General features: G+C 39.6%; 3 protein-coding genes across 3 annotated transcripts; all 3 read right to left on the bottom strand.

Moving 5' to 3' along the window:
- Positions 1-18,338: 18,338 nt before the first annotated feature.
- On the bottom strand, positions 18,339-20,835 carry LOC139710347 (bifunctional heparan sulfate N-deacetylase/N-sulfotransferase 4-like). The gene has a single exon (XM_071622271.1). The coding sequence runs from the start codon at positions 20,833-20,835 to the stop codon at positions 19,288-19,290; it is 1,548 nt and encodes a 515-aa protein (XP_071478372.1). The 3' UTR covers positions 18,339-19,287.
- A 52,385-nt stretch (positions 20,836-73,220) lies between these two features.
- Positions 73,221-107,060, bottom strand: LOC139710355 (uncharacterized). The gene is made up of 4 exons (XM_071622279.1): positions 106,310-107,060; positions 79,306-79,371; positions 74,886-75,029; positions 73,221-74,100 (listed from the first exon to the last, which is right to left on the bottom strand). The coding sequence occupies exons 1-4, from the start codon at positions 106,668-106,670 to the stop codon at positions 73,898-73,900; spliced, it is 774 nt and encodes a 257-aa protein (XP_071478380.1). The 5' UTR covers positions 106,671-107,060; the 3' UTR covers positions 73,221-73,897.
- Positions 107,061-118,788: 11,728 nt separating this feature from the next.
- Positions 118,789-143,574, bottom strand: LOC139710353 (mitochondrial Rho GTPase 1-A-like). Its single transcript, XM_071622276.1, has 16 exons — positions 143,552-143,574; positions 139,563-139,679; positions 138,184-138,245; positions 137,248-137,329; positions 136,601-136,644; positions 135,470-135,685; positions 134,696-134,896; positions 133,811-133,919; positions 131,029-131,149; positions 128,388-128,472; positions 127,754-127,899; positions 127,032-127,135; positions 126,234-126,445; positions 124,887-125,012; positions 124,030-124,226; positions 118,789-118,909 (listed from the first exon to the last, which is right to left on the bottom strand). Exons 2-16 carry the CDS (start codon positions 139,603-139,605, stop codon positions 118,789-118,791), a joined length of 1,869 nt encoding a protein of 622 aa, XP_071478377.1. The 5' UTR covers positions 139,606-139,679; positions 143,552-143,574.
- Between the last annotated feature and the right edge of the window lie 605 nt (positions 143,575-144,179).

Below are 144,179 nucleotides of genomic sequence, written 5' to 3'. Positions count from 1 at the left end.
ATTTTTATGAGCATACAATTCTACAAGGAATTCAAAGTTTAGCTTATGAAACATGGTCTTCAAATGGCTGAGGTATGAAACCACAAAGTAAACCAATGTTATTGAAATAGAAGATCTGGGTTTCAACTTTTATGAGGATCACTTTGTTCAACTTTCTTTTTGGATATCTCAGCCTTTTCAAAACTGATTTTCACTTAAGTAAACTTTCAATGCCTATATGCTATATGCTATTTCAAAAAGTTAAAAGTTGAGTCATCACCTAAATCAATACTTACCATCCCTTTTGTTGTAAAGCAAGATATAAACAGGGATACAACTGAATAAAAAAAGTTGTTACATTAGCTGCTTTGTTTCTTACTGTGGCTGATGAACATTAAGGCGATACAAGAACGAACAATGTCAGTTTTTATTGTGTTCAGAGCCTGTATGTTGATTGAGTTTGGAATATGATGACTGAAATTCCAGGATGGGCCTTATACACCATTTGAATGCATATGTATCGAATGGGCGGGCACATAAAAAGGGTGTGTGTTTTTTTGCGTGTGTTGTTGTTTTTTTGGTCTAATTTACAAATCAACTCATAGATTGTAAAATTAAGAGTTCTCCGACAGTACCTGAACATTTCGGAAAGTGTTATTCTTCGAAAACAGTTGATGGCACATTAACTTTTTTATGTTTCTTACTGTGACTGATTTACATTAAAGGTCCAGTTTGCCTTTGGGAGCAGTGATTTGAAATATGTTCAAGATATCACATTTGATGCATATGTGTCAGTCTGTTGTATCACAATATCCTACCATTTAAAATGTTTGCAATAAAGCGGAAAGTATAAGGAGATATCAGTATTATTCTTGATAAACCATATGTTTCTTAACTATGGCTGATGGACATTAAGGCGATAGAAGAGTGAACAATGCAAGTTTAATTCTTGTTTATGGAGCCTTTATGAGCCTAGATACACCATATAAAAATGTACACTGCATTGAATTGGCAGGCAAAGAAAAGGGCGCTTTCAAATTCATGGAATTTTTCTGTCAAGATGTTTTCATTGCTGTCAGGCAGAAGCTCGGTGGTCTAGTGGAGATGACGCCTGTCCGGAGATCAGGGGGTCGTAGGTTCAAATCCTGCTCGAGTATGTACGTCCATGATTTATTTATATTTTTTTCTGCTGTCAGGCAGAAACTCGATGGTCTAGTGGAGATGACGCCTGTCCGGAGATCAGGGGGTCGTAGGTTCAAATCCTGCTCGAGTATGTACGCCCATTATTTTTTATATCATGGCTACTATAGAAACACTGAACAATTCAGAAAGTGTCATTCTTTGTGTATTGATTTCCTATTAGGATTATTTCCTTAATTAATGTTACAACTATTCATTTTCAAATGAATGTAAATTGAAATGAACAGATTTAACCGTTGCATTATCAAATAACAGTTTCTTTTCACATTGAAATCAGCTATTGGTACATTAACTGCTTTATGTTTCTGACGGTGGCTGATGGAAATTAAATGCAATAGAAAAATGAACAATGCAAGTTTTAATTCTTGTTTCCAAAGCCTGTGTGTTGATTGAGTTTGGGATGTGATGACTGAAATTCTAGTTAATTCTTTGTAAACTGTATCAATACATTTGTATGTAATTTTGTATCAGTAAAAAAAAAAAATCACTTTAGTTTTAAATTTGGACCTTAGGCAAATACAATCCACTTGATTTACATGTATGTGTTGTAGGAATATCAATTCAAGGTGTAATGGACATGAAATGGTAACTGCTGACCCAATGACAACAGCAAAATGCTCCTTTGCATACAGTATTTCGATATTTCAGCCTTTGTATATACTGCACATTGCGGTTTAAAATGAACTACACAATATACTGGAGAATGGGAGTGTATTGTATACCTTGGAAATTAGAAAACTCTGTAAAGTTCAAGTTTCTGTCCTACTCTTGTGTTACATACGTTCACCACTAATGCAGTGATACATGTCATATCATGTACTTTGGAATTTCAAGAAACTCTATGCCAATGAAGCTTTGGCTTTTCCTCACACACACACATGCACCCATACAGATATGAATATGACAACAGTTTGCCCGATTATGGAGGAACTTAGTACAAACATGATCTCACCTTTCGGATATGATGCACAAATTTTCTGGCATTAATCATGAATGCACACTTCAAAATGACACAAATAATGAATGTTTTCACAAATATGGACACCCTAAATTGTTCTTATCATAATATATCAGCACAATAAATAGTGTCAGATGATTTCAAATCAATATTTGTATTCTTTGTATGAGGAATCCATCATTCCAATATTTCTGTCCTACTCTATGTGTTACACGCGTTCGCCCCATAGCTATTACACATGTCTGTCTTACATACCCACTCAAGCTCTATTTGAATACAAAGTTATCTTTTCCTACTTAAAAATATTTAATATAGGTATTAGGCAACCAAACTCTGAAATATGGATACTCTGAAGACAATTTTAATTTTTCATGTTTTTCCAACCTAAAACTACCCATTTACTGTGGAAATGCCCATATATATAAAGAAGAGTGTTTGTGTGTGTGTTACTGTGTGTGTGTATTTACATGTATATATATTATTCATTCATTCATTTTTTCCATCTCCAACAGAACTTGAAAATATTTTTTTTTTCACATAAAAAATAAGTACATATATGTGTCAACAGTACAAAATATGAAATGATATTCAAGGATAAACAAAATGATAGGGTAAGAAAAAAAGCACAAAAAAAAATCTTAAGTTTAGAAAATGCAGGAGATGGGGAGGAATGCTGAAGAAGCAAAGCTTGTAGAGTGCATTCCCCCCAAACGTAGGAAAACAATTGTACATACTATATATCGTCGATCTTCTACTTTGTACACGAAATTAAATTTACAAAATAGATTATACACACACATGTATAATATTTTATACTATTTGAAACAATGGCATCCATATAGAGAGTAATAATAAACATCCAGCGACAGACATTTGAAATAAAAAAATCAAATTGACCATTTCCTGGTTTCATCCGCAGACACATTTACTGGAAATATAAGGATGGAATCAGGCGTTCGGGCCTGGACGGCTCCAATGATACGCTATTTGTGCCTTCTACTGGTGTCACCTCCCATGTTGCCCTGGACATTGATGGTATGTGTTTGGTCGGGTGCTGTTCGTTATTCCGAAGGTTCGTTCACTGAAGGTTCGTTAATCCGAAGGTTCGTTAATCTGAAACACACAAATTCCTTATACCTATAAAGAGGTTCGTTAATCCGAAAATGAAAAGGGGTTCGTTAATCCGAACATTTGTGGCGTTATTCCGACGGTTCGTTAATCCGAGAATGAAATAGGGTTCGCTATTCCGAAGGTTCGTTAATCCGAAAATGAAATGGGGTTCGTTATTCCGACGGTTCGTTGATCCGAAGAAATATTAAGGTCCGTAACGAACCTTCGGAACAACGAGCTTTGTTTCATTTTCGGATTAAGGAACCTTCGGAATAACGAACCTTATTTCATTTTCGGATTAATGAACCTTCGGAATAACAAACCTCATCACATTTTGGATTAACGAACCTTCAGAATAACGAATCTTCGGAATAACGAACCTTCGGAATAACGCGAACTTTCGGACTCAAGAACCTTCGGAATAACCAACCTTCGGAATAACGAGCTGTGACCTGTTTGGTCAGGGAGGTGAGACTACCTTTTCTCCGCACCTCCCTGGTTTGATCTTTTTTTTTTTTTTGTTCATCCTTTTTCTTTCTGATATTATTCTTGTCCTCCTCCTCATTCTCTGAGACCTTTTTCTTTCTCCTTTTATATCTGTAGCTTTCTTACTAGCTCTTGATATAATCATTATTTTCAGAATTACCGTCCTCCGCCAAGGAGGTTAATGTTTTTTGCCGGCGTTGGTTGCTTTTTTTATTGTTTGTCCGTTTGCAAAATAACTCAAACCGTTGTGATTAGATTTGGATAAAACTCAGGCCTACAGGAAAAGGTTAATAATGACATGATTAAATTTGGGTGGTTATCATGATATTATCATGAATTTTCATGAATTTCTGAAGGATTTTTTTTTTAATCATTTGGAAAAATATAGGGTCAATTTAGTTGAAAGTTCAAGATTCGTGTATTTGAGGTTGGCATATTATGCGTATGGCGTGAAGCTAATAAGGTAAACACAAATCACTGAGAAACTTTGGGCGATTTTCAGCATGTGCGTTAATGGGTGGAAACCAGGGCCAGCGGAGGCTCGGGCCCCCATTTTTTTTTTTTTTTTTTTTTTTGGGCACCACAAAGAAATACATAATGTGTCACCATGTACCCCCCCCCCTTTTTTTTTTTTTTTTTTACCTCGGAAGTGCGTATGTGGCAATAGAAAGAAAACCTTGAAGTGTGGCGCCGTCGGTGGAAACGAAGTGGTTGGCGGAGGTCTGCGCTCATCGAGTGCTTCTTTGCTACATTGTAGATATATAATGCATACGTGTTGGGTTATGAGGGAGAAAGGTTTGAGGTGGCCACCGCAAACCTTTCTCCCTAATTTACTTCACCATACACACCTTCAAGCAACACATAATGTATGGTTATGTCCAGTCAAAAACGAAAAAAAAAAAAAGAATCAAAATTCAAAACCAAAACCGTAGGTATTTTGAATGATGAATGGATCCATCTATAACTAACCTCGTTTTACTACACAACCGCAAAATAGTTTGTTCTTGTACATGGAGTCTTACGTAAATATCTAACCTCAGTCGTTTGTCTCTCCGTTTATGACCAACTTAAGCATCCATCTTGTATTGGACCGACGTCTTCAGAATCGAATCAGTGTACTTCAACGGGACGGGAAGAACCGACGTGCTTACTGCGCCTGAAGCTATGTATCACATCACTCTCTGGCGCTCTAAACTCTATTTCTCCTCCGACCCCTATACCGTGGGCTTGGTGGACCCGAGGAACGTCTCAACTTATCGAGTTACCAGGTTCCTCCAAGGCTGGGACCAGGAAATACGCCTCAAAAGGTCTTACGGAGGAAACCTCCAAATTTACGATGTCAACTGAGTTAGAGCGCCCTCCTATAAACGCTGTGCACGGATGCAGGTAGCAGGTTGTTCTGGATTTTGATTTTCCTTTCTGTTTGGCGGGTCTAGGGCAATTACCCCCTGGACAAATACCCCAGACCGTTCCCCTGACCCTAACCCTAATCCTAATCCTGAACCTAATCCTAACCCAAACTCTAACCCTAAACCTAACCCTAACCTTAATCTTCACTTTAACCTTATCATTAACCAGTATTATTGGGGGGGGGGGGGGGGTAATTGTCCTCGCTCGGGGAGTAATTCTGCCCTACTTTGGCAAAAGGAAGCAAGTGACATTTTTATGGATATTGACTTTTTTATTGATTTGGCATATTTGAGGCATGCTCTATTTAACTGAAAAATCCAAATAAGTTACAATTTTTGCCCATTTCTGAGATATCCGGGTGGCAAAAGGAAGCAAGTGCACCAGATTGCAAGAAAAAAAAATTGGCAAAAGGAAGTTACAACCTCATGATATGATTCTCACTTGCTTCCTTTTGCCAATTTTTTATGTTTGCTACAAATCTATAACACTTTGGCAAAAGGAAGCAAGTAACATTCTCATGATATGAATGTCACTTGCTTCCTTTTGCCAGATTTTTCATGTTTGCTAAAAATCTAAAATACTTTGGCAAAAGGAAGCAAGTTACAACCTCATAATGATTGTCACTTGCTTCCTTTTGCCAAATTATTTATATTTGCACACAATCTAAGATACTTCGGCAAAAGGAAGCAAGTGACATCCTTATGATATGATTGTCACTTGCTTCCTTTTTGCCAATTTTTTAATGTTTGCTACAAATCTATAATACTTTGGCAAAAGGAAGCAAGTAATTTACTTATGATATGATTATCACATGCTTCCTTTTGCCAGATTTTTCATGTTTGTTGCAAATCTATAATACTTTGGCAAAAGGAAGCAAGTTACATAATAATGAGTTTTTATGGGAATATCAAAATTCTTCGAATTGTCATAAATGCATCACCATATGACTTGCACGAATACCAGCATTAATTCTCTTCATGAATTTCCATGTTGAAGGGCCTACATAAAAACATATTTTCTTCATTTGTAGCATTTGTACTCGATGTCACTTGCTTCCTTTTGCCAAAGTAGGACAGAATTGCCCTGATACGCTCTTTGGCATATCGTTTTCATGATCGTTGCGAGTGTGAGAAATTGTCACATACCTTTCAAACACGCATTTTGGTCATGCTGCTAGATTTTGTACATGTGAAATGTAGGATCTAAATTAGGAAATGTAATCTTCTATCCATTCAGAACAACAACAACAACAAATCTTGATTGAACAAGAAAATTAAAGAGGAGAACGGTTCCTCCAAGATATTAATTTACCATGTGTTTAATAAATCTTTATGTTAGTATTAATATTTCATCCTCTTGCTGTGTATATTGACTATTGCCAAACAATAATCATAACACTGAAGCATAACTATTTTCCTCACTAACTTGCTCTCTATGCACACAATTCACTGGTGTGACAAACTGGACTCCTACAGCCAGCACATTTTTATCATGTTATATACATGGAGGGTGTTGATATCTGATTAAATAGGAAATCTACCCCTACCCCAAAAAATGAATACTTACACTCCCAAAGAAAGAAAGAAAAAAAAAAATAATCGCTACAGAATGATAAAAAATGACTAAAATTGGATGAGAAATAAGGAATACATGACATTTTGAATTTTTCACTTCTTTTTCGGAAAACATTTCTTGACCAGTCCTCATGAATATTCAAATGACAATTTGATGATGTCATGCCCTCACAATTTTTCATTCAAATGTATACATATTTCAGTATACTTTTAGCTAATACAATGCACTCTTGCTACAACAAACATGGTTACAACAAAATTCCGGTTACAACAAAATAATAATTCAGGCCGCAACATTATCAGCTCTATGTATTTTTATTGTTAAATTTTGATGCAACAAAAGCAAACTACCGGTCCCGCGGATTTCAAATAATGGGAGTCCACTTACAGGTAAAAGCATATTCCCATCCCAAAATGTATCAAAGGTAACATTTGTTTCTTTTTATTGTGTGTGTATGTGTGTTTCTGTTTTTGTTTTTACTTTTTGGGTGATTTCAAGGCAGGTTTTATATTCATACACCTGAAATATGAGATTTTTGTCATTTCTGTATATGAAATAAATAAGAAATTGTAAGAGTATGAAAAGCCTGCTGACTTGAAAAATACATGACTGGTCAAGAAGTGTTTTCCAAAAAAAAAAAAAAGACATTTTAGAATGTCATTAACTTCCCTATTTCTTATCCGATTCTTAATCATATTTGCACTGATCTGCGTGGAATTTTCTCTTCTTTCTTATGAAATTGATAAGATTTCGGGCTGGATTTCTTCTTTAAAGGATAAATATTAGAGACATTAGCATGTGTTCAGTAAAAGCAGAATTGAGGAAAATCAATTGGTCCAAGAGTTTGTCAAGTTAATTCCATATACTGCCCTCTTTTGGTGGAAAATGTACAACCATTCATGATGTCACAACAGATGACCGTAGAATTTCCACTTCTGCAAAAAAAGTTTCAAGTACACTGTACTTCTGACTTACTGAGACATGCTGAGGGGAAATTGATTCTTCATGTTTTCTACAACTCTAGAGAAACTATAAGTGCTGTTTTGATGTCCTAGAAAAATAACATTTGGCAAGTTTCCTTTTCATGATTTCTTTTAGTGTATTGTCCTATTGTGGAACAAATCTTACAATGTAGTACAATTTCAATCTACACTGGGGTGTATGTAGATTTTTTGTTGTTTAATTCATCACTTAAAAAGACACAGATTGTCAGATTTTCCTGGAATTGAATGTTTCTTGCTGTATTTGCTGATTTATATAAGTGCATATGTCAAGAAACATCCCCTTTACCACGTACATTGTAATTCTGTACAATAGAAAAATATCACTACTCATATGCAAGTCTCCTCCCAATTCCATTGCGTCAATTGTTTTCACCATACAGCATTGCCATTGATATTTTAATTCAAACCAAAATTGGACCGGGGGGGGGGGGGGGGGGGGGGGAAGAATAACACACTAACAACACCATATTTCAAGCAAATGAATGAAACACCATAAACACGAAGAAAATGATATTTTGGTTTCTCTTTATTTATTCATTTTTTATAGTCAGACAAATTTCATATTTTGACAAATTCTGTGTAAGACTTGGTGACACAATGAGCGACGGAAATGACTGTGCTTACAAGACACTGGAAATCAATTACAGAGTGTGCAAAGAATTAGTTCTAGGAATAATGTAACACCATTACAGAAACAAAAAGAAGCAAGTTATCTATGTTGTAGTCATTTTCTAGAACATCGAAGCTCTTTCTTTTTCATTTTTGCCAAGAAAAAAATTGTAATGCAATTAATATAGACTCTTGGAGTAACTCTCAAATCACTGCAAATTTTCTAAACATCTAGTTGAGCTGGTTGTGCATGAAGACGGCATACAATTCTAACTACATCATGTAGCAGGTCCATTGTATAAATGGACTCAGTTTCGCGTTCTTTGAACTAATGGAACTATCTGTGAGAGGGGTTTCAGACTGAAAAAAAAAATGTCAAGAAACATGTTTAAAATGTTGTTCAGACTTGGAAAGTGTTGTTTAGATTTGCAATGTGTTCACACACTGAAAATAACCCCCTTGTCAACCACTTTAAACACAGAATGTAATTTCAAACAGCTGTGTCACCGCATCCATGACTGTCCTGATAAACAAACCAATTCTTTGTACAATTAAACACCATTGTGCAATAAGTCGGCATGCACCATGGTAAAGGGGGCCAAGGGTCAATCCATGGACATGAACAGTTTCCCTCATTTCAGTTTTATTTCACTGAGGGGCCCTTTCAGACTTAACTGCCTTTGGAAAATCGACGATGATGGGGAGCAGCAAACCTCAAATCATGACAAATTTCATGTCACAAAATAAGTAATTACTGATGTGGACGCTTGTGAACGCGCATGTAATGTTGCTTAACGGTAAGACAGACATGTCGTCTACCATTACTGTCCAAGTTTACTCTGAAACAATGTGCGAAAAAAAATTAGACTACAGATTTCAACCAACCTGACAAAATACTTGCTTTCTCTCGTAAAGTATGTGCATTTTGCGAATGAAATTAACTGAGCGATAATTTCCAAATATATACTACAACTGCATATGCTTTATTCTTGGTTTAAGAGAGTTATTACCTTCTGCGCATGTAGTTTTTAGATATCTCAAAGCGCCGTCGTGTTCTTACTCCAGGCTGGCTGTCAGTGATGCACTATGAGATCAAAGCAGGAAAGCATCTTTAAAATGTTATTGTGACGCTTTTCACAGAAACAGGTGTTTGCATTGATAGACGAGCGACGTATGTCCATGTGTGTAAGTCCATGGTCAAACCATGAAGGTACATAGCTACCTCCATGGTTAAACTAAGCTCCATCTCTTCCATTATGTTTGGATGTCATGGATTTGATTTGATTTCATCTCTGTGACTTCTTTCCTCTAAAACTAAAGCAGAGTTTTGGTGTCTTAAAATGTATATTATATACACTGTATATGTAAATTAAAATGTATTTAAGGGGGAAAAAAAGACAAAACAAGCCATAATGAAGCAAAAGGCATAACCCTGATGGACACTTACATTTTGAATTTAAATCCTTATTTCAAAAATAGTATTTGTTTGTCAATAGCCATTATTGATATAAAAACAAAAATATATGTTGAGTTAACAACATTAACACTTACTATTAACATGGATAAAAGTACGAAGGGAAATATAAGGTATATCAGAAATTATTTTCCCTTCAATAGGACTATACCATTTCCATTATCGAAGTGTATACACATTTGAACACATATTCTTTTATAGGGTTTTTTTTTTCATCCTCTGTGTATTCTATACAGTATTGTCTTATCACTCTCAAGTTTAACTGGGAAAGGCAAAATATGGGTGGTTTTCTCTAGCTGAATAGTACTGTTCTGCTCGTCTTATTTTTGAGTTTATTAGTTGAACAATTCTGTCAAAAGAACTGTAATTTTCAAGCGGAGTTACCTGGTTAAGTTATGAATGCTGGATCACTGATATAATAATTCCTCCTAATTCTTTTTCATATTCATAATTATATGTTATGAATAAGACATTAAAGTCACATCTTTCAACTATTTTAAAAGGCATTATTTGCCATTGTTTCTGGTGTAGTCTGCCTATGCTGTTCATGGTGGTATCACTGGTAGCAATTAGTTAATGGTTCCAGTGGTGATGGTGATTGGATGCGGTTGCCATGGTGACAGTTGTGGAGACCACGCAGAGTGCTATCCAGTGCATGACCATCACAAAGAACTTGATCTGAACTGGCATGATAGACACAAACATCAGAGTCTGAAAATCAAACGACATGGAACTTATACATGTAGCTGTAAAATTTGATACCAGAATTTAGATCCGTTCATACACTTTTTGCTGGTATTCCTTTTTTTTTTTCTTCTTCTTCTTCTTTTTTGAGTGTCTACTCTGGTTGGGTGTTTGCTGCACTTTTTTTGCTGTGTGTGCATGATGTATTGAGAGTTAGAAGCAAAAATACTGGTACACTAGATATTGGAAAGCTTGGTAAACAAGGTAAAGAAATATTTCACTGCTCAAAGATGATTGTAGCTTCTAATGCCATTTTTTTTTTGCAAGAAATAAATGCCATGTACCAACCTTAATGACAGTATTTTGTTGCCAAAGTAGCGGAACAGACCCTACAACAATTAACATGAAAAGCAGAATAAATCATTGTTAATCAAAACATGAATGAATTAATAATAATGGCATATCACAAACCACACCCTGACACTTATTTCAGTGAGCTGATAGGCAAACTCTGTGTGTCTGTCTGTCTGTCTGTTATTTGTGTGTGTGTATGTTGATGAATGTTACTTTATTTTTGTCACTAATGTAGCTTTCCCACCTACTTTGAGTAAGTAAACAGTAAGGTACAGAAGAGCAGTTGATTGTTTAAGCACTCATATGATATTTTTTGCCTTTTCTGTGCTGCCTTATTCCTCTTAAAACACACATCAACAATGCATTTCCAAGTCAAAGAAAGGAAAATGCAACGGTTAATTTGAAATCGAGAGACACATATGTGTTCTGTGTAAATATGGCATAAGAAGAGAAAAAAAAGCACCAATAATGATTTAACCCTTGTTCTGTTAATGTGGTGACAAAAACTGCATGTGAACTGGACGGTTTAAAAGCTTTGACCTCCGGGAAAATATCATCAAATCATATTCAGTGTTCACAGCTTTTTTACTGATTTAACAGCAGAATCATTTCAAATGGAGAGGTACAGAAGGAGCAGAAACAAGATGAGTGCGTGTGTTTGCTGGGCCCTACTGTATGCTGATGTTCTGCTTATCAATTGCTTGACATGAGATGTCCATACGTATAAAAATGTTCCGTACTTTTGGAACAGCAATGATTGTGCCTTATTTATTGCTTGACTGTATGATGAGAAGGACCAGTGAGCTAATTGTCTGCATTGCACCCAATACTGGTGTTGCTGGTCTGTCTAAAGCCGTATTCTCTTTGAAAAGATGCTTGCTGCTCACTGACACGGGTATTTATAGCCAACTGGCACTGCTTGGAATTTTTACCTACTTTGAATTTCATTATGTGACTTCACTGCCTTAAACACCTGGGAAATGATAGACAATTTACTAATGTCAAAATAGGCATGTTTAATGTGGTGGGGTGGGATGCAGCATATCACAGTGAACATTCACGGGTGGTTGGCACAAATGGCACGAATGCCTCTAAAGAAAGAAAAAAAAAAGAGAGGAATATTTAGGAGTGGGGTGACGTGTACAGGATTGACTACCGTAGAATTTCCTTCCACCATTACTTTATCGCTCTGACATGTGACACAATATTAAACGAATTGTGGTAACCTTAAAAAATGCATGAAACTGTGCAACATTGAGCACAGTGATGCAGTGACATTTACAACAACGCATAATGACATGCAGCAGTCTTACAAGATTACATGATAAGAAGAAAAAAAACAAAACATGCAACACAACTACACCGTGTGACAGATGTGGATAAAAATAACCATAACCACCATTAAGGCATGTGCTACAAGTCGCCAAAAAAATCAAACCTACGCCATCAGGCAAAGCAGATGTGACGCCGATCTCAATGACTGCATCATTTTCTGTGCCTGGCATCCCTTTCCTGAGAATCCAATGAATCCAGCATGTTTGCAAAGGCATGACCTTATTAAGACAGAATTGCTAGTCTTGGATCAAGCCCGATCTATCCAATATCTCATTGGCGAGAGAGAGAGCTTTTGACTACATACGTAAATGTGAGGCTGTAAGAGACTTGCTTGCGAAATATGCATCAGATTCTATGCATACCACTGTTTCAAAAGCTTTTCCTCAAAGCCCAAGAGCAATAGCTAAACTGGAGTCAATGTATCAAAATGCATTTACTGAGGGTAATTTATTGAGTAGCTCATTACAATTTTTCTTTTTCTGGGGAAGAAAAATAAATACAGGAATTCCATAGCATTAGTAAACCATTTTATGTAAGTTTCACTTTGCTGAGGGTAGAATTTTGTCATATTCATGTATGCAACAATCAATGGCAAATCCAACATATACCACCTCTTCTCTTTGTTTTTGTTTTTGTTTTTGTTTTTGTTTTGTTTTTGTTTTTTTTGGGGGGGGGGTTGGGAAGCTATAGACAAGCTTATGGAGCATTTCTTGCAGGTTCAATGTTTTTTTAAACTTGATTTGTCACAGACCGAGCTAATTTTTGCTTTGGAAAACCCTTGAAAATTGCTGTAAATTAGGAATTGACAACACTGTGAGCTAGCTCATGGCAAGTGTACATGAAGTCAAATCACTGTAATAATAGAAAACAAAATTTCACAATTTTTTTTTTTTTGCATTATTTATTTTAAGCCACCCAAAGTTTCCATCTAAAACTGCTTAAGTGTCAATGTGTGCAATTCGGTGGGTAGAAAATGAGTCTTAATGGGCCGTTACACATTTTTATTAAACCTAGATGAAGAAGAAAATACATTGACTGGTTTCCTTTGTTTGGAGTGTTGGAGGACTATTGTCAACAGAGGGCAGCATTGCGCACTGCAGCACGGATGTAAAATATAAAACCAGGAAGTTCGAATCTCTTTGCTGTGGGTGTACTGCTTCGTTTCCGTCACAACCCGGTTAGTTATAATGGGGTGCCACTGACTATTCCAGTGTGGGTTGCCAATTTGAGTAAATGCTGGCCACCACACTGATCAGACATGGTCCTCAGCAACTGCTGGTGCATTGCTCGAATATAAATCACAGGACAACGTGCAGTATGACATTCTGTATGATGGTGCATATATACTTGAAACGACATGTATTCCTTACAAATGATCTCCTATTTTCAAAATATACTCTTCACTACATTCTCGAAATTGTCGTCACATTGCATATATGTTTATCAAAATCAGGAAGCTACATCATCAATGAACACCCTGTGTACATGATTCACAGTTGACATGGTTCAAAGTTGGCATGGTAAGACCTTACATCCTCTTTTTCTTGTTCTCAAGCAACTAATCGGCAGCTCGAGCTTTTCCGTACGAGTATCAGGAAACACAGAGAAACATACATTTGTTGACAAATATAAATTTTAAAATGCTTAATGAAACATACATCTAAGTACACATAACAACCTCTTCAAGTAACGATTGGCAAGACCTACGCACAAAGTGACAGACAAACACTACAGCTGAACTACCAACACAATTTCAGTGTAAATGCTAAAACATGATTTTTAAATAAAAGATATACATATAGTATGACACAGTCAATCAAGTACCAAGATGATATCATAATGTTTCTTCGAAAAAAAAAATCATACAGCTATGGCGACATGAGGGTTATGATGGCAAACTTTTTGCTTACAAAAAATAGAAGAAAGTAAAGCCCCTACATTTCAGGCAAATGAGGTCGATCTCATGAGGCTAAAAATTCAAAAGGATCTATTATCAAGAGCAATTCTGAACTACTTCGTACATCGCATATCTGTATATCTGTACAAGACATCAATTTACATCTTTCAATATATACAAGATATTCATATATATGCACAACGCGCAACTTGTCGCTTGTTTGTTTGCTGCGTATGTCCAAGTCCGCAGTTACACTCCAAGATGGAGAGAGTACGTGATAAAGCGAACAAGCAAAACATGGCATTTTGAAGAAAATTTCTTTGTTCTCAAATTACTCAAGCTCTCCTCAAAAAGAGGGAAGTGCATGCAGCTATAACAGCACACATCAAAAACAATGGGGTACCGGTACTTGATAACTGAATGCCCTATCCAAGTAAGTATAGATTGTGATAAAAACTTCTGGACAGCTTCGGGTAATAAACCAAAAACTCAAACACCTCTGATCCCCACTTCATAAAGAGCCATGGTATCAGTGTGCGTTACAATAATATGCAGTTACCATGGAAATGACTGTTCTACTTAACAGCTGATGTGCTATTTTTGTTTTATTTTGTTGTTGTTGTTGGGTTTTTTTTTTTGCCTAGCTGATGCCTCAGTCACCACAATTCCAGAGGTTGCAATTATCATAAAGTACCTCATGAAACAGGGCCAAGAAGTTCCCAAGTTCCCATGAAAATGTTAAGACACAAGTGAACACATAATATATTTGACCCTAACATGAGCAAGGATCACTTGATTACACCCCCTCCCCCCCATTGTCCTACAATATTTTGATAGTGAATCAGAAGGTAACAGTCTTAGTCTCATCCAAAAGCAGTTACGTTTCAAAAGTGATTAAACTTTGCCACAATAAAAAATGACTGTAGGAGGTGGGAGAAGACATGATGTAATTACACCAGAATTTAACCATCTCAGGTTCATAACTTTGCACCACTATTCATATACTATGCCATATAAATGTTGGCGGTGGTGAGAGAATTTACACAAGTAGTACTGTATCATCATCACAATCAGTCATCATCATCATCATTGTTGTCATCGTTGTATCATCATCGTCATCATCATCATCATCATCATCATCATCATCACTTCTCTATGCATCATCATCACTGACATCCAACCCTAGTAAAAAAAGACTTCAGGGACTAGGTAGGTTTCAGAAATGCATCTCACTGGACGACCAAAAGTGGGATGTTGCATTGAAACCTAGATTCCACAAAAGCACACAAATTGCAACTCAATAGACCTAACAACCTATCAAGTGCTCAATCCATCTGTAGCTCCCTCATGCAAGTATCACATTAATTTGGCATTACCAGTAAACACCCATGTTACAGCTTTTAACCATCTATAAAACCCCTCTTCTTCCATTCTTGGTCATCCTCTTTACCCCTGTTGAGGCTTTCTTCTCTTCTTTGGTAAGAGATGATGGAGGGTGGATGCAACATATGCTCAATTTCTTAAATGCAGAGTCTTGGTATAAGACTAGATATATCCAAGGGTTGACATGCATCAGCCATGTCAAATTCAGGTCATACGACCAGTCACTCACGGACCATGGATCCAATAACAGTGAACAGTATCATCATCCTTTCACACAAAGTTCTGCACAACAGATCAACAGTCTAGTGACAATAAGTTTGCTCACAGAGCAACACGTAATACAATATCGCCCCTTACACAAAAAGTGGGTGAATATTTGCTTTTAAATTCTTGTGCACTCATATGGATTGAATTTCCTTCAAATATAACCACCATGACTCACAGAGTTTCACAGACGTCAGCTAAATGGACTATGTGATGTGTTATAATCACAAGCAGCCATTTCTGCTGAGATAATCCATAATTTTGTAGTCCATGACTGCAATCTTGCGAACAACAAATACATGTACAGAGCCAATGGCATCCGGCCTTCAGGCCTGACAAGAATCTCACTGACAGTCTTTGGACTTGCATGCTGACAATTGTTGGCTTCCAAGTTTCAATTCCTTCCTTGTCGAGAGTTTAGTTTGTTGTGGGGTGGGAAGGGGGATATCTATACATCTCGCTCTGACACCCTTGATTTGTTTAGTCTAGTCACAACAATCTCACGTTTGCTGAGCAAACATTGTATTCGTGGCATCGGTGATGGGGACGGATGGATAGACGGCACAATACGTGCCTTGATGCAGCATTCAATAACTTTGACAAGGGTCAAGTCAACATGAGCAGCACTAGAGAAAACTGCACCTTCCTGGTGTTTCCCTACTTTGAAATTACACAACAGCCCACTGATTTGGCGGGACCACCATGGGCAGGGAAGAACTGTTTCAACCTCTCCTCCCCCCACGTCCAAACACCTAGGAAATGGACCCTACATGGTGCATTTCTGCGCATCAAACTTCTATTCCTAAATAGCATCATATCTGTAAAACATGCCGTCAATGGCGTATTTTGTCGTGTAAAATGAAAATGAGACCCTTAGTAAGGTAAACCTTGATAATGCCACATGTCTAAAAAAATGATGCTCTTTTTTTTTTTCTTCTAGAGGCGGGTGTGTAGCATTTCAGATGGAGAGCAACTCCCCTGTGCGCTCCCCTGTGCGCCCCCTCCCCCCCCCCCCCCCCCCCACCCACCCACCCCAATCACAGAGGCTTCCAGCAAACTTTGATTGATCACAACATTTAGTACTCTTTTGATAGTGGTCCACAATATCCACGGCAATTCACTATTCCCAACAGATTTTCAAAACATGATTACAGTAATCATACATTTCACACTTCATCTCTGGCAACATATAATCCACATGCATGGCATGTGGTGTGACGCAAGGACAAGTTGGATAGAAGTTCCCCCTCACTCCTAACCAAGAAATTGAAGAATGCTATTGCATAATCATAATTTGACACACTTTTTGGGATGGAGAGAATGTGTGTATTTTTTCTTTTTGATAATTGCATAGAAAACGAAGGGACTGGAATTGGATTTGCATTTTAGTAATCACCAAGATACTGCTAAGAAATCAGTGAGACTATAGACAGAATATAATGCAGAAGCACAGGTGGAATTCATAAGAATGTTGGTAGGCCAAGGGGAACGGGGGGATAGGGAACAACATCTAAATTTTAGAGAGCACCATCAAATGAACAAATATGATGATGCAACACATACATTTTCTGAGGATATCATGATCTTCATTCGCTGGCTGGACCAAAGATGGCACTGTAGTCACAGTGAAACATCAGATGAGAAGCAGAAGGGTGTATGTCCACAGTCTCTGCAGAGATCTATACCCACCTCTTTGCTCACGGGAGAAGGTGTCATGATGCCATGAGCAAAGGGAATAAATAAAACGAATAAACCAAAATACAGCAATGATACCATACAGCAGACTGGTCTACAAATCTATTTCAGTGTACTAGTGATTGTCTGGATAACTCTTCCCTTTGATGTAATACCACTCAAGAAGTTCTCTCTACATATTCTGCAGGTATGAATGACAAGGAAGGAAGAAAGGAAGAAAAAGAAGAAGGAAAAAAAAAAAACACCTCCAGTCTTCAGAATCTCTATACATTTACAATTTCATCAGCACACTAAAGTCTACGGCATGACCACTGCAAGATAACTAACTAACATTTACTTTTGTGAAGATACAGATTTTGCACAAAATATCCCACTTCATGATTTATTTTCAGTCTTCTTTGAAGACATCATCTTTGGTTGTTGTTGTTGTTGTTGTTGTTTTTTTTTTACTGTTTTACCACATGACCAACTCTATGTCAAGTTTACACTATTGAAATCACACTAACAGGTTGCTATGGGGGAAATCTGCAGGAGGTGGTACAAAATGAGAATCGAAAAAAAAAAATTGACTGCTTATGATCTCAATTTGAATCCTGGTGTGGTCTGCATCCAAATACCTTCAGCTAATGTAATTTCAACTTTGAAAAAAACATCACTGGCACCTCACTGGCAACTCTTGAAGAGTCAAGTGGAGACAGATTTCGGACTAACGAATAATGATGTGTGCACTGAAGCAAACCATCATAAGATTGCTCAGTATGAATGGGGTATCACTGAGGCTTAGAATTGCTTGATCTAAAAGGGGGCATCTCTGAGGCTACACCATGAGATGCACCCAGTTCTGCCTGCACATGATCTCATCTCACTGATAGACACTAGCTATGTTTGTGTGTGTGTGTGTGTGGGGGGGGGGGGGGGGGGGGGGTGCTGTTGCCATAGCAGTGGGATCTATCAGCACAGGATTGCGATAAGCACATCGTGTGACTGGCAAACTTATTTGTAGTAGTGAGGTGTGACTCGCAAAGATACACAAGTAGGATTGTGAGGAATGCAGATAGACATCTATAGGCCTGGGATGACCAGTTCAGACTTTGGCTGTGCAAACCTCAAGACCAAGAACTTCATAGTATGAGAGCATCACACGAGCAAAAATGACATCAAGGTACACATCTAAACTACCTATGTCACTACATTCATCACCCACATGCACAGTGGATCGGTATTAAATCTCAAGTTCTGTACAGCAAGATGCACTGCTAGTGAAATATCATGAAGAATGAAAATCTTTCTTTACTACTTGATGTCATCTCTTTGATGACATGAAAATAGATAAATCCTACGGATAAATCTCACTACTTACAGTAGCTTTAAACTACTTTTACATGTAATACTCTGTTTTTATTTCCTGGAAATTGATATGTATTCAGAAATGGATATGCACTCAGCAATGTTAAGAATTTTCTCCACATCTCTAAAGTGGACAATGTAGAATTTTGGTATATAAATGACAAGATGTATTGCACGAGTAGACTCAACAACACTGCCTCAAATTGGTACTTGCATAATGACAATGACTGTCCCTTCAATTGTATGTACTCCATTGAATGGATGGAATAGGTGGTACTTAAGCACACAAATAACTCTCTTTAAACTGAAACCCACTGAACCCTCTTGAAAATTCAAACAAAATTCAGAAGAATGACTCTCTTTCAAAGGGAATCTGCAATACAAGCACACATACAAATTCTTTTCTCTTGCCATCACACATCTTTGATATTGAAGTACAACCATAAAAGTTGATGGTGATGTTACAAGACAGTTCTAGTTTATTGGTATAAATTAATCTAGCAAAATAAACAAAGTCTGAAAGCTAATCCACCCAGGAGAAGTCCATGCCCGTCAACCTGGCAAATTCTCTGTTTAGAGGTCGGTAGAAATTATGCAGCTTTTCCAACGTCTCCGGATCGAGCTCAGCTTTTGGCAAGACGCTCGGCGTGCTCTTGGCTGGACAGTTCCGCGGCGAGTGCCGAGCTTGGCGCAGGCAGATGCCGTGGACCCTGTCATCGTTGTAAAACATGGTGGGTCTGAAGTACGGCTGCAGGCCCAAGAACTTCTCCACCCGCTTCATCTCTGTGTAGACGTCCTTCTCCATCTTGTCCTGGTCAATGATCAGGATCTGCTCCGGAGGATAGACTGCAAGCCAGTTCTTGTAGTGTTTGACGTACACACTGGTGTCCACCAGCTCGTTGGACGCGTTAACTTGGCCCTGGCTGTCCAGGATCTCCTTCTTGAGGCGCTGCCCCTCAAACAAGCCTGTTCTCAGCGAGTACTTTAAGCGATCCTTCTTGAATTCCTTTCTCAACTTCAGCTCCGACTCGTGCCTGAAATCTGAAATGAGCCGCGATAATGGGTCTCTAACCATCAGGATGAACTTGGGGTTTGTTGGCAAATCGTGCTTGATGCGACTGGGTACTTCTGCAGTGACAAAGTAACGCGGCGTTTTCTCAAAGATCAGCTGGTTGGCCTTAGCAAAGCCCATTCTGGACAGATAGTAATCCACACCCTTACTGTACATCCAATCAAAGAAGTGGACCTCGTTTCCAATGGAATGAACAATTTGGGGATGTTCTGGAAGGAAGAATCCCAGAGCATTGGTCCCGCTCTTCTTCACGCCAATGTTGATTACATCGGGGTATCGCTGGGTGTAACCCTTCCTTTTGAACACTTTCAGGATGACTTGCCACTGTTTGGAAGTTGGCAACTGCTGAAAGCTGGTGCTGGCATGCGATTCTACAGTCCTTATGGCCATTTGCATGTCCCTCTCAACATCCTTAGGGAGTCTGGAGAGCACCTTGCCAATCATCCTTGGATACCTTGGATCAGAAACACGTAAGAGGTAGCTTATTTCCTCCTTGACCGTTTCAACATCTTTGGTAATGTTTGGTGACGGCGGCTGTATATCATGCCTGTATGTTAGACTGGGCTGACCAATCAATGCTGCTTTGGCAGTCACATTCTCTGGATGAGGCCAGAAAACCTTGTCCTCGGACAACACTGGCCCATCAATGCGGTCTCCAAACTCATCCTCCTCTGCATCATCTGTGACAGTTCTGTCTCTTGATTTTTGCTCCTGCTGATGCTGGTCCCGCCACAGCTGTCTCTGCCTCCACCCACCCTCTTCTGTTTCATCCAAGTTGTCATCTATACGTTCAAGCTTGTATCGGTGGATCTCGTTGTTGGCATCGGGGAGCCGGAGGTACGTGACATTCTTGGAGAGGTCGATGGTCAGCGGCACACTCAGGGCGTGGCGGGAATCATAGCGAGTGCTGCGGGGGGTGGACTTGAGCTGGGAGTTCAGGATGAGCATGACACTGATGGACGATATGCAGAGGACAACCGCTAGGGTCTTCTTCGACATCTTACAGAGCATCATTTTGCTGCAGACCTTGCTCTTTACATCACACAAGACTAGGAACTGGTAGACATCACTTCAAGTAGACCATCTAGGAAAGAGAAACAAATGGGATAAAAGGGAAACAAAAAAGTGTAAGTTCGGATCCTCTTACAAGTATCACAGTTATTCCACACCAACATATTTCTGGTATTTAGCATCAGCTCTACTTCAACAGATCAGCACATACATGAAATATCACATAGTATGCTGAAGTTGCACCTCAAAAGTAATGGCCGTTCACCTTAAAACGTACATCACACTCTTCATAGCACAATTTTGATATCCAACCAAACATGCATACATATCACACAGAAAGTGTAAAATGTAGTGATGGTACTAGAATGAGATACATAATCATACTTCATAATAAGAATTGATTCCCTGCACGATTTGGATTTTACCCTCCAATATTCAGTCAGTATAAATGTTCAAAGAATGGGTTTCAAGTCCCTGTAGATGTATGGACTAGCTGCACTGGCAAAGAGTTGAAATTGCTTTCATACAAACAACTGTCAACCAAGTCCAACATTATATTGCACAAAGTTGTAATGAATTGCACACATAACATATAAAGCAGCACTTGGCAGAAATGGCATCCACCTACACTTGTACACAGTCACAACGGGATAAATCTTTGTCACTTCAATTTGACATGCCCTGATACGATCTGTAAACAGGTCATCACATCATATTTTTCGCAGCCACTCTGCGCACTTCTAGTTCCGGAGAAAAGTCAACATTGTCCTCCTTTCTGCAGACCCGAATCAGGCTTTGTTTGAGTATGCACTATCATGCCTTGAGGCCCCACCATCATCAATGAATATCTGTCCTTGACAATTGAGGAACACAAGGAGGTTTTTGAATGGTATCTACATTCAGAAGACTACAGACATAAAAATTGCTGACATTTGCAAAAGCTTTCTCAACCTCCGGGAAATCGTGCAGTTGTTGAAAGAGTCTTCCATTTGGAATCGCCTAAAGAAAACTTAATTTTCTCTTTTTGAACCATGAATAACAGGACATCACTGGTTGATACAATATCAGGAAAATACCACTCCCTACAGGCATGCCAGTGATTTGCATAGCCAACACTCCATCACAAAATATCATATGGAGAACACAAAACTTTGCATGCGCTCAAAGACGTCTGTATGATGTTTTACGCTCAAAGACGTCTGTATGATGTTTTACGGGTGCTTGACTTTTCATACCATGATTCGTAGTGCTTTCTGCAATACGTATGTCACAGTTGTTCTCCTCACCCATTTTTACTTGAAGAAGAGAGTCTGACCAGCATAATATTCTGAGAGCATTGGTCAGCAGTCACTAGAGAAGAGAGAGGTCACTGAAGGGACTGAATCAGGTCAATAAGGAGGAGCAGTCTGGGGCAGGGTTTGATTAAACGCTTATTGATGTGGACGTTAACCTTGCCCTCGGAGTGCCACGCCAAGGCACTGAGCTCTCTGCTCTGTCATACTTCCCTTTTCCTGTCTATTTTCTTGACCCAGTCCTTCAATCTCTCCCCTCTCTCTCTCCTCCTTCATTCCGTCTTCAAAATTCAGACACGCTATCTCTCTTTCCAGCACTCGTCTGGGAGACAACAAGCAAGCGCACAGAGAGGAGGCAAGCTATATATGTCGAGCAGCAGGCATACAGTTGTACTGACGTGGCCCTCATGTACATATATTGACATTTAGCTATGATTACAGACGTTCGTGCTCTAAAAAATCGCAGCCTGACAAAAATGTCTCGCAGCTGCCAAACTACTTTTGTAAGGAAAAGTAATTTTTGCAGTTCCTTGTGTGTTTCCTGTCCCTTTGGCAATTGTTGTCTTCAACATTAGAAACATGACCTCCAGCACTTACAAAATTACAATTATTAGATGGATTGGGATATGTCAATGGCTGTGAAATCTACAATATTTTCCCACATGCCAGTGCAGCCTCTCAAGATTACTGACCGTCAGCATTAGTAAGAATATTTGTGAAAGTATACAGACATCTCTGTGGGCTCTTTGTCAAGTTCAACATTGAAGTGAGATGCTCACAGGTGGCTACAAGTAGAAATGAAATATTATAATTCACAGCGGCCCTGTATCTTTGCACTTAAAATCCTGTTGAATCACACACCTTTGAAGATCCATATCCACACAATATACTGCACAAGATGTACCACAATCTGTGTTCAATGTGGAATTTCCCTTCAAACTTTGACATTTATGACAAAACAGCACAGTGTTCTACCCCTTCTTGCTGTTCAGGATGTCATTTAAGTTGGAAGTGATGTTGAATAGTTGCCATTTTGGTGCATTGGTATTCCCGTCACCCACAAATCCTCTCTTTTTCAATTTGTACATATCCGCTTTGGGTACACATGGAAGACTGGTTTTCACACATAATCAAGTTTCAAGCTTTAAATGCGTAATGTTATTCAAATATTTCAGCATACTATTTACGCCATGTATTTCTGTGAATTTTGTAGGTAAGTGTATAACTGATATCACATATTTACAAAATTGATGACTTGTCAATATACTGGCTCATGTGACATTGGTTCAAAGCAATGACAATTGTTTCTCACCCATCTGCTGTGGTTCTCAATCACAACTGTAACCACTAATGAAGCTGTTGTTGCAATAACTGATTGGCAATGCGCTTTTCTCAAAAAATTCAGTATATTATATCATTTATATAGGAATATATGGATATTTCCCAATGAATTATTCATTACCTTCATCACAATCACAATGGTTAGTCCTGACAACCAGGAAGCTGGTCTGTGGATCGGATTACATGATGCAGCCACAACTAATGCATGGAAACTGAAAAGGGAAGTCCCCTCTGAAAATTAGTTGGTGTGAATGGAAGCAGGGAAAAAAAATTGTTAAAACAGGACAGTAAAAGTTTGTAAAAGTAAAAGATGTACCAAACATGTACATGTGAGTACTAATAGATGCAACAATACATGTACACCTATACGTGTGATACAGATCAAATGTTTAAAAAACTGGTTTATGGCTGCCACCTGTTTATTAATGGCCACTCTTTTTGTCTCTCTTGGGTGGTCACTATTGACAGGTTTCACTGTATTTTGCCAAAGAGAATGGCACCAACAAAAGTACTTCAAATGTGAATGCACCTATTTATGGACAGGTTTAGACAAATTCATTGTATTTGAGTATCAAGACATACTTATATAAAGGGACAACAATTGTGATCCACGCAAAGAAAACTTATATTTTTCACTCTCTGCACCCAACCCCCTCTTCATAAAAACAACATACATCCCCTTTACCCCCCCCCCCCCACACACACATACATACAAACACATCAGAGATTGTGGACAGTTAAAGGACAAGTTCACCTTCATAAACATAAGGATTGAGAGAATGTAGCAATATTAGTAGAACACATCATTGAAAGTTTGAGGAAAATCAGACAATCCGTTCAAAAGTTATGAATTTTTGAAGTTTTTGTGCAGTACCCGCTGGATGAGAAGACTACTGCAGTGTGTGAATAACTTAGATGTCACATGCGTACAACAATATAAGGAAAATATAAAGGGAATTTCACAAAATTCCATCTTTTGAAAAAAGTACACATTCCCCTGACTCGTTACCGACAAATGTTATGGGTCATATTATTCCCCCTGCCTTTAGAAAGAGGCAAGTCAAGTGCTCTTTTATTATGCGAAAAAAGTGAAAATATGTTGAATTTCTTTTACATTTTCTTTATATTGTTGTACGCATATGACTCACAAGCTGTAGTAGTCTCCTCATCCAGCGGTTCCAACACAAAAATTAAAACAATTCATAACTTTTGCATCGATTGTCCAATTTTCCTCAAATTTTCACTGATGTGTTCTACTAATATTGTTGCATTTTCTCAATCCTTATGTTTATGAAGGTGAACTTGTCCTTTAATGATCACAGGCATTTTGTATCGAATGATGATTGATTTGATATGGCTGCAATGAATGCTTTTAACCCATTGAGGACGGACTGATTGTGCCACAGCACTCATTTCGCATCTATAGACACTTGCCCGAGTATACAAGCGATTCGTCCTCAAGGGGTTGAGGAAGCAACCACAGAACTGATGGTTTTTCAGTCCCTTCTGAAGGACTAGGAATAATGTGCCTAAAAGACAAAGGCACATCTTCCACTGCCTGGGGACTTGAACCAGGGGCCTTCAGATTGACTATCCATTATCCTATATCCACAGAGACACAAGACCTCCTCATATAAAAGGAAATGTTTCCACAAATGTGCAGAACACGTGGTGTGAGTGAATGTAGCAATATTAGTAGAATGCATCAATGAAAGTTTGAGGAAAATTGGACAATCTGCTGAAAAGTTATAATTTTTTATGGTATTGGTATCGCTATTATAAATGCTGGGTGAGAAGACTACAACAGTCTGTGATATCACAACTGAACAACAATATAAAGAACATAATAAGGCAATTCCAAAACATGTCATTTTTCTAAAAGTAATGAAAAGAGCAATGGGTGTACTTCTTTGAGAATGCAGGGGAAATTACATCACCCTTAGCATTATGTTAGTAACCAGTCATAACAATGTGTACTTTTCATTAAAAATTACATTTTGTGGAATTTTAGTAACATTTTCTTTATATCATGTTTCTGCAGTGACATCAAGTACTGTAGTCTTCTAATCCAGAGTTGGGAAAAGGTTACAAAACAAGGTCATTGTTATCTCAAACAGCAGAGGCACATTGCACTTGAACACACCAGGGAGGTGTGAGTACACACCTCCCTGAACAGACTGTCAAGTACAGTAGATCGCGGACAGGAGCCTTGTGTAACAGGTGTGGTTTTGAGGGCATGCCAAGCAGTTGAATCCCTGTCTTAAAAATAAATTGTTGGGGATGTAACCACAGGATCAGTGGGTGCCACGCACGTAATGCAGAGATGAGTCCACTGGTGGCTATCTTTAGTCCTGAAGAGTATCCTGACTTAAACTCTATACTGCCAATCAAAAAGGGCACATATCTTCCAGTCTTACCCTCACTGGCATTTATATCCCCACATGTTATAATTCTGTGACACTGTCACTGTAGTACTAAATCATAAGAAATCACAAAAAAAATAGTACTGTACGAGCTGTAATTTTCAAGTACAGATATTTTCGCGAATTGCTACTTGGAGGATATTTTCGCGTGTTGTGAATTTTGCGGTTGCGAGGGTCTAACTGAACTTGCTTATTTGCGCTTTGTTATTTTTGCATGTTGTTATTTTTGCAGTTCAAAGGCGATTCGCGAAATTCGCGAAAATAAAACCACTGCGAAAATTTCAGCTCGTACAGTATCTTGTATTAAACAACGTCTTCAGTTTGCTTGTTTATTTCTTTTTAATCTGAACTACTTGGTCCTAACAGCTACCAATGTCTCTGATATTGTGTCAAAGATGGACTTCTATAGTCGAACTCTATTTTTGTTATCAAAGAATTCTACAGTTCCTTACAGTTTAAAATACATTGTAGGTTTAATAATCAGCCTCTTCCTATTGTAATCCTGTTGCATTTTAAGAGACTATTCTAATCTCATCAGATGCTCTTGCACAGAGAACTACAAGTACAAGAGAGATACAAACTACACCATTCAGGGTGCAATCTACATTGTTTCATACTGGCATATTTAACATTCTTCTACCCCCTTCACCCTCCTCTCCCTATTGTTTTTCATTGTTGATTTTTTATTATTTGCAGTTCACATGTATGTGAAACAGTTAAAATGAGAGAGTATATCAATGAGATCTGTACATGATGTAATAAAGTAACACAATGTGAATGGTAAAGGTGGTAAACAATAAAACATTTTTGTTGTTGTTGTTGTTGTAATTATATCCCTTATCAACCAAAGCTTCACCTTTTTCTTCTGTTTCCTGCCATGGCAGGTTTTCTGCTAGAGAGTCTGCAGTTCACCCTTTATGAATTTATGAAAGGTGATGTGCCAGACAAGATGTAAGCCATGCTGCTGCTATACTTCTTCTTCACCTAGCTCCAGACTCCCACCCCCCCCCCCCCCCCACCCTCCCTACCCCAGCAGAAGGACTAGACAGCACCTGTCTAGTGCCATCAATTCATTTGCTCGAGTCAGTCAGTCAGTCACGATTCTACAGCTTCCGTGACGTCAGCCCTGCTCCTGGGGTGAAAATTTCTCTTTATTTCTGGGATCCTTCCTCAAATTGATGGGAGGATTCACCCAAAGGCTTCTTGGAAGTGTTCTAACTGAGGATCTCCCCCCCCCCCCTCCCCCCATGGATTGATGGGATCCAAACTGCGTACTTGACATGCACACATAAAGTCGAGTCCCTGTCAGGTAATCCTGCTTAAGCCTTGCCTCGTCTAGACACACTTCAGACTGACTTGTCGATTTGATTTTCATTCTACGTGTTCAGGCTATCGTTAATTGACTGTCTAATGGTGCAATTATTGGCGTACATGTGCCACAGGTACGATTACTCATCCCTGTTATTTAGACAAGTGTTCAAGTGGAATTTCCTCAAGGTTTAGTGCCAGTGATTACATGTAGATTCAAGGCACACCATTACCCATTTTGATGTTAACCTGTTGCATATAAAATCCTGGTGGCCTGTGTATTAAGTGTACGGGCATTTCAGAATCCAGTATGGAACGGGTTAATGGAAACCAATACTCTCACATTTGGAGCTATTTTATGTGGTAACATTTTACAAATATTACAAATGGATCAGCAAAACTTCAAGGATATAGCCATTCAAAGAAAATACAAACAAATTCAAACCGGCACACATTTGAAGAGACTAACATATTCATGCCATCTGCAATGGATGAGGTGTGAATATTCCAACCATTTGTGTTTTCTTTGAATGGCTATATGTCCTTCCCTTGCCTCTTTTAAACGTAGATATAAAAGATATTTGTTGAATAATTATAATTGAAGTTTCTGCAGAAATATAATCAAACGTTCACGTGATGTCTGCAATGTGTATTTTTACATACTTTTCACTCATACTATAGTTTGCCTGGCTTCTTTTTTGTTTTTGTTTTTTGGTTGTTTTTTAATCGTCCTTCTTTCCCGCCTTTAAGCGTATCTTATAATGTACATAAAATCTCAAGTGGGAGTCCAGCCATAGAAAGGCCAATGGCCTCTGCTGGCTCCTCCATTTTCTCTCTTAGAATTTCCTCTTTTTTTTTAATCTTTTTTTTTTTTCCTCTCCATTGTGCTTGTTCTTCTTGTACATGTATACTGTTACTGAATGTAATGTTATTATCTTCACCTTGTTCTTTGTTACATGTACTTAAATGAGAATTTGGAAATAAATGAAATGAAATGAATTGCAGCACACATGCATAGTGCAGCACATGAAGTAGGTCTACCAATTGATGTGCACAGGGAGCAATCATACCACCATTACCACTGTTGGTGCCTTGATGACTCTCATTGGCGTTTCTGATGATACTATATACGACAATATTTTACGAGAGGATGTCAAAATGTGTACCTCTGTACAACAGCTAGAGAATAAATAATAATGCCAGGGCAGCTGGGAAGAGGGATCATAATCAGCAGGGCGGAAAAATAGGCTAAAGTCAGACATACACACACACATGCTGTAGCTCCATGCACATACAAGTACTATACAGAAGCAGCAGAATGTAGTGAAGTGATTTTTCAAGAGGGGCATACTGTGTATCCAGGGTGATTCAGGGGGTTAGGGATACTCATACAATGTGTCTTTGGCTGGAACAGTTATAATCCAATGCAATGTTCTCCCGGCACACCAAATTTGCATCAATATTGTCATCTTTTAATACTTTAATACATTCTAATCCATAACTGTGAAAGCTGATCTGTAGTGACATTAACAGCCTGCTTCTGAGTCTTTTGGATATGATGAAGTAAATATATCTTACATCAGAAATAAAACTCATCAGTTCCTTAGAAATCTTCGTTCACATGTGTGCACCTCCAGAAATTCGACCATGAATGTTCTCAGCAAGACTGAATAATCAGTCTCATCTACATGTAGCCAAGACTGAACAATCAGTCTCGTCTACATGTGGCCAACTCATCACAACTTAGATGACAGACTTTGGTATCTTAACACGAAAGAGAGCATTGTAAATTTGATGATTTCACCACTTTTGATATGACAGAATAGTCCATCCATCTTTTCCAGATGACAAAAGATACCTCCTTTGGCGCCATTATGATGTACAATGACGCAAAGCCATGTCATCTTCAATTTAAAACCTGACAAACCGCAATCGATGGATTACTCATAGATTTCTGTCCTACAGTGTAACAGAATGAGAAGTACCCAAACAATCAAGCCTGTCATGGCACATCACATTAGATATCATCTTAATTCCACAGGAAGGGCCTCTTCACAAGACTACCCATCTTCACCATTTCTCAGTGACACGACAATGCATTAAAATGCCAAGGCTAAAGGCGTTTCTGAAGTAACCCCATTACACGTAACTGACATTAGACATTACCCACACAGAGAGAAACAGGTGTGCAGTTCTGTACTACTAGTATTAGCAGGTGTGTTTTACGACAACCTATTCAAGACTGCCAGAGTAATGTACTTAGTCTTGGACCATTTTGCTCTATTATGAGGAAGTACTTGTCTTTACGCTTTGTGTTACCCAGTCCAGCTGGACACTGACTGCCAGTCATGTGGGGTTAAGAAAGTTTCAAATTCAACTTGATACCATCCTTCTCTCCCCCACCCCTTCCTTCCGAGGGGTCTGATGTACAGAAACCACCACTGTCTAGTTAATAGTGATCTGCAGTTTGTTTGTAAATTCTTTGAAGCAAAATCATATAAATTCACTGCATTGATTGTGGATGGTGCACGCGTTTTAAATAATGAATAATGCATCAAACATGAATAAAGAAGGAAAATGTAGAACTTTGCTATATGGTGATCCAGTCACACACACACTACACTTATCTAACTCTCTATTGACCAGCTACAGTACCTTTAAAATGTGATTGACATCAATACAAATACACAATACGGTTTGCAGATAGCACTAGTAATGTCAAAGATGATGTTCTTCTGTCATCAGTTCTCTGTTGGAGGGGAAGTCATAGAGAGAGTGCCTCCTGTTAGATAATGGCTCTACAAGGGCACACCTAGAAGAGATACAGATACCCCATTTATACTGGGAGTAAGCTCGGACCTGAAGCGAGCTAACTTTCAGAAGAACGGGTCAAAAAATATTCAGCCCCAGCTAACTCAGGAGGCAGTTTAGGTCCATGCTTCGACCTGCGCTAACGCCAGTATACTGTAAAACATGATATATTCGCGGCACAAAATTTTCGCGAATTGGAGCCGACGGCCTTTTTCGTGGCAAGAAATTTTCACGAATTGCCTCTTGCGTTCAATGCATATAGTGTAGATAAGAAATTTCGCATGCATTTTAATTTCGCTAATCTTGGCGCTCGAATTAAAATGCACGCGAACATTTCTTGTTTTACAGTATACGCATTTCAAAACGGCATTGTGTTTATCTACTCACAGAATGGCGATCGAGGTCTCGAACTTGTTTCAAAATGCCCTTTGAAAGGCGTTTCAAAACGCCATTTCTAAATGCGTCTGAAAACATGGTTGCGTTTATCTAACCCCTGAAAATGCCTCTAATGCATTTAGGATTGTGATGCTGCCTCAGAAAATTGTTAGACAAACGCAGCCACTGAAATTCATTTCTTCCATGAAGCTAGCTTGGACAAAGAAGAAGACCATAAATCTTGGCCATTCCGCAAGTGTCTACATTACGATTCCTATCATAGATCCCTAAGTGGTGTGACTGAAAACAGACCCAAGCAAAGAATGGAACATCGGATCTTCTATGAGAAACAGTTCTCTTCTACGTTTGTATTTCCAAACACAGTACTTTCATCATGCATTTATACTTTAGGAGTTTTCATAGGCATGGGGTTCATGTGCATATAGAAAAAAAAAGTTCTTAAAAAAAAGTATAGTAAAATCGTCTTGCAATTACATTTGAAGTAGCAGAGTCATCTTTCAGTATAAATGGTAGCAAAATCTGTTTCCATTGATCTAATTTCAATTCATGTCTCAATTGTATCTCACAAATCTACAGAGGCCTATTTGCAAGTGAGAGTCCCAATTGTACATGAGCAGTTCCCTGCGGATATGTCTTTACATCACATGCTATACAACTGTAAGTAGGTTACCAGGTATCAAAGAACAATTACCATATGATATCTGGTATGCAAGTCATAGTCTTTAGCATGAATCTGGGAGAAAGACCTTTGCTCATGGCTTCCATGAAGAAACAAAAAAGTGGGAAAATTTGGAGGGTTGAAAAAATTGGAGGAATAAGAACAGCATCACAGACAATTGTATGCTATTTGCAAATTATGTTTTGAGGTAACGTACAAATTGAATGAAGAGATCATATTGTCGGTTGAGAATGATAAGGGTGTCAAGTTGCCACATACCCACAGTGTTCGAGACAACTTAAACCCTTCTCATTCTCAACAGACGAATTATCACCTGCCATTTGAGAGAACCAAGAAACACACTGCACACACAGACATCACACTTTAACCCATTGAGGACAAGTCTCGAATATACTCGGGCAGGTGTCTACGGGAAATGCGTGTTGTAGCAAAATCATTCCGTCCTCAACAGGTTAATGTGAGGAATCCCAATAATGCAAGATAAGCAGGAATTGCATTTTGACAGGACTAAAAGCCCAAATCTCTTTCCGAGTTTGTGATTTGGACACGCAAGTCTATAACAAAAGCCTGAGGGCGGCATAATTTTCTCTCTTTTTTTTTTGTTTGTTTTTGTTTTTTTGAGGATATCCTGTGTGAACTGAAATTTAATACTTCCTGTGTAAACTTTGTACATTCCAGGTGCCCCTAACGAGAGTATTTCATGCTTGTAGTGATCTGCTGATTGACTACTACCTGTACTATGTGTGTGTGTGTGTGTGTGTGTGTGTGTGTGTGTGTGTGTGTGTGTGTAGACTTACACCTGTATTGTATACAAAGATTTGATTTTGCCATCCATACCACAAATATTTCCAGAAGACAATATGAAAGTGAATATATATATGAAAACATTGATCACTTTTGTGTTACCTAAACATATTCAAAATGAATGTGCTTGTCGAACATCATGAGAGTTACTGTACATGCTGTTATTTTTGCGTACAGATATTTTTGTGAATGAGGAAGTCATAGTCATAGACAGATGTTGTTTTCGCGAAGATACGCTGATGCTTACGTAAATGCACTATTACCCGAGCGCATAAAGACATTTCTCGCATATTGTTAAATTTGCGATCCAACTGTGATTCGCGAAATTCATGAAAATCAAATCCTCACGAAAATAACAGCTTATACAGTATGTAAACAAATGATTCTCTGATACAGAAGTCACATAAAAAGTTCCAGACTCACAGCAACTGATTTAACGTAAGACTGGACATTTTCAGCGTAGAAATTTTTGCACATTCCGTTCGACATGAAACTGAAAAGTGTAAATAACAGTGCACTAGTATTTTTGCTTGTTATACAGTGTATTGTAATGTTTTCTGTCTTTGATTGCGCAGAATTCAAAAACATGCAAAATCTATTTTACCCAGCTGAGCATGAAAATTAGTCACGTATAAATTTCAACTTTTATAGTGCTAGTCAGTTGAGTTACAAGGTGACAGACAGAAATAAATATATCAAAGAAAGCAAGTTCATTGGATGGCCATCAGATAACTTTCTTGCAACAATATTGTCTTAGAAACGTCCTTATGTTTTGCCTGATTTCTACTGTGCCCATGTTTTGCACATTTTCAAATGCAATACCACACTTCTATACATTTTTAAAGAGTTATCTTGGCAGTAAATCAGGAAAGAAAGGATGAACTCATTTTAACAAAAAAAACTTTAAAACAAAAGACATTCACTTTGGATTAAAAGGGAATAAAGGAATGTAAGAAGATTTCTTAGCTAGTTAGTATAATTTTCATGAAATAAAGAATAACACATTATACGTTAAAGATATGAGTTGGTGAGAGAGAGACAATGAAACATCAAGGAACACTCCTGAATGCTACAGTAATTTCCTAAAGGATGAATCACTGAAATTCTGTTACCATATTAGGAATAAACGCAGCTTAAAAGGGGTAACTTTCCCCAGTGGAGTAGCTCGCAAAGTTCGGAACATCTATAATTAATGAAGTAAATAGGTGTGCAGTGCGATTAAATTGCCACCTTCCTTAAATTACTTCACAGTAGCCATGGTGTGCTGATTGGGTAACGAAAGAATGCAGCTCAGTGGGGGGGCAGGTTCTCAAGATTTTATACAGGCTTTTCACATGGTGAAGAGATCCTGCTTTACATAATTCTGTTAAGAAACATGTTTTGAGCTGTGCATGATGCAAAATGAAGTCCTCTTTTGTATGTGTGTCTCAATGACAATGAGATCATGTTCCTGCAATCATACTTTCTCAAATCAGGGTTATAGCAATTTGTGCCCTGGAGGTGTTTTCACACCAAGTTTCACTCAATTTTGGGTTTAATGTTGTCACTTGAAAAGCGTAACCTCCAAAGCATGTCTGAGGTGGCATAAGCTTAGATTGTTTCTTCATTTACCAAATGTTGCCGTCAACTTGTGCATTCTCCCTAATGCATGAACGCAGGGAGAGATCCTGTTTGATATGCGTGTAGGTTGGATATCGATATACATTTGCACGTACGCATATTGGAATTGCCAGTTTGACTGACATGGTACAGTCTTTGCAACAATCTGTTGTATGGCATGTCACTTGCGGTATTCAGTCTACACGAAGACATTCATGGTGTCTGAACACCCCTTCATTACACCCTTTGTGTGCTTTTTTAGTGTCAATTGGCACAGAAATTGCCATAGCATTGTAAACACTGTCCAAAAAGTTCCTGGCACAGAAAGGGTTAAAAACAAAATTATGAGACAATATCTCATGATGGGTATTGCAGACCAAATTGTTTTGCTGTCTGAAATCACTCATGGAGTTCGGCCTCAAGATTTCCAGCCGCAGGCCGATCAGTAAGACCCTGGGACGAGCAGCGTGATTATCCTTTAAAGCCCTCAGAATTGCTGCTGGTTGGAAATAATACTGCAACCCACACTGAACAAGCATGAGGCAAATTGGAAACCTGGATCGATCGTTGTTGTTTTTGTTGTTGTTGTTTTTACCTTGATAACACTTAAAGTTCATGAGTCCCTTTTGCAACCCCGGAAATTAGATCCATTTCCTGAGCTGGTGTATTGTCGAGGTAGGCAATTCAGACCTTTTATAAGAATAATATGACTGGAAACTTCTTTACGACGGAGGGGAAAACAATGCTATAGATTTCCAGTGAATTGATTTGGACCTCCAAAAAATTCCATGTTATTCTTGGTACAAGAGGAGAGTGTATTCTTGAGTGAAATGGGGTTAATTTTCATTTCTATTTTTCTTTTAATGTTTGAGGTTATATATGCAATATATAAAAAATTCATACATGATGTTGGGAGACATTCTCTTCAACCATGCAAAATTCTGTGACATTTGCAAAAGGGATGTATGACCTTTAATTAAATACAACTTTGTAGTAACATTCTCTGCAAATATCACTGCATAAAAACAAAAAAACCCATGGTTTATTACACCCTCAAAGATATATACATTTGTTGGATCTTCCTTTATGTTTTAAACTTGCAAGTTTTAGCATGCACTAAACAAACACATTGAAGGATCAAAGCAGAACAAGCATGACAGTACTATCGTAAAAGTGACTGACACAAACAGAGCAAATTATAACCGCCATAACCATCACCAGAAGAACGGCTGACACGAAGAAGTATTCTTCGTGCATGCATGCATGATCTTCATTGCATATACACATAAGGCGCTCGCATCGATCAAACAGTTTGCCCGGGGCTGACCAGTGTCCAGCAAATGTTAATGTATGCTATGTCGGTTACAGACCGATATCTGAGCCACAAACTTGAGTGTCACTTAGAAAAACAGGCGCGCAAAAATGGCAGGTTGCTTGCGGCTGCCTGAAATAAAAATTCACAGACTTCTGTCTGTATCATAGAATCCATGCCATGTTTGTCTGCATTTCTTGGGTATGCTGACATTTTGTGCTTGCATGGGGACTGGAGAAACACAGAATAATTTATGCGATATACGTCAGGGCTCCACGTCAGGGCCACTAGAAATTGGTGCCAGGCAAAAGAAATTATCTTTTGGTGGCCTGATCGGGCAACTTAGATTCAGAATGGATGGTTAGTTTCGCTTTGATTTAGGGCCACTACATGCCTTTTTTGGGACACTAAAATTTTAGACTGAAAGATTTTAGAGGTAAGAATGGGCCACCAAACAAATGGCCCAAACAAACAAGAGACCCGCGGGTCTAGCGCTCACCTGAGTATCGCAAGTTCACCTTTCACGCAGTCACTAATCTAAATCATTCACAGCTCTACCAAAATTTGACCAGGCATTCTCAAGTAGAAGATGAAAATGTACAATATCAAGGGCCCATTTTTTTAAGATTCCTTAATTTGGGGGGATTGGGGCCCCCTGGGGCCCTCTGGGTGGGGCATGGTGCCCATTTTGATAAATTGAGATATTGACCCCTAGGGATGCTACCTGCCAAGTTTGACAAAAATCCATCATGAGGTTTTCAGGAAGAAGATGAAAATGTACAATTCAGGCCCCCATTTGGACCCTTCCAACCACCCCCCCCCCCCCCTACCCAAGAGGGGCACCCCTGGATCTCCTATGAACAAACTTGTAGTATTATTTCAGCTCTATAACTTTTGATTCTAGAGAAGATTTATAAAGATTCCTTCATTTGGGGGGTTTGGGACCCCTGGGGGCCCCCTGGGTGTGGCATGGTGCCCATTTTAACAAATTGAGATCCTAACCCCCTAGGGATGCTACCTGCCAAGTTTGGTGAAAATGGGTCATGGGATTCTCAAGAAGAAGATAAAAATGCACAATTTAGGCCCCATTAGGACCCCTCCTCACCCCCTCCCCTGGGTCCGCCATGAACAAACTTGAAACTACAGTCATCAATGTACTAACTCATAGTATTAACTTAGCTCTATCACTTCTGGTTCTAGAGAAGAAGATTTTTGCGGATTCCTTCATTTTGGGGGGTTTGGGCCCCCCTGGGGCCCCCTGGGTGGGGCATGGTGCCCATTTTAACAAATTGACTTCTTAACCCCCTAGGGATGCTACCTGCCAAGTTTGGTGAAAATGGGTCATGGGGTTCTCAAGAAGAAGATGAAAATGTACAATTTAGGCCCCATTAGAACCCTTTCCCACCCCCCTCCCCTGGGTCCCAAAGGGGGGCACCCCTGATTCTGCCATGAACAAACTTGAAACTACAGTCATCAATGCACTAACTCATAGTATTAACTTAGCTCTATCACTTCTGGTTCTAGAGAAGAAGATTTTTACAGATTCCTTAATTTTGGGGGGTTTGGGCCCCCCTGGGGGCCCCCTGGGTGGGGCATGGTGCCCATTTTAACAAATTGAGTTCCTAACCCCCTAGGGATGCTACCTGCCAAGTTTGATGAAAATCGGTCCTGGGGTTTTCAAGAAGAAGATGAAAATGTAAAAAGTTTACGCACGACGCACGACGGACGACGGACGACGGACGACGGACGACGGACGACGGACGACGGACGACGCACGACGCACGACGCACGACGGACGCCGGACGAAGGGCGATCGCAATAGCTCACTTGAGCCTTTGGCTCAGGTGAGCTAAAAAGTTACATGTAGCGTCGAGCCCTGTATGTGACAGTCACATAAAACATTTCTATGCTAAGTGTGCATAAGGAGAGAGAAAAAGAGACATAGAAATTAGAATAGGGAGAAAGGAAGAGAGGTAAAAAGAGCGAGAGTGAGTAGAGGGAGGGGAGAGAGGGAGAGAATAATGACTATGTACAATATTTCAGATAAACATTAATAACATATGTATAACATCTTTGTGCCATGTTTCTGTTAGAACGTGGGTGATCATGGTTTTCCAAGCTATTCTCCGTCCATTGTCTGTCAACCCCTTTTTGCAGATTTCCCAAGACTGCCTCTGTCTCTCTCTCTTCCTCTCTTTCCTTCAATTTGTCCTGTCAATAGTAGTCTTAGATTTTCCTTTCTTAGCAATTAACCTGTTGAGGACAAGTCCTAAGTATACTCAGGCAAGTGTCTGTGGGAAATGCGTGTTGTAGCAAAATCAGCCCATCCTCAATGGGTTAAAGGGACTGTACAGTACTGGTTGAGGTGAGGATTCAGCTTGTAGTTTATTTGATGAAAACTGGTTTTGAAATGACTGACATATCTAAAAACAAGGTAAAACAAAGAGATCCTAATAAAAGTTGTGGCCTGTCCATTTTATTAGGATTGCTTTTTTGGATATCTAAGCCATTTCAAGGCCAATTTTCATCAAATAAACATTGAATCCTTCTTGAAATTACATGCTCTTTTATATTTCATAAGAGGTTACTCATTATTATCTCCCCCCAAAATGTTTATAAACCTGAATCCTTGCCTCAACCAGTACTATACAGTCCCTTTAAGAGAAGAAATTGTCTCTTCCCAATAGTTTTGATATTAAAGATTCCTTTCTGTCCTGGCTTTTGCTTTTGCGACAACTTCTTTAATTGAAGCATGAGCTGTCCATGATGTATGCATCATTGTTCTGTATGACCCCATCTCCACTGCCTTAAATCCATCTTCCATCTGTGATGATCATGTCCAGCATAATGCATACCTAAAGAATTGGTATTAGATGAAGCACTTCACTGAGGCACCAGATGGGGAAAGGGGGGAGATTTGTGCATGAATGTATAAACTGCTTCAAGCATATAAACATACAATGGATAGCAGAATACTTGTACTTGATCAGTGCCTCGCCAGTCCTCCTGTATGGGCATCAAATTTCCCATGGAGGGAGGAAATTCTCCGCGGCCGTGTGTCAAATTTTTCCATTGCAATATGAAGGCATGATTGTCTTCATCTGCACAAATCTACAAATACAGTTAACTCCCTAAGTTTATCTGAATTTCACCATGGCTTTGCTGTTTCCCATTTTCCACGACCGAAGACTATGGTTACTTACAGACGCTAGCAGGGTTGACAATTCCAGCGAATTTTCCTCAAGAGCTACAGAAGAGAGAGAACATGTTGCTTTAGATCGAACAGCATGAAAGGATGTACCCACACGGTGCGTGCATTTATCAACTCGCTTCTGGAATAGAATTCGGGTTTCCAAACAACTTTCATGGAGTTTTGATCAGATGATAAACACAGAGCTGATTTTGAAACGCTGTAGAAAGTGCGATAACAAAGTATGCGTGTTTGAGCCAGAAACGCATTTCTGTGGACATGATAATGCAAAGTCATTTTGAAATGCATCTACATGTCAACCACTGTCAAATTCTACACACCTCTGCTCCTCACGTCAAAATGGGCAATGGAGCTGCCCAGTGACAAGGCCTCCTGATCGACTCACTACAGAGTTGTTAAACCAACAATCAGAGAAACACAGCTGAAAGGCGTTTGCAAATGCATTTTGATAGTGCATTGGTATTGAAACGCATTTCAAATGTAGGGAAAGTTGATAAACGCAGCCTCCATCACATACACCTTATCATTCAGACTGGTGACACACTGACATTACTGGCACGCTTGACAAGATGCCAAGGTTACCTGGGTCACCAACCATGTTTTCTTTCCTTCCTACCTCGTAAGATTACAACCTCATGCTGTTTGCTTGAACTTCTCTTTTCTATCCATCCCCTTTCAGAATGAAAAATATTTTTGGTTTAAAATTGAATTTCCTAGCACACATTTCTAATTCCGGAAAGAGTTATGAGAGCTGTAAAGCTAATGACCTGATTCTCTTTACCTTCTGATAAGTTCTACAAACACCATTACATACTACGGCAATGTCAATTCCATGGCTTGCAAAATCAAATGCGCAATTCTCAATGCACTTGCGTGCAAGAGTACAGGTATACGAATGTGATGCACCACCAGTAAAGTGAATCAAAGTCATGATACGTTCACATTCTGTAGTGGCTTATTGGTCAGTAAGCACAGACGCATGTGTACTGTATATGTTCTGCGAAAATGTGTATGGCAGAGCTTTGACCACTACTGCCTCTGCGCACTTAGGCTTTGTCAAAGACTCTGCTCTGATCACAAGGAGCAAGAAGAGGGCTGTTACTAGAGACTAGTCAAGCTACCAGCAAGAGCCATGACCCTGCATGCAGGAGGGCCTTCAGAGATGTGTACAATTTTTTTGAACTTACGACTTTGAATTACCAGATTTTGCTACCAATGTCTCGTAGAAAAAATCACAACCAATCACCAGAGCACCATCTGAACAAATTCATGCACAATCACTGCATTGACGGCAAATGGGAGAAATAAACAATTTCACGAGTCAAAGCAACTACCTGGTAACTGAATTCATTTAGGAGTATTGCGCAGGATAGGATTTTCCCGTTATGAATATCATAACGAATGTGCAGATATTACAAGGCCCTGTCCTTGTGGTGATGCACTCACCTCCAGCTCTGAAGCTCTTCGCTCTAAACTTTCAGTGCTTACAAAATCATTGGTTCCTTTGAAGAAGACTACCGTGCATCCAGCAAGAATGAATTGCACTGAAATTCAAAACAGTGATCTCTATTAAATCTCCTCCTCTCACTGCATATCACACATTTTCTGCTTCAATCGAAAACGTGGAATGGCATTCTCACTCTGAAAGCATAGTGAAGTCAAGCGATTTCTTACTTTTCATTCCACTGTCATGGTCTAAAAGCATCATTACTAAGGCCCCAATTCACGAAGGTGGTACAAATGAAACCATGGTTTAAACCATGGACAAAAACCATGGAGCGCCAAGTGTCGCATGGAATATTTCGTTACGAAATTGGTCATTTCGTTGACAAAATGACCGTTTGTAGACGAAATGTTCATTTAGTGACAAAATGTTGTCATCTCGTTACAAAATAATCATTTCATCGACGAAATGACTGATTTCGTAACAAAATATTCCATGAGACACTTGGCGCTCCATGGTTTCATTTGTACCACCTTCGTGAATTCGGGCCAATAAGTCTCCACCTATTTAGCTCTCTCTCTCTTCTCGGTGTGCATGGCTGCAGCCAATATCTTTCCTTTCTTCTCTTTTCACATTTGTCCGTCCTACTCTTCAGTTTTCATCACAATCTACTGAGAACTGCTTAAATCTGATTCAAGTGATCATCTTTACAGCTGGATCTTGCCCTATTCAACCATTTTCTGTTAACTCTCATTAGGCTTCTCACATTTGGATGTTTGGCCCATTCTACTAATTTCTTTGATTGCCCTTCTGTTTAGGATGTCGGGCCGTCTACACTTTTGGATCTTTTTTCCTTGCATCGCAAAAAACTTTCTAAAAGACAGGACAAGATCCAACCCTGAGTTTCTTAACTTATCCTGTGATCTCACACATAAATTTGCACTGAAAAAATACACAATAAAATATCTAATACTTAAATATAGATTACAACCCATGTACTTCTACACCTGTAACATTTTCACAACATTTGCATGCGCATTCGGCGTCTGTTTTGTACCTTGAAATGTACGAAGTATCGCTTTCCTCATCTCAGCCATGGCCCAACACCAACGAGGGCAGCAAGCTCTCGCTTATCGATCAGGTTGCAGGAAATGCGTACTGGTGCAATCAATAGCGCTTCTCGGCTTTCCTCCGAGCAAACACCACTGCACATGAAAAGTTCAATTGACTGTGCACGGAGTTCAGCACTGTATGTGCTAGTACAGGAAGAGCCAACAGCCTCATAACGCCTAGCCTTGATCAAAGACACACTCGCTTTTCAATCATAACAAGCAGTGAGTCCTCACAATTCATGAGACACAGTCAAGCCATTAGTGCGAGCCAGGCCACAACAAGATGGCCTTGGAGACCAATCTGAATTTCATACCTTATGACTGAATCACTCAGTACCTACATTATTAAAGGGATCGTATAGTTTTGGTTAAGACCTAATTTCAGGTTTCTAACATTTTTTGGTGAGATAATGAGAAACCTCATATGAAATATGAAAGAGCATGTAATTCCATGAGGAATTCAACGTTTATTTGATGAAAATTGGTTTTGAAATGGCTGAGATATCCAAAACAGAGCGATTCTAATAAGTGTGGGACCCACACTTTACTATGATCGCTTTGTTTTACTTTGTTTTTGGATGTTTCAGTCATTCCAAACCCGATTTTCATCAAATGAACTTTGAATTCCTCTTAAAATGGTATGCTCTGTACTATTTCATAAGTGTTTTCTTGGTATGTCGCAAAAAGTTAAAAGCCCAATTCTCATCTCCACCAATACTGTACCATCCCTTTAAACAGGAGTGGTCGTGCCACATGAAGACCTGGTAGTGTGGGGATACTATGGAGTAGGAAGGCTGGCCTGGCTCGGACATACTGTAAAACATATTTGCGGCATGAATTTTTCGCGAATTGGAGCCGACGGCCTTTTTTGCGGCATGAATTTTTTCGCGAACTGCCACTGCTATTCAATGCATGTAGTGTAGACAAGAACTTTCGCGTGCATTTTAATTTCGCGAATCTTCGCACTCGCGAAATTCGCGAAATTAAAATGCACGCGACATTCCTCCTTTTACAGTATTCAAGAATCTCCATAACAAATTATGTAAAGCTTCATCACTCGCTTCTATGAGAACATACACAATCAAAGAATCTTGACTGAATCTTGACTGGAGTCGACCATTTCTGATGAGATTACGCTTCGAAGCTTATAGGCCTATTCGCTGACTGGTGCACTATTTGTGCTACATGTACATTTTCACAACATTGCTGTTACACTGTATTTCTCATGTAGGCCTACCTGGTGGGTGGCGCATGAATCGGGCCATCCATGAACCTACACACTACTGGACCATTAACAGAGCTCAACACTACAACGTGTACCATTTTTTTTCTGGTGGCCCCCTAAATGAATTTGAAATTTTGGGCCCCCACCAAAAAAAAAATAATAATAATAATAAGTGGCTTCAATAAAAGGACATATAGAAATTCTTTTTAAACTTCAGCTATGGATGTAATCAGACCATTAAAAAAAAAAAATCTCGTTTGAAGTTTGGTGGGCCAACATCAATATTTAGTGGCCCCGGGCCACTGCTAAAGTTGAGCCCTGCTTAATCTCAGCTTTATTCCAGCTCATGAATGATCATCACATTCACAAATATCAAAAGGCCCTCAAGCTCACTCTATCCACTTTGGCTTCCTTCTCTCACGAATGTTGGTGCTATTAAACAAGTGCTTGGGCCTTTGACAAAGGCTATATTATGCCATGAGGCATGCAGCTGGATATGAGTTTGACTTGCTATCAAGTATCACATGGACTTGACTATTCTGAAGAAATTGACTGTGATACCACTTGTACTTCTGACCGACTACACAGAGTACACATTAAAGAGTGCAGGTGGGACTGAAGTAGTGTATACAACTACCAACACTAATCCCAGAAAGTAAATCTAATTCAAGCTGATTGGGTCACACCTGTTGTAATTTGACCAACACATATACAGTGGGGTAACTGTATACTTTGATAATCCATCTTAAGTATCATTGACCTCACATGCAATATAATCACCACGGCTCAACATTAGCGGTAGCCCCAGCCATGGCCCAAGGCCACTGAAAATCAATGTCTGGCCACCAAATTTTTAAAAACGTTATCTTTTGGTTGCTAGTCCGGCAGGTAAGATTCAACATGTTTCCTTTGATATCAAGCCGTACATTTCTACGTCGGTTCACCAAAATTTCAAATTGAGAGATTTTAGTGGCCCAATTGGTCCACCAGAGGAAAAAGTTAGTGCTGAGCACTAATCACCCTCTTGGCCTTTCTGTAGCTTTGTTAGAATTTGTGTTTCAGTTGTGTACATGCATCTTTTTATCTAAACGTGACCATGTATCACAAATATAATTCCCCCCCCCCAAAAAATAAAAAATAAAAATAAAAAAAATCTCAGGTTGGCGTTCAGTAGGCACTCAGTAGACCTGATAATACGACATTAATAGTGAACTTTGCTGACATAGGGTGGGGGTTGGGAGGTTAATAAAAACAATGTTAATTTTTTCTTATCTAATTTCAGAGTTTGTGAGCTTAAAATTTTTTACCTAGTAAGTATTTTCTACAGTTTGCAGAATCACGTTGATTTTTCTCAAGTTCTTTTTTTTTTCTACTGAGCTATATGAATTACAGCGTGCATATAAAAACAAACACAAATGCTTTTTTCTTTCTTTTAAATACCTGTAGGAAGGAGTAGCTTTGATACTTTGACATAATCATGAATATGAGTGTGCCAAGTTTAGGGTAATCTGATAATCTCTTCACACAGGTTGCCCTGGAATTTCAAACCCCTTTTTTATTTTGAATACATAATGAAGGGTGACTAAGTGCACTTTCTAAAACCATACATCCATAGCTCTCCTTTCTCCATTCCTTCATGTTGGATTTTCCATTATACATGTACATTCCAAAGGGTCGAAGAGCTACATGGCATTTCAAGCCAAGAGTCTCCTCTCTCAGAATTTGACCAAAATCTGAAGAACTATCATACACAAACTGTCACTGTGTCTAGTGTAGTGTTTCTGGCACTGGCTTTATTTATGACACACTATTGATCTGCGACAAGAAACACTCCTTATACTGCAGCACATAACAAATTACTTCATGCAGTACTAGAGCACAACATTTCTATACGGATCAAGAATGAATTTTTGTTGTGCTATAATTAAAAATTCAGTTACATCACACCTGTGGATTGTTCTCCTTTCCCTTTAACTCGGACATTGCCACTGGCAACTACAACTCCATGACATGTCAATGGAATTTTCAGATAGTGGTCTTAAGCAGGTTAATTAGGTTTCCTTCTAAGCACCCTTGCATGCCAGGGACAGGGGAAGTCACTCCGTGAAAGCTAAATATCAACCCACATGCAGTTCCTTCCCCTTCAAAACTTTAACCCCTGAACGGATCTGGACGGCTGTTTAATTTCCACGGCTTCATGGTCAATGGAACGTTTGAACTCAAAACATACAAAGGATGAAATTGAGGTTGAAAAACATACCTATACTGAATGTAACTATACATAGCCCTGTTGCTGTACACAAGTGTCGCGACGGGGCTGTACCTACTGGAGGCCACGCAATCTTTAAATTTCGGGGTGCCGACACTATTCTGAATTTACTACACCATATTTGTTACTCAGACTAAGTAGGATGAAAACTATCTATTTAGCTTCTGTCTTTAGCTATCGATATTGACATATAGATTTCACAACTTACCAAAATGAAGCCTTATTTAATCGTATATGCCGCAGAAATCGTAAACGGCAGACTGATTCGAAATGTCACTGCAACACTGCAAAATGGTGGGCAAAGGGGGCGCTGTCGACCGTGCAGGCACACAAACTCTTGCAGCGCAATTTGCATCGTTCAAAGCTGGGAAAGATTTATTTTGAATCGCCCAGCGATGATCACAGGACTTTTTACTCAGTGTATGTTGCGTGAGGGTTCACTATGGACTGATATACCATGCTCATAGTCCAAGCATTTCAATTCATGTGAGTGATTCGTAAAATTTGTGATAAGAATGTAGAAATGTTCAACAGTTTTTTTTGTTGTGTGGCCGTGTTCGAGGGTCTTTCGTAGACTGGTGTATAAGAGCTCATCTGACGCCGTGCTGGCGCACGGGGACGCACAACGTCTGGTAAGGCTATACTGAACGTAAAATGAAGTCAGGTGCACTCCAACTTTCTTCGACTGACTGATTTTCTTTTCTAGTGGTATATTTGATTGTAGCTTACGTCGTGTTGTTACAGGAGACTGGATAAAATACTGAGATATATACATACATATATGTTTCTGTATGTCAGCTTTATTATCATTTCAACTGAACAATGTCTGCAACTTAGGTAATCAGCCTACACTGTAACAAAGTAAAACAAAGTTGTCCTTATAAAAGGTGGCACCCACATTTCATTAGGACCTCTTTGTTTTTGGATATCTCGACCATTTCAAAACCAAATTTCATCAAACAGACTTTGAATTCCTCTAGAATTGTATGCACTTTGATATTTCTTAAGTGGTTCCTAATTGATATCTCACAAAAAGTTAAAACCTGAATCCCCATCTCCACCTGAACCACACCATCCCTTTGTACTTCCATACCCTGTGGGCATTTCTCAATACGATCAATTGCTGATCAATCTATCTTTCTATCACACCCTTCATCAAAGTTTCATTGAAATTTGTGGGCGGAGTACATGTAGATGCATGGCTGAAGTCTGTCAGAAGAATTGTGGTAAAATGGGCTGGGAGGTCACTAATTGTATCCAGGACTGGCCACGATTGAGCTAATATCCTCTCTCTAATTAGGAGTACCCCGTCATTCCCTTAGATAAGCAACTTTGCTATATGTTTGTAGTGACTGCAGATACTCCCCCCCCCCCCTTTCTTTTTCAAATCATGGCTGTTTCATTTAGTTTGAGGATAAATTTCCCAAATTAAATTGCATTAGCCAAAAGGGTTTCGAGAAAATTAATGTCGATGGCTGATTGATGCACAGAAGACAAGAGGCACCTTTCAAGAGTTGGGATTTTCAGCAAAAGAGAGAATTTCTGTCTCCAAATATTCCACTGACTTGCACACAAAAACAAACCTAAGTTTGTGCTTACAAATGATTTACAGTCAAGAAAAGAACAAACAATTATTAGCATCAGGTCATTCTAAAACTGTAACAAGATTTGATACTTAATTAGCTATACTAACTTTATGAATGGAGAAATTGCCAACTATTGCCCCCCCCCCCCCCCACACACACACATATGGTATTCAAAATTGATGACATTTTTCCACAGACCATCTTATTTCTTTCTTTGACGATCAGAAAAAAACAAAATAAATATGGCATGGAATTTCCTTCAAAAAAAGTAAGGCTAAAAGAAAATCCTGTCCCCCCCCCCCTTGAAATTCACCATCACACACACAAATACATACACACACAAAATACACACACATTTTACACACAAAAAGTAAATACACATACTTTAGACACAAATACAACCAAATGCACTTTTTGCCCTCTTCAGTTGGATGGGTGCAGCCAAGCGCACAATGGTCCAAAGTTACTTGGCTCATTTTTTCCTCGCAGTTAACTGGCAGTCTCTTCCTCTGTCTCACTAACCTCTTACTCATCAAAAGTTTATGATAGATTCGACTCTGGCAGCACTGCGGGAATTGAACCAAATGATATCGTGCGTCAACTCTAACAGCACAGCAGGGAACGAACTGAATGATGCAGCAGCCCTCTCTTATCTCTGCCCAAGTTTCAATGCCAGAGAAATGTTCGCTGGGCAGAAAGTAGGCCATGGACTCGCAATTCAAGGAGATTTTGCTATCCAGGCCAAACATACCTCAAGCATTTAAAGGCAAGTTTATAAGTGAAAAGAGAACATACTTTTAGGTGATGCACACACATGACTTTATGCAATAGTTTTTACTGTGATTTTGTGCAAATTCTAGTCTCCTCCCCCCCCCCCCACTCTCCTTTTAACTTCCTGAGTTATCGATATGCAGCTACAAATTTCTCTTTACTAATTAATGATGCACAGAGAGAGAGAGAAAGATAGAAGGGAAAGAGGAGAATAAGGAAAAATTACAAAAACTGTGATGTGACTTGGCCTTGATATAAGGCTACAAAGGTACACCTTGCGAAAACTCAACTGAAAGAAAAAAATACAGCAGTTACAATGTAGGCGCTCAGGGCAAACTTACAGAGAATCAGGTTAACTGTGGTGCACAGTTGACGCAACAGACAAAGAGTTAGTACTGACGATCACAACTCTCTTGGAGAAAGTTCGGAGAGAGGAGAAATTGATTGCTGGCCTGGCTCAGCCAGGAGGGGTCAGAGACATCATCAAGTGGTCCGGCAATAGCACTTTCCTGCCTTCTTGCTGCCTGTCATTTGCCTGATAGCAGCATTATCACATGATCAGGCAAACTTTCACCGCTTGAAAAGTGCAACATTGGAGATCATCGCGACTGGATAAGATTTCCCCCGCAATCATCACCAGCTTCATGCACTCGCGCTCTAATTTCTTTGAGGGTCTTTCTTTTGTATGTCAGCCAATGTGTGCAGTTTTGTAGCATCATCTTTCTATAGCACTACACTTTATACTACAGGAGTATACCAATCTTAGCAATCAATTTGATTTAAAAAAAAAAAATCTATAGACTATTGTGTTTTCCAAATGATGCAAGCACACACATACAAAGAAAATGCATCACTCCAATTCATTTCATAAACACTCAAGCACATTTGTAGGAAATGGCAAACAAATGCAATGGAACATACAAATTATGTGTAAAATAAACCATAGAAGCCTCTACACATCTAAAAAAACAACAACAAACAAACAAAAGAAAACATGTCCTTCAATTGGCAGTGATTATAATTCATGGGACAACTTCTAAGCTCACTTCCCTTTCTTTGCCTACTGGCTTGTGCACACTCTTGTTTTTGCAGGTTTTGGGGTTTCTTCTGACACAGTGTCATGCTTCAGCGTCATGAAGTCCACGTTATGTGTTTAACGGAAGTGGCACCCCGACTACAAAACTCCCCCTAAGGTGATGGAATGAGTGGATGAAATGCAAAGACATGATTTCACTACACGGGCTTTGTCATGTACTACAGTATACAGCGATTTGTTTACCACCATTGCTACATCAGAAATCAATTATCATCACCATTATTCAAAGTGTATCAATACCTGCAAATATTTGGTTTGTTTCTTTTAAAGGATACCAAAAGTTTTCTAAATAACTGTCTTCTATAAAATTGATTTCTACATAGCAGGCACTGAATACATTTATTGCTGTTGTGTTAGGCAAGCCTTTCTTCATTCTTATCATCATTATAAAGCTAGTCAGCTATCCCTGAAGTTCACCTATCCCTGAAGTTCACCTGAGCTCTTCAAATATTGAGAAAATCCCAAAATACACACAAATTGTCATACAAAGTTACTTCATAAAATGGCAAAGCTGTATTAGAAAGTAAAACTGTGGATTATTTCAATACTGCAAGTATAAACAGATTGCACATTCTTTCTAGTTTCATCTCCACATGTACAGGGCATAATGTCAAAACATCATATTCTCCCTAGAGACCCATTACAAAGAGAACAGCCATTCCGCAAAACAGTGCATTTTAGTGTAGGTTGGTTCACACATGCCTGAAACTAACAGTCTTTGAAAAATTGATTTTAGCAACATCACATGAAAGCTGCTAATTCTTGTGTGCGGACACAAAAACAATCAACTAACTCTCCCTATATGCATTGCGAAACAAAAAAAAAAATAATTGTGGCACGATTTTTTTTTTCAAGAAACTTTAAGAATGCTCTATCTATGCAGTATGCATGACTGGCCCGTGAAGACTATCCACTTTTTCGATCCCACAATGCAAGTTGCCACATGAGTCTGCACACTTGGGTGCCAGGTGTCAATGTTTCAGACAGTAATTAGGCATGCGCAGTCTGGAGATTCAAAGGATTTCTCTTGTAGCCACATGTTTTTGTTTTTGTTTTTGTTTTTGCACAAATGAACAGTGGTATAAGAAATAGTTTCACAACAGCGATGCAAAATATGGTAATTCCTGTGTGTGAACACAAACGCCTCCCAAATTAAGTTGCGTTTATCAACTCATCGCCAACACGAAAACTGGCCTTGTCACTGCTCAGCTGCATTGCGCTGTTTGACCAGAGGAGAAGAGGTCATATATACAGAGCGCGCAGTACAAAGTCCTTTCAAAACAACTTTGCATTTACCTTGCTTCTCGAAACACATTTCTGGCTGAAACCTGTTTCGGAAAGCACAAATTTTCGATTTTCAAAAAGGCTTTCTGAATCCCATAATCAAAACAGCTTTACGTTTTTCATTTCTAAAAAAATCCCTGAAAGCTGTTTGGAAAACCCGTTTCTGCCGAAAAAGTGAGTTGATAAACGCACCCTATGACTAGCTGTCCAAATGAAAGGAAACATTCATCAGTGTCTATTCAGAGTTGGCTTAGTCTATTACTGTCTTTATCAACTTTGCCACTTTGCAACTTTGCGATCACACTTTTTCTTTTTTAGGCATTTCAAAAATGCATTGCTAATCCCATAATCAAAACAGCTTTGCATTCATAAACTGCTCACAACCACCTGAAAGTTATTTGGAAACCTTGATTCTGTGCCAAAAGTGAGTGAATACACCTAGATGCACCCTGTTTCTTATGCAATACTGAATGACCTATGTAGCCATGTCAGATTCAAGCAATATCATAAGTAATATTTCCAAGTCTAAACTTTACTATGAATTCTTCCAAGGGGAGAGAGAAAAAAAAGTTCATGCCTTTTCCAGCCAGTACAGCATTAAGACGAAAATAGCCTCGCCTATTTTCTATAGCAGGATGGAGTCCTTATAATTCGATGAAAGATGCGTCACACAGACGCCCTCCTCTGCTTGTAATAAACAGTGCTCCAAGTCAAGGGGGAGCCAGTACTGCACTGAGCATCACAAAAAGACCAAGTTATGCATTTTTTAAGAGACTTTCTCCAAAACATTATCAATTTTAGATGATGAACAAACGAGAAGCACAGCTGATGTTGGAAAGCATCCTCATTATGAAGAATCCTCAGAAAGATCACTGATTCAGTAGAGTGTAAGATGGCTAGGTTAGAATAAATTCTGCCTCTTTTATCAACAAGCAAGCAACCACCCACCTGCCAGCTCATAAATTCCCCTATAAATTTCAGGAGACCAGGACACAAGACAGTAATAGTATTAGCCAGTCATCCTTCATCATTTTGCAGCTTTCTGTGTACCATATTTAATAATGATGCTAGCCTAGTTTGCTGACAAAATTTCCAAGGCTCGCATACACTGTATCAACCCTGTCTCTGTTTGTAAGTTTTTGTTTTTCTGTGAACCAATACAGAGACCTACCCAAATCTGCACCTATTTCATTATCTAAAATGAACAACACAAATACAACAATATGATTTTATCCATTTGCACTTGGCACACACAAAATTGGCAGTACAAACTTGTCCTTGGTTTACTTTAGAAGATAGGACAATCCTTGCTTGTTTCTACCTTCAGTGACTGACTCTTCTTGGCCCACCTTCAAGGCTTCTACACAAACTGAGTTTCTGCATCATCTCTACTCCATCAAAGTTCATGCATATGAGCACCCCGCTTTCTAGGTCCCCACTTTCTTCCTATCTAAAGACTCCACACAGCAAATGTTACAACTCGAGAAGCTGCATATTTCTGCCTGTCTCTGCCTACACATCTTCAATTCAATCAATTCATTTTGACATGAACAATCCATATCTGTCAAGCTTTGTTTCATCTCCCCATCCTTAAGAGTTGAGCCTTTTTGTCTTTCAATTCTGTGCAGAATGCCTTCTGTCAACCTTGTGTCAACTGACCTTTGACATGGCATGCCTTAAAGGTAGGGAATCCCATTTGCACGCCTTAAATGAAGAGCTGTATAAATACAGTGGTATGTTGAAGAAAGCATCATTTTAGAAACTCCCATAAAGTATTGAAAGTGGAAGGTAACATTTAGTACATTTTTTTGACCGTTAGATTTTGAATTGAATTGTTTTCGGGGCTCACCGTAAATTCCAGTACATTACTAGGCTACCTTTGCAGACCCATGTACTGCATGTGTGTCCATCATGTATATTTTGTGAAGAAAGTTCATCAACACTTACAAACATTTCTATATACATTCTTGCCACACACTCTATATGTTATTACATCAGCTCTTGTAGTTTTAGATTTGTGTTTATAGATCACAAATACAGAAGAATGCAACAAAAAGGCTTAAGTGTGGCTGACACACAGAACTACTGAGTAGTTGAGTTTTGTGCATTATTCAAATTTTAGATAACTGTTGACTTCCAAATTTCTAAGCAGTGGCCTAAGCAAGTCCCCTGAGGTTCATATCTAATGTTTTGCTGCATTTTGGGAGGTCTGTAAAAGGTATCCCCTACCTTTAAACCTATCAGTCAGTGTTCACCTGTCATACACTTATCTTTTTGCTAAGATGGATTGATCTTCTTCCCCAATCATTTTCAGGCACTATCTCACAGACGTTTGACATTGACCTTTGACCCCTGACCCCAAGCATACCTGATAGGGAATTATGCTGGTACATCATGTTTTTGTCTGTAACGGTACTAAGTTTGATTGACTCTCATCAAAGATGCGGAGAGCATGACAGTCTCTGACCTGGATTGGAATTTCATCTCATCATTTTCCTCGATCAAAAGCAGAAAATTGCTTTGCCATATTGTACCAAGGTTGATGACATAAAACTACTTTTGTACCTGGCTTCTCTCAAATAATCACAATTCACTATTCATTGTGTCCTATAATGATTAGGCCTATATGCTTACGTACAAATAACACAAGATGCAATTCCATTGCCTCTAATACTGCCTACGGTCATCAAAGTAATAAGAAATGACAAGGAGAGCTTGTGGAAAATAAATCTGAGAAGTACATTAAAAAAAAATGCATGTGAAGTAAAAATGTTTTGACACTGAAGGGCTTTTTACACTTATGTTTCTTAATCCTGGACTTTCTCTGACCCAGGACTATCGTTAGTCCCGTACCAATTTTTTCAGCTTTTTACACTCGCCAATTAGTCCCGTACTATCTCTTGTCCGGGGCTAAGGAGAAAACTGACCTTTTTACACTCGTATATCTTAGCCCCGGACTTTCCAAACCACATGAATATTCATAATTACGCTGTGAACTGTACACGTACACGCACTCACCGGCAGCACTTGAATACCTCGTTTCTGATTGGTCAGTGAGGGTCGGACTTCGTCTCCGTCGCTTAGCCCAGGATTATTTTTTCGTTCTGTTTACACTCACTTGCTTGGCACCGCAATTGCGGTGCTAACCCCTGCTATTTTGCAGGGCCAGATAGTACCGTACTATCAGTGGGGCTAGCCCACTTTGGCAAAACGAGTGTAAACAGATAAGGGCTTTTTACACTTGTGTTTCTTAACCCCAGACTTTCTCTGACCCAGGACTATCGTTAGTCCCGTACCAATTTTTTCAGCTTTTTACACTCGCCAATTAGTCCCGTACTATCTCTTGTCCGGGGCTAAGGAGAAAACTGACCTTTTTACACTCGTATTTCTTAGCCCCGGACTTTCCAAACCACATGAATATTCATAATTACGCTGTGTACTGTACACATACACGCACGCACCGGCAGCACTTGATTAGGCCAAGTAAAAAAAGAAAGTAGTTTCTCGTCCGGGTTTTTTGAGCAAGGCGATGAGGGAGGTCCTTACTATTTGATATCTTACTATTTTTTCAAGGATCGTCAAAATGAAAGTAATATGTGTTTCTCGTCCGGTAATTCTGAGAAAGGTAACGAGAGAGGGCTTTACAATTTCCTAAAGAATCCTATATTCAATTTATGAAATGAAACATCACTCTGGTAGCTGTGTTATGAGACCAGGTCCCAAGTGTACGTCTTGCCTGCACTCTGTGCATTTTCAAACAAATAGATATATGTGCCATACTTGAAATGAAACTTCATGCATGCAGAAATACATTTGCTTTTTCTTTCCACTACAGATGTCAAGGGAAAATGACCATCTTAATGTGTACTGGTATTTAGTGTTGTAATGGCTTTTCTGATACCAGTGTACTTGCAATTCTGATGTATTGTGCTATTAATTGAAACAGGTATAAAACATGTCTTTCAACAAATGTACGACTGAAATAAATTCCATGATATTCAAAACACTAGCTTTATTTATTGGTGTTTGTGACTTTTTGTGTCCACACAGCTGGTATGTATATCTGCAGTTCTTCACAGTACAATTGTAGCACATTCAACTGGAAACTGGCTTGTACAATTGCAGATGGATGTCAAAATGATACTGATATGGCATTCTAGCATTAAACGTTTAAAGATGTTTCTTCATGTTTTAAAAAGACATTTGATAATCACTCATTATTTGGATGATGAATGATTGTATAACAGTACACACTACAGATGATACCACTCACGGCTGTGTCCGTGAATTTACATCGTGAAGAAAAGTATCCCGCAGAAATACGAGACAAACCAGAATCCGTGGAAAAGTTATTTATTTTGTAGATACACCCATTTAATAATTCTACATTTGCTGGAAAAGCGCATTCATTTTCTCTGCAAAATAGAATGTATCGCCGTGACAGACCAGGGGATGGGGACCCTGGACAGCTACAAAACACGCACACTTTGCCGATATACGGTGCGGCACGGCCACTGCACTGGCACCAGGGAGGTGTGGACCTCCCTGCTGGCACCGTACCTTCCGACACTGCACACACATGCACATAGTCACAATGACATGAAAATGTATACAAACTCGATACCGTACAATCCTCACAAGCATTTGTACAGTACAATTCATCCGCTTAAAATATCAGAAACGGGGAAAAATACGAACAACGCGCGAAATATGCGTGGAATAACAGCGATTGTTCGCAAAAATGTTGCCGCTATCGCGTTCACGACGTACCGAGTGCGCTGTACATCACAGCCCAGTAGGCCGGCCCGCCGCGCCGCCCATCCAACTACAGTGCAGTTCGACTGCTTTGTGGGTCATTCCTTCTTGCCGATCGGCCGAGCTCGCAGTGTGAAATGCATGCGTTATTACATACGCACTACACACAGAAGCTACAGCTGTACTACAGTCTACAGCTAAGTAGAGGACGCAAGGCGTAAAAATTAGAAATGAGACGTCACGATTGGTAGGTGAATTGTCGATCTTTTTTTTTTTCGGCGGCCGAAAAAATAGTAAATATCAAAAAAGTCGATGCGGCAACTGAAAATCGATGCGGGCGGGGAGCGGGCTGGGACGAGAATTATGAATTTCTTGGTATTTTCAGCGCCATTTTGAAAATAGTAAATAGTAAAAAAATCGATGCGGCGGCCAAAATCGATGCGCGCGAGGACGAGAAACTGGTTTCTTTTTTTACTTGGCCTTACCTCGTTTCTGATTGGTCAGTGAGGGTCGGACTTCGTCTCCGTCGCTTAGCCCAGGATTATTTTTTGTTCTGTTTACATTCACTTGCTTGGCACCGCAATTGCGGTGCTAACCCCTGCTATTTTGCAGGGCCAGATAGTACCGTACTATCGGTGGGGCTAGCCCACTTTGGCAAAAACGAGTGTAAACAGAAAGTGGGCTAAGGATAGTCCCGTACCAACGGTGGGGCTAAGGCCCCCCCCCCCCCCCCCCCCCCCCCCCCCCCCCTTAGCCCCACCGTTGGTCCGGGGCTAAGCAAAAATTTACAAGTGTAAAAAGCCCTAAAGTGGGCTAAGGATAGTCCCGTACCAACGGTGGGGCTAAGGCCCCCCCCCCCCCCTCTTAGCCCCACCGTTGGTCCAGGGCTAAGCAAAAATTTACAAGTGTAAAAAGCCCTTGAGAGTTGTCGCTACAGTCCTCCAAATACAAAACATCATTTTGGCATGCACCTTTGAGTAACAGTAATATCAACAGAAGAAGCTGACAAATTTTGTGCAGTTTTGTGCTGTTAACACATTCTCAATGTATCTTTTGATTTACCACATGGCAAACATTCTAATAAAATACCATACAGTACAAGCAACTTTAAATCACAAAAGAGAAAAGCACAGCATTAAACAAATTTAGATTTGGCGGGGATATAAGCAGAGTCCATCTTCAGGGGAATTATACCCAAGGTTTATCAGAAGAAGAAGAAAAAATAGATTTGATCAGTGCCATGAACAGAAGAAAGACAAAAGACAGTACAATGTACAAATATAACTAAAAACACCAAAAAATCATTCAATTGTAATATGAAGGGTAAATGTACACTATTAAAGGAATCTACAAATTTCTGTGTAAATTCATATTTCAACCTAAGGAAAAGATGGGCAAGTCTTATGCTAATGTCCCAGGTTTCCTGCAATCTGCATGCCGTATCATGGCCGTACAAAATGCATCCAGCACTCTGAACACTCACATGGAATACTAATTTCTGACGCCCTGACTCGCCTGTGGACTATAACCTGATCCATCGTGATTAGCTGCCCTGTGAAAATCGCTTCAACAGAATCGCTTCACAAAAGGTCATTGAAGTGTTTTCCCCCAGCAGAGTGACAAATGCTACAACACAAGCCTAATAATCATGGAGAGAAAGTCTGATACCAAAATGGGAAGAGATACAATACATACATGGGTAAGCACGATCATATATTCTCTAATTCTGATCACTTTGAACTACAGTGTAGTACAACATATAAATACAGGGCCATCTAAGATTAGAAAAGTCATGTTGCTTTTGTGTCTACACACAAGAGAATCTGCTTTCAACATTCTTTGAACTTAATACATATAACAAATTTACAAGTCATCTAATCCTGACATTACACATATCAATCTTAACTGAACAGTGTAGAATAAAACATGTGATAGAATATACGGATAAAGCTCAAAGGGGTGGATAAAGCTTAAAGAGGGTGAAGAAAGGGATCATCAAGAGTAAAGAGAGCTCATTAGGTGAAGAGGGTCAGGATGGATAAAGTTACACAGACAGATCTACGTAGAGTGTCACAGTCGAGTTCAGGTTACTGGTTCAGGATCCTAATTTCCTGTAATCTTCCTGATACACAGTTATCTATCCCTCAACAACACCCACTGACACGGATGAACGAGATTGGAAAATCCCTCAAATGCAATTAATCAACTGTGGATACAATCTAATTCTTTAGTCATTTGAATTGCTGACCTACAAATCTTTCAAAATAGAAAACTTGCTGTGTAGTCATTAACATTATCAGGTATTCAAACTTTAACTGCGCTAATACCTGCATTTAAGACTCGTAAATCATGGCAGTATTTCATGAAGTGAAACTCTGTTCATATAAAGATAAATTGTACACAATGACATCAATCACACCTATTTAATCTGTAGGTGACATGAACATAAAAGAATGAAACCGTTAGGTAAAGAGGCACGTAATACAGACATTCTGTAGCTACTAGTAGGAGGAAATGTTTCATAGTCGCAATAAAACATTGTAGCATGTGATTTCTCAAGCATCCATGTTTTATGTAGCCATGTACTTTTTGAGAAACATTGTCGTCAAGCCTTCTTGTAATTTTGGAAAACACATTCTATAACAAATGCACACACATACATTGTACACACATACAAAAGTAGAGATATTTTGACAGAGTTATGTGTGCATGATTCATCTTTCTTAATAACACTTACACAAATACTGCATGATTTGTTATGTACAGTATGAGTTTATAAACACTGGTATTCTCATGTTGCACTAAAAACTTGACTTTCATTTCACTTTCATACTTTCATACATGCAGTGACAGTGCCAAAACCTACAAATCAGCATTTTGGAAAGTTTTTTAATACAGGTATATAGTGAGTGCTTTGAACTAAATCTTATCTACAAAAACAAACAGCTTGTAGTTTAAGTGTCTAGACTTGAAGTGGATTTTACTGTGAAAGACATTTTACTGTAATGGCAGACTCTCTAGTGACAAAATACAGATAGTTTAAAGTATGAATAAAATGTGACTTATACGCCTACAATATGGCTGAATGAATCTGTTGTGTATCATACAGTATGGACTCAGTGCCTGTATGTTATGCTTGTAACGTACATTAAACAGCAGTAGTGCAGATACTTGATACGTCTACAAGGCAGAGTGAAAGAGGTGCAATTTTATGAGCCAAAAATAAAAGTGGAGACAAAATTCAATCAGAGACAAGTTGACTACTTGACAGTGATTATAAATACTGAAATCATACACAATGTATGTGGATTTATCACTCTTCCCTAAATCTATTATTAAAGGACAAGTTCACCTTCATAAACATAAGGATTGAGAAAATGCAACAATGTTAGTAGAACACATCAGTGAAAGTTTGAGGAAAATTGGACAATCGATGCAAAAGTTATGAATTTTTAAAATTTTTGTGTTGGAACCGCTGGATGAGGAGACTACTACAGCTTGTGAGTCATATGCGTACAACAGTATAAAGAAAATATAAAGAAAATTTAACATATTTTCACTTTTTTCACATAATAAAAGAGCACTTGACTTGGCTCTTTCTAAAGGCAGGGGGAATAATATTACCCATAACATTTGTCGGTAACAAGTCGGGGGAATGTGAACTTTTTTCATAAGATGAAATTTTGTGAAATTCTCTTTATATTTTCCTATATTGTTATACGCATGTGACATCTAAGTTATTCACACACTGCAGTAGTCTTCTCTTCCAGCGGTTACTGCACAAAAACTTCAAAAATTCATAACTTTCGAACGGATTGTCCGATTTTCCTCAAACTTTCAATGATGTGTTCTACTAATATTGCTACATTCTCTCAATCCTTATGTCTATGAAGGTGAACTTGTCCTTTAATGAGCTGCTAACATCGTCATATCCAAAATCCCCCACTCCCTTCCTTTTGCTCCTTCAGGCAGGCCTGATATGCCAGGAAATCTCATGCGTACCTGCTTACCGAACTTGGCATCTCTGCCCTAGTGAGAGCATTGTCTGCTATTAATCAGAGTTCATGCCACATCTAGGTCAGTCATATACTTCTGTGGCAAGATCAAGGGGAGACTGAAACAGATGTGTTGCCTGCTAAGAGAGGCATGGCCATTTTCATGGGCTCCAAAATATCTCGCAACCATGTTATGATCCAAGGTTTAGAGTGTGATGGTGAAATCCCTATATGCCCCATACAACTGGCTGTGACTAAGGCTGCATTATCATCTTTCCCATGTTTGAAACATGTTTTAATACCCACTAACATTTAACAAAACGTGTTTCCAAAGGCGTTCAGGATCGTAGTTCTTGAGCTGTTGTGTTTATCATCTCTATCACAATTAAAGAGGAAAGCATTTCAATTGCACTGTTTGACCCAAGGAGCAGAGGACATGTATTTGGCATAAATGCATTTGCAAAATAACCTAGTGTTATCACCTCTTAAGAAACGCATTCCTGGCTCAAACACATTGGAGATCACACTTTTTTTAGTGTTTTAAAATAGGCATTGCCAACCCCATAATCAAAACAGCTTTGCATTTACATCATCTGCCCAAATCTCCCTGAATGTCGCTTGGAAACCTTGCATTTGTACCTCTATGCCAGAAGTGGGTTGATAAACGCACCCTTGAAAATATTGCTCAGTTATTATTCTGTTCTGATACCACATACATCTACTGGCTGCACAGCAAAGTTCAGAATTTGTTGCTTGTGACAAACTCTGCCAACCAATTATAAACTTTACTTGCAAACCGTAATATTTATCTATCAATCATACTGCCAGCAGTAGTGTGCTACAATACACAGCATGTATAAATTGACATTGGATAGATTGCACATGGGCAAATATCTGAACACGTTTCAAAAGCATATACGTGTGAAAAATGCAGCAAAATAACTCTTTTAACCTTAGACATAATTTCTCTTTTCACTTGTGCCACTAACAAGAACACTGCCATATTCATGAATCGCCACAGAATTTCTTTTCACTGCATGTGCAAGTCCTGGCAGAAAAAATTAAATTGTGTCCCAGGTTACACTGTTGATTTTGGCAGGCATAGTCGAAAAGCTCGTCCACCCTCACATCAATCACATGTTAAAGGTCCTCTGTAATACGACCCTTCAACAATTTTGTGTCAAAAGGGAAAGTTCTTTCGTGGTGGTCCAATCCGGAAGGTGTTAAGAATGAAGCAGAAACTAATTGCTTTCCTCTGAAGTCACGCGGAACACTGCCAAGAAATCATGTATTTAACTACAAGTGGTACCAGGGTGGTTTGACAAAAGAGCGCATCAGTAATCAGAAGTGTAGTGCTCTCACAGCAAAATAAGATCTCCACTGCTGCAGTTCACTCTCTCATTCAGTGTACTGGCAACAATGCTTCATTGAATTGGACCAGTGAACCAAAATGCAGTGTCAAAATAACACTTTTTTTAAACCAAAAAAGTAGAAATCAATAACAAGTCATATCTTTCACATCAACTAAGTACAGTAGTCTTGTAATAAACTAGCAAATGGTTGAAAGCAAAGATGTCAAGGGTTACTACATGTAATCTGGTAATTCTGGGAAGAACATCTGCCTGGAGCATTCTAGTATATCTACCTGCTTCAGTGAACATCTATGCTTTGTGCTTCCAATTTCCCATTTAGAGTTCCCCAAAACATGGCACAACCTCCGGAGGTAATGTTGTGTTTTTACCTCAGATGATGGGGAGTCTAAACAAACATGGCACAAAAGAGTACAAGGCAGTAGTGAAACTGCCATTACTCTGAGGTGAAGATTGTGTTAGCCTAGCTGCCCTAGCACAATGATGTATAATAGAGGATGTGGTGTGCCATGTACACTGTATATTGCAGACAACAAATGGGACTCTAAATGGTCTTGGTGTGAACATGGTGTAGCAGTGGAAAGTGCTCCCCAGTGTTGCGCGCCCGCCCTTACCAATGCTAGAAGCCTCCTCTGGGAGTTACCTGCCTCCCATTGGAACACTTATTAGAAGGTACACAAAAATTATTTGAATATCTACACAGAAGGCACATTCATAGTTGTGTATAGGGGGGCATTTCATGAAGCATTTTGTCCAACAAAGTTGTTGGACTCAAACAGAAAAATACCGATATCTCGAATTTTGAAAGATACATCGGCATTTTTACCCAAAACTCAGATGAAAGATGACATACTAGATACATTGGCCACTGTATTTGAAGTTTCAAGGGATTTGGTGGTAAAATATGGGAGGTAAAAGGAAGGAGGTGAACTTTTTGAGATTTTTTTCCCTGTATCGCTCTGCACAATGTTTCGATGAGCGTTATTTAATATGAATTCAAAAATTTACGCCCTTTTTCATGGAGTTAATCGCAAAGTATTGCTGGGCCTGAGTATTATGCCATGGATTCTATCCTTCCCAATGTCAGATAAGAAGCCCACCGTGAAGAAACCTTGGTCTTGGGTTTGGGCTTGGTGTAGCCGTAGGTTGTTTTGCCAAAGCATGATCCAGCCACTTTGATGAGGAAGCAAAACAAAGTCTCGCAATAAATACAGAGGTACGGTATACACATTGTTATTGTAATTTTATGGCTGTATCTTCAGTATCTGCCACAGATTGATATCCTATACTGGCAGATAGGTATCCATCCAAGCAAATAAAACTGAGCATGCATTCACAATCGTTCAGCCAGCACAGTCTTACATGCAGCAGAAAGATAGAGCCCAGGCCCCATAGTAAAACTGTGTACAATTACAAGGAGCGCCCCCGGGTTAGTAGCGTTAGAGCCCACGTAACACGTCACCCTCGGTGTCAAAATGTTCGAGAGTTCTACTTCTAATTTACTCACATCAGTACGGTTGCAAACAGCTACGACGTCTGAAGAAAAATTCATTCCAATCTCGTGAAATCGGGGTGGAGTTCCATTTCCTTGGTAAAGTCGATATAGACATGTAACGTAGGTGAGAAGGTGCCGTCTGCTCGATGTTTGAGAACTTGAAATCCCGCTCTCTACATCGAAAAGTAGCCAGCAGCAACGCAGCGTAGACTTCAACACACGGCCAAACAGATCCCGAGCGGCGGCAGACAAGGACAAGCCAACCTCACTCACGAACACGATCAGAGGCTGACAGAGCGGTTGGATCGATTTGGCTTTTCGACGTTTCTATCCGACAACAAGCTATGCCATCTTACCACACAAGAACAAGGGAAATGTGCTCAGGGGAGAAAGTAAGGTGATAACATCGGCGAGACTTGTTCTTCGCCAAGCAACTACAAGACAGGACCTTCTCAATGTAGTCAGCTGTGGTCACCGGCGGTGCCTACGTCTGCGGCAATTCGCAAGTCAAGAACCGGACGTCTTTTTCGTGCTTATTCGGCCAGTGTACGTGTATGCACAGGCTACGGCGCAAGCACCAGACACCACCATCACAGGTTTCACTGTGTGGTTTCATCGTGTTATTTATCAATCTTCCGCTGTATGCCAATGTAATGTGCGTATACTGGTGGCGCTATACAGAAAATTGCATTTTGCAAAAAAAAAAGAAGGAATGTGTTAGGGACTGTACAGTACTGGTTGAGGTGAGGATTCAAGTTTATAACATTTTATTGGTGAGATAATGAGAAACCTTTTATGAAATATAAAAGAGCATGTAATTTCCAGAAGGATTCAACGTTTATTTGATGAAATTGGTCTTGAAATGGCTGAGATATCCAAAAAAGTGATACTAATAAAATTGACAGGCCATGACTTTTATTAGGATCTCTCTGTTTTATAGATATCTCAGTCATTTCAAAACCGATTTTCATCAAATAAACTTTTGATTCCCCTTAGAATTGTATGCTCTTTAATACTTCATAGAGTGGTTTCTAAATATCTCGCAGAACGTAACAAGCTGAATCCTCACCTCAACCAATGTACAGTCCCTTTAACGTAATCTAACGCAATTCACCGGAAGGTGGACTGTACAAATCGTTAATGTACTTCACAAGAATATAATTAAACACAATTTTTTTTTCTGCCATTCAAGAAATAAACCTTCATGATGAGAATCATTACAATTTACATTGACAATTGATATCGATATCAACAATAAATGAAGAGCTTACTTCCAAAAGGCGATGGATTTAGCGCCTTTTGGAAGCAAGCTCTTCAACAGACATTTAAACTATAGATGAGTTGAGGATATATAGTGTATCATGGTCTCAAACTTTTAGGTGAATTATTACCTTCTCAAGAATAGTCCCTAGTTTTTTTTTTTTTTTTCTTCATGAATAAACAAAAGACATGTACGAGTATTTCATGCACCAGTTTTTGTTGTGATGCAAAAATGTAGCAATGTCCATGCGAAGAAATGGTGTTATATAGTTACTAAACCATTGACCTAAAACATTGATTCATTTCGTTTCACAAAATTGAGAGAAAAACAATATAGACGCGAAAGTTATTTCTTTCTTAATCTTATCTTTGAATACTATTTCATCTATTATTTCATTTCTATTATTTCATTTCGGACCTTTTTAAGTTTTCCACATGGGGTACATTTGTAACATATTACATCTAAAGTTCGCCAGGTGAATGTGAAGTTTTTTGGATTCCCGTTCCTTGCGGGAACCTGGTGGCTTGTATATGCGTGTTAAGTCTATGGGCATTTACAGTCTGGAATAGGTTAAGTAATCATTTTTAAAAATGTACTTCTTCAACTGTAAATTGCTATTAATCGCGCAGAGAAACACGCATTAGCTAATCATTAACTAATACGTGTTTCTCTGCGCGATTAATAGCAATTTACAGTTGAAGAAGTATACGAAGAGTTTGTGCGCAAAAACCGATAAGTCCATATTTGCCAAATGGAGATATTTGCGATTAAAGGTCAAGAAAAATAAAGAGAATAATAAGAAAATTTTTGCTTCTTTTGACCATAACTTCAAAAATGTACCTTTATATATAAAAATATAGTGACCAATATATCATTTAAAAGATATTATTTTGTACTTTATGAAGAGACCGTACTTCAAAATCTTAAAAAATTGACTTATCGGTTTTTGCGAACAAACTTTATTACATTTTTTTAAATGATATGTATTTCTGTTCTCGTGTCCTATTCTATACACGCTAAAGAACTGCTGCGGAAACTACTGAAAGGGACAGCCAACAGATGCATGCTGAGTTTGTTGTGATGCAAAAATGATGCATACAGAGCGATAGCGATACTGTTGGTCAAAGCAATTAATTAACACTTATACAACAACTGCACGTATCCGGGCAATTACCCCGAGAGGGCAATTACCCCCCGGCTAAATACTGGTTAGTGGTAAGCTTAGAGTAACGATTAGGGTTAGGGTTAGGGTTAGGGTTAGGAGTTTGAGTTAGGGATAGGATTAGGTTCAGGATTAGGATTAGGATTAGGGCCAGGGGAAGGGTGCGGGGTAATTGCCCAGGGGGTAATTGCCCTAGACCCCAACTGCATGGTACTGCTTGGCAGGACGGAGCGTGGGAGACTCTTGTGTCTTCTCCTTCTCCTCCCTGGATATACATTATACATAAATAGCGCTGATCTCTCTCCCCCCTCCCCCTCCCCCTCCCCCCTCCCCTCCTCCCCCCCCCCCCCCCCCCCGTTTTGGTTTGTGTTCTTCATTCTGAAGTCAAGTCAACTTTAATACAATCATTGTTGCTATCCAGTATTTGCATGCAAAGTGGGGAAATGTTGATTATGGGCATCTCCATGAAAGGCATTGCATGTAATGAAATAGCGCCATCTTTCGACTCGTTTCAGCGTAACGGTTGCCTCGAAAGACTTGAGGCGCGATCTGGGGGGCATTTCATTAACGAGTTCGTCGGAGTTTTCACCGACAAATTTGCTATCAGCCAATCAGACGCAAGGATTTCATTAGCTTTTAACAGTTGTCAGTGTAAATCCTTGCGTCTGATTGGCTGATAGCAAATTTGTCGGTGAAAACCTCCGACGAACTCGTTGATGAAACGCCCCCCAGGTGTTCATTTCTGACTCACTATTCAGAAATTTTCAATTCAATTCAATTCAATTCAATTCAATTCAATTCAATTCAGTATACAGGTTGTAATAATTTATTCATTTCCATAAAAATACGTGATACAAAGCGGAACATGTGTCAGTGATATTCCATCTGGGAAAGAGAGTTCATTGAGCACAATATATAAAATATATGCACGAATGGTGATAATGCGTCGCCATGGATTTAATTTCTGCTATTTTTAATGTAATACTTGATATATTTCAACAAAGTATTGTTGCAAAATCATTAAACAGTGCAAGGAGCAAAAAATGTTGAAGACAACGTGCATGAGAATCAATTTTAATGTGTTCTTATATTGTATCATATTCATATCACTCGTCTATTTCAATGACAGTGACAATAACAAACATTATGAGTATGATTGTGTTCTTTCATCCAGAATGTTTGAGTTTTCAATATTGTGACATGATTCTATATCAGTAAAAACACATGCCATGAATTATGAATATTTTGTCAGTTTCGATACATTACAGTACAATCCCGTTATAATGGAGTCCTGTGGTTTTCTTTCGTTATATCGAAATTTCGTTATAGCCGAACAGTACAGGCCTAAAGTATAACATTTAAATGTTAAATCTTAACCTGCCATTCATTTTGAATGAAACGGTGAACCTGGTATGTTGTATACAATCATGTAATTCTATAACACTTCCTTGAACTTGAATAAAGTCATGATTAAACAATCATCATCTATATCTCTATACTACAAAGATATGATAATTCTGGGACCTTATAGTCTTTGCTTCGTTGTAACGAGAATTCCGTTATAACCGTGTTCCCTATAACAGGTGTGCACTGTATTACACTGCTTGGATTTAAATGAAATTTCAATAGAGATAACAAAAAAAAAAATAAGAGAGTGTGCCATGGCGTGTGTGTGTATCCGCATTTGGTCTATATATTCCGTTTATTTTCTTCTCCTTTCTCTGTCTTTCCCTCTCTCTCTCTCTCTCTGTCTGTCTCTGTCCTTCTCTCTCCATCTCTATCCGTCTCTCCCTCCCGTTATCTCCTTATACAACACACTGCATGCATGTAATCTATTAATTACACTTCCCCCGCTGATGAATGAAATTAGACATATTCAGTTTGTTGCACGCAACGTGTCGTTTTATTTCAACACACATCAAGCAAAAAAAAAGTAACAAACTCCGTTCTTTACAAAAAAAAAAAATCTCCAAAATGCATAATACGCAAGAAAGAATACAGTTACGAGTCATAATCTTTCTAGAGATTGTATACAGTGGCATGAACTGAGTGAGGAATAACATCATATGAATGATGAAAGACGGTGAATAGAAAAGGAATGGCTATATGACGCGTGAAAAGATCAACATTACCGAAACAATGCAAACAGCGACTTAAAGAGAATACAAACTTATTGTGTGATATAGCAAAGCAGATAACAACAAAGTAGTCTATATAAGCCACTGGTGTCACTGTCACTGTAATACACTGTATCGTAACCCATTATGGAATACGTACAAAAAACAGAAGAAATGGTTTTGCGACTTATACGTATACACGCCTAGTACCTCCTTGCACAAAGCTTTAACAGAGCTCTCGCATGTCTACAACGATACAATATAGTTTGCACCCATTCTCAAAGTCATTCTTTGAGTAATTATACAGTATGCATGAACAATTGTGACGTCACCGTTTGCTGAAGAAGCCCCAAAATCGTACCATTTAGGTAGATGCTATACCTTATTGTCATGTACAAACTCGATATACAAACAAACTTTGGGACCAGAAATTTTATTCATGATAGCAGGCAATTAGTGAAAATTAATAGCAGTGGCAGAAACAAAAACAAAAATTACCTATCAAATTAACTTTAGGAGGAAATATCATTTTGTTTCACTAAGACCGTGAGCAGGTTCATTCAGCAGTTATACGTTTTAAATTCCGATGATCTGCTACCGTGGTGGAATAAAGTATCATACTTTCTCCCGTAGTTGTTCGGTTGAAAAAAGAAGAAAAAAGAGGGGAGTGTCGTTTGGTGGTATATCCACACATAATGCAAGCGCCTCTCTTCGGGGGCATGGCATATTACTATGTTCACTATAATCTTCCTGGACGTTTTCTGGGAGATTTATCAGGGAATATCAATTCCGTGCGATCGACGTGACAAATCGATGCGCCTCCGAGCCTTTCGAAGAAACGGGCGCGGAGGGAAGCTGTCGTTCAAGGGCGATGAACGGGGACAATGATTGATCGTCTCGACGAACCATACCACGGCTTAATATCGGTTCGTCAGATCGGGTCATTCTCCACGTTAATCCAGGGAGAGACCTCTTTTTTTTTTTAAATAAATGGAGAAAATTAATACAGGACTGCAACGTTCATTCGTAAGTCACACAGATGTGTGCTGTTGGGTGTCGATGCCATTTAGTGTTGCTGTTCTCGGAATGAACTTTTATTCTCTTATATCGATGTACCGATGTTTGCTGCACTGACGATCTTCACAAAGATCCTATACAGGTGTCAACATCACCCAGTGTCGAGGCTGTTGGTGTAGACCACTCTTACGTAAATTAACCCTTTGTGTGCTTTGGCACAGCACACGCCGTAGTGTTATACACAATGCCCAAAGTATTTGGCACAGAAAGGGTTAACACGATATCCAAGGCATTTTACGCCAAAATTACCCGGAATGCAAATTTCTCCTCTACAGAAGTATAAACAACTTCATGGCAACTTATATGCCCCAGTTACATCCAGAAATACATTTCCTATTTCACCTGCTCCGCTCCCCCCCCCCCCCCCAACCAAAAAAAAAAAAAAAAAAATGCACCTGCAATATTCAAAGACTTCTTATGATGAGAACAATCATTACGCAAACAACAGTAGTCCTGTTTTTCTCATAACTTACTCTTTGTAATACTGTTTCCGCTACGACGATTACCAACCTTCATCCGCAGACTCCGTAAGCATTCCTCTGTTTGCCAAGCTCAAATATACCTTAGAGAGGTTTCATTTTCGGGCATAAGATAGATGCTAACTCTATTATAAAAGATCGTGATGGTAAGGTAAACAGAACGTCGTATAATGTGAACACGACACGATATGGAAATTCCTGCGGACCCTTAGGTGGAAACATTCATGGTGTCACAGCACATGCACTCACTGACACAGGTTATAGTTCTTGGCCCTGTTGCATAAAACCCTTACCGCTGGACTTACCGCTCCTTTCTAGCGGTAAGTCTTCAAATTAACGGTACATTTTATAATCCTTGATGCTGATTGGCTGTGACGCCTAATTTTGACGGTATAGTTACCACTGAAATTCAACGGTAAGTTTTATGCAACGGGCCACAGGTGCTTTGATAGAGGGCGCTCCTAATGTCTCTCTGATCAGTAAATACGAAAGTAAGACTTTGTGTCTTCTTTGTTGCTTCCCGAGCATTCAAAAATTTTGCGACCCTCTTTCGATTCGACGCAAGTTTCGGTCAACAAATTTGCAGACACACCTTGGAAATTAACGGGTTGTTTTTTTTTTTTTTCATTAGTCAATATAGGTCCCTTTGTGGGCAGAAATCCCTCGGAATCGAAATTGAAATTGAAAGCGATAAGTTTTGTTTGCAACTTTTATATGGATAGAATTAAGTGATGTGGTAGTAGGAAGCAAGGCACTGACCTTTCAATATCAACGTTAATCAGGGTAATGATTTTAGACTGAATACGTCGTTACAATCTAGGCGGGGTCTTGCTGAGTGCAAGATACAAAATCATTGAATGTATACGTAGCCTAATAGTGTGTATGTATAGCCTAACAGCAAGCCTTTCATAAAATTACTTGGCGCTATATATTGTACTGCGTGAACTACGCGTACCTGCAGTAAAGTGCACAGAGTCAAAACAGTGGTTTGGTGTACATGTAGATCCACAAAATAACGTCATAAGCCTATCCCTGAAATGTTTTACTGTTGGCGTGCTGACACAACACTCTGGGCGACATGATTAAACAGAAGTTTGTCTTAATGAAATAATTTTATAAGAAAATAAGGACTTCAAACCATGCCATGCAAAGTTGACGACGCTCAGCTTACATTAAGACTAATTGAATATTAGATACAGCAGTACCACCACTAAGAAACACAAGTTCATTCACGGTTGGTATAGCCAACAAACATGTACAAGTGTACCATTTCCCAAGTGCAAACACATAACTTTACAACCGGTCATCGAACAATAAATCAAACAACGCCGACACAGTGACTGGATTTATACAAAATGCAAAGAAGCGACTCATTGACATCTAAAGGACATTTCAAAATACTTCTATGGAAAATAATGAGCATAGGATTATAACTTTTAAGTGATAATGAAAGAGTGACGGTACTATTTCTTTGAATGCCTGTACAAGTATAATCACATTTGTGTTAGTGCATTCGGTGATCTAAGCAAAAGTCTGAACAGCGCCACACACAACATGATGAGAGTAAGTTGAGGAAACCCCATACATGAACTATTCAATGTGGAATTCACTCAAGGTGTGAACAAATTCAATGTTTCGAAGAACCTTCGTACACAATGATTCCCAAGGGAGTCTCATATAGGTAGACTTTGACTGTTCATAACAGTGCTACCATCGCTGCACAATGCATTGCGATGATGCTCATGACATTCACAAGACAAGGCAGTCCACCTGCAGTCACTGTCTAGAAAGATGCCTATCGCTAAGCATGACGGGAAACGCATGATACTATGATTCAAATCGCCATTGGTGGACGAGCATCAAACCTATTTTACGCGATGCGCTAGCTGTTACATCAGTGCATCTACCCTCAAAAGAAAAACCCAGTCCTTCAGTTGCGCCAATTTCAGAATGTTTGAAATCCTCGACAGCTTTGTACGAACAATGCATAAAAATATAGAAATAACAAGATGAACGAAAACACAAGATCGTCACAAGATGTGCATTGCTGCTGACACAATGATGAGTGAATTGCAAATATCATATCAAAGTTTCTTCTGCTCATGCACTTCAAAACACCAGAATAAAAATATAAGCCACCACGTTCATAACATGCCACTACTATAAAGGCAAATGATGGAAAAGGGTTCATGGGACTTTGGTATTTGAAAACAACTCGATAATCTCATTGTGTTCACCGCTATAGCGCCCAATACGACTTGATGATGATGATGAGTAAACAGTATTTCTATTTTATGGCGGGTCTTGATAGATGCGGAATATTGATCATAGTACATGTACTCTACGCTCTGAAATTGGCTCACGAGCCCATGAAATTGATTACATGGTATTTCTTGCTAAAAAGCGAGCTCCGCTGCGAAATAAAAGGCGGCATTTTCCCTTTTCCCTTTTGAACAGCCGATGCCACTTTTCGCGCCTTCCTCGCTCTCATTATAACTCATAACAATATGCAACACTAGAAGGTTGGGACACTTGAGAATTAAAGGCCCACTATCTTGTGGAAGTTCGTAAAAAGTAGCTAATAAACATTGTTGCATATTGCAATGAATCCATAAAATAACAAACCAAAAACAATACCAGCAGTCTTGGATCTACCTTGGAATGTTTTTAGACACTTCGTCACCAATACGAGTAGTGAGCATGCAGTGGACCTACACCGGACACCTTCCCACGAAGTCAATGCGGAAAGAAACAATAGGCGTTTTCACATCAGCCCGATAAAAATCCAAGCTCGAGATATTTTTCGCGATTGCGAACTAGCGCGCTATTTCATTTCTTATTCACATCAGCCCGAAGAGAATTAGCCCGATTTTTTTTTTTTCGAGCTAATTCGACAGCTGAGTAAGTGCAAACAGCATTAGTAATGTGTGTGCCCTCTCAAAAATTCCTGATGATTTGTGTGCAGTTTGCCTCGATCGATCGGGTTACACACGCTATGTATGATGGGATGCATCGCGCTAATAAGCCAGTTCGGGGTTCCGCTTTGAGCATGAGCAGAAAAATGTCATCTGTACCGGAAGAGCATTTTGGTTTTTTATTCACTGAGATAAGCATAGGTGATGTAATGAGTGGTGCTTGCCAGCACATCCACCTGACAGCAAAAGTGGTATTTGACAATACCAATAGAAAAAGATTGTTAATACATTCAATGCAAAATAATGAAATGGATGCTTTCCAAAGTGCTAATTGATGAATCATTCTGGTCACCAGCACTGTCTACGCAAGTTCATTCTTTGTTTGAACATGACTGATGAATTCCATAAATATATTGTTACGTCGGGTAAGATGAAATACCTTCTCTCGCTTGAAAACTCGTGGAGTGCCTAATCGACTGAGAAAGAAGAAAGGTCATTAATGTACCGATGTGCCCAAGAGCTAACCCAGAACTGGCTTATTTCTCGAGTCGTTTTCACAATAGGCGTTTTCGCATCAGCCCGATATTCCGAAATAGCGCGCTATTTTCTGACTTGGGAAATTAAAAAATATCTCGAGCTTGGATTTTTATCGGGCTGATGTGAAAACGCCTAAATAGCGCGCTACTATCCCGCTATTTCAGAAATTTCCCGAGTTGGACTCGAGAAATTTTCTCGATCAGAGCGATACAATTAGCGCGCTAATTCGTGTTCACATTATCAAATAGCGCGCTATTTCGCTATCGGGATAATTTCTCAAGTCAGAAAATAGCGCGCTATTTTGAAACATCGGGCTGATGTGAAAACGTCTAATGACAGTAAACCGGTCATGATACTGGAAACACACGAGATGAAACGAAAAGAGAATTGTGTAAGATATGCTGATATGAGTGAAAGTGACCACCTACGACGCGTGTACAACCCTTGGCTTGCATAACGTAATTGTTGACGAATTGTCCAAGGAGATTTCGGTGAATTTCTTTAAAACCCCAATACAAATTAAAGTCAATATTTGCTTAATATCGGGCCAAGGATTTCAACACGCTGGTAAAATCGATTAGCTTCAGTGACGGAGTGACAATTATCACAGTATATAACTGCCCCTCTCGTATTGTACTAAATTGAATGGGTGGTAGAATATCTCAGCGTTATACGGCACGAAAGCTGGCGCAAATTTACATTTACATGCGATTCCATTTGCTAAAATCTTCGACATGATTTCTAAATTAATTCACAATATTCCTTCATTGTAATATAACAATGTAAACAACGTGGAACGTGTAGATATAGATCGCTGTTGTTTTTCACGTGACTACTTAACATCGCTGTTGTTTTTCACGTGACTACTTACAATAGCAGGGTTTTAAGTACAATGTAAGTTATACATACTTCGACAAACGTTCCTCATGCAGCAAAATGGGTACCTCATTCACTGAAAAAAAGATGTTCTATATCACGCACACTGGCTTGCCTTCCCGATTAATTTCATTTAAATTGTAATTTAATTATCTAATGTTTGTTGGCAGCTTGATCAGCTTTGATGATAGAATTAGCATGAAACCCAATTATCATGTGATGAACAGGATTGTACGAAGATATAAATGCAATTCTGAACTGATAACAAGATAGTGTTATGTACACTTGCTTAGGTCTAATTAGGTATATCGTAACTCACATTATACTACATTGTAGTTTGGCAACACGCAATTCATAATGTTTGATAAATTTAGAATATAGCATACAATATACGACAAATTTGTTCTTAAAAAACACAAAGAGAATAGTCATTTGCTCTTATATACACAATTTACAATGGAGAAATAGTTGTTTTAACCTACTTCATTTAAAATTTCTAACTCTTTGTTACACAATTATACATTAAAAGTTTTAACCTCATATGATTTAGTTAAAAGAATCAAATATTCAAGTAGCATATATACGACAAATAACACTTTTCATATGACATCGTACTTTGCAGTTGTTTCACATTAAATAAAAAAAATTAAACTACTTGATAGTTTAGTGTCAACTAGCACGAAGAGATGCGGCTGTCACAGCTAAGTCACATTATCACCTACGAGTAAAATCATATTGGGTTGTAATCAAATTACATCTACATTTGCGTCTGTAACCAGGTAATAACAATTTGAATACTGCCATATAGACACCGTTAATGTATATGAATTCATGGGAATATCCGTTCTTTCAAGTACAAAATCCAAGTAACTTTCTGACTTTAGAAGCGATATATGGTAGAAGACATTATTCCTTTTCTTTCCTCATCGCTCTCTAGTAATTTTCCAGTGACCCTCGTGAACGAGGAATTATTTGTCTATTTTTTTCCCCGCATGATTATCTCAATACGGTAAGGAAGACTGTTACAGGTTACAAAATTACGGGAGCGAAGCTGCTAAACAAATTATCTGGCTACTCAAACATAGATTTCCATTTCCATTCGCAGATAAAAGGAAATAAAAGCAGAAAAAATGTTATAATCATGTACGATATTAATCCTTCCACTATACACTTTGTAGCGTCGTATATAATGTCGGCATGTGTGCGCGCGCGTGCGTGCGTGCGTGCTCGCCGTGAAAGGGGAAGGTCGGATCCATAAACTCTCATTCGGATATTAATTGAGAGTGATCTATCAAGACGATGACAAAGTCGTAAGTTTCTTATAATTAATTTTGTCTAGACAAGTCCATTGATTATACATGTAGTGTTCTTATTTGACTACAACGAAAATGCACGACGAAACCTGGGCATTAATGTTAACATTTCGTGCGGCGATGCCGTCTGTTTGTTGATTACATTATTTTCACATGATATACGACGAACTGAGATACCGATTCGTTCGTCTCTTTTGTTTGCTCATAAAAAACCCGAAGAACAAAATATTCGTTTAGCTTACTGAAGATAAGGTTACATTTTTAAGTACTTGTACCAACAACCGGTAAATTACATCCATTGTGTGTGAGATAACTCGAAACGCAAAGTGAAAGGACTAGTAAAATGTGTCACGACTTTTCTTCCATCACTTTCGACCGGCTTCTGAGATAGGGAGTTGAAGTCTGCAGAATATTACAAGTCCACTTACAGCCATCTTCAAGTAGTCACGGCTGTCACTTCAAATCTAACTTATTCTCCGGCACTGTAATGACGGTCGAATTCAACACTCAGACTCGTTTCATTAATATTCCACTCTCTGCGTCACAAAAATATGCACTGTCCCAACGCTACGCGGGGCGCTGCGTCCGAATAGGGCGCCGAGAAGTGTCGGAGCAGAATGCCGCCTGCTCTCGGTTTCCTTGGTTACCATGGCGACCGTCTCCCGACTTGGAATCATCCTTGAGAAACCATCTCGTCCACCATGGGGCTCCGTGAGCATATTCTCAGCATATAATCTCTTGCTTTTGCCAATTAAAGCTGTACATCATCCACCCTAATATCCAACCCAGCATCCATAGGTACATTTGGACACGGTTATACGGTGGATGTACAATATCATGAGATTATAATATGCTATCTCTGCACTGTGGTCTTGTAATTCCGTCTTAGCACCTACAGACAAAGTGGCGAACATTGGATTAACTATGCAAAAAAAAAAAAAAAATCACACAGCCGTTACTCACAACCACATCCCTTAAATCGGCAGTTGTACAAAAGACAACTGAAATTAAGACGGCAAATGTAGTAACAAACATGATTGTATCTGGTTCTATAAAGACATCAAAGCAATCAGACCGCCGCGTAGCAGTGGCTGTCAGCTGTTACACAGTCAGCAATGTTGCTGAACATTAAAAGGTAGTCCGTCTGTGCAACAGTGTCTTACAATTCCAGTGGGGAAAAACCCAGGAAATTAATATCACTGTAATCCATAGACACACAATGTAAAAAGAATAATAAAACTGACAGTAAGGAGCAACTTTTGACGATACATTGGAATAATGTAGGCTCGTCAGTCACTAGAAGTGATTCAGCGTTTATCTTCCAATTATTTTTTTTTCTTCGAATAACGAGTGGCCAGCCGTCAGTGGTGGTTTGTCGATCCTTCTTGCAAAAATATCACACTGTTAACAAAGAATTACAGTTGTACGCAGATCATCCTTGCTGCCACAAAGTTGCACTACAACAATCCTCTTGAATACAGCTTCATCTCAAAGAACGTCATTCATCAAAAACTTGATGCCGGTATTTGGTTGACATCCTTACGGATATATACACCTGTTTTGATTCTCCACCCCCTCGGTACATGAGTCCCCTGATCCCTTCGCGTGAGAACACAGACGTGTGCTTTCAAAATAAGGGTTCGACGAGGAGAATTGTGTGAGCTTCATCTCCCATTTCTCTCCCAGCTACCTGGAAGTTTGACTCCGCTGCTCCTCTACACTGGTCGGGCCGTCTTCAGAGCATGCTGTCTTCATAGCGACGCACCACCCACAGATGTCCCAGCCCGGACACCACGCACAGGAAGAGCCCCACCCACGAGATACCAAAGGACCAGCCGAGGACCGCCGAAGTGTAGGGGGAACTCTCGTCTGACCACTGACCCATGAACTTGGATTTCCGCACGGCGAACAGGATCAGTCCAACAAAGGACATTAAACCTGGGTACGAGTAATGAGAAAAAAAATACATTTAGCCTCACATTAACGATGCTTGAATAACGCAGTCTAACCAGGGAGGTGAGACGAACCTCCCTGGTCTGACAGAGAACACGAAGATGATTTAAATTGACAAAGACCCTCGTGTTGTACAGACTATGATCCTCTTTCTTTTATGGAAATATTAAACAAATATAGTTGTTTAGCAACACCAAAACACCGTGTGAAAAAAAGCCCCGAAGAGTATTTAGAAGTGGATCACGACCTTTTCTATCTTAAAATTGAACTGTTGCTGAATAAAAGTGACTATACTTTATAAACACTTTTAACTGATGTTTTATTTGTGTAGATAAAATATTTTTCAACAAATGATTTTGAGGAAAGACGCCAAAATAAAGTGACAAAAATACGCTAGTAGTATCATAGTATCATAGTTACTCAATATGCAAATTAATAGATTACCAAAAATAAAAAATAAAAAAAGACAAAGATGATTGCAGCCGCATATTTGATTATAAAACAAATAACACTTCGACTTGTCACACACGTCGTGGTTGTCGAGCGAAATACAATGTTGTATCATGGAATTACTGTAGCTCTATGGTTGAACCATAAATGCCCGACACTCGTGCGCAGATTGATGTGCAGTTGGTGAAGACTTTAACCCTTTCTGTGCCAGGGTTTTCAGAGAGTGTGAATACAAGTCTTTGGGGGTTTTTTTGATGGCTATCGGTACTCAAAGCACACAGAGGTTTACACGAGGACAGCGACAACAAAGCTAAACTTACCTGATACCATATAGACAGCCGACACACTCCTGATGAGGGTCCTATTTTTCTTCTGTCGTAGCGCCGCCATCGACATGACTAGGGCAATGAGCGCCACGACCACTCCAAGACCACAGAGTACCCAACTGCCAAGAAGATATCCAACTAGAGAAAAGAGGAAGAAAATAAAACCACATTTAAATAAAGTTTGGACGTTTTAGAGTTGAGAATAGAAACAGAATCGTCTTATGAAATTGGATGGGTGGTCTAGAATAAAACTATTGCATTAAGCATCAAAAGACTACAACGAGAAGTTCATTCCAGGGTTGTGATTATAAATCTGCAAGTACCAAATTCCCTGAGATAAGACGCAATTTTGTGAGTGCCCCTTACATACGGAAGAGAGCAGGGTAGCTTCTTTTCTCGTTCGTCACATCGAAGATAGGTCGATTTCAAACGTGACTGTAAACTGTAAATAAGTAAGTATTATAAGATTGTAATTTACTGCAATTTTAAATAGTTATGACATGAAACCTATACAAAAGTTCACAGAACCCTCCTCGACGGAAGGAAACCGGAGGAAAATCTGGCAAAACGTGTCGGCACTTCCCGTCATTCCATTGGTAATGACAGCAACCAATCACAATCACGGACATTTGTATTCCGATCACTCAACAAGATATTTCAATTCATAAGTATCGTTCTCTTTTACCGATCAATCGATGAGAAACGGAAGTGTAATCTTGCAAACACTTCGACATTCGCCGTTGGGAGCAGCATAGTCATTTCTAAAATCAATAAGCAGTAACCAATGCATGTTTAAAGGAGGCTAGTTCTTGCTTGATTCTCATTGGAGGAAACACTGAGAACAGGATCCGCACTATCTAATTCCATGTGAAATTGTATTTCCCTCGTGACGTTTCTCGGATTTTTGAAATAACTGACGTCACACACACCCGCCAGCAACTGACATCATCCTCGGCATTATGAAAATGATCATCTTTTCATCATCGTGTGGTACAGCTCGTCTGCATCAAGCGCTCTTGTCCGAGCCCTGACATGAGAAGAAATTGTCATTTGTACAGTCAGACATGGCGGTTATTGAATTCACTGAGATTAGCACTCGTAATGTAATGTTTGTTCATGTAATCCTTATAAATGATGCTTGCACCACGTTCATAACCCGAAAGCAAGCCTGGTACTTGTTGATATTAATAGAAAAATATCGCTGATGCATTCAGTACAAAACAATGAAATGGACGCCTGCCGAAGTGTCAGTATTATCTCATTGACGGATCATTTTGGTCACCTGGTCTATTAACAAGATCATTTTGTTTGAACATGAATTCCATAATTTGTTGCGTCAGGCAAGGCTTGTGTAGGCTTACTATGATTATGCCGCTTGGAAAACGAGTGAAGTGCTTGAGAAAAAAGAAAGAAAGGTAATTTGTACCAATGTGCACATGAGCTAATTGCATGGCTAGAAGTGGTTATGCAAGAGAAAACGAGTTCAGTGTATTATCATGGAGCTCCGTGGTATTATGTACCCATTTCATTATCAACGGCGGCATGCATTCTCTCCCGCTCGCCTCGGCCCAGGGAATATAGGGCTACCCTGGATCGCAAAATTAATTCTACCGAGTTAAAGCAAATTAAAAGACAACTGCCACCGAAGTCAGCAATATTATTTGAGCTGCAGCCTGGATACCAAGGTTTGTCAATTCCTTCTATCACCTCAGTCTCCGCTTTCCTCCATCTCTGTGTATGTGTTTCTTATAATTCTCTCTCTGTCTGCATATTATTTTCTTTTTCTGCTCCAAAGAGATAGTATCGTTTTGGTTAAGATGGGGATTCTGATTTAAACTCTTTTAGAGATAATTTTATAGAAACCGCTTATATGAAATACAAAAGATTACAAGTATACAATTCTAAGAGGGATTAACAGTTTATTCGATGAAAAATCGGTGTTGAAATGGCTGAGACATCCAAAAGTAAGGAGGTCTTAATATAAGGTGGGACCAATTTTCTAATATAAGGATAACTTTGTTTTACTATGTTTGTGGATATGTCAGCCATTTCATAAGCGATTTTCATCAAATCAACTTTTAATTCCTCATAAAATGTGCTCTTTTATATTTCATAAAAATGTATAAGCGGTTTATAATCATCTCGCAGAAACTTAAAAGCTGAATCCCCATCTCAACCAAAACTGTATATACCATCCCTTTAAATGTAGCTGACTATCACATAGCATCGACCTTGAGATATGCCTACATTAAACGACGTATAGAATGAGAAACATAGCTGTCCATTTCACGTGGGATTCTTCAAATTCCATTATGGATTTGTTGTCACGAATATCCTTTGTATTACTATTGACTCTCTTTTCCTAATCGACAGTATGCAAATACAAGATGATTATCTCTTCCCGTCGTGTCGGTGATATGTATCGTCTGACAAACGAACAGTCTACATCGTTCTGCTACGCTCGATATCTCTTGCATGAATTATCGATTGAATATAGTCGTTATTCTATTTAACCCTGACATCTCGTGTTTATTAGGCAAATACAAATCATTCCTTGGATTAATTATGAAGCACGTTGTTCCGATACAAAGATGTATCAATGACTGGGTCTATAATCGCTTGGTCAACGGTATAAGTTCCACTTTGTTATACAAGCTCAGGTCCATCTGTCCAACGGGGATGGTGGTTGGGGGGGGGGGGGGGGGGGGAGGAGGGCGGTTGACGAACGCAATTATTCGGTTTAACTTCTGCTAACCCTGGCAACCCGGTCTGGTATCCACATCCAATATCCAGAATGCATATCATTCTGAAAAATGAATATATACTGAAATGTTTCGTTCAGTTATTTTGTTGCACTGTAGTATGAAAGATAACTTTAATGGAAATGCATTTACGAGATGGCATGTGTCACATAATTATACACAAGTACAGTCGACTTCAAGCGGGTCAAATACAGTTATATTTCATAATAAGAGGGAAAAGTTTTCGTTTTTCGGAACATTCGACTTACGGAAAACAAATTCATATTTTGTGTATCCAAGACTTCGAGTAGCTTCAACGCGAAATCGGACCTATAAGATGTTTTGTTTTTAGTTCTTTGTTTTTCTTTCTTTCTAATTTTTTAGGCTTAGATTGTATGAATTTGTTGAATGTAGGGACTGATAATAACCTAAAAATAAATGTTTACAACGGATGTTGACTTTAAGCTTGTACAGTACACACCCATATGTATTTATATCGAACGTGGTTATAATAAAATTTTCCAAATAACCAAGTAAAAACTCAGGTCCCCAAATTATTGTTTATTATATCTTTCCAAAAATTACTGAACGGCTATAACAAAATTTCGATATAAAGAACGAAACCTGAAGATCCCGAGGACTTATGTTAAAACGGAAGTCCCCTGGTATGTATACAAGTAATAAATCGTTACCTTAATGTTTAATACCAAGTGCGTTTTCCCCTGGCACCCTCGGCAGAACAGCTCCGCCATGAGGGCGGAGGCGAGTATCCAGGGTCATCATCTGCCAAATTTTAATGTCCATTTTTTTTTTTGCGTTAATTCCTTTCCATTATTAAATGTTGTATATGATAAATAACGCACATATTTTACTCTTGCGGAAATAAAATCAATCAACAGTCAATCAATCAATCAACCTATATGGGATGTGGAACTCACGATGACACGGTTTTACGACATGAGACTCGGTTATCATTCTCATGGACCATAATAATGTTCAATACACGAGACATGACATTGTGAGAATTGTAATATTCGGTGCGTGAATGTCTTTTATTAGCACAGTGACTCAAAGACAATCGCCATTCATTATCGTTAGTGTACGAATCTAATTAGCGGAGATCTGTGCTTTCTCTATGGATGGAATAAATTGCGTTTCATTATACAGGGACGTCGACCGATGGTTAGTATCGCATAATGTCGCGGCGTATCGCAAGACAAGGAACACCATTAGTTGCCTCGATATAACACGGAATCCAACAGTCCGCAATGTAATTACCCACTTTTTTCAGGGGTCAGCGAATTATATATTACTTCCTGAAAATGGAGTCTGCAACGACTAAAAACTGAAGTCCCGATACGGTAAGGTGTTTTTGTATAGGAACAGGTGAACTGCAGAGCCCATTATCCGGTTCTCACTATGGGGAAATAACTTTGATCATGAACAAATTCGGAAACTGTCGTACTGTGGTAATGTACCCCCCCCCCAATTGCCTGGGCCCTGTATTATGAAGAGTTATAATTGAGTTGATTTCTACCATACGATGAAAACATCTTTGATCACGAAAATTAAACACACTATATAGGAAACTGCCGTACTGCTGCATACCACGAACCCCGCCCACTCGGTATTTTGGACAACTGACGATAAGACAGAAAATAACAATCACTGACCTTCGTATCTTGATGATGACGTCGATATTGATGCTGGCATTGAGATGCCGAAGAAACAGGTGTGTCCTGCAGGAAGGAGAATACAAATCATTTCTTTTTTTTTAAGACAGCATTATAACAACAACGACGACGACGACAACACCAACAACAACAATAATAATAATGATAATAATAATAATGATAATAATAACAATAATAATAATAACAAAATTAATAATGATAATGTCTTCTTTACCCTTTATAGGTAACCTCTTCAGTGTTGCCACTGCACTACCAAAGGACCCTGCCATTAACCCTATGGCGTTGCCAGATAGTTCTACCCATTTATACACCCGGGTCGAGAGGGACATGGTGCCATGGTGGGTAACAGCATCTTGCCCAAGGACGTAAGCACTGGGCGGGAATCGAACTCAGGTCCTCCGATTGGACTATATGCCAAAGCGCCCACAATAATAATAATAATAATAATAATAATAATAATAATACTAATAATAGCATAATAATAGTAGTAATAATAGTAACATGCATGGTCGACCTACAACACGTATCTAGGAGTATAAATGGGTACCTTAAGTATTATACACCTACGTGTTGTTATAGGTCGAGAGGGACATGAGTAAAGTCATGTTGTCTGTACAGACGAAGGCACTCGAAGGGATTCGAATCGGGACCTCCAATCAAATTTCAAAGAGTCCACTACGCCACATTGCTCCCACATTGCGTCAAGGAGTTACCACTAACAGTTCCACTACTAAAGAAGATGTGAATGCCCTAAACGGGATTGTTTTGCTCATAGCAGCGTGATATCGTAAGTAAACGTTATAACATATAATTATGTGGAATATCTGATTTTCTTCTTGGTTTTAGGTAATTTGGAGTCATTTTTCTTTGCAAGACGTCATGCCATATTAATCAATTAACGTTTTACAGAAGGTCGACGAATTCACCACATGGACCGGAATATAAGACCCTTGTAGAAAAACACACAGACTATAATTCGGAAATGACCGTACGTTCAGGCTAGAGGCTGGACATGCGTGCAAGCTTAGACATTCTAGATCAAAAGTGACAGAACGATATCATTATTAATATAAACACAGATCATTATTAGACTTAATTGGCGCTGTTTTTGTCATTTGTTTATTGCTGTATAAGACGCTCTATATTCTCTCTCCCTCTTCCTTTCTTGTTTTCGTGTTTTTGTTGCCGCGTCACCCTCTCCATCCTTAAATGCGGAGTAAAACTGTGTAATAGCCGTTTCATGATTAAAGAGAGATACCACGCTCTATGCTTCAATAACGTTCTAATTTGTCGCCATTGTTATGATCAGAGTACGTTTCAAGCAGCTATAGCAGCAATCGTATTAGTTATAGTGGGAAGATAAAATGAGGGCGATTACATGTCAAATAAAAATGAAGCTGAAGCAGATATAATTTTAATCACGCTAAATGCTTTCAGAGCGGTATATTGTTCCCGGCAAAACACGTCGCTTGTCAGTCGCATGCTACGTCGTAGTCTTTGAGTAGCAGATGACGACGCTAAGGCAAGAATGGCGCTGATGGGTGAATGGAATGACATTGGCCATCAAAAACCCGTTGTTTCGCTTGGTTAACGTGGCATGGCGGATTTTGGGCCGAATGTGCTGCGGGGCTTGAAAAGCATCGCAATAAAAAAAAAAAAAAAAATCCCCCAGAAATTAAAATGAGCATTTGATACAGGCCAATCCTCGTAGTCGATTCGCTTGAGCGCGGGGACGCGACGCAGAGAAAGAGGGGCTACGGCGGCGCTGTCCCACGCTCCCGCCTGCTACGGGATCCTTTTCACTGACTCACGCTTCATTTTCGCGGGAGACAAAGGGGGTGACTTTGCGTATCAATCGGGTCAGTGGACGCCTTACACTACACCACGTGTCAAGTGCATCATCAGAAAAAAAAAAGTATTATGCAGGTTCCACAGAATTTACTATATTAAGAAAAACCCATTAATCAAGTCAATGTACCCCTATTAATCCGAAATCATCCTTTAGTATCAAAATAATGCTGTCCGTCATTTTCCAAAGAGTTAAAAGAGACAGGAGGGAGGGGCGGGTACATTGTCATGTACAAATCGTAAATATTTTAGAAAAAAGAATCTTTAGCACCACGTGCAAAGTGTAATGTCAAGACATCTGCTTAAATACGTCTTCATTTGCTAAAACTGGTTTCATCTGACTACAGTATATCTCTCGCTACATATAACGTTACGTTTACCCATGGACCTATGTAGCTCCGTGATATGCCTGTTGAACAATGTGCTGTAATGTATTCGCCAATGGGCACATCCAAAGAAGTGCTTTAAAAGCATATACATGTATAACCATATAATTCTCATATATCTGTCGACGATACACCGATCAACCTCGATATGGTTAGAGAAAGAATCACTTCGATTCGTTTTTTTTTTCATTGATGTGTATCCCGAGGGGTTTTACAGAAAAAGAATGGACATTCCTTCTGTACCGAGTCATCTACAATCAATAGTTTTAATTTACACAGCTCTGAATGTCACGTACGTCTATTGAATCGATAACGAAAGTCCATCAACGGGCAAATCAAGAATGACAAGTTCAGTTCAGCTTTCTCTAACCCTGTCGGTACCAATGGTAAGTATACTACCCACAATCTAAACAGTATAATTTACAGTACAACGATCCTGCGAGAGGGTTTACTCGGTAATAGTTCAGACTTCAGTGTATCAAAGTACTGCAAGATCATCATTTTCATCACCATGAAATTAAAGGGTTGACAGCATCAGCTATCAACATTGATGAATCACTTAAAGAGACCATGAGCATAACAAGGAGTTGTCGGGACCCGCCCATGGACAAATTAGTGAAATACTGGTATACAGTGACTAACTGAAATATAAATTGACACCATTATTGAAAATTTTTCCTGGTTCTATATCCAGCCTGTTCGTCATTCTACTTCAAGAATTCAAGGCCGATCCCATGTCAATTGGTAACGATGTGGTTACATCACTGATGAATAGATGAGTGAACGAGCTCGTGTTTGCTTTATAAGGGTCGGTGACGCTATACTATGACATTCGCCTGTGTGCAGGCGTAAGAGATTTTCGCAAACTGCATGATGATGCAAAGAAACTCGGGACCAGTGCTATGCCGTGTCATCCGGCTGCCATCGGACGGTCAGCACGAGTCTGCGGTAGATATCAACGTAGTCAAAAAGATAAGACTGATGATGGTGATGGCAGTTTTAGTAGTGTATGATAATAGTAGAAGAAAATTTAAGGAGCAGAAGGAAGAGAAGTTGGTAATATACGACCGCAGACGGTTAAGAAGTGCGTTTTCTTCGTGAGTGTATACAAAATGTGTGCATGTACTGTGATCTTGTGTGTGTGTGTGTGTGTGTGTGCGCGCGTGTGTGTGTGTGTGTGTGACGCGATCCCATTAATGTGCTAACACACATTCATATAAAGTCGTTAATGATATCACAATCCGAATAAGAACACCAAACGCACACCCATCTCTCCTGTTATCACGAATAAAACTTTCGTCTTTCATTATACCAGAATATTATCATTATTATGGTTGTGTTCGTGACTATCAATTTAAGAGCAACGCATCTATTCCACTCGGAACGAAGACTCACATCTTATGGTTTGAATTAAGCTATACACAATTTATAAAAGGGCGTAGAGAATTAATGAAACGCTTATGGAGTTTGAAAAGGGCAATTTCATGGGGGAAGGAGAATCAAACTGCATGCACTATCACTCAATTACCGCACAGGTAGGCGTACATGTATAGGTCCGAAACCTTGCGGAGTAATCTCTGTGTACATGAGACAGACAATCATAAATAAGCCCAATGTCTGTGTGATAATGACCAGTCGGCATGCTGAAAACGAACTCGGCGCATAATCCTACGTCAGCAGGCGGAATAAATCCACTTAGTTCGGTTTAATTGAGTCCATAACTGTATACCGTTCCCCGTGATTCGGGCACAAATTAAACGGATAAGCACTGTTAATGCTATCATCGACGAACAATTGGCGTTACTGTCCCGGTTCTCACGGTGAATTTTCACAGGGATTCTCACGAGGATATAATGTAATCCGTGCATTCATCAAATTCGATATTTGATGTTCTTTCCTTAATAAAGCTACTTAAGTCTCAATAAAATAACATAACTTGTAGGTCTACATAGCCTAATTACAGTGTATACAGTATAAAAAAAAAACAACAAAGAACTGGTCGAAATTCCTATCCAAAAACGACATTGACATCTTGCTCAAGCTCTGTGATTAATTCGTCAAGAGCAAGAAGCCTTAATGGACAAAGATAAAGAATAAAAATAGAAAAAAAAGTATTATGAAGCTTATAGTCACAACTGGGACGAATGCGAGACAGTTGCCATGGTTACAGATGGTCCAATGACATGGAACTCTCTGAAGTTATGCAAAGAGAATGTTGTAATCTATATAATGTTTTTGCAGATTTGTTCTAGATTTTTCCCCTTTTAAAGGGGTTACATGAGATTGTGGCGTTACAGCTGTGTAGTTTAGAGTGTGCCTTAAAGGGTTATAATAACGTAGGACGAGATCGCCAAATATCTGAGTTCTGCCGATATATAGAATGGACTTATTGTTTTTGTTTGTTTTGTTTTCTTTTTCCTTTTCAACCAATCCATTTTCCTTTTAACAATCACAATGTGCCTTTAACGGCTGTTCCAGTTCGTCCGTTAAAAAATGAATGGGACAACGGGGATTCGGGGGCAAACGGCATCGAAGCAGTGCGCCGAATGTAGCGGGCTCCAACATGATGGATGCTCGTAATTAGTTCCGCTATTGGCTCCCAGTCCCTGATCTCAGCTACTGTAAGTATTATCATAAAACACTCTTTCTATGTTTCAGGAATTGTGTATTCTTATTTATGCTTATCATGTTTCACGTTTAATTCCTCACAGCACTGCAAAAAAATATCGCGAAGAAATTAAACAACAGGCAAAATACATTATTGTAGGAATACATGTACCTATAAAACCGCAAATTTTCGCGTGCATGAAATTTTAGCGAATTTTGCGAGGAACCAAGATTCGCGAAATTAATATGCACGCGAAAGTTCCTGTCTACACTGTGCATCGAATGTCAGTGGCAATTCGCAAAAATTTCATGCTGGGAATATTTCTGGTTTAACATTACTTCCTCTCCTGCTCGTCGGATATCTGTTACGCAGTCAACAGAGGTCAAAGGTTACGCTGATGCGAAGTATTGTTTGCTGATCCGATGCCAGTGGAAACTGTACTCGCTTTGTTACTGAATTGGGTCACGGCAGAACAATTTAATTGCTGTACAAATAAGACAGAATTGACTTCCCATTTATCTCTGTATATTCCCCCATCTCTTTATGCACGGCAGCGCCTCTACACGTTAAGAAAAAAGAAAGAAAAAAAACCACCATAAAAACAAAAAACTATGAACGATGTCACTTTGAAGCATTAATCTTGGCACGACAATTATCATGAGGTACACGTTCACATTGACTGATGTTATTGGGACGTGTGAGTCATTCTCCCGGTGAAGGTATAAAGTGCAGGAAGGTGGAACGGCTCCCCCCTCCGTGTTAAGTCAGGTGGAGTCACATCGCTGGTGGTATAGGGCCTATACCAAGGACTCCCACCTCCTTGAATATATACGCTTTCTGTGAACGAAATACGTACATAATTATGCACGCTGCAAGTTTCTTCCAAAAGCAAGACAGAACGAGATCAAACCGGACCTCGAACAACCCCCAATGTGGTAAAGATACCTGGCTTGCTGGGGTATTCTATAATCATCATCGTCGTCGTCGTCGTCGTCGTCGTTGTTGCTGTTGTTGTTGTTGTTGTTGTTGTTGTTGTTGTTGTTGTTAATGACGACGACGACGATGATGATGATGATTATGATGACGATAATGGCGATGATGGTGATTATCAACTTTATGATGATGATGATGATGATGATGATACTTTCTCTAGTGTCTGCATGGTTTTGGAGTTTGTTTCCCCGATCATCTCAATTGACAACATTCACGTGGCGTTTATCCATCACGATCGGAGAAGCGTTTACAGTTAAGGAACATGGCATTCTCGCAAAGGCGATTATAATCGCAATCAAGTATTTAATTTAAATCTAGACTAGAAACCAGAAAAATTTGTCTGGATATGCTTTTGCTTCCCAACGCAAATACTATTTCTCACAAACACATGGCCCTTATTTATATTTGATGACATTAATTACACGATGCACTGACTGAGATCAATCATATAATGGGTATGGAAGGACGGACGGACAGACAACTCTAAACATACTGCTTCTGACAGCCGTTGGGACTGTAGCGTTAAAACTTGTTTCCAATGATGAATGCCTTTTCACTCTCTCTTGTGAAAATGAAAATGTCGATATCATTTCGCTTCATTGCAGCAGCCTTACAATCCATTATTGAGCTCTTCGGAGGAAACAAACCCGACTTGAATATTGATAAGCATTCCAGTTTGAGATGATGGAACAAAATAATACGACCTTACAGATTTGTGTGAGCCTTGAAATTAGACAGATTATTATAAAATAGACATGGTAAGCCAAATAACAGAAAACGGGTAAAACAATCAACAAAAACAAGAACGCAACTGAAAAAACAACAACACAGAAAGATACCATTGTTGGCATTTTGGAAAGGTTACATTATAATAAGGCAACACCTCTAGACCTAGTATATGAGGATAGAGTCAAACGCTTTTTTTGTATAAAAGCATTATCCACCAAATGATCATTACTGATACCCCCAGGATTCTCTTCCTTAATCCCTCCTCCGCGTTCGTCTCTTCTTCCATGCATCTATGCAAATTTGTCTTAATGGTATACCTCAGGGTCCCCGATGCACGCAGGACTCGATAACAACTGCACTCTACAATGATTGCAGTTGCCACGACAACAGGCTGCTGGTGACCAATCAGGATTGAGCATTCAGACTAAAATCATGTTTTTGGTAGCTGCAGTAAGCATATTACAACTTCTGTTAATGTATTGCGTCTCTCTTTTATAAAATGGGCTCCCAGGGGTCGCTGGTCGAGCGATTAGGTGATTAGGATGCCATTGCCAGGAGCCATTTTCCCGCGTAATTGCAGAATTTTTGAGGCGAGTTACGTGGCGCTCAACACGGTTCGAGAAAAGTAACAGATGTGATGCGCCAAGGCGCCACCATCGCTTGGTTACGACAAGCACACTGTCACAAATGTACACACTAGTAGTTATGTACACGTACATGTATGATGTACTGTATGCCTGGCTGTTTTAATGTGTATGTACACAGGTGGACCAGATTAATGGAGAACATTCTATGTGGTATAGATATAGTACATACAGGCTGACCAGATCAGTGGAGAATTTTCTAGGTGGTATACAATGTAACTACACAGTACATGCATGTAAGAGGAAATACATTATAGCTCACTCAATCTAGATTGATTTCACCTATTCCAGAATCTTCTGGGAAGTGCTAACATATTTGGCTGAGTGAGGCACTGTCCCTGTAGCCCAATGTGATTGGTAGTTATTCTTGGCAATGATGTTTTGTACATAGATAGGCAGTGAGTCATCCAGGTTTCCTGGAACTTGGACTGGCTAGTAGGTTGGAGAGAGTTATAGAATGTGCTAGAAGGGGGTGAATGGATAGTACATAAGCCAGAGAAATTCTGCAGTAGGCAGAGTACCCAACACCTCTGCTCTGAGAGTAACGTCACTTCTGGCTCTGAAGCGACTAGTTATAGTCAGTCCTGTGTTACCTGCTGACCTGTTATGTTTGTGGAGATGAGGCCTGGGAGACATTTTGCCTGCAGAGAATTAATGTGCCTTCATTGGACTCCATGTTTTTATGTCAATGGACATTGCTATGGCAAAGCTGTGATGGGCTGGATTCTTTGCTGAACATTATTAAGTGAATCATCATTCAACGCATCAACTGGACGTGGTCGTCACAACGTTTGGACTCTGCACGTTTCGCCGTGGACATATTTCGTGGATTTTACCCCGGATCTATACCGTGGACTATCGTAACCTGCGCCTCTGGAGTTACGTCGGAGGAATCATTCATCGGTGCGTCACGGATCATTCATCTGTGCATCGAACATCGTATTTGGACACTTTCAAAGGATTATTTAATACGTGTAAGTGATTCCACTATCGATTTATAACTGTTTCTATTGATCATTGTTGTATTGATGTGACGCCGATTACCAGTCTGTACCCACAATATCACTGTTAATAAACCGCCTGAACATCAGTTGATTGTTTCTTTTGTGCGATCATTCTCAGAGTGATTTTGGTCGTAACAAAATTGGGGGCTTGTGTCCGGGAAGTGAATTTAAGCCAAAATTTAGAATTTGGAACGTTCCGGAACTTAGAATATTGGTACAGACATAATACCAGTTGAATTGATTGTTCAATTGTATATTGTGTGTATTACAGTGTGACAATGTCAATCAGTACAATGGATGTTCAGGCATTTGTTCAGAGGACAGATTTGTCCCTCAAAGATTTGCAAAGGTTACGCAAATGTGATTTGACTGCTATTGCACAGCATTTAAATGTAGATGTTCCACAAGGTGCAAGAAAGGCAGAGATTCTTGACTTAGTAGCTGGTCACATGGAGCTCAAAGAAGAAATTGACACTCCAGATCAAGCTCAAATTTCTGATCAGACACGGCTTGAGCTTGCTAAATTGGAAATAAAGGAGAGAGAAAGAGCAAGGGAATTAGAACTGGAGAAAGAGAAGATGAGACTAGAACTGGAAATGAAGGAAAGGGAAAAACAAAGAGAAATGGAAATGAAGAAATTCGAAATGGAGCAGCAAATGAAATTGCGTGAGATGGAATTGACTCATGCACAGACTGTTGGAAATCGTGAAAGGGCTCCCTCTGATTTTGATTTGGCAAAGAACATTCGATTGGTGCCAAAGTTTGAAGAAAACAGAGTTGATGCATATTTTGTGTCATTTGAGAAGGTGGCTAACAGTTTGAACTGGCCACAGGAATTTTGGCCCTTGCTCCTTCAAAGTGTGTTTGTCGGCAAAGCAGCTGATGTGTACTCATCTCTCTCTGAAGAGCAATCACGTGACTATGCTACAGTCAAGAAAGCAGTGTTGAATGCTTATGAGTTGGTGCCAGAGGCGTACAGACACAAGTTCAGAAATTCGTACCGCAAACCAGGCCAGACACATGTTGAGTTTGCTCGTGAAAAAGAAATGACGTTTGATAGGTGGTACAGATCCCTGAAGGTGGATCAGGATTTTGAAAACCTACGTGAGGTTGTTCTCTTGGAAGAATTCAAAAAGAGTGTTGCTTTCAGTGTGAGGTTGCATTTGGAAGATCACAAAGTGACAAGTTTCCATAAAGCAGCCTTGATGGCTGATGAGTATGAGCTGACCCACAGAAATGACAACAGACCACCTTTCAGGAATTTCTCTGGAAATAAGAGAGACAAAAATCAGTCGAGCAATCCAAAGAATGCTGGTTCTGAAAAAGGCACAAGTTCTGAAACTTCATCGGCACCAAAGCCTCAATCTGACAAAGGGTCCAGTACAAGTGCAAATGTCATCAAATGTTTTCACTGTAACAAGACAGGGCATGTAAAGTCACAGTGTTGGAAGTTGCAAAACAAAACAAAGAAGGACATGGGATTTGTCATGTCAAAAAGTGTCCTACCCGAAAACAGTGTCCCGTTCAGTGAAACACAGGCCATTGAAAGTCAATCTCCCAAATTCAAAGATAGGATGAAGCAGGTGGATGAGAGCTATCGTAGCTTTTTGTTTGATGGTGAGGTGACCCCATGTACTTCTGGTGAGGCATGTAAGCCAGTAGTCATCCTGCGGGATACGGGGGCCTCTCAGTCGTTGATGGTGGATGGTGGTATGACTTTTCCACCAGATAGTGCAGTGAATGCAAAAGTCTTGATTCAGACTGTTGATGGCAGTTATATGTCAGTGCCACTGTATAGAGTGGATTTGAAGTGTGACCTAGTTTCTGGTCCTGTCACTGTTGGAGTTGTTCCTGAGTTGCCCATGGCAGGCATTGACTTCTTGTTGGGGAATGACTTGGCTGGGGACAAGGTGGTTGCGTCTCCAGTTGTTTCGGAGAAACCAGTGGTGGTTGCTGAAACTGAGCAGTTGCAGGAGGAGTTTCCTGGGATTTTCCCAGATTGTGTTGTGACTAGGTCTCAGGCTCGTAGAGCTGTTCAAGATGATGCGGATTCTGTTGATGTGGAGGAGAATTCCGGTGTTTGGTTGGCAGAAACCTTTTTCAAGGATTTGAATGATGGGGTTGCTGTATTAGGCTCCGAGGCTAACAGTGATGGGCTGTTTAGCAAGTCTTCCTTGGTTGAAGCACAGCAGGCAGACTCTGAGTTGAAAGGCTTGTCTCAGACGGCGTGTTCTGAGGCTGAGGCTGAAAAGGTCCCTGAGTGCTATTATGTCAAAGATGGCATTTTGATGAGGAAGTGGAGACCTCCCCATAGGCCAGCTGATGAGGATTGGACGGTGGTCCGTCAAGTTGTTGTCCCTCCTAGTTACCGCGGTGAGATCTTGAGGATTGCTCACGAGTTACCTGTTGGCGGCCATTTAGGCGTCAGGAAGACAAAGGATCGGATCATGAGGCATTTTTATGGGCCGGGGTTGAATGTGGATGTGGCTGAGTTTTGCAAGACTTGTCACACATGTCAGGTGGCTGGTAAACCACAGCATTCAGTGAAGCCGGCGCCATTGATTCCGATACCTGCGTTTAAAGAACCATTCAGTCGGGTTCTAGTCGACTGTGTTGGACCTTTGCCTAGGACTAGGTCGGGTCATAAGTACCTCTTGACAATCATGGATATGTCTACACGGTTTCCAGAGGCTATCCCATTGAGAAATATCACTGCTAAGACTGTGGTAGATGCTCTAGTGCAGTTTTTCACTAGGTATGGGTTGCCCAAGGAAGTGCAGTCTGACCAAGGGTCAAATTTCATGTCAGGCATATTTCAAGAGGTGATGTATCGTTTGGGTGTGAAGCAGCTGAAGTCGTCAGCTTATCATCCCCAATCCCAAGGTGCGTTGGAGCGCTACCACCAGACCCTAAAGACAATGATTAGGGCATTTTGTGAGGAGTATCCCGAGGATTGGGATAAGGGCATCCCTTTCCTGCTGTTTGCAACGAGGGACTCCCCAAATGAGTCGACGGGTTTCAGCCCATTTGAGTTGGTGTACGGTCATGAAGTTAGGGGCCCACTGAAGCTCATCAAAGAGAAATTCATGACTGAGGATGATGAGGTCCACCTACTTGACTATGTGTCAAAGTTTCGTGAAAGGCTTTCAAAGGCTTGTGAGGTAGCTAGGGAACACTTGAAAGTGTCACAAGACTCTATGAAGAGAAAGGCAGACAAAAATGCCAGAGCCCGAACTTTCAACCCAGGTGACAAAGTTCTTGTACTGCTGCCCATACAAGGTGAACCACTGAAAGCCAAGTTCAGTGGCCCATACAGTGTCAAAAAGAAACTCAATGATGTGAACTATGTGATCAGTACACCAGATAGACGAAAAGATCAGAGGGTGTGTCACATAAACATGCTGAAAGAGTACTACGAGAGAAAGGCTAGTCAGCCGGTAGGCGTAGCTCAGGTGGTAGTAGAAGAAGTAGATGAAGAGGGAGAAGCTCAAGATGAGAATGGAAGTGAGCCCTCTAGTGCCAGGTTGTCTAACTCAGAGATGTTAGGGAAAGTAGATGAGGCACTGAACTACCTACCTGAAAATCAGAGGAAAGATGTGACTAGTCTGTTACATGAGTACAAAGAACTGTGTAAAGACAAACCAGGCTGCACCCCTCTGGCTGTACATGATGTTGATGTAGGAGATGCTGACCCTATCAAGCAAAACCCTTACAGACTAAACCCGAGCAAACTGCAAAAAGTAAGGGAAGAGGTTCAATACATGCTAGACAATGACATAATAGAACCTAGTAAAAGCAGTTGGAGCTCCCCAATCGTCATGGTGCCCAAACCGGATGGGTCTCAAAGATTCTGCATAGATTACCGAAAGGTGAATGCCGTGACGAAAACAGATTCTTTCCCCATTCCCAGACTTGAAGACTGCATTGACAGGGTCGGCAATTCTGCATATGTCAGTAAAATAGACCTTCTAAAGGGATACTGGCAAGTGCCCTTGACTGACAAAGCCAGAGAGATTTCTGCCTTTGCTACACCAGATGGCTTGTTCCAATGCAAAGTAATGCCATTCGGCATGAAAAATGCTCCGGCCACCTTCCAACGGCTGACAAACCAAATCATTGCCGGACTTGACAACTGTGTAGTATACATCGATGACATCCTAGTGTATAGTGACACGTGGGAGGAGCACATTACACACTTGCGGCAACTTTTTGATCGACTCAAGGAGGCCGGATTGGTGATTAATCTGGCAAAGAGTGAATTTGCAAAGGCCAAAGTGGTGTATCTCGGGCATGTAGTCGGTCAGGGACAAGTATTGCCAAGAGAAGCCAAGGTAGAGGCTATACTAGGCTTTCCCATCCCCCAATCCAAGAAGGAGTTGCTCAGATTTCTGGGCATGGCTGGTTTCTACAGGAAATTTGTACCGAATTTCAGCACTGTAGTCACCCCCCTAACAAACCTGCTGAAGGGCAAGGCAAAGTACACCTGGACTGATGAGTGTCAAAGAGCCTTCGAGAAACTAAAGGCAGTCCTTGCTAATGAGCCTGTTTTGGCAGCTCCTGACTTCGCAAAGCCATTCAAGGTGGCAATAGATGCTAGCGATGTAGGAGTGGGAGCGGTTTTGCTCCAAGAAGATGAAGAAGGCACTGAACGACCAGTTGGCTACTTCTCCAAAAAATTGAACACATACCAGAAGAAGTACTCCACAATTGAGAAGGAGGCTCTGAGTCTCATCCTTGCCCTCCGGCAATACGAAGTGTACTTGACAAATAGCAAAGGGGAGATCACGGTCTATACTGACCACAACCCCTTGGTCTTTTTAGACCGGTTCAAAATGAAGAACAACAGGTTGTTCAGATGGAGCATGATGACGCAGCCATATGCACTCAAAATCAAACATGTGGCAGGCAAAAACAATGTAATTGCCGACGCTCTGTCAAGAGTGTAACATGAAGAGAGTATCAAAGGTGAAAAGTTTTCACCGCATATTATTTCCAGTGTATGTGTTTAGCATATTCATTAATGTGTGCAAAACAGTTTGATATGATTATATAAGCTCCGAGAATCCAAGCAATATCATTGTAAATAGTATCCATGAAAAGAGAACATGGAATTAATACAGCTATCCAAAAGGCATGTGATAGTATGTGATTATTGTTGCTTGACTTGGACTTTACCTCACATTCGTTGCAAATAACAATGAGAAATTGTGAAGGTAAAAGAAACCCTTGCTACAGCAAGGCTTTCTTTTTCCCATGGGGGATGGTGTCACAAATGTACACACTAGTAGTTATGTACACGTACATGTATGATGTACTGTATGCCTGGCTGTTTTAATGTGTATGTACACAGGTGGACCAGATTAATGGAGAACATTCTATGTGGTATAGATATAGTACATACAGGCTGACCAGATCAGTGGAGAATTTTCTAGGTGGTATACAATGTAACTACACAGTACATGCATGTAAGAGGAAATACATTATAGCTCACTCAATCTAGATTGATTTCACCTATTCCAGAATCTTCTGGGAAGTGCTAACATATTTGGCTGAGTGAGGCACTGTCCCTGTAGCCCAATGTGATTGGTAGTTATTCTTGGCAATGATGTTTTGTACATAGATAGGCAGTGAGTCATCCAGGTTTCCTGGAACTTGGACTGGCTAGTAGGTTGGAGAGAGTTATAGAATGTGCTAGAAGGGGGTGAATGGATAGTACATAAGCCAGAGAAATTCTGCAGTAGGCAGAGTACCCAACACCTCTGCTCTGAGAGTAACGTCACTTCTGGCTCTGAAGCGACTAGTTATAGTCAGTCCTGTGTTACCTGCTGACCTGTTATGTTTGTGGAGATGAGGCCTGGGAGACATTTTGCCTGCAGAGAATTAATGTGCCTTCATTGGACTCCATGTTTTTATGTCAATGGACATTGCTATGGCAAAGCTGTGATGGGCTGGATTCTTTGCTGAACATTATTAAGTGAATCATCATTCAACGCATCAACTGGACGTGGTCGTCACAACGTTTGGACTCTGCACGTTTCGCCGTGGACATATTTCGTGGATTTTACCCCGGATCTATACCGTGGACTATCGTAACCTGCGCCTCTGGAGTTACGTCGGAGGAATCATTCATCGGTGCGTCACGGATCATTCATCTGTGCATCGAACATCGTATTTGGACACTTTCAAAGGATTATTTAATACGTGTAAGTGATTCCACTATCGATTTATAACTGTTTCTATTGATCATTGTTGTATTGATGTGACGCCGATTACCAGTCTGTACCCACAATATCACTGTTAATAAACCGCCTGAACATCAGTTGATTGTTTCTTTTGTGCGATCATTCTCAGAGTGATTTTGGTCGTAACAACACACAATATGCATCGTATTACGTAATCGCTTGCTCCATTCCTCCCTCAAGAAATGCTACATAACACGCGTCAGTGTTGTTATACGTGTATGCTCATTATTACCATTTCATCAGTCATTTAAACAGCTGATACCATGGCAGATACGTGTATCGTGGAAAATCACGTATAAAAGAAACGCCAATTAAGAATGCTATCAATGTCCTACGGAAAAAAAAATACCCCCCCCCCAAAAAAAAAAAACAAAAAAACAAAAAAACAAAAACAAAAACAAAAACAAAACAAAACAAAACAAAACAAAACAAAAAACAAAAAACAAAAAACCACGAAACAAACGAGACAAAACGCGCAACGTTTAGGGCCTACCAATCAAAAGGCATAACGCCATTCAAGAGGATGGAACAGAGCGACTGGAAGAACCTAGGCTTACATTATGAATTATTTTATACTTTGCCTCTTTGACGTCCCTTCCCCCACTTAAAACTAATAAGACGAAGCGAGAGTACAATTTGAACACGAACAATTAAGTTTTAATATATTACAAATTTTCGACAATTCTTGAGTTTGGATTGCAGAGGAAGAAAGTTACGATCAATTCCCGAAAGTCTGTAAGGCAGGCTAGCTGCTGTTGTCGTCACAGGGTCTCCCTGGGTCACAGGGGTCACGACAAAGTTCAGCTTGCCATCGACCAAGAAGCAAATAAGCTGTACACGACACACTATTGGGGAAAATACAGGGCAAAGTGCAGTTAAATTCAATGCCGCGCCATGTCTGGGCTTTCATGAACAGACCCCTAAAAAAAAAACAAAAAAAAACCAAAAAAAAACAAACAAACAAACAAACAAACAAACAAAAATAAACATACAAAAACAAACAACATAAAACAAACAAAACAAGAACAAACACTAGAGATATATCATTATTTAGTAAAGCATGTGAAACATTCAATTTTCACAATTTCATCATTCAATGTCCCATTTCGCTGAGAGATTTCGGGAAGTTCTGGCAACTTAAATTCTGAAGATTAATATGCAGGAAAAGAAAATGAGCGTCACATAATAACACTAATGTGCGATATATACATGTATATAATTTTGATAAGATTGCACACTTTTCGTTCTCTTACATAGGATAAGAACTTTACGTACTTGCACACCCGGTTCGAACGTTATTGGATAACATTGCAAAATACCTAAACGACCACCCTGAATTTTTTTCTCCCTTTTGCTCAGAAAATAGTACCGTTGTTGACTACACAGTGAATCTTGAGTACAGCTTCTACCCTATTCATGTCTAAGCCGAATATCACCTATATAAATAATGCTTCTAACCTGTTCTAACTATGTATTGTGTTGTATTGTACGGTACGGTATTCCACCACGATATAAGAATTGCTCAGCCATCATGACTGTGCGTCAACGAGATCGCCTCAGAGAAAATCATAACGTGCAACAAGCACACAAATTACAGAACAAGATCCAGACTTTTGAATAAGTAACCGAAAGAACATCTAAATGTACGATGCAAGCAAGAATATTAACTACTATACACCACAAATGAATGGAACATAACAATTCATATTATACATCAGTCATAATATGTTCGATTCTTTATTTTTGTTGTAATTTTTATCGTCGTTATTGGTCTAATCTGATTGATATTGAGCGCAAGAAAATTAGAGGGGTGAAAGTTGAGGTGGGTTTTTTTCTTCAATTTGTCTCCCTCTATACTAACGGGTGCTGTTCGTTATTCCGAAGATTCGCTATTCCGAAGGTTCGTTATTCCGAAGGTTCGTTATTCCGAAGGTTCGTTAATCCGAAACACACAAGTTCCCTATACCTAGAGGTTCGTTAATCCGCAAATGAAAAAGGGTTCGTGAATCCGAATCTTTGGGGCGCTATTCCGAAGGTTCGTTATTCCGGAGATTTGTTAATCCGAGAATGAAATTCGGAATAACGAACCTTCGGAATAACGAATCTTCGGAATAATGAACCTTCGGAATAACGAACTGTAACCTATACAACTGCTAAGATATTCTCTTCTAACACCTGTATACGAGTTGGTAAGGAGGATGCCGCTTGGACGTTCTTGGCATTGCAGCGTAATCAATACTCTGTGGCGGTCTATAGGGGCAGCTGACTTATTTTCACGATATAAGCATTTATCAATTAATATTTTCTACAAAGTTACTTTGAATATGTTTTAGCTGTCATGCTTTTTTTCGTTATGATGTTCACGTATTGTAGAATGTATTTATACAAGTGTATTGCTTTCGCCGAGCAAGTGTAGGGTTCCTTGGAACATCAGTAATCCTGAGTGAATATGTGCACTGTCATGGCAAATTAATTACATCACATTGAATTGAACATTTATGCATTAATATTTCTGGGAGAGCGGATTGGCAGGCTCCTCGAAGTCGTGATAAATGGTCAAAGAGTGGAATGTTTTTGGTTATCCAAAGTCGCAACATGATCAAAGATTATAACGGCATAGATATTAGCCCTCAAAATGAAAAGGGTCATCGCTTTAGCTACAACGAGCTTATTCTTTACCTCAAGACCCCCTCGACGCTTGGTGAACTATCGGACAACAATGAAAAGGCCTACGTTTGAGTTGGATCAGGGGGAGTTTGTGTTTGTGCTCTCAATATTGGAGCTACAAAACTTTGTAGATTCATGCTCTCTCATCTCCCTGACTGGAAGTTCTCACACTGACAAAGGACAATCAGAAGTTCACTGGGGTATAGGGTCGTTTTTACCGACGTGTGCGCGTCCCAGAGCGCATCAGGCAACGAAATCGGTCACGCTTGAAATTTCTAGACATAACACAATAATATTAGTACGTGAGTGAGTCCCAACAGACCGTTTTATTTTTGAGAAATTCAAAAGCACAGCTGTTCAGTGTCCTCACGATTGTCATCATGTCATCTATATACGCCAGATGTTGGTTTCTACGGTCGGTGACGGTAGAAGTTCGTAAGGTTGATTTCTGCATTTGGAGGATGCCCCTCTAAAATAGTACGATTCCTGATCTCATACGTTTGAGCACATTTACAAAGCACGTGCAGCAGCTACTGGCAGAAACACTATCTAATAAATCTTTCTGCACTCGCATGGAATGAAACGCAAAAGGAAATCAAATTGAATTTTTATGTTTAAAACTTCCCCCCCCCCTTCAAATGATTGAACTTCGCATGACCCAAAAAAGGTGCGAAATAACTAATGAAACATGGCGGCTGTCAGTTGATATCATATGTATACTTAACGAATGTGTTTTTCGATATCATCACTTTGGACGTCCTTGAGTACATGACTCGATCCGTTGCATTGCTTTGTGATAATGGACAACCGCACCAATAGCAACGAGTATGCAATAATCATGATAATGAATGTAATATGAATATGGTATCGCGAGTCTAATAGACGACCGACCGCGTTTACTCAAGTGGAAATGATCGTTTGCTCAAGTGGAAATGATGTATTATTGAGGCAATTTGCATAATGAAGTGAAATGTTTCAACTGTCAGATTCAAATTATACTGTGCTCAATTAGTTCGTTCAATTAACTTTGTATTTCCATTATGTATGAAAAAGAAATTCAGAAATCAAATCAAATCAACCAATCAATCAATCAATCAATCAATCAATCAAGTATATTAGTGTAATTTGTTTGAAATCGCAATTAGTCATGTCAGGAGACTGACAGGTGACGGCATACTGTGGAGACCATGGTAAAGGAATAAAGTTTGGCAGAAATGATCATCGACTACTGATTACTGGGTTCCCTTTAATGAAAGATGTCTGGTTCTAACAAGTTGTCAGTCTCTGACAGCGTCAGTGAAAAAAAAACTTTTGTTTTGATTGGCTGAGAAGCTCTGGTCAATGACCGTTACTATGGTGATTGTCAGAGAATGACAACTTGTCAGGGCTGACAACTTTTATAAAATGGTGCCCTGCTCCTCGCTCGCCATTCCGTGTTTGTGGGAGCACAGCGACATAGTGGATATGAGGCTTTGGATTAGTAAACGGAAGGTCTGGGGTTCGAATCTTGCCTGGTGCGAAAATGCCCCTGAAGACCCAGGTGTAAAAGTGGGTGCCTGGCAATATCGGGATAATTTTAATGACATGACCTTCTGGGAAAGCAGTGTTAAGACTGAAGAGATTACCCTGGTTAAGTAAATTGAAAATCGGATATCATTAATGTATACATGTGAATACGAATTCTTTGACACAAAAACAGAATCGAGAGAGCAAAATGTTCCCCCACATACACTGCCCTTTCTTTTCGTCTCTCAAGACAACCGGGGAACGAAGAGAGATCATATTTTGCAACAAAGGCACATAAGCTATATTCGCAGACAGATTAAAAAAGAATGTAATATGAGTTCATATTGTCCGTGAGTTTGTGATAAACATTAAATAAAACTTCAAATCACACAGCAGGTGCCGGTCTTCTCCAAGACTAAATATGATGTGACACTCGGTATTCTGTAGACTCGTCAGAACATATTCTTTTATATTGTTTGCACTAATCTTCAAGAGGGCCCTACAACACACCATATAAATATTGTTAGGTATCCATTTCTACATGTAGGCCTATATATACCGCTGAGTCAACGGTTCGGTGTAAAAATGGCAGAGGTAAAAATGGCAGAGGTAAAAATGGCAGAGGTAAAAATGGCAGAGGTAAAAATGGCAGAGGTAAAAATGGCAGGGGTAAAAATGACAGAGGTAAAAATGGCAGGGGTAGAAATGGCAGAGGTAAAAATGGCAGAGGTAAAAATGGCAGGGGTAAAAATGGCAGAGGTAAAAATGGCAGAGGTAAAAATGGCAGAGGTAAAAATGGCAGAGGTAATATGTGGTAAAAATGTCAGAGGTAAAGTTGTCAATGGTCGAAATGTCAGTGGTCAAAATGCTACAGATAAAAATGCCATTGATAAAAATTTAGTCGTTGAAATGCAAGAGGACGAGGTAAAAGTGACAGAGATTTTTTTTTTCTTCTTCATGTTTCTGACACCTTTCTCGCAATACGCGCTTTTCGTGCCTTCTCCTGAAATAAAGCACGGGGGAGACCGGGGAGAAATGGGACACGGGGAGAAATATAGGACACTCATGTAACTTGAAAAATGCTCGGCCAGTCAACAATCAAATTATATCAGTAAAAAGATGAGCCTCGGTACACCTGAAAATGGACATATTAACCACTATACAGCTCTACAGGTATCTTGTCAGTAAAATATCAAACTTACTTTAGATCTGGTAGGTCCTATACTATGATAAATGGGTACTACAGTATTGGTAGAGATGAGAATTGGGCATTTATCTTTTTGTGAGATACCAAGAAACACTTCTGAAATAATACAAAACATACCATTTTAAGAGGAATTCAAAGTTTATTTGAAGAAAATCGGGTTTGGAATGACTGAAACATTCAAAAACAAAGTAAAACAGAGCGATCGTAATAAAAGGTTGGTCCCACACTTTATTAGAATCGCTCTGTTTTGGATATCTCAGCCATTTCAAAACCAATTTTCATCAAATAAATATTGAATTCCTCATGGAATTACATGTTCTTTCATATTTCATAAGAGGTTTCTCATTATCTCACCAAGAAATGTTAGAAACCTGAAATTAGGTCCCAACCAAAACTATATGATCCCTTTAATACGTATTTTAAAAAGTGTGCACACTTCTGAAAATAAAATTGCTTGATAACAGACATGCAGGTATGAAAAATTGGCAGGGATCTTTTACTGTTTCTGCTACCACTGGGAGAAATTTAATAGGGCAGTGTTACATTTCTCCCCGCGGCACATGTAAAGAGAGTCTTGAGGGCTTTTTACACTTGTGTTTCTTAACCCCGGACTTTCTCTGACCCAGGACTATCGTTAGTCCCGTACCAATTTTTTCAGCTTTTTACACTCGCCAATTAGTCCCGTACTATCTCTTGTCCGGGGCTAAGGAGAAAACTGACCTTTTTACACTCGTATTTCTTAGCCCCGGACTTTCCAAACCACATGAATATTCATAATTACGCTGTGTACTGTACACGTACACGCACGCACCGGCAGCACTTGATTACCTCGTTTCTGATTGGTCAGTGAGGGTCGGACTTCGTCTCCGTCGCTTAGCCCAGGATTATTTTTTCGTTCTGTTTACACTCACTTGCTTGGCACCGCAATTGCGGTGCTAGCACCGCAATTGCGGTGCTAACCCCTGCTATTTTGCAGGGCCAGATAGTACCGTACTATCGGTGGGGCTAGCCCACTTTGGCAAAAACGAGTGTAAACAGAAAGTGGGCTAAGGATAGTCCCGTACCAACGGTGGGGCTAAGGCCCCCCCCCCCCCCTTAGCCCCACCGTTGGTCCGGGGCTAAGCAAAATTTTACAAGTGTAAAAAGCCCTTTGTTGCAGAGCTTCAGCGATCCCTGTGTAAATTGAATCGCTATCATAATATGGTAGTCATAGGCGGTGATTTCAATCTATCTGGATGGGATTGGGTTGGATTTTCTTACTGTCGTTGTACAAAGAGGGAACAACGTCATTTTCGGTGGCTGAATCTACCAATCTTTAGCAACACACCATGTTGATAACATAATGGAATCTGACTTTGGAGCAACAGCTAAGTTTGAAAGGCATCAAACATTTACATTTTTTTTTTCGCCTGCGGATTCGTTCAACAATGATTGAAAGAAATCCCATGGCAAACTATCAGTTTTTACTCTCACTAGAACAGTTTATTGCTAAAGTTCGTCTCCAGTTTTAATAGGCATAAGTTTGTAAAGTGACCACAAAGTGTTCATTTAACTTCGAGATATTTGTATTTGCGCCATGTGATACTTGAACAATGTAATGAAATATTTTGCAAGAGCTTATTTGTTTTTGCGCCATGTGATACTTGAACAATGTAATAAAATATTTTGCAAGAGCTTACTTATGTCTGCCGATACATCTGCTGTAGTTTGTTTTTTCCGTTTTTTATTTTTACTTCTACATTATGTCGTGATCTGGCCTTGTGAGATAAATAGGCTCCTACGAAACCTGAATGTGAGAAAATAATATTGAACAGGTGAAAAATTAGCGGTTTGCTTCGACTATGTTTCCTTCACTTCTTTACACTAAGCAGTTCAAAAAATGAAAAATAATGACAATATACTAGCCTGGACGTGAGCGGAATTCGTTTGTGTAAGAGTGTGTATATGTGAGAGTATGTATATCAGCGTATATGTTTATACCAAAAGTGGGTTCGTGTGTGTGTGTGTGTGTGTGTGTGTGTGTGTGTGTGTGTGTGATAACTTCATTGGGCGAAACAACGTAGGATTATACTGTTTAAGGGCTTTGCAGCATTGTTGGAACCCCCTTATAATGATAGATACTACTACTACTACTACTACTACTAATAATAATAATAATAATGAATAATAAAAATAATTTCCCATAGGTCCCATCTACGCTCTACCGATAGCTGGTTTATTATTTCTCAGGCTGCACACAGACAGATTACGCCACTGCACTTGAATCAAACTCAGAATAATGAGAGTGCCCCTCTGCCATTTTTACCTGGCACCGAGTCGACTGGGACATCGTGATCAAACCTTATACCGTGAAGAAGCTATCCCTAAAGACCTGAGTCGGGAAAGGTTGCTCAGGACTAAGGAACGTGAGGTACATTTACTTATCTAATCTGACATTGAACACTTGTGAACTTTTGAAAGTTATAAATTCACGTGGAAGGTTGGTTCAGGGAGTAGGATGTTACGTGAGAAGAACGAGTTTGCTATCTAACTAGCTGAAAATGAAGTTTAATGGAGTTTTATACAATGTGGTGCTGTTCGTCATTATATGACATCCGTAACAAGGACCTTGAGCGGATGAAACATCACTGGATTCGAACACAGTATCTCGTCATTACGAGCCCAGAGCAATATCCACTGCGCCACAGAGTTCGCTCAAAGCTACGTTGGAAGATTAAAGGGATGATACAGTTTTGGTTGAGAGAGGGATTCATGCAGGTTCTAACATTTTGCGAGATAATTAGAAACCAAGTATGAAATACGAAAGAGCATACATTTTAAAGGGACTGTACAGTACTGGTTGAGGTGGGGATTCATGTTTTGAACATTCCTAAGAGAGATAATGAGAAACCTCTCATGAAATATGAAAGAGCATGTAATTTTAAAGAGGATTCAACGTTTATTTGGTGAAAATTGGTTTTAAAATGACTGAGATATCAAAGAAAAAGTGATAATAATAAAAGGCAACAGGCCATGCCTTTTATTATATAGGATCTCTTTGATTCACCTTGTTATTGGATATATCAGCCATTTCCAAACCGATTTTCATCAAATAAACATTTGATACCCCTTAAAATTGCATGCTCTTTGACATCTCATAGAGTGGTTTCTGAATATCTCGCAAAACGTTAAAAGCTAAATCCTCACCTCAACCAGAACTGTACACGCCCTTTTACTGGTTGTGAGAGGAATTCAAAGTTTATTTGATACAATTTCGATGTGAAATGGCTGAAATATCCAAAAACAAAGTAAAACAAAGAGATCATAATAAAAGGTGGGACCCACCTTTTATTAGGACCTCTCTGTTTTTGGATATCTCGACCATCTCAAAACCAATTTTCATCAAATAAAGTTTTAATTCCTCTTAGAATTTGATGCTCTTATTATTTTATGTAAGTTGTTTCTATAAATTATCTTGCAAAATGTTAAAACCGGAATTCCCATCTCAACCGAAACTGTATCATCTCTTTACAGATTGATTTAGTTGTGGGAAAACTGTCTGCATGCTATGTGCCTATGGTGAAAGGGGTTCCTAACGGAGATTCGGCGCATATACTTGATGATATTCCACAAAACCAGGATGTACAATTTGTAAGAGAGGTCATATTTGACGGCAGGGATTGTTATCGAGAACTAAATGTAGAAGTACAATGAACGAGTTCTGTCAGGCTGAACACAATGTAACAAGCTGAACATGAATGCCAAATGAAACCTGGTTGTATAAGTATATAAGGGGCAAAGATCAGCATGTCAAAGTAAGTTCCATCATTGTCGAACCGGGGAGGTGAGAACCGTGGAGCTACTAGAGTATTATGTGTAAATCCATGGACGAATTAGCTCACGGTAACAAAATAGAGTGAGAAAGAAAATACAATACGTGTGTTGTACAGTATCACTTCCCGACTGTCGATTCGATCTGAACCTCGTTTGTGTTACAGAATTATACACACACAATTAAAAAAAAAAGAAATACAGAAGTTATTGCACTTTTCTATACGAAATGTTATAGCAGATTATCTCTCCCCCAGCCCCTATATCTGAACATTTATCTACGAACATTCCAGTAAGACACCTTCAACATGGCTCAAAGTGCAGTTGAGTGATAAGACGCTACATGCGACTGTGGTAATATGTCGCGCCATGCAGGAGAATTAATTACTTCTACTTGGTCTGACATCAAAAGAAGTGGTCGGAATATCGGTCGATGTCTTGAATTGTGTTATCACCGCTGCGATATTAATTTTGCCATTAATTGTGTGTCGGAGAGTCTGAAAATACACACCGCAAACACAAGGATACATAAACGTCGGAAGAAGGAAAGGGAGAGACTCAAACCACAGGCAGCATTTCATTTGGCAGACGTTCTAAATATTGCTGGACTGAAGATGTGGTCTCCTATTTTAGGACGCAATATAGCCTCTGAATAATTTCCGCCTTTTCACCATATTCTGTCTGTTAGCCCTCACAGGTATATACTATAGAGACAGATAAAAGGAGAATATATCAATACATTTATTGCATTGTTTGTGGCGAGAGACTGGCGTACGTTGTCTTTTCCGGAAATTGATGGTGTCAGACACTTCATGATTTCTTTATAAATTCTCTCCCGCACACACTACACACACACACACACACACACACACACACACTAGTTATCCACAGCTGCTGCATGATATACCAGTACTGAATAAACACTTCGATATTGTGGTGATAAAACCTTTGATTTTTTTCCTTGGATTGTATGTCTGGCGCCACAATCGTTCCTGACAATATTATTTCAAGAAACAACAGTTATATTTGTATTACCGTTGCTTCTTGGTTGTGGCTCGATTGGTGGATAAGACCGCATAATTTCACACTATGTGTATAGTAAATTGACTTGAGGTCCCTGATTCGAGTAAAAAAGGGGGAATATAGGCATACGGACATTTACCATACACTCTCTTTTCGACTCCACTCACACATACACTGTGTACACACACACACACACACACACACACACACACACTTGAACGACGGCTCTATCTGTCGTTCGTTATGTAATGTGACAATATCATATTTTTCAATTTCAATTAAGGCAAATATAGCTCAATCAAGACGTGCACACAGTTTGAGATGAGTGGTGGTCGTGTGTGCGTGTCGTGCTATTTGCTTCTTTTGGTCTGCCGACGTGCATGGTACTAAGTATTCGATTTCGACGAGACAAACTCAGACTGTTTGTCTTACGGATGACCCTCGGCAGTAAAACTCTCAGAGCCCCATGCCTCTTCCAACATTACAACCACTGGCTTGCTTGCTCACACACAGAGCGCGCGCGGGATAATATTTTCCCTTCAAATCCCTAATTATATTTACACAGTGATTAGCGATCGGAGGCACAAGCCAGCCACACGCACAAACGGATGCTTGTCGAAAGCACACGATCGCGCGGATAATACGCTACATTGCTATAAGGGTCGCCGCCGAGCTAAACGCGGGACCTTGCTCACACAATTACTCGTAGCGAAGACCTCACCCCCCAACAAAAGTTTATGACTGGACTTTGAGACCTGCTGTTTTTTGTAAGCTGGGGCAATACTCTAAAAGCTCGGGTGCCTCCTGTTCAAGAATTTATGAGAGCGCGTTGCTCAGCATTCGGCAAATTATGATTTCACGACCATGCGCTTGGCCCAGCCGTTGGACTGTATATCATTTGCCCCATTCCAAGATATTTCCCTCGCCAGATTAATAATGTACTCATGTGGGTTTTTTTTCTCCAAGCTGTCACATGCGAGATGGCAAGATTAATGAGTTTAATACCAGCACGGTAGACTCGCAAATGCACAACATAAATCATTGCAGTCAAGAGAAACTGCGGGCGTATATAATGGGTTTGTTGTGAAACATTATCACCTGTCTATCAGGTTCATGAAACAAAGAGGGATGGACCAAGTCAATGCACGCCGTGAAGTTAGACATGCAATTTAGCTTATTCGGAGCGGTGGGAATTCAGATGGTCCGAGAAAAAAAAACCCCAAAGCAAAACAAACCCTGCTTCGGACATCACAATGTGATATGAACATTCCCGGATTCAATTTCATAATATTGAAGTGAACCACCTCCTACTCATGAAAAATGACGTATGATATAATGAAAAGAGTTAGCTACTTCATGAAACAGTATTTATTGACTTGCATATAAATACAATGAGTTTCCATCTTGCGTCGAGGTGAATGAGATCCTAGCATTATTACTTATGATTAAATAACTTATAGCAAGACATGAGACAACTCATGGGAAGTTCGCGAGGGCATACGCCCCTTACAAACATTTCCTAATCTTAATTTAATTAAACGTTCTGTAAACATGGAGTTACATACATGTATACACAATACACTGCATGTGTATACCAGTGGAATACTACCTCAGTATCTGCAGAGGCGGTGCTATCGTGCTCTGACGGTCCAAGGTCAATGGATCAACTTGAATTATTGTGGAACAACGGTGCCACGTCTAGAGATTTGCTTTACAGGTGTCAAAACATCTTGAAGTGTTTGAAAACAATAATTGTTCTATCAGGTGTGTGGGGGGAGGGGTGTGTGGAAGAGGGGATTGGGAGGGAGCATTGACCTTTGTCCAACCAACCATGAACAGTACCAACCTACCCCAACACACACACACACACACACACACACAAACACACACACACACACTAAAAAAACTCTCCAGCATAGAGCTATCTTGCGTGATCAATGGATGGAGGTAGCTCCATAATCAGTGTAAGAAGATATAATCATATCGATAAATGCATATCGCATATCGTAAACAACAATACTTTCACTTTCACCGATACTTCCTTTTTTGTGAGCCCCATCCAAAGAATTGCCTTTAAGAACATGATCAACATAAACGGTACATCAACAACTGATACTTTTAATCATGGTGTATCAATGAGTGTGATCAATACATGTTTATTCCTGTCAGTCCCATCCCATACAGCAACATCCCAGCTCCCCACATCCCCGGCCCACATCTTTCTTTCCGTCTCTTTCTATTTTTGAACCTGTAATACACTGGCACGCACGGTAAGGACATACTCATCTATCTCCAACAAAAACTTCCTCAACTTACCTGGAACTCTTGTCGTGTTATGGGCGACATACTGCATGCAAACTCGCCACAACCCTTCCCGAACCAACACTGTCGTGATCGGGCCACTACTACTGCTGCTTCTGCTGCTGCCACTGGTACCGTTGCCACTACCCACGCCCCCGGTGAGCGAGGCCGTTGTCATCGAAGCCCCGTAGATCACCCAGAAATCGGACACGGCACCGAGAGCCAAAATCGTAAATCCAACAAATCCGACAATGCAGACGATGAGCTGGGACTTGGAAATGTGCGTACCCGCCGCGCAACACGCCATTCTCATGATCTTGTCTGCGAACACATCCAAGTCAATACGATCCTGGGATAAATGGTTATCTTTGCACATAGGACGACATCCTTTCCCTAATGTCAGTTGTGGATAGATGAAAGTCACACTATGTCTTTTTCTCTCCCTCTCTTTCTCTCCTTGGTAAATAGAAGTACTTCCCCCTTTTGGCGACAGGGGTAGTAGCCCGACTATACAACGCCCTATGGTTTTTTCGCACGAATCATGGAGGAATCAAGACGTCAGTTTCCCACGCTATCTCGGCGGCGAACAGATTTGGCAGGTTCACGGCACGCCTCGCTGATCTCCAATGCGACTCCTCGCCTTGCGGGTTTTTCACCACATCGCCGCATTATTCACTCCGATTTGCATTTCCGAGGCATGCAGCCCTGGCCGTAGCTACCTAACCAAGCTGAATCCCCACGTGTTCAGAAACTGTCCCTCTCTGCATGACATTATGACAATGTAATAAAATATTAGAGATGGTATTCCCCACGTCCCTCGCAGCGGGTGTAGAAAACAAGTCATTTATTGTCACGCGGTTGAGTCTCGAGAACTCGATAGCCAAGCAGCCCGTTCTGACTCCACTCAGCAGCTTCGATTTTTTTCCCCCCCTACCTTGTTTGTCAGTTTTGATATTCCGCGCGCTTACCTCCTTGTGTCGTCTGTTTTCATTGTCTGCGGTCGGTAGGCCACGTGTGCAAGCGGGCATGAAGTGTGCCCGTCTTCTCGCCAGGCGAACAAAGACGAGCTCAAAACAAACGTTCGGCCTGCGGGCCATGTCATCATCATCGCCGGGCAATTTTGATCCCAATTTCGTTCCCAGGCAACTGAAAAGTCACTCTTTCTTCTGAACGGTGAATTCAACATCTTCTTCTAAGAGCAATTAAACGTGACATCGAAAGTCAAAGAGAATGATAGAAACATCGCGTTGCTCTCTTATCCCGTGTTCCTGGAAGAAATATCGACTTGAATGTTTTATGACATACGCGATGGATAACTTTGTCAGCTGATATCAGAAACTACGATTAAAGTGGATTGTTTTTAAGTTTGAAGATTGTGTAAACTAATCACAGAGTTATACAGACATCAATTCATCACCCAATAGGGTTAATATGATAGATGGTGGTTGGGGTCGAAATCCAGCCATTTACGTGACAACACGTGCTAAGGGGCCGATTATGATGTTGATGATTGTTTTATTGTTTTATTGAGCGACTCGCTTTGTAAGTGATTTACCATTTCAGTGACTGGACGTGGTAATGCAGCTTGGATGGGATAATTGCATGGGCTCCTGCGCGTGGGGATCGGCTACGTTTTGCGATTAGCACCTGTCGAACGGAACGGCGTGGTTTCGCTTCAGTCTATTGTCGCTTGCAGGATCATCACCATTCATGCTAACAATAAGTTCTAAGGATGGTATTGAGCGGCACAGTACAGGGCGAGTGCATTTCTTTTCTCTGCTCTTTTTTTTTTTTGTTCAGCCCTCTTGTATTCACAGCGTTTTTACAACCTGATGGTCAAGATTTAAAAAAAAAAACTGACCGATCACCCATCAGCAGGAATCAATGAGACTAATTTAGGATTAGTTTGAGACCAGATTAAAGTATCTGTGCCTGAGAAAGCTTTAAAATCTCACCACGTTCAGGCTGTATTTATAGATTGCGGTAACGCATTACGGTTTACTGTCTATGCGTTCGGTCTCAAATGCGCGTCAAAGGGTCCACCAAGCCCCCCCCCCCCCCCCCCCCCCCCCCCATGCACACACCTCCATTATAACAGCTTGTTCACTTTGGAAATCTACTTCTGGTGCCGTAAGGAGTCAAATCAGGAGCACACTTAATAGTCATTAAAACGTCCACACATCTCAGACAGCACATTACCATTGCATGTATACCATATCAAGAGAGAACAGTATATATTTGACTTAAGGGGCTGGGATGGAGTGTCCCGATATGTGTGGATTTGAGAAAACTTGGTAAAACCAGGGAGGTGGAAGAGAGACCCACCTCCCTGGTAAAACTCCCAATCGAAAAAAGAAAGAAAGAATGAAACTCGGACAGCCCGTCAAAAGTTCGGGATGACTTCGAATGTTAGGAAAAACTCCAAGACCTATTCCCCCAATCCAGAACTCTACTTTAACAATTTCTGACTTCACAATGACAGAAAAACATAAAAGAAAATCATCCTGACTGTAATTTGCATTAATCTCCGATATTTCAATGAACAACACTCATTCCCTTGACCTTTGCTGAGAAATGTAGACATCCATGTAATAAATCTGTGTGTGTGTGTGCGTGTGTGTGTGTGTGTGTGTGTGCGTGTGTGAATGCGTAATGCTGCATCGAGGTCTTACTATATTTTCAATTACAAATGTGTCCAGTTCATATGAAAATGAAAGTTATATCTTTATGTATAATATAATTATATATAACATGTGTATGCGTCGAAAATTTGGCTTGAATAAATAGCACTGTTGGAATGAAATGCATTACTACCCTACTTCGTCATCTTTTGTAGTATGTAGGCCTACTTATATAATTATGATAGGCTACATAAATATACACATTATATAGGTGTATGTACTTACATACTTTTGTATATGTGTGCACACACACACACGCACACACACACACACACACACACACACACAAGATCATTTGACAATACATGCTCTGCTAACAAACTGTCCGAAACTCCTCTTATGACGTTTGTTTGTTTGTTTGTGTGTTTGTTTTCATACGCACCAAATGGAGGTGGTATATACATGTTTATCCACCAGAGCAACCGTGAAAACCAGAAACTTGACCGGACGTAGATGGAGTTGGTCATGGTGTCATGATGAGTCTAATTCGGACGCTCTTGGGGATACTGCAGCATACACACAAACTCGCATACATACATACATGCATGAAATTTACACATATTGTATACATAGTCCTGTGCATAACGACCACAAACTTGACCGCTTACTCATCGTTAGTTACTGAAAATTTTCCATTGGCGGGAAATAATAACAGAAAGCAACGGAAGGCCACGTTAGGCGGGAAGGGAGAGAGGCTCTTTGGTGACATATGGTCAAATTAACATTTTTGCATCCATTTCAGCGAGGCAATTTATCTCCCTTCTCCTGGGCCGAGTCGGTGAATGACCTGTCACCTCTTGTAAACATTGATTCGCTTTCTTTTCCACGGGGCCCAAATCAGCCGATAATTGATTGGATGTTGTATTGGCCAATCAGATCTCGACTGCCAAGGGCGCGCGGTGCGCGTCCGAGAAATTTCATTCCCGCTACACAGTATACCTGGGCGGGACGGACAAGTTGATTCGGACGCCCGGCGGCCGCGTGTTCTTAATCACTAGATTGAATTATTACTTTGCAAGCGTCCCCTGTTGGAAGTCAATATATATGCAGCCATGGAGACAGAAGAAGCTAATTCATCAATGCACATTAAAGATGTGATTGCATTTATTCGGAAAATTGTGCTAAGAGCATCTTTAATGAAAACTTTGAAGTTTTTTGTTATAGTTGGCTGGTTTGTTAGTTTGATTGTCTCTTTGTCTTGAGGGTCTAACACGACAAGTCATCCAGTGGCCAAAACTATCATCCCGTTATTCATTCATCAACATGAGGAATTTGCAGTTTTAGATTTATGCGACTGGAGGACACCTAAACACACACAAAAAACCCCAACAACAACAACACATATGCATACAAAAGATAATCACAGTCGAAAAACAAAATATTACGATGCCATCGAATCACATCTCTCCAAGATGTAAGATGCATGAAATGTACGTCATTACATCCTGTTTTGTTAAAATCCCCTCGAAAAAAAAAAATTGCCATCGCTTAGGAAGTAAAACTACCCATAATTTCAGTACATAGAGTGATATCTGTTTTCTTTGATAATTCAAAGAAAAAAACAAAACAAAATACAAACATCCAGTGGGTAATCATGTGCGATGAAATGGACAATTTATGAGGCGGCGACATAACATAATCCTAATTTGAAACGAAAAATGCACAACTTTCTTGCCTTTTATCCGACTTCGAGTACAACAATAGAGGGAGACAAATTGAAGAAACTCACACTTGAACAATTTCATCGTTGTATTCGTCTATTTTGACCGTATACATCAAGGCCAAATTGGAATCCCCCCCCCCCCCCCCCCAAAAAAAAAAAAAAAAAGAAGAAGAAGAAAGAAAGAAGGAATTGATTTCCGTATCGTTAAAACCATATCTTCAGGAGAGCAAGATGTAAAACATGAATTTGATAGCCAAAAAGAAGAGATAAGAAAAGAACACAGATACGGGTTATTCTTGTAACCATCTTACTGTTCTGCCAGCTTGCGGGTTGTGGAAGGGTGCGGATTTTTATTGACAGAATTGAGCTTCGATAATTATTTTACGTGTGTGTGTGTGTGTGTGTGTGCGCGCGTGTACACGATCAAAGGAAAATTGTGAAGTAATGACATCAACAGCTCAACCACACTAACGTATATTCGTGCCAACTGTTTGCGGATTGTTTCGCGAAGCTTTGAAATTTAGTGACTTCCTTATGCCCCAGTCACATAGACATCCCGGATCACCCCGGACCACCCCGGATCTGATCCGGGGAGAGATCCGTGTTGACGCCGGGAGGCCAACACGGCAACTTTTGGAGGTCAAAAACATCCGGCGTCATCCGGGGATTGCCGTGTTGGCAGAGCAATCCGGGGTGATCCGTGTGGCTACCGTGTAGATGCCCTGTTGATCCGTGTAGCTGCCGTGTTGATCCGTGTAGATGTCGTGTTTGTCCGTGTAGACGCCGCGCTCTTCCGGCCTTATCCGTGTAGCTGCCGTGTTGATACCGTGTGTACAGTCATACCAAAATCCCGGATCTCCCCGGATCACCGTATAGATCCTTGAGCATCCGTGTTTATATGTGACTGGGGCATTAATTTTCAATCCAATATTTTTCACTCGTAAATTATTAGGGGGATCTTCTTTCTTTCTTTTTAAAATCAAGTTATTTTTGGTCCAGAATTGTCCTTTAACCCTTTGTCTGATCTTGTCTGGTCTCATTAATCTGCTTCTGACGATCTGCTCTCCCGCCACTTATTGGCAGTGGTAAAACCTTACTCTGGTTTGCCTCGCCAGCCATTAAACACGAGCCCACATCATCGTGCTCGACTTCATGTTTTCAAATTTGCTTGAATGAATAAAGAAGATAACATAACTTCAGGTAAAGAATAAAAGTTTCCTTGAAACCAGATTCAGTATATATGTATTTGAAGAGTTTGTTCGCAAAAACCAGTAAGTCCATATTTACCAAATGGAGATATTTGCGATTAAAGGTCAAGAAAAATAAAGAGAATAATAAGAAAATTTTTGCTTCTTTTGACCATAACTTCAAAAATGTACCTTTATATGTAATGACCAATATATCATTTAAAAGGTATTATTTTGTACTTTATGACAGAGACCGTACTTCAAAATCTTCAAAGATGGACTTATCGGTTTTTGCGAACAAACTTTTCATGTCTTCCTTTGTTTCCACGAGTTATATTTGTTATAAGCACACATGCAAATTTGGTGTGTATCATCATCTCACTAATTTGCATAATTATTCATATCAACTGTTCGAGAGCTGTTCGGCAAAATTAGCAAAACCTTACAATTTCATAACTTCCCCAATTTTCATGCGATCTTGATCAGATTTTCACTGTTGTGCTTTAAAATTATACTCGCTCTTTACAGATTATAGTTTTTAAGTGGTCCGGATGTGCAATTTAAGATCTATATTTTTTCTTTTGAAACAATTTTCATACATGCATTTTTTCTTTTATAACACTTACTCTTGTCAACCTGTCTCTCACTCCCTATTTCTCTCATATATAATAATTATACATATACATATATATATATATGCATGTAATATATATATACAAATTTCTATAAGTTGTAAGATCAATGCAGAACATACATAAAATGCACAAAGGTGAATCATGATAATTACTGTTCATGGTAAATATCTTCTTTATTTTTTTTTATTGCCATCCCTTTCTCTCGACTTCTTTTGAAATAGTTTTCATGCATTCAATAGGTACATCCCACTCGAACTTACCATATCTCACATTGGTGAACGTAAAAACAAAAACATAACATACGTCTGTATTAAACTGAGATATATAGCAATGCACATTCAAATCGTCTTACCAAGTAAGAAATAGTTCCCTCTCCTTCACACATTCAATGGATGTTCTGTTTTACACACAGAACACAAAAAACTGACGAATAATACACACTACAACCCAAGTATTGAGCTTTTGCATTCAGTATCTCAGTTGTGTCATTTCATTCAAATAAGGTGAAATAGGTGTCCTGAAATTCTATCCTCAGTCCTATCTATACATACATTCTAATTGATTTTCAGTCTCATTTTGCACCCGTCATTTGTGCGTTTTATTCAAAATTTAAGCTGACCGAATCACTTGGACTCTCAACATAGCATGGTGATGTCAGATCAAGACTATTACACAAATAAATTGTAATTACATCTTGTCACAGTTACATTCAATGCATCTCTCCCATTGTTTGTTCTCTCTCTCTCTTTAAAAAGGAAGTTGTGAAAAATTGGGTCAATGGAAAACAAAAACAAAAACAAAAGCAGTGCCGTGGCATGATCGTGCCAATACATTTCATAAGCCAGCTAAAATAATGCATGTTTCATGCTCATTTTGCCATGGGGGATAATGGGGGAAGTACTAAAAGAATAGAAGCAAACTAAAGGCAAAATAGTGAGTAGCAATAATAAACAAGTTTTGCATGATGCACAATGCATTTCGCGTAAGGCTCTACAAAAGTGAAGGACAGCATGAACACATGGATACGGATTTGAGAAGCAATTTTGCAGTAGTGTAACAGGGTTGCTGATATTGTCAATGTATGAACTTTGCCTCCTACTCAGACTGGTTATTTCATCATATTTTTTAAATCTATTTATGTCAGCAAACATTTTACATGTTCACTTCTGACCCCACATGTTCCTTGCCAGATGATATCTGGTATGAAATAAAGATGGTACGCAAGAGAGTTTCAAACGTTGAATGGTCACAACGACTCCACGGTCTCACTGGTGTAGGCTCACGCAAAAACTGAACCGTACACTCTTTGACAACCTTTCCTACTTTTACACACATGTACTAGATCATGCCAACAATTCACTCGCTAATTTCATATTTGGACCGGTGTCACACTGAAACCTTACAAGACTTGTTTTAAAATTACAAAGTCACAAATATGTCATACTAATACTTCACAATACGATGCATCACAACATTTGGGTTTTTCATGTGACTGTCATATACGTCAGGACATTCCGGTGAAGAATCAGCTTTCTTTCCTCTTTTAACAGTTTATTCCCAGCCATTCCAAGTCCTTCAGTTCAGAACTGATGTAAAGCTTTATATTTTTTTTTTTAAAGGCAACATTTCCCACATTTCTTAAACTTTGAATACAATTATAACAGGATGTAATTTTACGGGGCAACATGGAAGATAATGAATTTAATACACTCAGTCAATCTCCCATTAGTTGATGTGTTATACTAGCATTCCTGCAATGTTCGTTCACTGTCCATGACAGAGGATGTCATCAAAGTTTTTTTTATTCACAAAATGTGACTGACTTCTTTTGCCGTATACGTTTCCATACAATAAACATTAAATGCACATTTTAATTTTATATTTTTGTACACACAAACACACACACATGCACACAGAAGAAGCGCGAACAATATCTCATATAAGGGACGTAGTTCTTATCTTTTATATTTCAATATACCAGGGTATTCAATGTTTTTTCCCTAGTGCCTGGTATTAAAGTCTGCCAGCAACACTACGCCTACTTAGCTCCTTTTTTTTTTTTTTGGGGGGGGGGGGGGGGGGGGAACACACATATATGAGCATGGAACCCTGGTCACCCGCAAAGCGACTCCAGATATGACATCCAAGTCCCAACTGTTTGGCCATTCACACTTGTAGTATTTCAAAATGTAAACTCAAATACTTCGCAAAAAATGTGGTATTTAATGTTCCTAATTCACACTTCGCACAAATTATGCATGCAACAATTGAGTGTGAATCCCATCACGAAATACAACCATTCATAGTTCTCACGTGACCAATATCTCCCTGTCTTCTCCCTGTAGGAGATATACGTATGCGCAATGCTATACTGTGGAGAGGTGTACTTTTGGGCGAGAAATGCCACGATACATTGTATTTCGTGAAGGAAATGAATCTATTACCTATATATTTTGCCAATGAGAACAGTGACAACAAGTTACCACGTTGTTTAATATCACGGTAATTATAAGGTGAATGTACCTGTAGTGATGTTTGCTGGGATTGCAATCACATGTGGCACCTAGTATTTCATTTAATTGATTGAATACGGGTGTGCTGAAGGGGGTGGGGGGGGGGGAGGAGAAACATTTTAGCAATAATAAGAGTGAAGCACATACAAAGTGGGCTCTGCTATCACTGGAGGATATGACATTACAACTCACTATGAGATACACCAACCATTCATTAAAGACTTAAAAACAGGCCCTTTCTTTGGTTTCAAATAATTATCCACAGATGGTTTGTTTGCGCAAATACATGCACAATCTGGTAATGAACTTCCTCTTGTCGAATAGCTAGTGCAAGATTGGCAGCTAACTGGATATTTCAGTCAGAGAACATGCGACTGAACAACAAAGTTAGACGACAGACAGCAACAAGGTGTTGCTTTGAACATCCACAGATGCTACACTTTGGGGACACATATGTTGTCTACTAACCACCAACACCAACTTGGCTTCACCCTGTGTTGTGAGCAGCCAACCTAAATCATATTTGAAAATACAAAATCACAGCTGCTTCATTTAAAACCGAACAAAAGAATTCAACGTCCCCACCATCTGATCCTGTACATCATTTTTCCCCCTCCATGTCACTTCATAATGCCACGAGTAACGCATGCTCCTATGCCAAGTATGCACCGACCCGAATGTTTTAATGATTACAAATGACCCAATAGAGTTAAAGTGTTTTTCACAGTGAAACTCACATAGTATCTGCACACCAGTAAAACTTATATGGAACAGATTACTGGTCCCCAGGACAAATACAACCGCAATATCACAGAACTGACAACTCTTTACTACAAAAATGCAAGAATCTGGGCTTCATGTTCGTTGTATACAGCACACTGCCGAGAGTGCCAAGCTTCTGACTTAACGTAAACTAGAGATAATTATGGCTGAATCTGTCTTTTAACTGAACATGTGCTCAAACTGTGTTCTTCATTTGCTGCCAGGGTTCCATCCTCTTGGACACCAACATTAGGGAATTCCCCTTTCATGTATCAGGCAACAGTACACCACAGTATGAGTACAGACCCTATGATGAATAATACAGACTTAACCCTCTGTGTGATTTGGGTGCTGATTGGCACAAAAAACTCCTTATCGATGTACACACCGCCCAAAGTCCCTGGCACAGAAAGGGTTAAAGGGGAATTCTGGACCAGTTAAAAAGCTGGTCTGAAAAGAACAAGCAAGAATAGGAAAAGCACAACGGTGAATGTTTGGTCGAAATTGGATTAAAAGTAAGGAAATTCTGTAATTTCAAAGATCTACTATTTTGCAAAACAGATGATATGAATGTGGAAATGAATGAGCTGATGATGACACTGTCACCACCTTACAATTTTCCATTGATTGTGTAAAAAAAAACAAAAAACGAAACTTCACCTTTCTGCTATAAAAGTGCAAAATATAACATCCTTCCTGGTTAAATATCTCGCAAATAATGATCAGTCAGATATATCAGGATTTTAGACTGAGGCATAATTGCACTTGAACGAAAAACTGGAAATTTCAAAATTTTATGTACAAACTGTAGCAAGATGTGAGGGAACGACATCAGTCCATCACTTGCATCTTCATATTGACTGCTCAAGAAACATTTTGTGAAAATTGTGAAACTTCACAAACTCACAACTTCCTTAACTTTCATTTGATCTTGAACAAATTTTCTTTGTTGTGCTTAAGGAAATTGTACTCTTTCTTTTCAGACAAACTTTATACTGGTCTAGAATTTCCCCTTTAAGATATTCTCTCCTCTCTACCCCTCCCTCCCCTGTCATTTTCAATGCATGCATATGATTTCAAGTGCATGCAGACAATTTCTGCAGTCCTGTCTGCAAGAAAGGATAACTTGTCATTAGGGAGCTGCTTTGAGTGATTTAAAAAGAATCAAAAAGCTGCCATCCATAGGACAGATTTATATTTGTCTTTCAGTTATGATGCTGTCACTTTGTTTGATTTACATCATTTGTCACTGCAAGAAAAGATCACGTCACAGATACCCAAGAAGAGGTGGGTGGTACAAACTTGTTGCATATTGTATAAAAGTGTCTATATTTGATCCCACACTAAACTGAAAGACGTTCAAAAACTAGCGTGAAATGATGACCCATCTACCCAGTTTGACGGCTTTCTTGACTACACGGAATACTGTTTGTCTAATATTTGCATCATTTTCCTGCTTTTATACAGGTACTCATGCACAAACAGCACAATTTCAATATCAAATGTGATAACCCTGATCCATTAGGGATGAACGAAAAAAATATGAAAACATAACGTTCACAGTATTCACTCAAAATGCTGTTCATTGAGTAGGAAAACGCTCAGAGAACAAAGATGGTCCTCTAATATTCAAGAGTTTCCTCATTTCTCTCAGTCTACATCATCTCCAGAGCACTTTCATACTCCGGCAAGATACTTTAAAAGACCAAATGCTCACCACATTTGCTATATAACTATAAAACAATAAAACTAGAAAGAGAAAAGATATCATTTCTAGCTCTGGGTGAAAATAGCCTGTGTCGCCATTGAACTTCCTATTTTGACGCATTCACAGCAGGGAGAGAGAGTGGAATCCCTCAAACGAGACACAGAGAATTTTCCTGAACAGATACTCTTGTTATTCTTCTAGCCTTTTTCATTGGCTTCTTAAACTCTACACTCTTTGACAGAAGATTACCAGTTTCCAAGTTCAAAGCTAGGACAATAATTCATAGATTCATGCAAGTGTGTAAACACTGCATTCTGAATCATTTTTACAACAGACTGTACTCAGCAGTTGAAACATAAAAGCCTATCAAATACAGGGAATAATAGACTAAGATCAGTTTTAGTATTTGCCAAGTTGAGTGTTGGTCAGGAGCTCAAGTATTGCCTACATGTATTTCATCACCTCCCCTTTTAATTCACAACTGCATCACTCTTCCCTCAAGGACAGATTTTTTATTTTTTTTTTTTTGATGCAATTGAGAAATTTCTACCTGCATCTTATCACACTGGGCCCCTTTTTATTGTTCTAACACAAGAGTAACTAGGAATTATGCAAATTACCATCAAGACAGCCAATCAGGTTGCAGAATTCCTCCTGTTGTCATGGTGGCTGCTCTCATTGTGAGTTGCTGCACTGGCAATTATCATATTGTATCAATTATTTCTCGTACAAGGAAGCCATCAGCTGCTATCTATCAATCTTTGCGGCTAAGACGGACAGGCAACTTAGAGGTTTACTATCAACCTTCCCTGCTGGGGGCAATATGAAAATTTTTTGTTGTTCTGTGCATTCAAATCTTCCATCCCATTCATTCTCATAAGTAACATCCTCAATTTTCCATGCCTACACAAAAGTTTCTGTCATGCGTGCGATATACCTACAAAATTTTTAGATATCCTACGAATGGCCAAATCACGGTTTCACCGAGACTGCTCATGACAGTCGTGGACTGAATGAATGTTGCAAACCCACAGCTTCCGAAGGCACGACTCACATCCGTCCTGGATTTGAATCTCGGACCTCCAGTCGTATCAACTAGGCGCATGTGTACCACACAGTTTCTCCCGACTTGCAGTAGAGATTTCTGTTTTAATGCCGGCCAACTTCCTCTCCTTCACTCGTGGAATCAAGGATGCAGGAGGGCTAAAGTACCGGGAGTGTTCGGGTATGGTTGTCGGGCGTGGGGAGAGGCTGTAGGGGTAGAGAGGTGGGATGGGGGGGGGGGGGGGAGAGAGAGAGAAAGGGAGAGATGGAGAGGAAGATGCGGGGCTAGCGGAGCGTTGTGTTATGACCGCTGACTCTTGATGAATCTGTAGGTGAGGAAGAGGGTGGCGGCCACAGCACCGATGCCCAGGCCCACTTTCATCCAGAGGCGGGTCCCCTCCTCCTGAATGCCCTTCAGGTGTCTGGATGTACGGAGATACAAAAGAAAACAAAAACAAAAACATGATGGAGATGTCTTTTGTGATATAACTAAAACTTCCAAAGTTGGCTACCCGCTGACTTGACTCAATCGTAATTTGTGAGCTGAATTGATTACTTAGCCAGGGAGTTCTAAATAATATCCTTGAACTTTTTTTATTATTATTCCATCTCTGCCCAATTTAAATTTCTCTGATGATTTTAATTCATTATCTCCTTTGTTTCTATTTTGTTGTTGGTATTGATTCACTAGAATGGAATATCTTGCACATAGCATGTCATACAAGGGGTCACTGGGTTGACCATATCTTCTCTTATATCGCCTTGGTACTGTGATAGTAATCAAATACATATGGGCCGTGATGCGAGAAAAGGGCCCTTAGCTCCGCTGCGCGAAAACGCCAGAAAACGGCGCGGAAGTTTGACAAAGCAATATGCGCAAAAAAGATCAACTAGCTAACTGCGCGCACATGCATAGACTCATCATAAGGTGACAGGATTTGGAAAAAAAAATGTTTTTTTAAATGTCGTGATGGGGTCATTTAGGATTGGAATTTCAGAAAAAGGTTTGCATATCTAAATACGTCAGAGTTCCTTCTACAATGTGGAGGTGAGAACTCTTTTTCGGTATTTAATGCCCTAAGGGCCCTTTTCTTGCGTCACGGCCCATATTCTCTTGTTGATCTGATATTTTATCTATTTTGTATTTTGCATTTTTATATCATCTAATTTATCCAGATATCTCCGTTTGTTGCTCTAAAAAAAAGATGTCCCCAGCTGAAAATGTAGCAGTCCATCAATGTTTTTATGACAACCTCAAGACTAGGTTCTCATGACTGCCCACAGGGTGTGTATGCTGCAAATTCCTTTGTAATGATAATTGAACTGCTCTGCTTTTTGATTTTCTAACCCAAACAAACCAGTCACTATTTCAAAAAGTCCCTCCAAAAACGAAACATCATCGGTGGATTGGCACCTAACAGATTACTAACACCTCAATTCTGACTGCCGTTTTTGATGGGTCAGTCCATCCACTTACTTAAACATGCACAAAACATTTCCAAACAAATAAACCAAAATTAATCATCATTCCATTAATAATGTGGGTTGACAGTTAATCTTTATCATGCAAAATTGAAATCAAATGATGCTAAGGTAAAGAATAGACAATATCTGACTAAACATGCTCTGCAAATTAACTCGGGGGCCCCAAAGCCATTCATTACAGCCTGAGGGTTGAAGTAAGATATTCATGTATTCAGCAGCACCTTTTGATGTAACGGCCTAATAAAACACGAACTACGTAACAATTAAGTACAAAACTAAATAGAACTAGGATAATAAATTACAACTTCATATGGCGCAAACACACAGGAAACCAAATATCTAATACTGACTTCGTTCCATCACTGGGTATGACAGAAAAAAAAAGTTGGGAAAATACATAGATTGCATAAAATTGCCGATGAACAATCGGATGAGGAATACCTAAGTTTGCTAGAACAAGATGCACAGAACACTTTGCATACACAGGGCTCCTGACTTGAGAGGGGAGGAGAGGGGCTGGGCTGGGCGGGGCAGGGCGTGGCAGGGCGAGGTGGGCAAGAAAAGGGGAGACAAATCAAACGCTGTTAAGTCAGACGTAACACGATTCCATTACAACGCATTCAACAAAATAGTCAGGTCCAAGGCGACGCCTTCAAATCAACAGAATCACAGAAGAACTCTGAATAAAGCAACCATGAAATACTGCATGACCATGCATGAGAAGAGGGGTCACATTCAAAAAGTAGAATCAAGATGGCAATTCTCTGCTACAGCAAAGCAAGTCAAGTTAAGGGTCGTGTAAGCTCAACCACAGAGACAGCTCTGCTCATGCTATCAGCAGCACCCTATTTGAGTATCAACCTTTGCAACCTGATATTGATACAGAATCTTCCAAGCAAAACAGGAGCTCTGTTTATAGAAGACTATCTCCTCTTCAGACAAAAAAGTGGAATGAGGAATATGCAGTATTAATTGTATTTGTATGTCTTCCTCAGTGAAAATGCAACTTTGCAACAAAACCTGTATAAACATTAACACACAGCCATGGAAATAAAAGAGGAAATTTACTTTGGGGCATCACTAACTCAAATTTCACTTTCAAACCATGAGAATATGCTGCACTGCAGCAAAAACAAACAAACAAAAATGAATAAAAATTAATAATAATCAAAATGAAGTAATAATAATTAATGAAAAGATAAAGAAATAACAATAGATAAACAAATAAAAATAACTGAAAATATGGCATGTCTTTCCTTAATTTAGCAAGCACTGCATAAAATTATACCTCTACTCGGTATCTCTCCAGAAAGTACAAAGGGTTACCAAAGAATTGGCAATTATGCTCTCATAATAGATCAAGGGAAAAAAAATCAAACCCTCATATATGATAATAAATGAGAAAATTCTAAAAGTATATATACAGGGAGAAGTAATAAACAAGCATTTTCTTATTCGACTATTGCTTAAATAAAATCACATAAGTCTGTTTAAGAATATATTGTATTCATTTTAACACCAATTTCCCAAGAGTAAAATAATTGCTGGCTTTGCATGATTCAATGTCTGTAATGTGCTCTGAACTGCAACTCTGTGGAATATAAATGGCAATAAGGGGTGTTGTTGCTGAAGGCATACATAAAGCAGTTTGCTACACCCAGTTTTTTGAAGTTGAATCCCATATCCCAGGTTTCTTTAGCAAAATAAAACAGAAAAAGTAAAGAAAATAATGAACCCCCAAAAATGCTGTATCAGTTAAAGACTATGTAGACATCGAGTATTCCATGCATGTCAGACGTATCTGAAATAATGAATCCCGGTTAAAAGTCTGTAGTATTAAAAATAAGTAATAAATAATTAATGCCATAATGGGAGTCAGTAATGAAATACACTAAAAATCAATAAGATAATCACAGGCATATTAACAGGCAGCTAACACAATATATGCTGTCACTTGATGCATAGCTGGGGAATCCATGAAATTAAATGGTAGTCACATGGGTCAAAGAAGTGTCATGAGGTATACGCCATATTTTTCGCTAGCATAATCCTGAACAAGTGTGAATGGCTTTTGCAAGGGGTGAAATTTGTGATTGAGAACCACCAAGACATAATAAGAAATAAGTCTCATCCCTTTTGAAGAAGCAATGTTAGTGATTTACTACCTTGCTTTAATCTGATTTGATCTGATTTGATCTGATTTGATTTGATTTAATTTCTGCATTCCTTTCTCATACATGAACAAAAGACAAAGTCAATTGAACAAAGTTATTGTGCAACATTTGAATAGCAGAAACAAATAGAAACAGTTTAATTACTGACTTAAATGTCAGCACTGTTTTTCTTGACAGTACAAAATAAAGATGAGCAGGTGCTATGTATGCATCAAAAAAAAAAATGGAAACAAAATGTACTGCGTTTGTGTAACAGGAGGCAATATTTTCCCACGTTTGTCAAGTTTGCAGGTATTAGTGGACTTGCAACATTCATCAAATTTAAAAACCATCGCGAAATGAATGGCGTATACAGTACACCGAAGGAAGGAGGTTAGCCGAAAGGATATGAGACCGAAGCGGAATGATGGGGATGGGTGGAGAAGAAGGAGAAGAAGTAAGGGGGAGGGGTTAGACCTGAGAGTAGAGTTGGAGCCCATGAACTTGTCTCGGAACCACATCGCTGCCGGGTGGTCTGCCAAAGCCCCCCTCATCTGACTGTTGGGGTGGAGGGGTGGGGGGGGGGGGGTGGGCGTGGCCAGATGGGGTGGGGCCGGGAGAGACAGGGCAGGGCGAGATAGGGATGAGGTCAAAGGGGGAAACGCAAATGCGGGAGGACATTGGAGTGGACGATGAACATGGTGTGACAAGAAAGACGAGTACGACAGGGAGGAAAAAAACAGATAGGAGGAAAAAGAAGAGATGAGAAACAAAGGGAGGAGAGAGAGAGAGAGGGAGGGAGAGAGAGAAAGGAGACACAGATTAGAACATACAGCATGAGACACACAAAATTATGCTGTGAGACAACATCACAAGGTCTGATTTCATCATCGTTCAATGGACAAACTTGAGGAAAAGACTCTCGCTGATCCTCCTCCTCAACTGCATACAAACACTACTCCCCTCTCGGCACAAGGATGTCTATGCACATTTGATGCACTACAGAGTGTCACAACAAAAGAAAAGAGACAATTGCACTCCACAGATGCCAGCACACTCATGCAGCAGTAGCCTTTTTTTTTTTTACCTGATTAATGGTATCTTCTGACTGATAGAACTACGTGATGAGAGCAGAATAGAAAGACATGCTTTATCTCCTCTTTTCTTGGAAGAGATGAAAGAACAGGACAGTGACAGTTGCTGCATATGAAAGTACATAATCTCACACATAGTTGCACTTAGGAGTGCACACAATGCTTGTTGTGAATCAAAACTAAGAAACACCTCACAGGACTAACCGAGATTTTCTGACACTTCTTTTTTCTTTTAAATTTCAAGGGGGTATCCTCATCTTTAAGTCTGTTGTACATCTTGCCTCTGAACCTCGCTTCATTATAACCGAAATATTCATGTCCTGATGATCCTGTTTATGAGTGTCTGAGTTTAACTTCAGTGATGTAGTGGTGCACTGGATTTCTTCCCATTTTTGAAATGGCCGTGAGCCAAAAAATTGCTAGATTTCTATGACTAACCTCATATCATCACACAACTAGAAAGCAGATTTGATCACTCGTAGTATTACATCTTCACAAATGAAAGGCCAAATCATCCCCAACAAATCCATTACCAAGTCTGATCACTGTCCTGGTGATAAGTGGTACTTGTCAATGAGCATTAGCAAAAAACAAAAAAAAACCTTAACGACTTTCCAGTACAATTGTTAAAGGGTGGATTTCATTTTGATCTTTTTCTTATTTCTTCTCTTGCCTCTGTTATTCCAACAATCAACTGAAGCTAAGAATTTGGTGTATAAAGTCTCCCCCTTGTAGTAGTCTTAGATGGCCACAATCAAACTTTATGAAAAATAGACAACCCTACACAAACTGCCATTCCATCTGACTTACGGGTACGCCGCCAGCGTTGCCAATTTGATGTAGATGTCCTTGTTGGGCCGCCCGACACTGCTGTACGTCTGCGGGGGAGGCAGGCTGTAGTGGGTGCAGAATTGGGCCGGCTGGAGGGGGTAGTCCTGGCGGGCGGGGTGCTTGTCGCTCTTCCCCGCCACCAGCAGGCACGGCACGCTGCTCCTCTCGAAATGTTGCTGTGGGTGAGAATGATTTCTGATCATGAGGTGAAGAGCAAACTTGATTTCTAACAAATGTGAAGGTGGAATATGTGGAGTGTATCGTAAACCACTAATGGCATCTCATGCCCTAAAGTCACTAGAAGGAAAGGCAGAGCTAAGTGTTAAGTCACCAGCGAGTCACAATGTATCATAATTCTTCCCTGTTCTACATCACCTTGGCTTACATAACACACAGGTCTTATCCATGCAAGAATCACCTGTCACAGTTTCCATGAAGGATGAAGATCCAATGCCTCAGAGAATACAGGGATAGAGGAAATGACGGATACAGCATAAAATATATGGACAAAGAAGACATAGGTCATTTACCATGTAGCTCTAGCGAATTTGTCAATCTAATATGAACAGAATATTATCTACCAATCATTCAATGGCCTTTGTTTTTTGTTCTTTAGAACGGATCTTCGACTACATGAAATGGGTTTAAGATATATACAGGCAATTTATATGTTTTTTATTTCGTGATTTACATTGATATGAGGTTAACACTGCTACTTAATTTTGTTTCCTTTACTGTTGTTACATATCATCACTTTTTATCATCACTTTTATCATCATCATACATTCTAATCAATGTATTACACCCCTACTGAGGCAGAGCTCAGGGAAACACACCTTGTAAATCTTGGCACAATACTCAAATGTCCGTGGGTCTGACATGTCGTACATCAAGCAAGCCACATCGCATTCCAGTTCCTCTGAAGAGAGCTCGTCGGACAGTCCCACATCAATCTCACGCAGCTGAAATTGACAGGAAGTGCAGGATTAATCACAATAATCCAAAATGCCCGACTACATGCTATCTAAGCATACCATTATTCTCTTTTGGCTAAAAAGGAGGTGAGAAAATACATACACATAAGTCTGAGGGTGTGGCACAATTTCGACATGTCATATGGTGGGTCCCACCTTTTATTAGGAACACTTTGTTTTGGGATATCTCAGCCATTTCAAGACCAATGTTCATCAAATAAACACTGAATTCCTCTTTGAATTGTACGCTCTTTCACATTTCATATGTGGTTTCTCATCTTACAAAAGAGTTCAAAACCTGAAGCCCCATCTCAACCAAAACTATACTATCCCTTTAAAGTTGTATCATCATCAGCATCATGATGCTGAGAGTTATTACCAGTATATGGATAAAAGGTTATCCTTAAAAGATAAAGCATGGGGTTTATCAGAGTTGTGTGAGATCTGCAATGTTGTATCAGAGTGAGACATGGTGTTTCAGGGAAAGCACAATGATGATTTTGAGAAGGACTGAGTGAGCAATGGTGAGATCGGTGTGCGTTGCGAAACGTATGGGTAAAAAGAAGACCGAGGGTACGAGGAAGATGCATTATTTGAAGGAATCGGTGAAACAGCTGGCAAGGGTGAATGGAGTGTGATGGTATGGGCATGTGTTGAGGAAGGATGATGATCATGTTCTGAGGAAAGTGCTGGACCATTGGGGCGAGTACAACTGAAGAAGACGAGGAAAGAGACAGATAGAGTAGCATGGGAGGGTTTGCTGGAGGAAAGAGGATGCCCAAAATCAAGCAAGAAGGTGAGAAGGTGTTGAGAGCAGTGGCTCATAGAATATGATAAATCCCACCATCCTCGTTATCGGGGACCAACTTGGATCAAACTGGATATTGATGATGATGGTGATGGTGATGATGATGATGACGGTGATGGTGATGATGATGATGATGGTGGTGGTGACGATGGTGACGATGACAATGATGACGATGATGATAGTGGTGATGGTGATGATGATGATGATAATGGCAATGGTGATGATGATGGCGATGGTGATGATGATGATGATGATGGTGATGATGGTGATGATGGTGATGATGATGATGATGATGATGATGATGATGACTATGAGGGCGATGATGGGGATGATGGAGATGATGGCAATGATGGTGGTGATAATGATGGTGAGGAGGATAATGATGATGGTGATGATCTTACCAGTAGGTACTTCTCCTGCCCGTAGACCTGCACCGTGTTGATGGTGTAAGCTGAGAGACTGTCCCGCTGGATGACCGGCGAGTCCAGGCACCTGTCAGTCAGACCCTGCAGGAAGGCCGACTTGCCTGCCCCCCGCGGACCGATTACGTTGCACCGGAAGACGGTCCGCGACGTCTGACGCTTCTGAAGGTCCACCTTCTTGTCTCTCGTCACTTTTGTCAAATAAATACAGAGACATTTGTGATGGAACACTTTCTAAAGCAAACCTCCCTACAACCAGTATATCTTTTATTGCAATTTACATTCAGGACTCAACCCTCATGTACGTTTTCAAAAAGAAACTCAAGACACACCTATTTGAAGAATACCGGTGATTATAAAATTCATGGATTATCTTAACTTGTGACTGATTTATTTGTTTGTTTCTTTTGTTAATTGTCAATGCCCATTTGGTGTTATTATCTGTAAAGCTCTCACAAACATTTTATGATAAGTGGCAAACTATTGTTTCATATTGTTATTATTACAATGCAGTGCACAAGTAATAATTCACTATGAAAAGACTATACTCAGTTATATCTGTATTTCTGCACCATTGCACAGGTTAAACATGATGGTATTTGAAACACTATAATAAGATAATGTACCTTGACGTCTCCTCAAAAAAAAAAAGATGTTAAAAGATGCCTAGAGTCATATCTACTCATTACTCTTTGGAGTATTATCGATCTATACTACTGTGACATGCCTAAAATGTACAAGACGTCAACATCACATCAAAAAGGAAGTGTATCTTACCAATAATGGCAGAGAGCTGGTTTTCGTGGTCGGCCATCACGTATCTGTAGCCAAAGTAGGCCAGGAATTCTAACGTCCGCTGAATGTCTAGTAAGGTTGTTAGTCTGTGCAGAGAAAACACACAAATCAAATAATAATAACATATAGTCATCGGTTCCTGCTGGCACATCTTATCAAGTATGCAAGTTCCCGACGTATTAATGACAGCTGTTAGTCTGGGCGAATGATACCTCTTTATGTACAGTTTGCAGTTTGCTTACGTGTTCGTGTTTTGCTTTATGAAATCATGGGGACCTGCACACTTGAACCTCAGTCTGTGTGGTCAAATAGAAAGGAATTAAAACAAGAAAACATCTGTACAGTCATTGCGTCCTCCTTGTTTGTTAACAGACTGAATTCAAATGATGAAGAGATATTGATGTATCCCACAAGGTAAGAATAATACAACAAATTAATACAGCGCCCTCTATCTACAACTGTTTTGAGGCGCATTGTGGAGCAGGAGACAGAAAAGACATAAATATTATGCTACAAGTGACTACAATCTTGTATCAGCTATGTACTGTATGCTCACGTAAAGAGGAATGTTTTTAGGTTAGCATTAAAAGAATCCAATGTTTGCAAAGATGTGCCAGTCTAAATATCTTGCTTGCAGTTTGTCCATCAACTGCCCTCCCCCCCCCCCCCCCTCCACTATGCATCATCAGAAAATGCAGACTTACGTCCATTGGGACAGGTAGCCGTGTAACGTTATCCAGCCCTTCTCGTTGGTGCACACCGTCATGTTGACGTCCGGACCCCACGGCATCATGGGACAGGTTTGGAAGAGAGTCTGCAGCTCGGCGGGCGATAGGGAGCCGTCGCGATCCTGAGGCAATGACAAAAGAGAATTTGCCCCACTGGATCATTCTTGTCGGCATCTCATGAGAAGAGTGACTCACCCAGCCTTAACTTTGTCTATCGATGCAAACCTGTTCTATTACTTTCCACAGACGGCCACTTGTTCTGCGCTGATTCACAGTGTCCAGCATAAACCAACACTCCCAAGCATGCATCTACAGATTTGACCAAGTCCTTTGTTGGCATAATTCATTTGTTTATTACATTTAGTAAAGCTAGATTACTTTTTTTTCCCCTCTGATTTCATTTCACGTTTACAGAAACTACAACTGAAATCTGGACATTAAAGAGTTCTGACTAATGCACAACAGATACACCCACAAGCAGCAAGTCTTTTTTTTTTTTTTTTTTTGCTTTTAAAGATGGTATGTGAGAAACGAGAATTCACTGCACATGAAAGATACAACACTGGCAGCAAACGTTGACGTCCTGCCTCAGGACAAAGAGTGAACTTACCTTGTCATACTTCTCAAAATGTGATGTCAGAAACTGGTAGCCTAAATGACTCAGCTCCGTGGAACAGCCCCTTCCAACCCTCAACCTGCACATGACACATGACAATGAAACATGCGATCAGGCATTACGTAACTACATAATAGCCGGGTTCACACGTATACCAATTAGCGGGATACAAATCTCGAGATTTGCATCGCGATCGTCATCCCGAGTTTTTTGCACGTGTGGACAGAAAAAACCCGAAAATTAGCGGGATAAGCATCGCGATGCTAATCCCAAGAAATCTTGCGCTGGTTCGCCAATTAGCGGGATAATTGGCCCCACGCTGGTACATGTGAACGGTCGGGATTAGAATCTCGAGTTTTTACATCCCATCATGCAATGCGCACATCGCAACAGCGAGGCCTCTGCAAAGAGGTCCTTCACCTCTTTGGAGCACAACAACAACAGCGCGCGAACCACACCACTGACGCGTAAAAGACAATGGACAAAGGTAAGTGCGCGCAGGCAGTGATAGAGAAGGGCGCTGTGTGACCCAGTTTGCAGGCTTAGCTGTTATCTCTATCGGCAATTAGCTATAATTCGGTATGTGTGGACGCTCGCCAAATTAGCGGGATACCGATCGCGATCGTCATCCCGCTAATTTGTACGTGTGAACCCGGCTAATGATATAAAAGAATCTCAAACATGACAATATCATCCCTATATTACACAAAACAAATTATTTTTAAACACACCCTGTCGGCACCATAAAATGATTATCTTATTGCTTATACCAGTTAGAGCTTTAAAAAAAGTAAATGAATGTGCTTCTAACTTCATTAAAGCACAATATCAAATATTTATAAGCAATGCTCTTGCAAAGAATATGAAATATCATCACTGCAAAAATGGAACACTGTGCTATATCATATGGGCAAATAAATTCAATGACTTATCTACCTGATAAGATCTTTCTAACAATACGTAAAGCCATTCTAACCTACTACTGTGCCTATGCACATGGTAAGGGAATTCATGGTTAGCGCATGTCTCATTTGACCCCTACCCCACAGTCTTTCAAATAACATGGAAATGACCTATGACAGAGCATTTTTTGTTGAAGCATGCCACCTTTGTAATCAATGTCAATGAAATAGGTGTGCAGCTTTTGTTAAACACTATTGATGAATCACTTTCACCTGTGCGTTCTAACAAGGTGAAACCCACAACTTAACACTCCGGGTCCTCATTTGCCTTATTCTTTTCGTTTGAAAGTCAATGGCAAATGCACAATTATTCTCATTTGACCTTTATTTTGCACATGCGCAAATCGCAACCGTGAACTCCCTTATATCTTGTCCAGCTTGCTTCATCCAGTCTATTGGCATTCATTTCCTCAAAACTTGGACTTAATGTAAGATGAACCCACCCTGAGAACAATGCAATACAGCAGGTGTTAAGATGATCATAAAATTGATATTCACTGAAGAATAATTTCAGGGATGTCTGCACTGGTGGGTGAATTAAGCACACTAGCAAATGTGCTGAACATTCAAACCAAAGCAGAGCAAATGGTTGAAATACTTCATGCATCCAGATTCTAAGGAATTCCACCATAGGAAACACGTGTGACATTTCCAGTAATAACTCCTCCAGTGGATTCAAAACAAACATATTATACTATCCCTACAGGGATGCCAGTGGCAAATTGCTCTTGGGCCGGAAATTTTTTTGTGAACAAAACTGATGTGTGCGGAGCGCGAAGTCCCTTCGGCCGGGGTCCAGGGCCCGCTCAAGGGCCCTGGAAGCTCTGGGGTTCTTAGATGCTCTCTGGTGCAATCTGAGCATTTCTGAGGGCTCTTCTTCCCTCAAATCTAATCCAGAGAAATGAATTTGTAGCAAAAATAAAGAAGTCCTAGTGCCGTAAACTCCGTAGTTTTGCTTCGTTCAGCTGACTCGATCGACTCACCATACTCTCTCAGCGCTGTAGCTATAGCGAGAGCGCAGCATGATCCATGCACCACACATATAGTACATCGCCTAGAAACACCACACGTTGTTCGATCGCGATCGCACGTGCTGGTATAACGCTTTCCAGACAATAATGTGGTCGTATTCTAGAAAAAAAAAAGGAATTTTTAGCAAAAATAAAGAAGTCCTAGTGCCGTAAAATCCGTAGTTTTTACTTTTGCTTCGTTCAGCTGACTCAATCGACTCACCACACCGTCTCAGCGCTGTAGCTATCGCGAGACAGCGATTCATGCACCGCGACCGCACATCAGCATAGTACTAGTACATCGCATAGAAACACTACACACTGTTCGATCGCTATCATCGCACGTGTTGCATGTCCCAGCTAGCAGCAGCAACATCGCGATAGTTTTGCATGACAGTCGTTTTGTGATATTCTCATGCCCAAGTATATGCGAAACATACCACGGAAATCATGAAAGTGAATGTCCCGTAAGTTTAGATGATCATATTTTTTCGTTTTTCTTTCTTTCTTTCTTTCTTTCTTTCTCGTGTTTTCCGGCTTTCCCACACAGACGGAAATAATATCACGAAGCCGGAAATTGGACACCAAAATATGAAAAAGCCGGAATTCCGGCTATTGCCGGAAAACTGGCATCCCTGTATCCCTATCTTTCTCTATCTCTACCTTGGTGAAAGGTACTCCGCGGTGAGTTTGAGAGCATCGCTGTAGCCAAATTTCCTGAGAACAGTCCATGTGGTCTCGTGTCTTCCCCTCTGGATGAAGAGCGTGTGGAGAAACAGGAAACCTGCCACGATAAACCAGAAAAAGTCTCTTTTTCTAAGAAAAAAACCAGAGACTATCACACAGCTGGCATCTCATAGTAACAATTAAAAATCAAGGAGCCCACTGCACGGATGAAATCTCTCCATTTGATATAGCTTTTTTCAGAATTCACGCTGTTATTGAGTTGTTCTTCCAATGAACAATTAATCTTTGCTAATCAAATAATCTATCCCATATCATTTGAATGAGCAATCCTTTTCATTTACATAAAACATTAGTGTTAAACTGACTTGAATCTTCATCAGGAATATCTCCAAAATCAAAAAGTTTCATATACAAAAGAATCTCGAATTGACAAATGCCTTTGATGAATTTTTCAGTTTTTTTTTTCTCTCTCTCTTAATTAACTCTTCATTTTAGCCTATCACAGCTTGCAGTCAGATCGACTTGACTCTTGATCATGAGTCTTCCACTTCTTAAAAAAAAAAAATGAAGTAAAATGTAACATCATCAAACCATGACCCTGCTGCTCCACCCATTTTGAATAACCTTCAGATAATCTATGGTTAGTTTTCATCTCATGAAATCCCTTGTAACTCCCTAATGGGCTTAAAAATGTATCGGCAGCAGACTTTCAACAACAAAGAGAGAGAGAGAGAGAGAGAAACTCCCTTTATAAGTCTCCCAATTGCTGTTTAAAAATGTATTACCCTGTAGATATAAATATTACCCTTTAGATTCAATCAATCTCCACTTGTAAAGACTTAGCAATGGTGACTATTTTAAAGGGATGCTTAAAATTCTTGTATCATTGACACAAAAATAATTGTGACATTGTCTACATGCAAACCAATGAGAGAGAAGTGAGGCGATGACATCATCATCTCATCTAATTTGCATATCTGATCATCACAAATAGTTGGGGGACTTTATAAAAAATTCTGTATCTTTACTTTTTATTTTTTATTTTTTTTGGTGGTGGTGGTGGTAGTGGTCCTATTGTAATGAAACTTTCACTGTTGCTGGTTTTGACTATCTTTTGAAGAAAAAAAGGAAGTCAACTTGAAAATGAACTGGAGTACTCCTTTAAAATCTCTCCCCTTGGGGAACCTTCTAAGCATCATTCCTTCATTACTCTAGATCCCTCAGGGATCCTATCTGGGCATGGATAATCCACCAGGTCTATCACCACTGACTGAGCCTTCCCCACCCCCCCCCCCCCCCCCCCCCCTCCAAAAGAGCTCTGGGCTGACTCATGCGACCAAAGCTTGCATTGAGCTCTCTCCACTTCTCAGCTCCTACAAGCAGGCTCAAATTGTGGCACAAACCAGCTTCAAATATTTAGTGACAGGGTTGGCAACTTTGCTCAAAAGCACACAATTTCCTAGACTAACTCTCCATACCTCCAAAGGGGGGGGGGGGGGCAAAGGACACAGCAGAGCTGCATAACTACCCCTTGATCTCTCCTTTTTTCTTTTTTTTTAGTTTGCTGAACAGTAATTACCTAATCATGCCCTACTTAACACACATTGTAATGTTTAATTACTCTATAAATTATCAGGGTTCAAACCTTGTGGACACAATAAAATTGAAGGCTGTAATCTTTTTATCAGCTGAATAAACAGATAAGAAATGACATAAATCCATTTTGCTGTTCAGAGGCTTTTTGGAGACCTCGCTGCAACCTAATGAAGATATCAACCATTGTTTTGACCTACATGCAGAGTTAAATGGTTTGAACATATCAATGATAATAAAAGGCTTAGATTCACTCACACACAGAACCTCACAACATACCGGTATGCACAAACACACGTGCATGCACACTGTTTGTTTTTCACTATTTTTTTTGTGTGTGTTTTTCAGTACACACACACACACACACACATATACACAAACAGCTCTGTACACTAATGGGCCTTTCCTTCTGTGCAAAACTTGATATGCCGTATATTTAGCGAGTCTTATTTTTCACATATCGGGACTTCAAGACAATTTCACGAGTGATTGAATTTGCAATTATGGAGTATACCAATGGACAGAGAAATCGGGAAGTATGTGCATCCATTCACACAGCAGATTTGCCAAGACTGAATAGGCCTAATTAACTATTATCACACACCTTGTTCATGTAAGGTGTTATGCATACCAATGCACATTGCATTCATGTTGGTATCAGAGTTAACATATTCGTATAGTATTAAAATCGGGAATAGCAGCTAACTTGCAAAATTCGCAAAAATAAGAACCCAGCAAATTATATGGCATATACCGTATTGGGTTTGGGAAGGTTTGTTGCTTTTCTTCGCTGAACAATTGGGCTTTGTTTGCATAGCAGTCACAGCAATTACAACACATCATGTCAATGGCAAGTCATTTGTGACCATTCCAGTTGCTATGGTACTTGCAATGATTGTGACACTCACAGTCCCCAAATCTATGGACACATGGCTCCAATGTGACAACAAAAGAGTTTGACTGTTTTATCTACAACAAACGTCAGTCATTATAATTTCTGAGGACAGACGCTCTTTTCTATACCTCATATTCTCATCCTAAGTTGATTTACTGTACAAACCCACTCATACATACATACATACATACATACAAACAAAAATTATCAAACATATGCATCTGTCCAGCCATCTTTCTGTATACCAGAAGACTGCAATTTTCTACCAACCTATTTGGGTGAGGCCATTGTTCATGACACCCTCTGGTATATTCTTCCGCACCACGGCTTTCACATCGTCCAGGGCTTGTGGCTGCAGTGGGGCGTTGAAGCATCTCCTCTGATAGTCACAGAGCATGGACAAAAAGAAAAGAAGATGGAAATGCCAAGGTTAGCCAGAAATATGCATAACATACAACTCTACAAGAACCAAGATTTCAAAATACATGGCCTACGTCATTAAAAGAGAGCAACATGCAAAAAGGTGCTCACTCATTTGTCAGCCAACGATGTACAATTTTATCTCCTTTTTGTTTTTATGACACCCTCTGTTCCACAAGGTAGAAGTATAACCAACCCTCAACAGCTTCATTTCTTGGTTACTGTTTGATCACTTTCCAATACTACTACTAAATTATTTGTAGACATGCTGCCTAAAGCTACGCATCTTTAATAGAGGAGCAACAGGACAGCGAGAGATTGATATTTGTGATCCATAGTTGTATGTGCACCAATGACTCATGATTCAGAGTTGTGGGATATTAGTAGTTCATCACCAATAGCAATGTCCTGGCTGTGACCTAAAATCTGAAAAATGTGACAATTGTATAGGTATAGCACCATGCAAATAAATGTTGGACAAGCATTTACGCAGGACGTACATGGGTCACTTGGTCTTCCAGCAAATTCTAATCACACAGACTAGCAAGCAAGACTTGCACTGAAAACACACAAATGAACGGTGATAAAATAATTGCTCAGTTTTGCCCTGTACTGAGAAATGGTATGACTTTCAAAGAATTTTGGTTCAACTTGAATCACATCCAAACATGTAGATCCCTTGGATGAATATTTCTTTTTTCCTTAGAACTTTAAGACATATATTATGTTACTTACCTGGAAGAGATTGAGTTCATAATCATTGAGAATCCCGTCGTTGTCGAGGTCGCAGATGTTGAATATCCTACAGAGCGCCCTCTTGCACTCCGGTTTGAGTTCCTTGTCCTCGGCTGAATACAGTGGGCCGGTTGGGTGCAGAACGGCCTTCTGGGCGTAGTAGAACACTTCAGAGATGTTCTTCAGATTTCTGGCTGAACACTGAACAAGACAGAACCAGAAACATAAGCAATTACAACAGAGAGCTGAGATTTTAAAAAAAAAATCATATCAAATGGCAAGGTCAAAGGTCATCCTGCAAGTCTCATATTTACAAAGCATACATGTGTGTATATATCTTCAGCTATTTGTATTTATCTATCTCTACATTATCTCTTTCTCCCTCTCTCTAATAAATGTATATGGACACACACATACATTTCTATAGGCATATATATACACATGGAAGAATGTGTGTTCACTTATTTGTGTACATTTATGTATTCATGAAAATACATTTATAACAGTATATCATACACGACAGATACTGAACCAGAGCAACTCTACAACTCAGGATTACAAATATGTATCATATATGATGTATAATACACACATAAGTATGTGTGTATTTATTTATGTATGTCAATGTGTTTATATAAACACATACTGGTATATATCATACATAACAAATATACTGAACCAGAGCAACTCTATGACGAGAATTAGAAATATGTATCATACATGATGTATATATTAAGATAAAATCAGTAACAATCAGGATAAAGTGACACTCACCTCTACACAGGTCTCGATCTCTGCATAGTCGTTCATGATGGGGACCACCGTCTCCAGGCTGTTGGCGTCCGCCTGGTCAGACTTGTTGCCGACGATGATGACGGGGGTGAGGTGGTCAGCGCCCAGGGTGTTGCGGACCAGGGGCAGCCAGTAGTCGGTGATGCTGTCAATGGTCTCCTTGTTGTTGACAGCGTACACGACACAGATAACGTCGGCCTGAGGGTAAACAATAGGAACACATCAACGTTCATCCAGAGGACATGGGGGAGGGGAAGGGAAGGGGAGAGGGGCAGGGGAGGGTAGGGCAGGGGAAGAACAGGAAGGGGAGGAACAGGGAGGGGAAGGTAGGAAGAGGAAGAGGGAGGGGGAGGGGGAGGGGGAGGGGAGGAGGAAGGGAGGAGGGAAGGAGAAGGGAGGGGAGGGGAGGGGAAGGGAGGGGAGGGGGGGAAGCGAGGGGAGGGGCAAAGGTGAAATTTACAAGAGGTTAGAAAAGTCACAAGAGCCATTTTGAAGCGACCTACAGACAGGAAGGAAATCGGTCCTGCTGTTATTTTAGGTTGGCATACTTCATAGCCTACGACTTGCCTTCTGTAAATACAAAATCTGTACATGAGGGGACAGCTAGACTACACTGCAAATATAACCACAGGAGCATACACCTACATAATACCTTTGAGTAGCAGGACTAATTTCTTGTAGATTTCACGATGTATGTGAATAACTTGTGATGGATGCCTCTCTCCTTTCAAACTCAAAATAAAACATGTCGTTTGCACATGTATGAGGAGTTTACTTTGAATTTGCATTTTCACCCTTTGGTCACACATTCAATGTCAGTAAATATAATCACATTCATACACTGTAAGTTGTTGTTTCTTTGGGTGAACTACTTTACACAGCAACTCAATCTTTCCATCGTTGCTAGTTTTAAGTGTACAAATTTACATTTCACTCTGCATATTTAGCAGTTATACTGACAGAATTGATAGGATGGGAAATATACATGTGAAGTAGGTAATGATGCAATACATGAGCAACACACACAACACTAGAACAAGAATATGCAGGATGGCTACTTTCCCTCTGGTACAAACATCACACAGAATTGTCTGCACATAAATGCACACTTACCCTATCTATTTCTTCCAGCAAGATCTCATCACTCTGTTCCCTTGCTGTACATGTGGAAATACAAAAAGAAAAGAATGCAAGAATATTTATAAGTATAGTTATAAACTGTCTCTTGAAAAGAAACGTGTAACCCTCTTCATCCGCCCCCCCCCAAAAGAAAATCAAAGTTCAAGAGGTATTTTGTTTTACTCATATGTAACAGTAGAAATATTCATGTATAAATGCATAGACAGGTAGGAAATGCATGCGAACTCATGTTCTGTTCCACAAGAAATTTGCCAGTTATTTTCCACATGAATTAGGTGCCCGATTCCATTGTTCGTCAAATGAATCAACATAGACCTTAACAGTTACAAGAATCAAAACAATAGACAGGAAGCTCGACAGTGTCACTTGTTATAACAATGAAAAAAAAAGTACCTGGTATACATGTAGCCCAACTAATTGCAGTACAGAACATGTACATGTCTGGGCCAGCATATAGTATATTTCTAGTATATCCTCTTGAAAAAAAAAACAGTATGTGCATTTATACCCTCTCCATCCAATTAACCCTGCCGGAGCCAAAATCCCAATAGACACCATTGACATCTTATTCAGTGTAGTTATATCAGTGGTAGGGGCAGAGGTAATAAAGGATGACTTGCCTGAGAAGTCTACTATATGAGTTGGAACCTTCTCCGGGGTTACATCAGGTGGGATGGTAATTTCTTCCGCCCTGGCTGGTACCTGGTTTACACATGAACAAATGTTCAGTTGACATGACGCATGAAAGACTTCAGTTTACACAATTTCTATTGCTTCGTTGAATGACATGTAATCGATTCATACATACATCGGATAGGTGTACATATGACTACTTTTTATCAAGTTGAAAACATGAAATAATCTGTGGTATGTACATTCTACAAATAATTGAAATTTACACATTATCTCAACTTTACAGTTAACATCATTTAAGCATGTGCAAACAAAGTTCGAGTTCATACTAATATGCAATTTTGTGGTTCTGCAATGTAATACACGTACTGTAAATGTAAGAGAATCGCAAGAAACTAGACATCTTCCTCCAAAATTAGTATCTCATTGCAAAGTGCCTCATATATATCGTGAGACAGACATCGGTTTCCAAACCAGACTGTTGGTACAGACACATCGCACTGGAAATGATAATACAGTTGTAAGAGAGGGCTTTTTATTGTGCAGGCTATGCAACAACTGTTGTTTAATTTGCACTGCTCTCTGCATTAGGTCATCTTTCTGATTTGGGTACACGTATTAATGGGGGCTTGTTTCTCACCTCCATGATTTCAAAACACACCCAGGAGAGTCTTTTAATTTTCTATGGTTCTAAATTTAATTACTTTTGCATAAAAACTTGCCATAATGCTTCATGCCACTTCCATTTCCACACCATGCTTTTGCTATTGAAGACCTGCGCCTAACTCACAATGCACACAACACTGATTATGATTTCTTTGAGATTCTATCGATGATGGAGACAAGGGGGGGGGGGGGGAAGACTATTTCTCTTCAAATACCATCACAGACAAGAGAGCCTCATGTGACCCCAATGAACTCACCTCTTCCTCAGGAAATTCGTCACTAACTAGGGTCAGAATGAGAGATGTTTTACCAACACCACCTGGTAGAGCAAGGCAAGCAGAACAATGGGTTGGCGACTATTTGTGACATTGCTATTATGACATTATGCAGTATAAGTACTGGGCAATTTAGAAGTCAAACAAGTCCGTACATTTTCAATGGTATTCGCAGGATGTTCACCTACGGCTATGTTGTAGACAACATTTGCTCTAATACCTAAGACTGACCCGAGAATTGCTTTTAATTCATGCGTCAGTGGAGCTAAGGTAGAAAAATTCTGAAATATGTGAACATAACAACTGTATATAACAGAATCTACCTTCAGAAGATCTTCTGAAGGCCATGAAATGTAGAAGAATCAGAAAGATTGATCGTATATAGGTCAACAGCCACGTTTCTACATACCAAGCTACAGCCACTGACATCATGTAGTCTGTGTGTGTGTGTGTGTGTGTGTGAGCTGAATGAAATCAATTAACCTTGACCTATATGTGATCGGCACTAATGCCATACCACTTCCATTGCATGTAATCACAAGTTCTGATAATAATCCTGCCAAACCTCAAAGTTCAATCCAATGCCTGAATTCTGTTACATATTTAAAATTTTAAACACAAAATGTAAATTTGAACGATTTGACACAATTTGACTGTGACATTCATTGATCTATCCCCGGCAAAGAGGAAAATAAAATTGGGTCATAGTAACAAAAATGATTTTTTGCAGAAGTACAGGTGGCAACAAAATGAAAACACACAACCTCCTACCAACACTACTGAGTGATACGTGTCGTCCATACCATGCGCCAATACACGTACAAAATCAGCATCATCATCAATCTCTGAGAAATGTAATTATTTTAAAGGTGTGACTAAGCATACCAAATATACTGGTGCATTGTTGAAAACACAATTTAGCATCATCACATGAATCTGGAAGAATAATCATGGCATTTGTCACGTGACATGTCATATGACATAAACTAACTTACACAATCTTTGGAGCTGAAACCTTTTTGAGATGGTATACCATTGTACATAAATACATAGTCGTAAATCATTCAGCACAAACACACACACACACAAACAATTTTTTTCATAATTGAGAAGTTCATTCAAATGCTTTTCAACTCATACCAATTTGACCTATAGATTCATTTACTGGGAGAATTGTGATTTCCTGAAAGACAGGGAAATAGCTTTGACAATATACCAAACCATTAGAAGAATATCTTAAAACTGAATACTGGTATTATATCTCTGTAGTTATAAAACTGTACCAAGTGATGAGAAGCTTGTACATATTTTGCACTGTAATGGCAATAAAAGCAAAGAGCCACAGCATGGGCATCACTCACCATCCCCGAGAAGGAGAATGCGGACATCTCGTCTTCCGTACATGGTGTATAAAACTTTGGTCAACTAGTCTCAAGAATACTCCAGAATGTCATATTACATGAAGTAATGCACATGACCTGAAATGAGAAAAAGATAAAAATCTTACGAGGATGCATGTACATCAATTCTAATTTCTCTATAAAACTTTCAATCAGTTTTGAATGACTCTAATTCTAAAACTCTCCCCCCCCCCCCCCCCACACACACGAAAATAAAAAATATACATGTAAAATCAAATGAATTAAGTTTTATTCAATATTTTTGTTTGATAAGTTTTCATAATGCCAGTTGATGTACAATCAACAAACTCATTCCCAGAACAAATACGTTAAACAGGTAATTTGCATCATAGCATCAAACAACATTGTACAATTAAAAGTAGACTGCTTAGTGAAGCAAATATGCCGTCTTTTGATAAATACTCTGGCCTCATTTTGTATTCCACATCAGCAAAATCATTATTTTTATTTGATCTGCATGGAGCATGTTTCGTCATCCATCGTGGAAGATGCATGAACGTATCTTTAGGATAATGATTTTACATGACGTAACATACATGTACATGTATGTGTCATAAATTCATGAAGAGAAAATGACATTTGGTCATGTAACTGTGTCATGATCCACCATGATGGCCAACTGACTTGCAAAGATTAAAATCATTACATTTCCACATTAATCTTAACTATCTAATCTACAACTTTTATAACTACTAACTATCTTAACTTATCTAAACTATAAAATTTCACTAAACTTTTGACTGAACTGTTGCAGTTGTTCACCATTTTCAATCAAAGTTTCTGCAAGGGTAAACATTCTTTCAAGCATTCAAAGAACATTAGTTCAACTACCACACTGCATACATCTGAGTATCAAAACCAAGAATGAGACAGAAAAACAAAATTCCAAAACAGTCTGTGCCAATGTCAGTAACAGGTTTAGGGTATGGGTATGGTGAAAACAAGTGAAGTGCACTAACTGTATTTGGGAGATTGGAAGAAGCTAGACCTCAATCACTTTCAAGGATCTACTGTATGTCCCCTCCCCCCCCCAAAAAAAAAAATAAATAAATAAAATAAAATACAATGGGACCTTCCACAACGATATCTTTAAAACTTAAAAATAGTGAATCAATCTAAATACAAATTCAGGATATGAAACCAAAAGCATAACTCATTGCCCACATATTAAAGAAAACCCCATTTGATTTGCTTCAGTGGTCAAAGAGAAATGAGGAACTTTGTAGAGGATGTCAGGAATCTCTTCCCTCCAAGTTCTGTCTATTGTATTCACACACAAGAGCATTCCAAGTGCTAAACTTGGAAGAATCAGACTCATGAAATGCTTTACAACAATCCACATTTCTCTGTGACCGCTTAACCAAATTGAATGGGGTTTTCTGCAAAATAGAGCTAAGACGTTACATTTTAAGACCCTGAACTAGCATTTAGACAGTTTAATCATACTGAGTGTTATCGATGCAAAAATCTGATTGTATTTTTTTTTTTGGGGGGGGGGGGGGGGGAGACATAGTAAGCACACAGTAGGCTATAAAAAATACTCAACATATAGGAAGGAATTTTGTTGGCAGGGTGTGCCAATGGCAGATCAGACAATGCAATATAACACCTTTGACCCAGAGTTGTCTATAGATACAAAAGGTGTCATAGTATCAAATACTGTATGTTGACTATCGACTAACCACTGCCATAAACTACCATTTATTAATCAAAGTAATTGTACTCTGTAAGTTAACTAGAGTCATCTTCTTATTACTTCTTCTTCTTGTTATTCTTCTTCCTCTTCTTCTTCTTTTTCTCCTTCTCCTCCTTCTTCTTCAATAGTGACCACAATCGACTTTTTGATTATTTGTCACCTTCTGAAAGGTCTACATCGTGTGTGTATAAAGTTGCATGCACGCAGTCGATCTTTGAGAGGTTAAAAAGTAGGCCTACTTGCAGAAAATAAACAAATAATCACACAAACTGACGAATTGATGAAAGATGGAAGTACATAAAACATTATATAAAAATAGTATGTGACACGAATGTGTCAATGGTGCATGGTGTTGGCCTTGACTGTCTCCAATATTAAAATGGACGTCAACCTCGACATGAAATTAAGTGTGCAGCTTGTTTAATGTCAATGATATGGTACTCTGCTCTGCTAACCTAAGTCTAAGATACATGTTGAAAACATTAATCATTCTTCTCAGTAATTACTATATGTAGTTAGGGGTCTAAAGATAGATAGTCTACCAAATGTCAAACAGTTAAAATAAAGGCAGTGTATACAACCACACGCGTGTGTCTTTACCATCCAGCCACACGAGTGTGGTTGTAGCCATGGCCCGAGTCGCTGGATACAGCCACACTGGTGTGTATTAAATGTACATTTATCCACACATGGCAAGAAGCTTTATACATTGCGTAGCGGCGGGGAACACGCTGTGTGTGCATGTGGCCACATCAACACACGATATGATGTACCACCACAAAGCGATGAACCTACCTCCTAGATTAATTTCATTTAATATTATCTCACCATCTAGACATTTCAATTTAAACTTTATTCTCATTTTCTTTATTTGATAGGATGAATTTAAAATCAATAGCAAAGTTACAATTTATTTTGCACTTTAATTTACAATTGATCATGCATCGCGTTGTTATTGAGACTTCGCCTTCGTTCGTTCAAGTACAGTAACTCGCAAATCGTGAACCTACTGTAGCGTGCACAGGCAGCCGGCGCGCGGATCCCTGCAGTGGCAGGTGGCGGCACAACTGCGCTGGCTAGGCTACTGCTGCAGCTGCGCTGAGTGATCGCTAGCACCCGAAGTCACGATATTGGGCCTACCACCTGCAGTCTAGCGATGTCAAACCGAAGTCCCCCAATTAAGTGGCAGTTGTAACTTTGCTATTAATTCCAAACCCACCATATCAAGCAAACACGATTAGAACGGATCGATAAAAAATATTTGTAAGAAAACAATATTAGAAGGTATGAAAATGAGGTTGTCTTTCATCGCTTTGCGAGCAAGCTGGTTGTGTGGTGTTCATATGCTTGATACGCACGGCGATCAGCTTCTCCGTGTGTGTGGCCGTGGATATGTACACTGTACATATCACAAGTGTGGCTGTATCCAGCGACTCGGGCCATGGCTACAACCACACTCGTGTGGCTGGATGGTAAAGACACGCGCGTGTGGTTGTATACACTGCCTAAATTAAATAGCCAAATCCAATCATGCAACCAATGCATTTTTCATGCTATTTTTTATATCGAAATCATCTCATCTCGCATCTGACTGTAAACTGTAACGCTACGATGTCGTTCGGTGTTTAAATGGTTAGTGTATCTGCTTATTCTTTTTTTTTTTTTTCAATGCCACCTGTGCTGCAAGTACACTGCACTGGAATATAAATTTAAAGATTGATGCTTTAAAGTTTAATAACAACATGTGCGTACGCTTTGTTTTCTTTTACCTAGTCCTAGAATACATTGTAAAATGTAGGTGTTAGTTTACTACATTCTATAAGTTATAGATCTAACGTTGGTCCCCAGTACCAAGGAGGTATGATACCCCCTTGCCAGTACTAGGCCCTACCCAAAGCAACCAAGACTCAAGAGCAACCAAGAGAATGTCTAACGCGTTTACCTACACAGCCTTTCAGAACGGCCCTTTCATTCACGAACGTACACACACATGTACAAGCGTGTGGATAACAGTGTGTAGACTATAGTACACTACTAATTGCACGCAAAGTTCTGACGAAATCCTACAGCGATCGCTGATTTTACTGTACTTGAGAGTCATTCTCGTTTCATCAAAAATAATTTGAGCTTATTCAATGTACATAAAACGGTTCCATTACCAGGACAGGCAATCATACATTAAAAATACGATACAAACAGTTAATTTGAAAGTCAATTTCACGCGAAAACTTACGTGACTGTATGCACTACCGGTAGTGACCAACGGGAGTTCACCTGACATGCGCATTGGTGTTTTCAATGTCTGAGACCGAACTTCCCCCTCCCCATGCCTGTAACTCCCCATCCTGCGATCCCCAACTTTGTGTCTGTCTGCTTGTTTGTTCGTTGTTATTTTGTGTCTGTTTGTCTGTCTGTCTGTCTGTCTTGAGGTCTGTTTTTTTCTGTCTGTTCGCCCGTCTGTGTGTCTGCCACTCTGATGGCTGCTCTCTATCTGCTCTATCCCTTCTCTGTCTGTTCTTTCTCTTCTCTTTCACTCTTTTTTTCTTTTATTCACACACTCAGCAAAAAAGAACGAAAGTATAGGCCTAAACACTACAGTTGTATTTCGAGGTTAAATCTTTCATAAAAGATTTTGATGAAAATCGATGTGTCATGTACCATGTTGACGATAATTTAATTGGCTATCAACCTAATAGGTCAATACAAAGGGAAAGTCTACAAATGAGTGAACACATTCATTTTTGTCCTCCAAGGCATAGAAGTAAAAATTGCAAAAATTGACATGTTGGCCTTCATTTTCAAAAGTCCTTCATGATAACATTATTGATAAAATACCAGTTTAGCACAATGAGGGACTTGAA

Source organism: Diadema antillarum, unplaced genomic scaffold, assembly GCF_040938485.1.
Source record: "Diadema antillarum isolate AM-2024a unplaced genomic scaffold, OU_Dant_1.0 seq00001523_RagTag, whole genome shotgun sequence".
Classification (NCBI taxonomy): Eukaryota; Metazoa; Echinodermata; class Echinoidea; order Diadematoida; family Diadematidae; genus Diadema; species Diadema antillarum.
This window is presented reverse-complemented; position numbering and strand designations above follow the sequence as displayed.

What these genes read in the sequence shown, in the direction of transcription:
- LOC139710347 (XM_071622271.1), bottom strand. Translation starts at nt 20,835, where the DNA reads ATGTCGAAGAAGACCCTAGCGGTTGTCCTCTGCATATCGTCCATCAGT.
- LOC139710355 (XM_071622279.1), bottom strand. Translation starts at nt 106,670, where the DNA reads ATGTGCAAAGATAACCATTTATCCCAGGATCGTATTGACTTGGATGTG. An exon ending in TAACACGACAAGAGTTCCAG is followed by an intron (nt 79,372 to 106,309) that starts GTAAGTTGAGGA and finishes TCCTTCCTGCAG; the next exon opens with GACACACCTGTTTCTTCGGC. An exon ending in GTCATCATCAAGATACGAAG is followed by an intron (nt 75,030 to 79,305) that starts GTCAGTGATTGT and finishes TCTTTTCTCTAG; the next exon opens with TTGGATATCTTCTTGGCAGT.
- LOC139710353 (XM_071622276.1), bottom strand. Translation starts at nt 139,605, where the DNA reads ATGTACGGAAGACGAGATGTCCGCATTCTCCTTCTCGGGGATG. An exon ending in ATGAACTCAATCTCTTCCAG is followed by an intron (nt 133,920 to 134,695) that starts GTAAGTAACATA and finishes TGTGACTATCAG; the next exon opens with AGGAGATGCTTCAACGCCCC. An exon ending in GCAACGCTGGCGGCGTACCC is followed by an intron (nt 118,910 to 124,029) that starts GTAAGTCAGATG and finishes CCGTACATCCAG; the next exon opens with ACACCTGAAGGGCATTCAGG.